This window comes from Anastrepha obliqua, chromosome 2 (genome assembly GCF_027943255.1).
Source record: "Anastrepha obliqua isolate idAnaObli1 chromosome 2, idAnaObli1_1.0, whole genome shotgun sequence".
Taxonomy (NCBI): Eukaryota; Metazoa; Arthropoda; class Insecta; order Diptera; family Tephritidae; genus Anastrepha; species Anastrepha obliqua.
The window spans coordinates 51,697,503-51,841,681 of NC_072893.1; the positions used below are offsets into that span (position 1 = coordinate 51,697,503).

The window sequence follows — 144,179 nt, forward strand, 5'->3', positions numbered from 1 at the left end:
TCTGCAAAATTTGCAGGTTAAAAAAATTTTTTTTTTTACAAGTTTACTGAAAACTTTCGTGACAATTCTTTAATTGTTCTGATGCACAATAATGCAATCTTTAAAGCGTTTTCGGTTGTAAACGACCAAAAATACTCGGGAGTGCTTCAAACCCGGTTGATTGTCTCATTATAGTTCCCTTCGAGTTTCTTTCTCTTCTTTTAGTGGGGTGGACGTCGATCGCTTGCTCAAGCCGCGGGAGAATTCTGGACTTATGTGTGAAAGTCCCTTCTTGGCAAGTTTCTCGGCAATCTCATTTCCTTTAATGCCAATATTACCCGCTACTTTGGGAACTAAAATTGGGTTGGTCATGCCAAGTGTGTTAAGCTTTCTAAGGAACTCCATCAACAGTTTAGATTTCTAGCTCTAGCGCTCTTAGCCTAAAATGTGAAAGTTTCGGCATTTGGAGTCGAATTATAATTGTCAATTTAAAAAAGTTGATGTACCAGCATAAACATTCTCCATACTTATACGGGGACAGTCTTAGAACCGACTGTCGTGGGAATGAAATTTAAAAAAGTCATACGACTTGGACTTGGTTTCTCAATGTTTTTCTTTTGTTTATTAGTATTTATTTTTCTATGAATTTCTCAATTTTTTATTAAAGAAAAGTACATTTTTTATACTTTTATTTTGAAGCCATTTTGTGATTGGTGTTTTAACGTAAAAAAATACTTACAAACTGTGCAGAATTGAGTTATTCCAAGCTCTCTTTTAATTATTATTTATTTAATCATTATTTCTAAATTGGTGGCAACGCTATACCAAAATATGTCTGGAATAAAACTTTCTTAAACTGCTTTCCTTTGGTATCAATATTGTAATACTTGTTTTTCTTTTTAACTGTCGTAAGTACGTTTTAAATTTTATAGGTAGATGGCAATCCTATTTTAGAATATTGCACTTAAGATGCCGGAGAGAGAAAATAATTATTAGAGAAAAATCTTTTTTTGATACTTTTCTTTTGAAGCCAGTTTTGTGATTAGTGTTTTAACGTCAAAACAAATTTAAATAAAGTGGTAACCCTACTCAAAAACTGGGTTACATTAAGTTATTCCAAACACTTTTTATTTCATCTCCACTTCAAAATATTGTCCATATTGCCATATTTTCAGAAATAACTCAGACTCCTTATTGTAAAGTCTTCCACTTTGTCTTCTAGGCAATTGTGTATGTGGGACTGCCCTTAAGACTTTTTTATGTCTTCGCTGGAAAATTGCACAAACAAAAATCTTAATCATATAATAGCGAAAATACCCATATCTATCGTCAACTATTTAGATGTAATCAAACTATCAGAATATAATCAAATATGCCAAACTGTACGTGAATCGTATTTCTGCAGGCCCTGCATCAATTAATTTGCGTGCACAAATTTCGATGTTGCTTTACTAAGCAAGCACTGTGCTCGCAGAATTTGGAAGCCACTGTATTATGGCCAAAACAGCTGTAGTACTTTTCTACTCTTTGCGCTTTCTCGCTCTTGCGTTCTCTTTGAAACTTAACTTCCCTTAATGCCTGTCCAATTGCTCTTCCGTCGCTGTTTACTTTTTCGACCAATAGCAAAAACAAAGGCAACAACAGTAACATTTATAAATGCTAATAGCAATGGAATTAATATAAAAGACAAAAACCAAAAAAAAAGCAACAAGCGCAGCGCATTTGTAGCTGGCTGATATCCGCTGGTAAAGGAGGAACACCTTCCGCTACTGCCATTTCCACTCTTCAACTTGTTATTGCTTCCAGTTTGGTTGTACCACATTTGTTGTTGCTGCTGTTGTTGCTTTTATCTCAGCTGTTGTTGGCTGTTGCGTTGTTGTCTATTTGTGTTTTGTCAGTCTACTGCCTGTTACTCGCAGCATATGCATGCGCGTGTGTGTGTATTACCTGTTGCGCTTTGGCCGCTTTGCGCGTTCCCATCCTAAACAGTTTATGGCTTTAAGTCAGTTTCAATTCGAACGCGCTCGCTTTCACAACGGCGTTCAAATGCGCTGCATAAATGTTGTGTACGCATTGCGGCTAAACGAACCGCAATAACAAAATAAAATAAATAAAAAATATCCAACGAAATGTGCAAACGTAATGGGAATGTGCAGTGCAAATAAATGAAAAAGAAGAAAAAATCGATTAGCCAAAAAGCCTCTCATATCTGCGACATAACGACGTTTTTCGATTGTTGCTACTTTTGTGTTGCTCGAAATGTGAAAATTCCACGTTATCAAAGTGATCGTTGTGGCAATTTTGTTTTTGTATATTTTTTGTGCTTCATTTAATTTCGGTTGCTCTGTTACCACGTTGACAGCGGCCATATCGCTCGCTGATAAACGAAACAGCGACGACTAAACGACTGCCAACCGTACAGACAAATTAAAAAAAAAATAGAAATGATTAAAAATTATTATTTTGCTTTTACGAAAAAGTCGTAATTTTCTTTATTGCACTAAAAAGGAAGATAATAATATTATGTGAGTGAAGTTAGGTGTAAGGTGTGGAAAATTGAATGCTGCAGTAAAGGTATGCACAATTTTTAGATATGCAAAAAGTTATTGTGCGTCATAGAAAAAGTGATAAAAAAATGTGTAATTAACCCAGAAAAAACAAATAAAAAAAATTACAAACAATAGTACGCAACTGTACTATGTATTTAAAATCAGCTGTAAATGTGTGAGTGTGTGAGAATATGTGTTAAAATAAAACTGAAAGAAAAAAAATACTTGTTTTTTGTTTAGTTTTGACGCTAAGCTTAATACAAAGTATAGCAGTGACAGGCCAGCTAAGCGGGGGGCGCAAGAATTCTTATTGATTTATTTCAGCCAAGTTCCCACATATAAGTATATGTGAGCCAGCTGACAGAAAATGGTATTAATATCTGCTGATGTTGTTGACTAATTTTCAACACGGAAAACACTTGTAAATGAGGTTCTTGCACTAAAACAGTAGAAGCTCACAAAGAAAAAACATAAATAAATAAATAATAATAAACAATAGTAATACAAAAACAAAATAAAAAAAGTGAAAACAGAAATAAATAAATTAATAAAAAAAGTAAATAACAAAAAAAAAAATAAAAATAAATAAACAAAAAGAAAAAAAAAATAATAAAAAAAATAAAAAAAGTTAATCTTTTTTTAAAGATGAGCCATCGATTAGTTTCCTTTCCTCCAAAAAACCCTGATATTTATAGGAAAGTCTAAAAAAATCAAAACAAATAAAAAAAAATAAACAAAAAAAAAATAATACTAAAATAAAAAAATTAATTTTTTTTTATATACAGTACCTGGTCATTGAATTATGACCGATGATAAAAATTACATATTTATAGTTCGTAGAATAAAATGCAAACGGTTTTAAAGCATTTAAAAAAGTTTACATATGTGTTTTTATTAAAAGCTTTTTGACATTTTTGCATTATAAATATTTATTTTAAACTAATATTTCGTGGCTCCTCCCCTTGCTGTTAAGACGGTCACAACTCGTTGAGACATACTGGCTACGCAATGTGTTATCTGCATCTTAAGACTTTGTCCGTTATACCACACATCTTCAATGTTTTCCTTAAGCTGTTGTATTGTGGTATTAATCCGCTGTTATACTTCTGTTTTGGGGTATGCCCAACAATTTTCGATGGGGTTAAGGTCCGGTGAATTGCCAGGCCATGGCAAAACTATTATTTCCATTGAATTCAGACAATTCATGCTCATCCTGGATATGTGACAATGGAGCTCCATCTTGCATAAAGGTGTATTCGTCTATCGGACACTTTAGGGTTTCTAAATATGGCAGCAAAACGTTTTCCAGCACGTCCACGTACTGGACAGAGCGCATTGTTCCCTCAACAAAATGTAGCGGACCTGGTCCCTCTGAGGTTATACAGCTACAAACCATAACACTGGGGGGGGGGGTGTTTGACCCTTGAAAGCACACAATCTTGAGAATATCGTGCTCCGGCTCTTCTGCGAACAAAATTTGCTGTTTTTGTGACCGCTTCCAATCGGCATTCATCGCTGAAGATGATCTGTAAGAAGAAAAACAAAACCACAAAAAGGTGTAAATATTCACATCTTCTTACTGCTATTTGACAAAGGAAAAAAATGTTTTTTTTTAACTTACTTTTTTCCAATATTTCACACCGAAGTCTCTGTGAAGTTGTGCCCAAAGTTTCCGCCGATTTCGCATACACGGTGCCAGTTTTGGCTTTTTTGCTGATCGTCTGCCAGCCAATTCCATTTTCGTATAAACGTCGTCGTAACGTTCTTTCCGAAATATTTACTCCAGACTCCTGAACCTCCCTTAAAATCATCCGACTTGAAGCATTTCTGTTCTAGAGAACTGTTTGGACGATTTTGCGATCCTGCCTGGTTAAGGTGATGGCTTCTTGGTGACAATTTTGGCGATTGTTTGAAGTTATCGCTAAAACATTTTTGGTATTTTTCCACTTTTTGGCAGTATTTACCACAGACGCCTTGGATATTCCAATTGTTCTTGCTATGTCTGCATAGTTTAGGTTCTTGGCTTTCAAAAGAACTGCAGGGTTATATGTATCTCCCTTTAGGGTGGCTAATTTTGCGCCGCTTTGGATGATGGCCCAAAGTCAGTTTCGTCATTCGCTTGCGCATGATGTTTTGTGATTAATTAAGAAACGGAGTACATATACATTAAGGTGGAGTGATTTTTTTTTTTTTTTTTTGTTGTTTTGTTTTTCAAGATCACTTTGGCCAGACGTGAAGAAGGTTGGATTTCTATCCCAAAAATAAGAGTGCAAAATATTATTTGCCCCCTCGTAGCTAAGAAATGCGCCCCCAACACCTATAATTTTTTAAATAAAATTTAAATTAAACTTTTTCATTTTCACTTCGCAAAATTATGTACGTATGTGCGTGCCTACATTGTACTTGTATTAATTTTTGCTTTCAAAGCGTTTTCATGACTTATTTATACGCTATTTAGCGTTTTTTATGTATTTGTTGGCATCAATTGACTTTCCGTGACGAGTTAAATTGTTGGTGATAAATTTGTATAATATTATTTATTTTTATTATTTAAAATTTATTATTTGTAGTTAAAAACAAGTTACAAACATAAAATCTTTGTTATATGAAGTTTATTAATAGCTACATATGTAAGATTTCGTTTATTTTTACAATTTTGATTGCGGTGGAGGCTACTAAAAACGGTTTCCTAAGGAGTTAATATTTTGTGATTTTTATTACCTCTTATATAGCAATTGAACTATGTATGTAAATACAAAAAAAAAAAATACCCATCTACTATCGCTCCATCTTAATGTAGCTATACTACATAACATACATATTTTGCTATGATGGGCAGAAACGTCGGACACTCGTGAAGCCAGGCTTATATTTCAAAGATGTTTTTCTACATTACGATAGAGTATTCTAACTTTAATAGCTTTGAAAATATGGTAATTTAAAAAGTACGTGAGGGGGAATTTGTGGAACCCGTAAAGGTCAAAATAAAGATTTTCATCACTCAAAATCATTTGTTTTTAATTAGTAAAAAAGTTATTCAGAAACACAATTTAATGATTAATTTAGCGCCACCTTGTAACAGAATTCAGCTAGTAGCTAACCCAATGTTTACTATTTATAAAACGCTCCAATTGTGCTTCGAGGCGGGGCGGATTGGCATTGCTCAGATAGTTGCACAGTTCCCAAACAGAGGCGACTACTTTTTCCATGAATTTTTGAAAGTTGCCACATTTTATTACATTTTGTACAATTGAAATATCTACCTTTAACTCTACAGTGGAATTTATTTCAGTTTTTATTTATATATACATACAACCTTGATCAAAAAGTTCCAAAATATATGCGGAAAATTCAAAATACAATCTTCTTCCTCAAAAGTGATATCATTGCCATTTATATCAGCGATTGATCCAGCTCTCGATACATTTCTGAAACTATTCTTGGTATACCCACCAAAACCGACTTCGATTTTTCCATTACTTTCTATAGGCTGTTAAAATGCGTTCCCAATAGTAGTAGACTCGAACAAAGCGAAAAAATTGCACTGAGCTATATCAGGTGAATTCGATGGCTGTTGGATGGTAATCTTTTTGTTCTTCGTCCAAAATTCACGGATAATGATAGCACTGTGGGAGGTTGCGTTGTTTTTCCACAAACCCCTTCTTTTTTGGCGAATTGCTTCACGTGATCGTCTCATTTCTCATAGCACCCAAATAATATTCCTTATTAACTGTCTGACTTTTTGGCAAAAATTCGTGGTGTACAATAACGTTTTAATCTATAATAATCGTAAGCAGCGCTTTCTATTTTGACTGACTTGGTTTTTTTTTGGTCTTGGTTCATTCGGAGCTCTCCATTCAGTCGCCTGATGTTTGGATAGCGCATGCTACCCAAGTCCCGTCTCCAGTAATGATGCGTTTGATGAATGTTGTTTCAGATTCAGCCTGGGAAATCATGTCTTTGGCGATAGCAAAGCGGTCCCTTTTGTGCATGAAATGCAGTTGCGACCATCTTTGCAGCAACACGGCACAAACCAAAATCAGTAACTATAATGTCCTGAACGGATCCATAATCAATGTTGAAATATTCTGTCAGCTCTCCGATGGTTAATTTGCGGTTATTGACTTTTCTTTCACTTTATTGATGTTTTCATCAGTTTTCAATGTCCAAAAAATTCAATGTTGTTTTCAAAAACAAAAACATAAAAACCAAAAGGTTCAATTAAATCCTAAACATAACAAGGTCTTCTATTGTGAGATCCAATCCGACTCTTACCGAGGGTTATACTCGCACCAGTTTTGCTGAACATTCGTTCACATTTCGTGGATGTTGCCGGGATACAAAGGATTTTTCTCACTTTTGTGGCGATTAAACAATCGTTTTACCATGCTCAGAACCGCCAACACCAATGCAAGTTGAACTAGAAGGAATTGTGTTTTTCAAATTTTATTGCCTTCAAATTTAATGCATTTTGCTTACCCTGACTTTAGCTCCCCAGTTAAGTGTTTTGCTTCCTACAAAAAGAGGCTTTGTACTATCGATGGTGGTTAAAAAAGTATACATATTTATTGTTGAGGCTTGTGACAGCTGCACCTCTATTAATACAGTTAAATTAACATTACTTTTGCTTTCAATTATTATCGTATTTATTTTCATTTTAAATTTAATGCCGTTTCTTAGTGGATTTTTAATGCTTTACTGTTGCTTGGTGTTTTAAATAGCGTTAATCAGTCTTATCTTTTGATTAATTAAAAATTGTTGTCCAAATTAATCTATTGTTGTCCATTCGTGACAGTAACGTTATTGTCTAGATATCTATAGATATTTATATGGAGGCATTTTAAGCAAATTTCTTGTGTATCAAAATGTTTGCTTATCAACTGAACTGCATTTTTGTTTACGTCGTTTCCGATGAGTCAGACTCGATGTTTGTAGCTCCAAAATCAGGTGTAGAGGGTTTCCCAATAAGGAAAGGTCGATGTTGAAATTGAAGAATCCAAGCTGTGTGTGAGATATTAAATTTTTTTGGCCTAATTTTCTTTTATTTTATTTTTTGTTTCAATTAAAACACAAAAAACCAAAATTGAAAAAAAAACGTTGTACAAAACAATTAAAAAAAAAACGAAATTAAAGCAAAAAAATAAAAAATTAGAACGATTTTTTTTTTATAAAAATATATTTTTTTATTTATTTTAAAAATTTATTTTATTTAAAATGAAAATAATAAATATTAAATTTAAAAAAATAGATATTTAAAACGAAAAACGAAATTTTCTTATTTTAAATTTATTTTTTTATTAAAATTTAATTTTTTATTTAATATTTAATATTTTTTAATTTTATTTAAAAAAATTTATTTTAATAAAAAAATAAATTTTAAACAAAAAACTAAATATTTTTATATATATATATTTTTTTATTATTGAAGTGCTCATATCGCCCCCTTTGTTCCAGAATCATGAATGCGCAAATTTTCCAATTTTAAGTTAATGAGTGAATACCACACCTACAAGGAAACCAAAAATGAGTTTGCATATTAGAAGACAAACCTAATTTTTCGGGGCAAATAAACTCAAACTTCATTTCTCACAATTTTCATTTTTACACATTAATGTTTCCGGCAAAGCCTGATAGACGGAGCCATGATCTATCAAAATCGACTAAAACCCTTTATATTATTGCTATTAACACATGGGCTGAAAAATTCCGGACCGAACACAGAAAACACGTTTTTTTTTTGGTTCAACGTAAGTTCCATCAAGAACAACGCAATCATTCGCTGGAGGCCGAAATTTCAGTTTCATTCGAGCGAAATTTCTTACCGGCGAGCATTTTTTTAGGTAGTCAGTGGGAGCCAAATCTGGCGAATACGGTGGATGTGGGAGCAATTCGAAGTTCAATTCATGTAGTTTTACCATTCGCATTATTCATCAACACGTGCAAACGTGCAACAGTGAGCAAACGCGGCACCCACTTTTAACAGAGTTTTCTCATAGTCAAATGCTCATGCAATACAAAGCCAATACTTTTGATATCTTTACGATGTCAGCTACCTCATGCAACTTCACTTTTGGATCATTCAAAACGATTTTGTATATTTCTTTTATGTTTTTTGGTGCATCATCGGTGTTTCTAAGACCACGTTTGAAGTCAGCAAACCATCATTTTATTGTTGTTTCTGATAGAGCGGAGTCCCCAAAACACTTTCCAAGCCATTCGTGTGTTATAAAGGCCACATTTCCAATAAAGCTTTCCTACCGTCCGTTGCTTAGATCTTAATTTACTTTCATTATTCCATTTTCTATATCTAAGTTAATATCTAAAATTAATATTTTTTTTTAAATATTTCATTACTCTCAGTATACTCCTTTGTGAGTCAATTGTGATCCATCTAGGCTACAGAAACTCATAGCGATCGTTTAAACAGCAGCAAAACGAAGTGCTTCTTGATAAGATCGGACAGGGAATAGCGAAATTTTCTACCAAACTGAAAAGGAAAGAGTTACAAATCCGGACAAGAGTAATAGGCATTATCGACAATCGTGGGCTCTATGAGTCTTTTATATCGCTGGAATTAGGTGCCGCATTAATGTGCTGAGTTGTCGTTCCCACGACAGTCGGTTCAACGTAACCGGAACGGCCCGGATTTATATCCGGCCAAGGACTGTCACTTCAGCAGCATTCCTCGTATATGTATGGGGAATATTTATGCTTCTACAACAACCAAATGGAGGCTTAATTTTTAATCAAAATCTTTCTAAGCCGATAATCACATGTCTTATTTAGTTTTCCGTAGCATCAAAGGAAATTAGAGAGTGAGTGAATGGACTAAGCGTGAGCCCTGTTTAGATGAATCCATAACGGCGGTATAGCGATGCGCTATCGTTTTAATCAAAGAGGATTATAGCATTTTTATAGTACAATGACACTTTCTGGGACTGGTGGGGAGCAGGTGATCAACCAGCCAAATGCGTAAAAAGCAGGATAGCTGTTGAATAAGTACCGCAAACGAAGACAACAGAGGTGCCTAAAAAACGTCAAACGTATTTAGAATTGTAGCAACTACTAGGAGAAACTAGGTGCCAGGAAACATGCCGCAAGGCTTCTCTATAGCAGAATCTTCCGCAGTTTTTAGCTGGAACATAGCGGGAAAACTGAAGACTATTTGCTGTGGGACTGCCTAGGCCAATCATTCTTAATTTAAAAGATGGAACGCAAATATCAGGCACCCATTGGTTTTTACAATAGGCGCCTTCGATTCGCCACTTCTCTGCTTGCTATACTATTTATATCTGGGCTCTGCTCACTTGAACAAAAATTTTTTATGCGGAAGCAACAACAATATTATCGAACAAGATTCATCGCTATTTTCACAAACAAATGTAATTTTTGGCAGCTCTTTTCCAGTGCTACCTAGATATGATTATTCTACATCTATTCGTCACTTGCTAATGCTTGGCGAAACGAATATTCGTCAAAATGGTTTGAGTAATTGGAGGTCGGTTGAATTCGGGTTAAATATCCATTAGAAGTACTCAATATGGCGCCACCTTAGTAGTCAATTAGGAGTCCCTGCAACCAAGCAATTCTGTTAATACCAAATATTTTAAAGTGACCTTAACTATGCATGGCTCTTTTTCGACTTAATTTGTTGTTTTTTGAAAATCATTATCACTCGAGTTGCGCAAAACTTCCCAAACGCTTGTTGAGTGAGACGGCCATTCCTCAAGTGAATCATCCTTTGTTTGGTCGACTGTCGGAAAACACCAATATTTATGTTGTGAAAAATGCAAAATCAGCCAAGCTAACGAGGTACAGCCAATACACAGACACACAAACGCACACTCACACACACACCAGTCATTTCGTATAACTCGCTTGCAAGGGAATTTAAGTGCTTAACTTCCCATGACCAACCAACGCTCGCAACTCGCAAGAAAGCGGAAGCAATTGCCAAGGAATGCCACAAGATAATAAAGACTCACATGCAGACATAGCTAAAATATTTATTTACTTATGCAAACTCGCCTGTCGGTTGTTATCTTTTGGGTGCTTTGATAGCAGGAAAATTCTCATCATACCCTCTACTCGCATACAATTTTTTTGTCTGTTAAACAAATTGCAGTAATTGCTGGCACTGCAACATGCATGAAAACCAGTAGCACTGCTGTGTACCTGAAACGTTTACTCATGGCGCACCCTCGTCAACGTTTACTACCTGCCGCTTTGCTCCTATTATAACCGTTCGTTGACTCGTCGCAATTATTTTTGTGGTAATTAAATGTCGTTCAAAGTGGCGCGTCCTTTTTCTCATAGTCCTTAGCAATGACTCTTATTTCCACTGGCGACTCATATTTCGAAATTCTTTCCTAAGGAATCCGCTTAAAACTCAAGCGTTTGCATGCTAATACTCACACCTTTAATTCTACAATTTGAGTAGAGTGCACATATTTTTCTTTAAAGCCGGTTAAATGGTGTTGTTTTTTTTTTTTTTTGTTTTTATTTATTTATAGTTTTTTTTTTATATTTATTCCAGTTGCGTTCTGCTAACGGCGCTATAAACGGACATATTCTCTTTCAGTCTGTTGCGGTCTAAGCGTCTTACAATTAGTCGGCTTATAGAGTGTCACATACACTAGGCGATAATTGCAAGTAGACGATCTCAAGTTTTGACATACACATATTTTTTTTTAATTTTTAAATAATATTTAGTGGCTTAAAAATTTCGATTTTTCTTGGTGCAAGTGTATTTTCTTTTCTTAGGTGAAAAAGTTGCGGCTCCAAGAGAAAATAGACCATTATTATTATCATATTATTTTTTCCGTACTTTCTGTTAAAAAAAAATCTAAATTTTTTTTAGTAAAATATAAATTAAAAAACTTTTTTTTTTAATTTTTTTGCTTTTTTTCAAATTTAAATTGAAATTTTTTTTTTTTCAAAATAATTTTTTCTTTTTTCAAATTTCGGTACTTGTTATTATTAGTTTTTGACTATAAAAGATCGGAGTTTATCCTTAAGAGTTTATCCTCTTCTGGTCAACTCCTGTAAGTATGAAAGCAAATGTCTCGAACGTGCAGGAAACAAATGAAATGAAGGAAATGAAACTGCGGGGTCGACAGAACCAGTTTCAGTTGTCCTCATCTCCGACAGCGCTGTCCCCTTGACCGTAGTTAAAGGGTAACTGCACAATTTCTTTCTTGAATCTTGAAAACGCTTTGGCCTCAGTACTACAGAAGCGAGACGCTTAAAGTGCTGGAGATCCCCTGCCATTTAATTTTCAGTGCTTCAGTTCGGTATTCACCGGTCGCCGAAGAAGCTTGGACTCCATACAACCCTCATTGCAGAAGCTGTGGGGATCCTGCGGAGAAAGAGACTTTCTTTGCAAATGTCCGAGCTTGGCGGCTAAGCGCTTGTCGTTTATTAGTGTGCGGTTTGAAGATAGCCTGAGCCAGTTCTCTAGCCTACATGCCCTTTCTACTCCACCACATCAACAAGACTGGATGGCTATAGATAGGAAGTGGTCTACATACATTATCAAAACGGCCTTCTAGTGCCACTTGTCGTGTACCCGTGGTACTCTTGCCATCTAACCTACTTACCTAGCCTTAGGAGTAGTTGCCGAGATGAAGGGTTACAAATTTCGTTTTTGTTTTTTGCTTTGGCCAAGTCTGGTTTTCTTTGAATTGTAAATCAAATAGTTGTCGCTCGAAGAGAAAACAGAATATGGCACATGTTTTGGGCAAAATTTTTTCCATTAAAAAAAACAAACAAATTTTTTTTAGTAAATTCTCAATTTTTAAATTTTTTTTCAGTTTTTGGAGTTTTTGCTTTAAATAATATTCAACTTTTCATCGAAATTTTGTTCAGATTTATGTGAAATTCCCCAATTCATTACTCGGACGTATTTTTCCGGCGAAGCAAAAAAAAAAAAGAACAAAACTCGAAGCACAACGAACGGAGGCTGTGGCTAAATCCATTTGATTGCGGTGTATGCAACAGAGAAGGCTCTACGTTGAACAGCTGATGATCACTGGCGTATTTCGCACTGCGTACACTACCACACCCCATTAATGGTGTAGTGTTGGTTCCCCATACATGGTGTAGAAAATCTGAACTGCAGACTTACGTCAGTAATGGCAGCATAATTATTTAAACCCCCAAAAACTTGTTCAGGATCTAATACTTTCACACTTTCGCCTTGCGCCACAATATTTCAAATGGAACTGCATTGAAGAGATGGACTGGTCTGCTATCTGGTATATTTGGTGGATACATACAGAGGAGCCCATTCAAAGCTACGGTCGCTCATACTTTTTACTTTTGGGGGGAAATGTGGGGTCAGGCGAATGATATTCCTGAAGGCCTCAACTGGCGTATTATATTTTTATTTGTTGTATTTTATTTTTTTTGATTTTGGTTGGTTAAAGTGGTGATTTGATTTTACTTTGCTAGGAGTAAATATTGCAATTTTTTTTATAATTTCTAAGCTGCACCGTAGGTTAGGAGACCCTCTTAAGTGACTAAAACCCGTAATTTCCGGAAAACAAAGAATTTATTACTTTTGATATCGCTTTGTATAGTTTTTGCGGTCACTGCTTGCAAATTTGCAGTTAGATCTCAAAAATAAACTGAAAATTAATTTCTGTTTTACTCAATTTGGTATAAAGGGGTACACACATACATATGTATATAGAACGCAGATTATGTATTGCAAAACGCACAAAATTATGCATCCAGTTTTTATAATAAACTAGCGTACCCTCGCCCGCTTCGCTAGAAGATAAATTCAATGATTTGCTGAAAGAGAATAAAATTAATACGAAACAAAGCAAATTCTTTGATACAATTTCATTCGAACTTTATTGTAACACTTTTTGGTAGACAACGTTTTTGGTTTTTTCATCTTTCGCGTGAATAATGACGATGGTTTGCCACCTCGTGAACAAGCTACATACAATTGTCCATGAGAAAAAATTGGGTATTCTATTATAAATTAATACCGCACATTTGTAGAGACTGTTCTTGCGCCTTATTAATTCTCATAGCGAAGGCAAGGCGAATAGGGAACTGCAAACGTTTGAAATCGAATGGTAAATCCGCCGGAATCAGTGGAATTCAGGGTATCAAAATGTCTTCTCCTTTGTACTTCCCTTTCGAAATTGTTGCTTCGATAACTTTACCCATTAGCTTCTTCACAGCGAGTCTGGTACCGTTGCAAAGTCGGGGCACATTACTATTGCGCAGCATAATAATCGGTGCTCCAATTTTTGATCGTAAATTATGAGGTGGTAAGCCTGGCAAATCGAGTGAGTTTAAGAATTTAGTTGGATAATTTACGACCTCATCTTGATCAGTAATAGTGTCGATTGACTTATACGCAACTATGCCACCAGGTATTTGATCTAAAATAGCTGAATTTATATCATTGACGTCCTTATTTTTCCCAGCTAAAATTGCTCTTTCGCTGAGTCAATCATGGTTTTTGTAATGTTGAACTATATTTGGAAATACACTCTGTATCAATGCCTCTTTAGACTGTGCAAAAGTGCAGAAATTGTTAGGCAATGTTATCATTCCTGTTGTTTTTGAAAAAAGGTTTATTTTTTTGGTTAAAAAGTGCTTTTTGAAGTTTTGAAAAACACTTCGTTCTAACAAATTTCTTCTCAGTTAATTGCTGAAAATTAAATATTTTGAAAAACTATTTTTTTTTTAATTTAACGTTTTTGAGAAAATTTTGTTCTTGAAAAAATTTCATACTTTTGTAAAAGTTTAAATTGATTTGTTAAAAAAGATTTTTTTCCGCTTTGAAAAACACCCCCTCGAAAAAATGTATTCTCTATTAATAGTGGAATATGAAATGCTTTGAAAACAACATTTTTTTTTTTTAAATTTTGTTTGGTTTTCAGAAAATTTTGTTTTGAAAAAATTTCACACCCTTGAAAAAGTTTTATTTTATTTTATTTGTTTAAAATTTTTGAAATTTTTTGTTTTGTAATTTTAGAAAAACACCCTTCGAAGAAATTTCTTTTATCTTTTTGAGGAAAATTTGGTTTTGAAAAAATTTCATGCTTTCGAAATTTTTTTATTTTACTTTATTTCTTCAAAATTTTTGAAAACAATTTTTTTTATAATTTTCGTAAAACACCCTTTGAAAAAATGTTTTCTATGTGTCATAGTGGTATTCCATTAGCTTTTAGGATTATAGTCAAATACTTACAAATATCTACGCTTTCACAAATAGCAACAATAAACAAATTTCCTCAAAACCAAAAAATTTACTTTTTTTCTAAAAAAATTCTAAACAAACAACGTAATAAATTTAGAATTTTGTGTTCACGAAAAAACAGTATTGTTTTTATTGTATTAACTGAAAGCCAAAATGTTGCAAAAAATCAAAACAAAACTAAATTATTTTTTGTGTTCATTTGGTCCATATGTTCCATAAAAAGTTGATATGGTAAATAATATGCAGGGTCTGATACACGCAAATTTCCATTGACCATTATAGTGACAAAATTATCGATCACCAATTCCAACAGGATTTCAAAATCAGAGTTGGAATGAGTTGTTGTGTGGTGTACTTCTGAAAAAATGAGAAATAAACAAAATAAATCTAAAAATTCGAATTCTAACTTTATCTTGTGTATGTTCTTATTACCTTTGAATTTTTCCAATGAAGCACCATTCATTTTAAATTTTCCAAGAATTTTTTTTATCATTTCGCGTTTCTTTCCTTTTTCATTCGATTCCAACATTTGTTCATAGCCGAAAACATCGTTTGCAAACGCATTCATTTCCATATAGAATTGGTCAAAGAAAGCATTGCTCAATTGAATTGAAACATTATTTTCATAAATACTTAGGACCATAACTAATGCACCTTGGTACATACCTAATGCAGATATTCATCGCGACCTTGACATCGATACTATTGATGAAACAATACAAAGCGCTAGCAGAAGACACATAAATAGACTATTAACGCATACAAATCCTTTGATGAGAAGACTACCAAATAAAGAAAAATCTACCCAAAGTCGGCTTAACCGTCAAACACCAACAGATCTTGCAAAATCTTTGTAATCAATTGTCAACTAATCGTATATGTCATTGTTTGTTAACCACTTGTTTTTAAATAATATGTATATATTTCTTCTAAATGAGCTTGGGGGCATTGGCCCTTCAATATCACTCTCATTCCATCTTTTTGTAAATCAAATTATTTATTGTCTAACGACAGGTGTAATACTTTATGGAAGAAATAAAAAAAAAAAAAATTTTTTTCATTCGAATCATTTGAAATTTCTGTATACAATAACGAAAAATTCAAAAAAAGTTGTACACATAAAATGAATGTCGATTCGAAACTTACTTTAATCTAAGAATCGAGCAAGTTTTGTTTTGTACAATATTTTGATTTTTTCTTTTTTTTATATGAAGAAAATATTTAAAAGAATTTTTTTTTGCTAAAAACCTTCCCCTAGTGGATCCCTATAATATGAAAAAAGAACGAATAAAATTGGCCTCGTATCGGCCCAAAAAAATGCGTACAAACGAACATCATTTCATTTTTATATATATAGATTGCTTTTTTTTTATCAAATTTGGTAGTCAGAGATGTAGATTAAGAGTCTGCAGTCAAAATTTTAAATTTCAAAAAACAACATCAAAAACATTGATATATCATACTTTTAAGATCCGACTGTAAATAGCGTGACATTCCCATGGCAGCCGGTTCTGCGAAATGACTCGAGTTTTTCCCGACCAAAGACTGCCACCCCAGTAAACACTAGCCCTGTCTACTGTACCGTGCCGAATATTTAATGAAAAATGTAAAAAGTCGATCGCTACTTTCGATCCAAATATTGTTTTTTTTCGAAATTGCCTCGTAAAAATATTTGAGACTCGTAGGCGAACTTTTTTGTTTTCTTGTAAGTTTCTTTGTATGTTCTAATCTACATACACCATAATTCATTTTAATTGAATAGATATCTGACAGTAGACTTTCTTGTGTACTTTCAGTTGTCGCCTAGTGTATAGATGTATGTATGTATGAATCGCATGTACCTGTTTGTTTCTACGGCAAACGTTGATTGCAGTTAAGCGGCTTCTTTTTTTGTTCGCGTTCAATTTTATAAAATTTTTTTTTGTGTTTTTGCTTTTTTATTACCATCCCGCAAATACTCTTTCCGCACTTCGCACATCAAACGCCACAATCATTAAATACTCAACCACCTTTTTTCATTCATTTAACTCGTTCACCATGCTTCATCCGTTCGCGCGCTCAATTCACGCAAACCCATACATGCATACGCGCATGCACTCACACACTCATACCATTGCATTCACTTCACATTAAATCACCATCTCTTCTAGAATGCCTTTGGTGTGGTGGCTATTATGTTTGCAATTGGTGTAAATGGTGTTTGTCGTCACTTGTTGATCACTATCCTACTAACTGGACGGTGCTAACGCTTTTGCAGTTGGGTCACCTAATTTTGCTTAGAGTTGACTGTTACTGACTCGCCGCATGCGAGTACTCACGCCCGCCTCACTGGTGCTTGCCTTGTTGTAACGTTACGTTAATCGGCAGTTGAGATTTTTATTAGCTGGTAGTCTTTGCTTTATTGTCGTTTTTTTTTCTTACTTTTTCTTTTTTATTTTCATCTTGCGAAACTACTTTCTTTCACTTGTTCTGCCGCAAATTCTGCAATTCTGCTTCTAAATCTAGTTATTAGCGGCACTGTGGTGCCTGAAATTGTACGCTGTTTTGCCTCAATGAATGCCTTCACTTCGAAATAGTAATAGCCTGCTTTTACCACTACGATTTTGGTGTTTCCGCTTACGATTTTTGGTTTAATTTATTTTTTATACGTTTTGAAGCTCTTTGCTTTCTTTTTTTCCACACATGTACCAGTACACACATCCATATGTGCGTTTATTTGTAGCCGATTTCATCAGCAATATATGCATGTATGTGTGCACTCCTTTTTTCTGGTTCTATTACGAATGGTGCCTCGTGTTGGTTCTGAAAAATGTTTATTTTCTTCATATCATTAAAAAAGATTTTTCAGTCATTAGCACGATTGTTGGTAATAAATTCAAATAAAACTGAATGATCTGTATACGAAGAATGCTTTGTGAGTAGGTGATAGTCAGGTAAACTTCCGTGACTCATGCGCATTAATTCTCGTATAGGCAGCAGTCATGAAAGTTAGGTATTAAAATAAATTCTACTTTTCGCACGCATTGTATCGGGTGGTTTTTTAGCTGCATGAGTAGCATCGATATCGATAGCTATGACTTGACAGCTGAGAATGGCAAACTGTGTTCACATTCAGTAAAGTTTGGAAAGTCATTGTATGAATCGGTTACCGTCAAAAAACAACGCTTCCAAATTGTGGAAAAATAAAACACAATAGATCTGTTCGCGACGTTCATAGACCACTTTGTTCATTTTATGTGCGGCTTACACGCTGGCGGCATCATCGGTGCTTACTTCTTTCGAAATGAGATAGGAGCTGCCGTTACGGTGAGTTGCGAGCGCTATCGCGCCATGCTAACTGAATTTTTGTTTTCAAAAATTAATCAGATAAACACCGACGGCATTTGGTTCCAACAAGACCAACAGCGCTCTCAAGAACCGATTTATTGCAATATTCAAGTCGAAAGTTACATGGTACCACTCCTATATTCTTAGCGGACATATACCGGATATCACTCAAAAAATAAATGCCTTGAAATAATCTACCATATTTTAATAAAAAATTCATTCCAACAATATTTCTATTTTGTATTACCCTTTTAAGTTCTCAAGTTCTAAAAGAACACCTGATAAGTGAGCAGGCTTTGAATCACATAGCTTTGACGTGGAGTTTTCGAAAGATGTTTAAAATTATGTGTGTATGTAGGTATGAGAAAAATGTTTAAAACTATTCATATAAGCAATCGACTGTTGGTTTAAAAATAAAATTGTCAATAGTGAAATCTAAGCCACGAGACCTTCAAATATAAATTCGTGCCGCTCATGACTTAAATGCTATACATAGATCGCAGAGGCTGCTGCAGCCGACTAGGTTCATTTGAGACAATTCTCGGCAAAGAAACATCAAAAGTTAGAAAAAGTTTTTTCTAAAAGCGGGCGCCCCACGACAAGCAATGGCAAGCCTCCGATGATTTTTCTAATATGAAAAAAAAAATCCTCAAAGATATTTGCCGCTCGTAAATTTCTTATAAAAATACATATATTCATTGTATAAAAAAAGTTTTTAAATCCAAATTCCAAACTTTCTACAAAGTTCACAGAAATTTATAAAATTAAAAAAAATATTATCAACATTTTCAAATATTTACTCAAAATCTTTCGAAAACTTCTAGGTATGCCTTTATAGGCTATTCAATTTTAGCACAATAAGGTATAAGTTTGAAGCTGATCAAAAATTTCGCGGATTTAAAAAAATTGTTTGCATACGTTGTTTAGCATTTTCTACCATATAAAATATGTAAAACCCTAAAATTGCAATGCCATTAGTCCCAAGTAAAATTTTGTTCACAATATCTATTTTTTTTTATGATATGTAAATTCTTAAATCAATTTCATTCAATTATAACTATTAAGTGATATTTTTATATTAATTAAAATGCGGCACTATTTACAAGAAATACGTTGGAAAACAGCTAACAGAATGTTACATCTATTGGCCACCCTTTCAAATTTCTGGAGCAAGGCTTTTTTTCGGTTAAGTCTGCGGCATTAGAGTGGAGATAGTCTTGCTGTAAATAATTGTTAAACAAGTTGGTAACGAGGATGTGGCAACAAAATGGTGCGGAAGCGCTGGTTGGAATCTGGATGAATCACCACTCTAACCAACCAACCAACCTGCGGCATTACTCATTTGACTTGCAAAGTCATTTGGCGAGCCTCAGGGTTGGTATGTTTTTCGAGCCTTTTGATATGAGCTGCAGCAAAATGTGTGACAACTTCAGATAGGTCAGTGTTCTTCACATACCGAGGTGCGTTTACTGCGCTTTTTATAAACTTGGATTGAAATCGTTGAAGTTTTTCAATACGTGCTGATTTAGCACAGCCCCATAAGCCCAGACGGGCTTAAATACTTGGTTATAAATTAAAAGTTCATTTTGAATGAAAAGAGGTGAACTTCTTCATATACGCCAATTAATTTTTGCAATTGTTTAAACAAAGCACAAACAACAAAAAACAAATACAAAATCTTTATTTGGTATTTTAAAATTTGGTATTTTTGTTTGTAATTTTGAAAGTTTATTTTTTATGAAAATATAAATTGCTTTAAGACAAAAATTAATTGAATTGTTTGAAAACAAAATTTTGATATCTTTTTTGTAATTTCAAAAAAAGTTTTTTTAATGCGTTTGTCTTAAAACAATTCATATTTTCATTTAAATTGAATTTCGAAACATTTGTTTTTATAAAAATATGAATTGTTTTATGCTGAAATTTGGTATTTTTGTTTGTAATTTCGAAAAAAAAAATTGTATGATTGTTTTTGTGTTGAAGCAATTTATAATTTTATTGCAATTGAATTTCGAAAAAAAAAATTAATTATTTGAAGACAAAAAAGTTGTTTTTTTTTTGTAATTTCGAATTTGTTGTTTTTTTATGAAAATATAAATCGTTTTTATGTTTTTTTATGCAAATATGAATTGTATGTATGTAAAAATTTTTTTTTTAATACGATTGTTTTAAAATAATTCATATTTTCATTTGAATTGAGTTTCGAAAAAAATTTCGAAGCATTTTTTATAAAAATATGTATTGTTTTAAAAGAAAAATTTTGTGTTTTTATTTTTTGCAATTTCGAAAACTTTGTTTTTGAAAATTTGAATCATTTGAAAACAAAAATTACTCTACACATTTTTGCTAAAACTTTAATGACAAACTTGAAATTCATTTTGATTGAAATGTTGATTTTGTCGTTAACCATCTTCACAGCTGGTCCATGGCTTCTTGGATGTCAGGCATACTTTTGCCTAGTATAGGTAATACAATCTACAATATCGCAGGTGCTATTAACATTTATTTCACTCAAATATTTACTTATTATCATTTATCTAATCGGTTTCATCTGCTACATGAAACTGGATTCACTTTCTTAACTTTCCTGACTGCCATAGGCAAATCATTATCACCGATCATTAGTTTCTTCTGAGTTAAAGTAAAAGCACCAGCACAATATTTTGCCTTTGACTATAATTAACTTTATGGTTTCGCTGCATATGCAACTATTTATTTTACCTGTGTGTATGCTCATATGTATGTACGTAGGTATTCAGCAAACATTTTCGTTACAACCTTCACCCGCTTGACGACGTAGCTTATCACCAGCTTAAGTTGCGCTTATCCAACATTTGTTGGTTGCCGCACGAGTGACCCGTAAACGTTTTGTGGTAAACGCCTACACACATTTGCACAACTTGACTTTATTACAGTTGCTGTTTTACTGTTGTTTTCTGTTTTGTTTACTACTTTAGAGAGGGTTTTTGCTTTTGTTGACATTTTTTTCCTGTGAGATGTTTCTATTTCTTTTATTCTTTTCTTGTTGTATTTTTCTTTTAGTTTTCCTTTGTTTTTTTATTCATATTTTTTGTTTTCGCTCATCTATGCGCTAAAATATATGACTTGTGTTTGTATTGTTGTTGTGGTGCCCTGTTCTGCCCTGCCTTTACCTTTTATGTTTACCATTGACGGTGTGGCATTCGGGTCGTTGTTGTTGTTATCTCTTATTTTTTTCGTTTTTTTGCATTTGTGTTTTGCAAATTCCATTAAAGCCAACCTCACTTTTGTTCTACATATTTTTATAAGCCAGCAACTCAATGCTCCAACATTCCGCGATCGCTGCTAATCTGCTGGGGAATGCAAGCCACTAACCACAATCGACGTATGCGGGCACCACTTACTCAGATATCTATCTACTATATATCTAGGAACATGCATGCTTGCATACATACATGTATACAGTGTACATACATACATACATACGTATAAATCTATATAAATATCTGCATGGTCGTTCTCTTGCTGCAGGTTTGCTGTAAAATTACGTTTAACTAAAAAGCGCTTCGTTACTATGTTTTGTGGTTTCTTTTTTTGTTTATATATATATTTTTTAACTTTTATTGTTTTGTTTATGCTTTGTTGCGTTTGCTTGTTTTTTTTTAATTTTTTTCAATTTTTTTTTTTAATTCATCAGTGGTGTGGTTTTGCCTGTTACTCGCTCATTTTGTTCAGATTTTGTTTAAATAAAAAACATTTTTCTTTTGTTTTGCCATAGATTCGATTCTCCCTTTTGTATAGTTTCGTTTCTCGTTCTTGTTTAGCGCGCTTTCCGTTACACCTCAACGATTATTCAACACTTGTTGCGCTCGAAGTTTGCTTTACTATCTGCATATATGTATGTATGTGTGTAGAGCTGTATGCTACTATGCATGCATGCATATGTATGGGTAGCTTTATTCGTTAATTGTTTATACACATATAAATATAATATCTATTCGGTTCCACTTCACCTATTTTTGCTTTTTCACAATTCATAGAGTAGTTCTCGAATATTTGTTGTTTTTTTGTTGTTTTGTAATTTTCTATTTGCTGTTATCTTCGCATTTTATTGTTATATGCAAATTGTCTATATTTTCGCCGTCTACATGCAAAATCACGCCGTTTTCTAAACTCTACTAATCGCTTTCTAATAACTATTTATCGCTCATTATTCATATCCATACACTGGCAGTCTGCGGTTTTTCGCTCAACTCAGCTCACATGCTAAGGTGCGAAGAATATGATTGACTGACATTTCAAGTGCAAAGTTGAGGACACGCGTGTGTGTGTGTGTGCATGCTCATACAGCGCTGTACAACTCATTAGGTGTGTGTACTATGCGTTGTGCTTAATGTAATGATTCTCAAGTAAACTTTTTTATGGCTGTTCTCGCGGAAGTTGGCCTTTCAATGGGTAACTTATCATTTTTGATTTTGATAACAAAAAAACTAATTGTTGTATGGACTTAGCTCCACAATGGAGATCAAGGAATGTTTGGTTGATACTTCTTATAGGCGTTATATATCTAAATGAGATGCTCATGGAAAAGAGAGTCACACCAAGAGGTGCTGTAGTCAAGTTATTCTTGAATACAGTATTAAAGGTCTGATTTTTTACACACTGGGAACTGTTTGCCTTCTCTGCTTAAAAATACATAATTTAGTGAAAAGTGTACCCGGTAATTTGCTCTATAATGGTCCAATTTATCAAAGCTCGCGACTTTTGTTTGTACAGGGTTCGGCACTCGAAGTGTAACCAATTAAAAAGGCCATAAATTTAGTTTTGAAAATTACTTTTATTCAATTCAAAGTAAAAAATGTGTGAAAATAATACAAAATTAAGAATCAATTTAAATTTGCTCGATTTTACCACCTTTTGCCTTGACTATGACCTTGAGATGGTCCAGAAATGAATCGCAAGCTGCCCGAATTTGACTTGCAGGTATTTTGGCCCTCTCGCGGACAATGGCTTTTTTCAGCGCCTCGAGACTGGTGAATCTGTTAGTTCGGACCTTGCTCCCCAAAATGGCCCAAAGAGAATAATCCATCGGATTCGCGTCTGGTGAATTTAAGAGCTATTGTGTGGACGTTATGAAGTTTGGAACGTTGTGTTTTAGCCATTCTTGATTCACTCGAGCTTTGTGAGACGGTGCTGAGTCCTGTTGAAACGTCCATGGTCTGCCACTGAGTTTTTGTCTGCCTACGGGTTCAAAGCAAGCTCCAGAATACTTTTCCGTTAATATTTCGCATTTACCTTGACGCCAGATTCGATGAAAACGATTGGAGATCGCCCATCTGTGGTTACAGTGGCTCAAACCATTACTGTGGCGGGTGCTGCCTGCTGGTGGCCAATCGATGATTCAAATTCACATGTGAATGGTCAAACCCTATTGGTTTGGGAATTTACGAATTGCTCAATTTGAAAATTTTTCTCGTCAGAAAACAGAATGTTCGGAAATTGACCGCTTTCAGCCAAGCGAAGCAACTCCTTGGCTCCCTCAAGTCTGACTTGTTGCTGCTTTGGTGTGAGATCTTGCGCCTTTTGGATCTTGTATGGCTTGACTTTGAGATAATTTTGCAGTATGTGGCAAATGCTACGGTCAGATATTTTCAGTTCTTTCACCATTTGATTGACACTTCGGCGTGGATTTCGTTCGATTCGCGACTTCACTCGTTGAACCATTTCACGTGACGTTGCAGTCTTTTGATGGTCACCTCCATGACGTTTCGCGATGCTACCAGTATCTTTGTAACGAGTAATGGTGCGATAAACAAAAACTTTATTTACTTTAAGGTGCTCGAGCTCACGAACAACTGTTGGATGTGATTCTGCAGCGAAACATAATGAAATCACACTATGACGTTTGAAATCCAATACTGATTTTCTTTTTTTCCCTTTAACTCTCGCCAAAATACTTCCGCGCGCTTGTAAACAATACTCTGTACTGTCATTTAGCCAACTAACAGAGAGCTGATGACCGTTCATCAGCTCCGAGAGCGGTCTGAAGTTGGTTACACTTCAAGGGCCCGACCCTGTAAATTTCCTACAACAATCTAGAAACTACAACGGGACACGATATGTGATGCGAGAAAGATTGAAGGAAATATTCCGGGGCAAATGAATATTCGCACGTGTATCATCTTCTTCTTGATTGGCGCTATAACCGATTGCGCGATTTTGACTGAGTTTAATTCTGGTGCTAACCGGCGTCAGTTGGATACACCAAGTGAAGCCAAGTGTTTGTATCCATTCGGAAGCCAGATGGATCTTTATTCGCGTAAAGCTCATCATTCCATCGCCTGCGATTTTCGCCGTAGCCAACGTGCAAAGGTTCAAAAATTTTCCGCAGAATTTTCCTCTCAAACACTCCAAGGATATTGTCATTATCCAAGGTTCTGCGCCATACGTTAGGACGGACATAATGAGCCTTATAAAGTGTTATTTTTGTTTGTCGAGAGAGGATTTTACTACTCGCTTGCCTACTTAGTTGTTGGCTAGTTTTAAAGAATTTTCAGGCGTTGCTCCTTCGTGAACTGCACTATGGAAAAAGTATGTAAGAAGTTCTGACAACAGTAGGATTTATTAGGATATTCCCATTGAAGTGGTCAAAAACTAGTCACTTTTCGACTGGTTCATATTTGCAGAAAAGTCACGATTTTTTAACTTTCTCTGTAGATAGTTGAGAGAATAACAAATTCATACTAATGGTACACCATTTTTATAACAATTATTTTATGCAATAAAAAGTTCATTGAATAAGCGATCGATTTACTCTCTGAGCCGTATCCAAAGTTCATGTCAGTCAATTAATGTTCGCTTTGTAGCTTTTTTTGCACTATTTTTTTTTTTTTTGTTTTATTCCTGCAATGTCTGATATTGGCAAAGCTAAAATATTAATTTTGCATGTTCGCTTAGTCGTTACGAAACAATTTAGTTGGCTTTAGATTGTCATTGCCGAAAGATGTGTTATTCTAGTTTCTGCCGCTGTTGGAAGCGAAGAAATAAGGTAAAAATGGTATATATTAAATTTAACTTTTTTTTTAAGATTTGCTCTTCGATGTGAAGGTGAAGAAATTTGCTCTCAATTTCACATTTGTGTTTGGATGAAATAGAATAATTTTAGCTAAGCATTTGTACCAGGACACTAGTTGAGTAATGGATGAAGATAGATTCGATGTGGTGTCCTAGAGCTGTGAGGTGGCGTAGAGTTTACTGGCTTTGCTTGTTTGTGTTTTGCCTTTTACAAGCTAACATGATGTAGGCGAGCCTTAAAATTGGTAAATATTGGGTGATGAACGATAGTTTGTTTCCGGAAATTGAAGACATGTACCTGGACGATCTTTGATTTCAGCAGGATGGCGCACCAAGCGTCCAGTTCGGTAATCGTTTGATCAGCCGCCTCTGCGATGCCGATCGGCCATCTTGGAGCTGCGATTTGACGTCTTTAGACATTTTTGTGCGGTGCCGCCAAGAAACGATGTTATGCATTCAACCCTTTAATGATTCAGGAGAACATCGAGCAAGTTATACGTCAGATAGTGCCAGAAACCATCACCAAGATCTTGGAAACTGGCTTGACATAAATAAAATCGTATTCTGTAATTAATGGCAATGTTTGGTCTTTCAAATAAACCAAAAATATACTGAGGAAATTTGATTTTTGCTAAATTTTTTGAGTTTTTAAGAAGAGGTAGCTATATGGAGCTGAAACCAATGAGACTAAAATGAGACTTCATACAAAAATTCCAAACATTGAAGACTAAAAAAAGAAATATCACACTCCACCTTGTAATGTGTAACGCTTAATGTTTGATATTAGAGAGGTGGTGGCGTCTTTCCGTGAAGCCCACCAGGCTTAAGTTAGGTTATATGAAGCGACTGTCCTTCGACGCACCTAGTTCAATTAGTGGCCCCTTGTGCTGCCACCGGAACTATCTTATCCTTACTCCACCTGGTCCGCTCTAAACCTACAAAAAGCTGGCTGACAGCCTTTAAACTTTTATACCGAACAGACTCCACCTCATTTGGTTGTCTTCTAGATTCTCGAAGGGAACGCATTGTTATGACATTTGCAAACTAGTACTTACTGCCAACGTTCATAGATGCGAGTACAAGCGAGGCTCATCGGTTCTCTAAGCAAATGTGGCCGAAATGGGTTCATAAACGATCAAGAGCACTATCATTAGAGCTCTAACGGGGCAACACCTAACAAAAAGTTATACGAAAAGTTATTTCTTTCCCAAAACGCTATAGGAGCTGTAAGACTTATGAAGAGGAGGAAGAAATATAATATATCGTCCCCTAAGAGTGGGGAATGCTGAAAAGATGAGTGTACCTAATGAAAGGTGCTACAGGAAGAGGAAGAAAAGATCTCTCGTGCCATATGTAACTGTGCTATGTAAAAGCAGACTGCTTTAACTGGGATCATCGTTTTTGACTGATGGTGATGGCTCTGTTTTCTTTTTCATTGGAAGAGATTTTTACGCGGCGGGTTCCAAACCCAGCGCCCAACCAGATATCCTGGATTGCTTCGTCTTCTCTTATTAGCTCGCTTTCGAACGAATGTGTGGAAGATACCCAGAGGATACTTGGGCGAAGCCCGGAAGTTGTGTGCTGCTTGGACTGGACCAAGTGAAAGGCGATCAGGTGCTTTCCCCACTCGTGTGGACTTATGAACCATATAACATGCAAACGGGAAGGACGACCACTCGGAGCCGTTTGAGACGCACTGGCGCCAGATGATGGATTGAGACTTAAAATGTCTGATCAGTTTCATTAGGTCCACTGAAGGGTTTAGCAAAGAAAATCAATAAATTTTGCTTTTTTTAGCAAAATGGGTTAAAATCTTAATAGAGGTCAGCCTCCATCTGGTATCGCTAGGGACCAAAAGGTCTATGCGTGGCTTAATGCCAGCCGGGTTAACCTAACCTAACAGAATGGGTCCTTTTTGTGGCTTTAATTGTGTAGTTGTTTCAACCTGCCTGTTTTCGAATGATTAAACAAGTATAGAAGAAGAAGAAGAAGAAAAAGAAGAAGAAAAATATTTAGAAATTTCGTATCGAGATGTTGAGGCATAAAATAAAACTCATTTTAAGGTGGAATGAATGAATTTATGTAAACTTGCTTGTGCTTCTTTAAGCTTTCCTGCCATTTCACCAACTGATATACGAAACGCACCGACTCTGGCTCACAACGCACACACACACACTTCCTATCATCCATTCGCTGTTATCTCATCCCAATGTGAGCAGCTCAATTTAACGATGTCAATACACTTCATTTACAAAATATCCAACTTAATTTCTGTTGTTGTTTTTTGTGTTTTTTAATTTGCTTTCGCTGCTCATTGACTTGATAATATCAGCCATCACTTGCCAAGTGTGGTTTTTAATCGAGTTTAAAAACAAATAAAGAAAATAATAAAGTTTTGCCACCATTGCAGCGCCACTTGCATGCAATCGAATATGACGGAGAGTAAAGCGCCAATAACAACAACAAAGTCGGGACGTTTGCTTCGTGCGTGCGTATTTGGTGGTGGGGCCGGCCTGCGCATGCGCATGCTGCTGAACTCGAAACCAAAGCAAAATCGATCTTTCTTGCGGCTTACATAGAAGTGCGAGTGGAAATGTATTCATATATGTAGGTATGTATGTATGTATATACATACGCATACATATTTATATTTGATTGTGCATTCGCCGGCGCTCGAATTTCGATTAGTGAAAGTGATAGTGAACTTTAATGACCCAAACACAGCAGCGTAACGTGTAAAGCTTAGCATCTGTTGCAGCAACAGCAACAGCAACAACATGTGGTGTGGTATTGACAATGAGCATACAAGTTCATATTTTGCTACTGCTGCTGTTGCACGTTTATTGAAGTTGAAATTGAAATAGAAATAAAATTGAAAACGAGAAAAAAAGGAAGAAAGGAAAAACGAAAACAGAGCAACTTCAACTTAGCCTGTGACTCTGCATTTGCTGACTGCCATTGACTGCTAATAAAATCATAGAGTCATTAAAATCATTGAATGCAGGCAACTTTTATGGCTGCTGCCAGGCATTAAAAAGAGGGAAAACTGCAAAAATTGTGTTGTAACTAAGTTTGAGGTGAAGTTGCTGCCGCAGTGAAGGAAATATTCATCGCCGTAAAACATGTTTATAAACACGTGAAAATCCAAACTTCGTATATACACACATGTGTGCACTTACACACATGGAATTATTTATCTCCGAGTCAATGAACATGCAAATATGTATTCTTGTTGCTTTTATTTTGTTTTTATTTTTGTTTAATTTTTATTAATTAATTGCTGGGCCATTGCGACGACGTGACACAGCAATGTTTACAAACTTAAAAATAGAAATGCACCTGAGCAAATGCATTGTCGATAATGAGGCTCGTGGCGATGGCAATAATTAATGCGTCATATTCAAAATGAGTTTATTTTTATTTGAACATTTAGTTTTCTTTTAAAGTAAATCACCCTGTTACTAATTTAATTTAACTCGATTCATGAGATTTTGAATTTTTACAAAAATTTGAATTTAAAAACCAAAAAAAATTTAATTACAATACTTAGAATTTTTAGACAAATTTCCGATATGCAGTTTTATAGTCCATTTTTTTATATCTGTATTTTAGTATATGAAAGTGCAAGTTCTCAGAAATCGCATTGATTTTTAATATTTTTTTCATTAACGGCCTTGTGCATTTTCTCCTCATGAAAAATATCGATCAAAATCAAATTTTTAGTATCCCAAAATTCAAAACTGCATACTCGAAATTTTTCTAAAAATTTCTGATACATTTTTTTAATGTTAATCAATATTTGTTCATTTGAAAAATGCCGAGAATTAGTTGAGAAAATGCACAAGACCGCCTGTAAAAAAAAATCTTTATTATCTATTTTAATTTATAAGGTTTTTGCAGAGGACTTTAAAAAAGATATATATTCATAAAAAATTATTAAAATGAAATGAGAAACAAATTAATTAAAAAAAAATGCTCCATAAGCCCCTATGCTACAGTTATTAAGCGCACTGTTTCGATGGAAAACTTTGGTGCAGTCCCTCTCATCCTCTGAACAGAATCTCGGCGGACAGCAGGTAACGGGTTAACGGCTACCCGCTGTCATATTTAATTGCATGAAATTGCACAGAATTGCGGCGGTGAGGGATTTCTTGCCGTCGATTATTTTTACGTCAGCAAATTGATTAAATTCATTTCTATTTTCTCCATACAAGAAAATCTGAAAAATATCAATCATTTAGAGACAAATTGTTTATTATATTGCTTCACAAATATGGTAAACGAATTGTGTCTGTTAGAATTTTCCGACGGAAGTGGATCAGCTGATTCCGATCTGCTGCAAATCCGTTTTGAGCTTCACTCCCTGCGCGCAGGGGTACCGAAAACTTTAAATGTATTTTTTGCTCGAAAATAAATCTTTCAAGTCGGCCGGGGTTTGAAATTTTAACAATACAGCCAGCGACAAAGCGTTATGACCTCAACATTTCGACCAGTTCTTACTATCTTTCGTTTTGTTTTTCATATTCCTTATTTTCTATAAGTATATAAAAGTATAGCTCATTGTCTAAAAAAACAGCACCTCAAAATGTTGAGGTTCTGTTGTTTGGTGTGGGCCGTATATTCAGAATTACGTTCCGCATGGAAACATTTTTAGATAAAAACAATTAAATGAAAAAAAAAAAAATAAAAATAAATAAATAAAATGTATATAATTTTTATTTTATTATCTATTTATTATCAAGAAAATACTTATCTTGTTTTGAATAAAATCGAAAAAAAAAAAATAAAAATAATTTTAAATACAAAGTTTTTTTTTCTCTGTTATCGATTGATCAAAAAATACACTGTTTTGAATAACATTTTTTTTGTGAAATTTAAATTTTAATATAAAAACAAATTTTTAAATTTTAAAATTTCAATTCATAAATTATAAATAAATAAATACACACAATTTCTTTTAATTTCAATTTTAAATAAAAAAAAAATTTAATTTTACTTTTAAATAAAAAATTAAACCAAAAAAATATTTTTTTGATCGATTTATCAAAAACAATCTACTACAAGTGTGTTGTAAAATTACATTTTTAAATAAAATTTTTATATAATATATATTACAATACAAATTTATACAGTTTATTATTAATATTTATAAATTATTATTTAAAAGAAAATGGCGGTTGTACAGCTATTCTTCAATAAAGCCCTTTGTTTGAAGGGAAATTTTTAATTTCGAGTAAATAAAAATCTTTTCTCAATTACGCATGTGTTTTTATATACAAATTTATACAGTTAAGGGGGGAAGCTGGTTTAGAGCCCAAAAAATGGGCATATTTTATGAATTTATTTTGACTCTACAAAGGAATCAATCGAAAATCTGTGAAATAGGTTTAATAATATAGCTTTCATGGTACAAATACAAAATTTTTCGTCTGAATTAATTTCAAAATGGCCGCTGTCCAGCAGTTCTCCTAAGGCGCCTTTTTTTCTAGTGGGTCCATTGCCGAAGACGTAAACTCCTTAATTTTTGTCCTGGATCAAATTTTTTTAGTTTCTATATAACAACAGAAAGAGACGTACGTAGGATTTTTTCGATATTTTGTTTTTTCGCGAAATGGTGCACGTTTGAACAAAAAGTTACAATTTTCACTATAAAGAACGACATAAAATTGTTGATTAAAAAAAAAACTATGTAACATAAATAAAAAATCCTACGTACGTCTCCGGAGAAAGGTATTTCGAATGTATTGTCAAAATTTCGTAAGAATCGGTAAAGATTTGTTCGAGTTATGTCTTCGGCCAGTTTAAAAAAAGTGATTTCGAGAAAAACGCGTTTAAAGTTGTAAGTAGCGTTCGGGGCATACCTGCGAGGCACTGCCGTCGAATGAAAAATTTGGGCATTTAGACATTTTTGCTGGCATCCCTCATTTGGTATATTATTTCTAAGACCCTAAAGCACCTTTTAAGACAAAAAAAATTTTTTCCATTTTTTCAAAATTCTAGACCAGCTTCCCCCCTTAATGACATGTACAACAAAGGAAATTCTTCAGAATTTTGATTTATTTTCTAAAAAATTCCAGCATACACATATGCTGATTTTTTCCCTCGTTGCAGTGGCTTTAAATAAATAACCCTTACAGAAATTTGTTCGATAATTTTATAATTGTCTAAAATTTTCTTCCACAATCAATTTTTTTTTTGTACGCAAAAAAAGAAGCTAATTTGTGGAATTTCTAAAACCGTCAATCTGGTAAAACTTTCCTCAAATGAGTTACTGTTCTTTCTCTTAAAGTCAGCTGCCCAAAGCAACGTATGAGGGAAAACGCCCCAGACCATTCGGCATCACCTTCTGTAACACACTTTTAGCTAGCGGTTCTGCTTCTCACGCATGGCATACCGTCGCAACCAAAAAAGTCAAATTTGGAAATCACTTTCTTCCAATCAATGGTAGATTAATTTTGGTGGCATAGTGCGACGCAACGTTTTCTCAATCTCCCAAGATAAAAGCTCATAGAAACTTGCGGTGCGCTACATACTCGCACTTGCATAAAATTGTAGTTTCAAATCATTAATCAAAATACGCAATGACTTAAAAAGTAAAAGTAAATGCCTAGCATTGTGAGCAATTGTTTGACTGAAATACTTAAATTAGATTTTTCGTTAAATAGTATTTTTTTTAATTCGTTGCGCCGCAATGCATTTTCTTCCGTCGCATGCGTGCATATCTACTCATACTTATACCTACACCCATACTATTACAAATTTGAGTAAGCACTTTGATTTACTATTACATTTAGTTTCACTTGAGTTAAAAGTTTTTCAACTCTTCCAAAGTGACGAGACATTTGTAATGCTTATTACAAAAATTAGCTAATTATAAGTTAATTGTCTGTTACTTAACGCTTATAACAAAACCAGACGGGGAGAAAGAAAACGAAGTTCAAATGGAAAGAAAAATTAAAATGACTGGCCTTTGTGGATTCATTGAGTCTGCTAAAACCACACTTTTCTCTAAACTGTCACTACTCTATGCGTCAACGGTTGATTAAAGTTAGTTTGTTGTTAGCTGTGGTGTTGTCTGCTCTTTTTAATTGCTACATTTATGCTTAGTTCGCCTTTTCATTTTCTGTTGGTTGTTAATTGAACGCAGTTTCTTTTCACTTCTTTCTGTTTTGCGTTGCTTCATTAATGAGTTGAAAATTTATTTGCATTTTTTGCTTCAAAATATAATTTCTCTTAAAGCGCTCTTTAAGCGGCTTGTCACTCCTCGCTAGTTGCTTTATTATAATTATTATTACTTTGTTGGAAGTAGAGCAAATATATTGTGCCCCCTTTCAAGGATATAGAGAACGTTTAATCCTGCTACCGAGAGGGGCTTTAGTATGCGCGCTCAGTCCTGGGAATTTATCATGAAGTCAATTATTAAATGATTACCCAGTATTCTTGTGCGACTGTGCATCAGTGCCAGGGCATCTCTCAAGTGAGTGCCTTGGAGTTTTGTTCGCTGCTTCACAGAATCTGCAGATTTTACGTGAATAATTTTTCAGTTTAGTGCCTGCAATGAGCTGTGCGTATTTCCGTGATAATTCTTAGGTTTTTCTTAATTAGGCTCATGCGCTTCTTAAAGCATTTTCGGTTATAAAATCCCCAAAGTTCTCTGGATTGCTTTAAAGCTGGCAGATTTTCTTAGTTCCCTATAAGTTTGCAAGGATAGACAGTGCCGTTGAGTTTCTCTGGACCTATAAAATGTGTTGATTGTGATTGTTTCATGGTCAGGTTGTGTTAACTGCATCTAATTAACATCGGTCTACTACGGTGCACTTCATAAATACAGCACACGGACTTATAGACAAGTTTTGACCATTTATTTGCTTCCTGTTGCATTTTAAACATATTTTACGAGAATATAGTTCACTCTGCTACAAAAACTATCTACATCCGACTTTCGCATTTTTTGCAATTTTAAAAACAAAAATTTCGAAATTTGCATCAAATTTTCAAAATTATTAATCAGAATTTTTAGAATACTTTCGGGTATGCTGTGAGATAGTCAAGCCGCGATCAAGGCTCTAACGACATAATGGTGCAGATCCAAGCTAGTCAACTTTTTCCAGAAGGAAATCAAATATCTTGGGTGTGCAGGTAATATTTCTCTGATCTGAGTTCCAGGAGGGAAATGAAATTGTTGATGAGCTTGGCAGGAAGGGGTCGACTGAATTGGTCTCAGAGATGTCGGATTGGTGAAGTAAACTGTTGAGCACTTTCTGGGTTTGGCAGCTAGACGATTAAGTTCATCGCGTGCCAATTATCTTCGACAGCCTGGCACCAACCTAAATCTTTTCAGAGCTGGCTATGGATATCTGCCTGTTGGAGGTCTCATAATGGTATCAAAACGGTGCTTTAGTTCTACTTGGGGAGTGTCAAACTGATACTTCAACCATTTCATTTACCTACCTAAATAAGAAACATAAAAAATGGCAAAACTTCTCAATAAGTCACTGTGCTTTATTTATGCAACGCACTGTATAAATCAGAACTGTTCCTCAGTGTTTTCATGGCACTGTTTGGGGGCTTATCTTTCAGATTCTACGCTTGAAGCACTATTTCGCGAGTTTTAGTAATACACTAATTCTCTGGTCCGCAATAAGTCTCAATGAAACGAAGAAACACAGAAACAAAGTAGTTTAGCCGCGACCTACAAAATGCTAAGCATTGATGGAATATATGTCTAACTGGGGTATGAACATAACTTTTCTTTCAAGCTCGGAATGCTTCACTTTTTGCACCAGTTTTTTTCCAGTTGGTGCAAAGCAGTGTCGTTTCGCTAGTCATGTAATTTTAACGTAATATGAGCTAATCAATATTTCGGCGTTCCTGTAGGATTTTGATGCAATTCATAAAGTATTCGCATTTGATATCAAAATTATGTTTAGCTCAGGCCTAAGTTAACTAAGGGAGATGTACTTGTAGTTGGTTCGCATATTAACCTCCAATGATAGGTTTTGGTCAGCACGCAAGTCTTCATTTCTTCTTCTTTGTCTTTCATTATAGGCTTCTTCCCTGTTTGTCTTCACGCGATATAAATTATATTTCATTACACGAATAAACATAAAATTCAATAAACTCACACTCAATTTTATATGTCTTCAATTGACGTAGATATCCAGCTCTCATTCCATCGTTTTATAGGTCTTCCCGGTGCACGTGTTCCGTTTGGTTAGAATCTCTAGCAATTTTTATTATTCGATTACTGCGTGCCCTTGTTATATGGGATTTCCAAGCTCATCGTCTAGTCCTGCCTTTTTTTTGTTTTTTTTTTTTGTCTAGCAAGTGCAGCATTTAGACATTAATTAAGTCCATTCTACTACACTTGGATTCCCTTTTCCCGATTCCCGATCTCTAGTCTTGTCAGTAACATTCGTTTCCTCCTTTATTTCTTCATTTCTTATACCATCTAAACGAAGTCTCCTTGTGATGTATAGCCTTTATTTTGTTTTGCATTGTCAGCTCGCGGGTTTTACCTTCCGTTCCGTATGTCTCTAAGATATCTCGCTATCTTGCCCCATAAGCCTTCACATTCTCGTGTATTCTTATTTGTCCCCAGCTACTGTGTAGATTGTGACTTGCCAATTAGCGCAAAGTTGATACAACTTTCTTAAAATCAAGCTCCGAATAGTATAAACCGGCTTAGTCATTTCAGGTCAGGCGTGGAAGCGAATTCCTTGATTATCATATGGGGGACCTCTTTTTAAAACTTGTTTGAAGAACGACTTATGGTCCGACTTGCCGAATAGCCGCTGTGCCAAGACCCTCTTACCTTCAGTCTCAACACCGACTTCTTTGCAACTGGGTTTTCTCCTCCTAATTCTATCGGGTACAGCTTTCATATTTTTCCTATTGGTGCTCAAGTTATACCTATAAGCACATGAATCTGCGAGTATCTGAGTATTTTTTTACCACAACTACACCTTATACAAAATTTTATAAATGCAAAAGCACACAATACCGTTTTGAAAGTTACGTAATGTAAACTGATTATGTATGCTCATATACTTTATGTACTACGTGACCCTCCTTCTCGTCACACCATAGCGTATATTTTATTATAATTTTTTTTTTTTCAGTATAAAATATATACATGAAAACAATTACGCTCATTATTACTAGTGACTGACCAACTATAAACAAACAATCAAACCAATAACAAAAGCGGTCATTGCTCTACCTCAGTTCATATGAATAGGTCGCGTTGCTGTCGATGGTTGGTGGCTGGTGACTTGTGGTTGCTAGCCTTAGTGTCTTCTGTCCATTATCCACCAAACGTGAACAGTCACAGGTGCAGTGAAGAACTATTTCGTACAGCCCTGGCAGACTCATTGTAGCCGCATGATCGCCAAGCGTTTAATATGATAGTAAGTTTGAAAACATTTCTTCTCGTTTTGACTTTTCGTATTTTCTGTTTCGCAATTTTTGTAGATGCTCATCTATTTTAATTCGATCTTGATTCAGCCGTTCTTGTGAATTGCGAGTATACTTATGTAAATTCTCTCTAAATTACACCAAGTCGACAGCGCAGTTTTAGTGTAACTTTAGTTTCTTTCCAAAAGGTTCCGGCTCTTGTTAATCGTCAGCTACCTCGTTACTGTATTGTATTTTCATAAGGTTCAGAATCCAGACCAGTAAAATGTCCAGTGGCTCGAGCGTCGAACTCGACATCCATTTGAATTCCTTGATTATTTTGCTATTCTTTTGGTGTTCAAATTGCTGTTTGGCTTGATGTTTCTTAATGCTTTAGGGGAGGCCATCTCAATCACTAGTAAATCTGCTTGAAGATAGTAAATCTGCTTGGAAGATGAAAGCATAGTTGAAAAAATAGATAGAAGCTTATAATACTTTAGATAATACTTTTTCTCCTCCGCCACTTCCACTTCATATTGAAGAAATATAATCAAAAAATGTCCATAGAATCCGTTTTCATTTACTGTGCTTTTTCTGTAGTACCTCCTAGAAAGGTTCTTCACTTGAAAGTTTTTTCTCAAATCTACTGAAGGAGAAATATAATCCGATTCTTTCTATAATCACAGCAACTGGACTCAAGAATTTCACTCTGGCTGATTGCCTCCCAATCCAGCAGTTCTTGTGTATTAATTGGCGTGTACATCCTTTGTTTGGTGTTTTTGGCCGAGCTCCTTCTCCAATTCCTCCGTTCTTGATGTACGTTATCCTCCAATTCGAAGCAAAAATTCGGCCTAATCAACTGTAAATGATGCAACAATGTGGCTGCTGCTTTATTATACGCCGTTAAGGTTCAACTTTTGTTGTTAATAATTGCATAACTCCCCATCAAATATTGTCTATACAAATTTAGAGATAACTTTAGTGAAATTCTAATGGACGGCTTTGACCAAAAAAGCTCTTTTCGTAGTCATTAAAATATCGCTAGGCCTGTGCTGTATTACAATCGTTTTTGTAGTGTAAACAAACTGTAAATTTTCATGCACAATTTCCATTCACCAATAAGAAAATAGAAAGTCTATACACCAAAAACAACAACTTATTTTCTAAGCGCTCGTAAAATAATGAACTCTACAACTTCTGTCCAAACCATAGCAAATAAATATAAAATCAGCTAATGTTTGTCTATATTGAACGACAGCAACAGCAGAAATAGTTTCGAAGTTTCGTTGTTTTTCTATCCGAAATTTTAGTTTTTTTTCTATAAATTCAATAAATAACATAACTGAAAAAGAATCAGTGAAAATAGTAAATATTAAACAGCAATAAACATTGAACCATGAGAGGAGTTGTAAAGATTTTAAGCTGTCTAAAACATACTTCGGCGCACAAGCAATAACGGCTTAAGTCGAAAATGTAACTTTTGAGTAAAAACATTTCATATATCTGCGTATTATGCAGCAGCCAATATTTTTTCATTAATCACTTTTGAAATGAACTTTGTTAGGGCGGCATACAGCTGCCAATTTTTTTTTCATTAACAACGTTTGAAATATATATATTTCGGGCGGCAGAGATTTCATAGTTAAAATATATTTAATTTTTTGAAGTTTTTGATTTAATTTTTTAAATTAAAAATAATTTTTTTATTTTTAAAATTTTTTTTTTTTTCATTTAAAAATAATTTTTTTATTTGTTTTTTTTTTTTTATTTATTTATTTATTAATTTTTGTTTTTAATTTTTTTTTTTTATTAATTTTTTTTTTATTTATTAATTTTGTTTTATTTATTTTTTTTTTATTTATTTGTTTTTTTCATTTATTTTTGTTTTTTTTTTGTAAGAATACGGTGGCATGCGTAACTCACTTCTTTCCTATGTCGCTGTAGGCTGTTATTGCTGGTGGTCACAGATATTTCGCAACTTCGCTCGCAGCCAAGTGATTGAAGCGCTGATTTTTGGTTTTTATGCTGACGCGCTTTCCACTTCTTGCTTGTCAAGTTGTCGTCTCTGTCGCAATTCGGTAGCTGTTTTTACATTTTTTGTTTGTTTCTTTTTATTGAATTTTGCTGTCAACTATTTTAAACTTTTTGCACAAGTAGTTGCTTACATTTTTTTATTTTTATTTATTTTTGCTTTTTATCCCAGCCTGTTCGTTTGTATGCCTGCAGGTGTTGCATAATTTTATATATAATTTCATTTAATTTGTTTTTTTTTTTTTTGTTTATTTATTTATTTTTTTTCCATCGCCTCACTCTTCTTTGCACATAGTTTTCCTTTGCAACTAAACTTTCACGCGACATTTCTCTTATGGAATTTTGAAGCCTTCAACAGCCTTCACTACTTTTTTTCGCTTTTTGTGCATTTTAATGGGTTTCCATTTTTTTACGTTTTTTAAATTTATTTATGCATTTCTTTATGCCGTCATTAATTGCTTTAGCTATGCGTCTTTTGCTGTAGGGCGGTATTTTTGTTTGTTTGTTGTATTTTCTGGGTTTTTTAATTTCTGCATTTGCGTCTGCGCATTGAAAGCCTATGTTTTTTTGCCTATAAGCTTTCACGCTTCCGGTTTTTATTTTCTCTGGCATCTGTTGAATAGCTGGCATGCTACTCTTGAAAAAAGAAAATGAAAAAAAAAAAAACGAAGCTTAATTGATGGGTGGTGTTATTGCACAGGCTACATTCATTTATCGTTTATTCTTCCATACACTTCATTCGATCGATCTTCCGATCTTATTTGGCAGTTGTGTAATAAACCAAGATACGTGCATAGCGATGAATGCGGAATTTTAGTAAAGTAATTCGACTATCTAGCAACATTTTTGATGATATATATGGTGGCGCAAAATTAATCACCCTATTAAAAGATTTATGATTTCTGCGAATGGTTTCGTTCGTCAATTAATTTTGCAGCCGTATGCGTTGGTACGTTACTACCATTCGGGAGTGCGTAGGTTAGAATCTCCAGGCATCTCCAAGCAACCGGTGGCTTCTCGACAGGTAATGGCAAACTTTCGAGTGAATTTCTGCCATGAAAAAGATCCTCCGCCGTTAGAGTCGGCATAAAGCTGTAGGTCCCTCCATTTGTAGAACAACATCAAGACGCAAAATAAGAAGGAGGGGCTCTGCCAAACACCTAACAAAATTGGGCGTCAATTATTTATTTTTATTTTATTTTATTTTTATTACGTTTATATAAAATTTAACATTTGATTTTTTAACTGCATTTTCTTTAACTATTTTTTATTCAAAATTTCATACATTTTTTAGCAAAATTCATGTAAATCAAAATTACAAACTTTGTATGAAACTCATCATAATTCAACAAATTTTCATCGAGATTCCTACTTTTTGAAAAGAAATTCTTGAAAACTTTTGGGTATGTAGTTTTATAGCCGATTCAATTTTAGTATAATAAAGTGAAAGCTAAAAATGCCTCAAAAATTTGATTAATTTTTAACAATTTTTTTTTTGCTGATGCTTTCGGTGCAGGGAAGAAATTGCAGGGGGAAAAATGATCAAAAATTAATGTAAATAGTGAGTCCATTTAAACTTGCACAATATTTTACTAAAATCGGATAGGCTATAAAAGTGCATACCCAAAAAAATTAGTAAAACTTGAGAAAGTGTCCCTATGCTATTATTGCGATCACTTCTGTATGAAAGAAAATTTGTTTTGGAATTAAAAGATGTTGTTTCTAGCAATAATTCTTATGAAATATGGGAAAATATTGCTTGAAATGTTTATTCTTCAATATCCCTTCATTGCATTTATTCCAAAAAAGTTATGATAAAGACAATTATTTTAGGTAAAATCTGCGAAAATTATTCACACCTATTCTCTTTCTATACCTACTAGAAAATATAGAAATACGTATGAGTAGAAGGTACTAAAGCAGTAGAAGAAGGTACTCTATGATTTTTTATGAAAGACAAAAAAAGCAGAATCGGACACATATGATTTTTCACAGATGTGAAAAGTATTGCCGCACGGTTTAAATCATGCATTAAATTCACATAAAAAAATGAAAAAAATTATATTTATCACGAACTTTTTTTTATAAAAAAAGTCACAGATCGTGCTTGTTACTTTGCGAGCAGTTTTATGCGCTTTTGTTTTTTTTGTTTTTTTTTTTGTGAAGGGCGAGATGGGGTTCGCATGCCGCTATATTTAAAGCGACCGTCATCTGCTGCGAGGAGTGGTGTGGACACTAAACCAATTCCTCTTCCTCTTCTGGGGAGACTTCCTACCCGAGACTATTTTCTGCATTAAAGTAAATTTTATATACTTTTATTTGATACATATTCCTGCTCTTTTTTATTTTATATATGCGCACGTAAGATACCTACCGTATATTTTAGCTGTCAACCTACTGAAATACATCTGCTGGTTTGTGGGATTGGCTGACCCAAGTTTTTGAGTAACTTTCTGTTTGTTTTTTCTTTTGTTTGTTTGGTTTTTATTTTTTTTTATGCTAACCGTGAACTCTTTTGTTCAGATTTTTCTAATTTTTCTCATTACAAAATATTCACAATTTACTCTTTAGTTAGACTTACCTTCGAAAGTGATTTGTTTTGGCTAATTGGAACCAGAAATACAACACAGCAGCTAATATGAATATCAAACCGCAATAACAACAGCTTTTCACCAAAATTGTCGAATCATAGCAGTGTACATATATAATATATATATGTATTTGCTTCATGTCGCGGTCATTTGTGGTTTATGAACTGCACAAAAATTGGGAGCAGGCAAGTGGAGCCGCTCTAGTCTAGTTGTGTGTGACAACCATTATGTTGGTATGCCCGCATATGAGGCATCTAATAATGGAAATTTTTTTCTAATTCCACCCACGCACGTACTGAACATTTTAAATTTCCGAGTGCATTTCTGCAATCAAGAAGCTTTTCACAAAAATCATCAGCAGTTCGGAGGCGACATAGATCTGTAGGTCGCTTCATTGGGGGGAAATATTAAGACGCTCGCCAGATATCGGAGGCGCTCGATCAAACGCCTCACAAAGGATGCTAACGAAAATTGTATATATGTATTGGTGTATCGGATGCACGAGTTTAAGTGACTTCTGTTTTGAAGCGACTCCGTTCTGCCACTATTTAATGTTTTTTTTAATAAGTTTTTTTTTTCGTTTTTGCTTCGGTTTTCATTCTATATGTAGTTTCAAATATATATTCTAAAGTTCATTGAAGTAAACCATTCTGAGCATTTTGCCGCTTCTTTTTCGGCAATGAAATTAACAAAGTTAGAATTGTCTGATTTGGATTAAATATCTGCCGTTTGTTCGATAACTTTTGGCCATTTTGTAGGCATTCTCGTAATTCCTCGGTGGAAGAAGTGCTTGTCACTATAGGTTAAAAAACCTTACCAGCTTATTTTCACAAACATTTCCAAATGCTTTAAAAATGGATCGGTAATTGGTTGGCGCGCGGTCTGGGCCATACGATTGATGCGATATAACCTTTAATTCATACTATTGAAGCTTCTGTTGCGTCGACAAATATAGATTCGGCCTAGTATTGTCTTCAAGGAGTACCCTTTCCATTGATGAATTCTGGCCACTTCTGATTAATTGTTTGCTTCAAGTCAGTTTGAGACCACAGTTCTGAGTTTAGTGTTAGGATAGATGCGATCAATCCAAAGTGAAGGATTTCGTTTTTAAACTATACAAATACAGCAAAGCTTTCTTGATCGTAATCCAGCATAGGCGATTGTTTATATTGTTATTGTAGCAGCATAAGCGTTCTCCATACATATACCGTGAATGCTGCTGGTGATACATTCCTTGGCTGGATAAAAATTCGGTTCGTTCAGGTAACATAGAACCGACTATCGTGGGAGCGCCGGCCTTGGCGACCGCTTAGACCGGCTCAGCGCAATTAGACAACGATGTTTTTTGACTGATATTTTTTTGTGTGACTAATTTTTCACGCAATTACCAGCCACTTTAAAAAATTAATTAAATCGTTCCAAGTCAACAAAGAATCGCAGGCGCCAATTTGGTCCAAAAGGGTATTTTGCGTCAATTCGTTTGTCATACATACAATGAGCTTCTTCGCCTTTCGTGAATGGTTCAAAAGGGTTTTTTTTGACTGAGCTGGACAATGGAATAAGTGCTCATATACTCATATATTGCACTACATTTTCGACAATTGAACCTACAAGTGTCCAAGTACTAACTACAAGTGTCCAAGTACCAACTACTAAAAATGGCTTAATCTATCCGAAGGGTTCATTTCTGGTGTTGATGTTGGGGAATTTTACCCCACTTTCGGTAGGTTTTTTGTTTTCTCGGGACAACTAGCAAGACACAATTACGTCCATTGTACTACACTCGGATTCCCTTTTAATTTTCTTTAAATATACCCTATCTCCGAAGAAATCTGAGTAAAGGTGGTTTGGTTTTCCCTAATGGCACTGACTCCTGCTCAAGAGTCGATTGTTCAGAGGCAAACTGGAGTTGCCAGAACTTTTGTCTTAAAAATAAAACCAAACAAAATTGGCGCACCCGGTATATGCATGCAGACGTAAATAAGTAGAGCAATGCTTTGCAAATCAGTCCCAGTCGCATTTCAGCACGTTTCCATCATTAAAATTAAATTGGCGCTCTCACTGCAGCCCAAACTCTGCTGCTGTGGTATTTGATACACACAACAAAATTCAACACAATTTTCAACACTCTGCACTTGATTTTCTTGTTTCGGGTAGAATGACATGTGAAAAATTGTTTATAGCAGCCGTGTTTTAGTTTTTTTTTTTTTAATTTTTTCTTTAATTTGTTTAACCTTTATTCGCTTGCGCAAACGGTTTGCAACTCCCTCTCTTCCCTATATCTGTCCCTCAATTTTCACGTCTAATGACACACAAACAACTGGCCGTTTTTTAAATTTGCAACTTAAGCCAACAATTGATTGGCATTTAATTTCAGCGGGCCTTTAAGTGGAAAACCATTTTAGCAATTTGTGTTCCTCACAAATACATTCGATGCGCTCATTTCAACGACGCCTTGCTAATTGAATAATCAAATACATATCTGCATTGCAGTTCACCCATTATCCCCACAAGCCTCTGTGATTTAATCAGCAAACTGTAAATGAAAAGTTGGCATTGGTGCAGTGATGCATATGTTGTTGTTGTTGTTGTGTTGGTCTGCTAATTCAATTTTGGTTTAGCGCATTACTGGTTTTTCGTATTGACTCGTGACCTTCGTAATTTCTGGGTTGTATACTCGTTGGCTATGGGGATATGGTTGATTTCTAATTGATGTAGAAATAGATAGCAATTCAGTATAGTAGAATTTACAGTTACTTTTTTTGGTTGAATGGTTGTAAAATTAATAGAATATTCGATTGCTAATTGCTGCCGATTGCATTAACCTAGAAGATACGAGTAATAGTGAATTCGAAAAGCGAAGAAACATCTGCTATGACTTTTGTTGTTAATTTTGAGATATCTGTGAGATGAACTTATGGGAAATGATTCTGTAATAGATGAGCACGCGAATAACGTCACAACTGGGGGAGTGATAACAGACAGCATCTGAAAAAACAAACACCTACGGGAACTGAAGTCAATTGGCACTTCTGGGTTATGGTAGAGAGAATACAAAAGGTGGCGATGTCCGCGAACTGTTAGCCTGCTCTCCGTGCCTTAATCAGAATTAGCTGATGTACTGGCGCGATAATGGGGCATTTAGTTTCATTTTTGTTGTTATTCACGAGTGAATTTCCCCTACAACGCCGCTCTTTTTTTGTTTCTACAATTGTTGCCTTGAATCTTGCAATACTCTCACGGATGTCGCATTATTGTAATTTACCATTGCTGCTTCTGGAGCAGGCTACTTCTGAAGACAGTACAGTTCTACGTTAGACAGGTCAGAAAATTTTATAAGGTATCAGTCCCGGTCTTGGTGATTACATGTATTTCATATTTGTTCAGCGCCTCTCTACTTTTCTCGGTTGAGTTTAACTTTCGTAATCTTCAGAAACTGTCTCATTCTTTGTACGTGCGGCTGATGTCCAAAGTGAGCGCTCTTTACTGTTTTCATGGTTAGAGCATCTGCTATTAGTAGGTTAGGTTAGGTTGCGGTGGTAGTCGGTCTGTACGACCAACTCACTTAGACAGGTCCGTTATGATACCACTGTGTGAACCCACGCGAAAAGGAGTTCTACGCAAAAATACTTTGGATTCTATCGAAACTGAAGAAAAAATTATTATTATTTTTTATTTAATATCTCGAATAATAATAAAAAATAATAATAATAATAAATTAAATAATTACATTACCTCTTTCCTTTTCTTCGTGGAACCACTTTGTGGCTCTTATGAAGCGCAGGGTTGGTCCCATCTCCACGCCAGACAGTTCTGTAACAGAATTGAAAAAGTATTTACCTCGACGTCCTGTTTTGATTTTAACTAAGGCTGGACAATTGCACAGGAAGTGTTCAACTGCTATTAGTAAAGCCAGAATCTTTTTCGTAGACTTGTATGGACAAGTAGGGCACCTAGATGTCCACTTTTTTGGGGGCACTTTTTTGAGAACCTGCGCGGGCTAGGTACGGTTTCATTCGAATAAATTACTGGGATGGCGGAGAGATAAAAAAGTTTGCAGTTGGAAATATTCTTCCTCTATGGAGCAGCCCACCTAATGAAATGAAAAAGGCGAAGGTTTGCACTTCAACCTAAAAATCATTTATGCCCTTTTTCATCTCTCTCTTTCCAACCCAGTCTCCTCAATGAACTTAAGTTTAAGCTGGGTTGAGTTGAGCCAATGTGCCTTTCTTCTGCCCGTACCAGTGCGTGATGTATATTTCTTCTTCTCGCTGTGGCATCGCATTCGAGCGGCGTATTGGAGTTTGTTTCAAAAAGCAGATGTCATAGAGTGGCGATTTCACTGCGGGCATAAAAAAATACAATGCTGATATGAATTTTTCTAAAAACTTTTTACTACAAATTTCAATGAAAATTTGTTGATTTTTTTTTAATTTTGTACAAGGCTTGAAACTTTATGTTAGATGGTTTTTATAGTAGTAAAAAAAATGTAATTAACCCCGCGTTGGGTACCCGGGCCTGACCAGAGTGACTTTTCGACTTTGGACGTGAATTTAACATATTTCTATTATAGCTCGAGCTTCCAGGTAGCTTTCTAAAATTTATATTCTATCGATTTATGGATATAACCTTTTAAAAAGTATCCTCGAACAGGCCGGACCTGGGTGCCCAACCGAAGGTTTTAAAAAAGGTGTCCAACGGAGGGTTTAAAATTAAGAAAACTATCAAAATTTTGCAATATTTTGCACTGGTATTAATATATTATTATGAACACTGGTGTACATACTTGCTTCCTAAGCTGGTGTGGCATCCGGCGTTCTTTTCCAAAGGAAATCAGTTTGGCTGTACCATCCGTTGCAAATACATCTGCAAGACGGTCTTTTCTATAGAATTGGCTATGGAACACAAATAAGGTGCGGTGTGTTCGTTGACGGGTCAAGCTTGGCTTAAAATTAACTCTCTAAAAGCGTCACAAAACCACAGTCTTACGCCATGAGTTTGTCTTCGAAATTATTATTATTATTATTTGCTAGCGCGCCGGCTGCCAAAACATATAAATTGCATTGGGTTCGATTGCAGGCTTTAAGCTTTGTTTGTCGCCATGCTATCGTGCCAACAACCATCGTCTCCTTGATCCTTTGGGTCGACCTCGACGTCATGAGTCTTGTGGATTCCAGTCTAAGGACATTCTGCTGATGTCAGTTGCAAGTTTTCGCATATTATGGACGATCCATCTCCATTTACACTCGCAAATTTCAATTTCTCCTGGATTTTGCCTACTTGGGGAGAGTAGCTCATCATTTGGCACCCAGTTATCGGGCCCCCAAATGCGCAGGATGGCTCTAAGACAGCAGAAGATCTAATGATTTTTTGTTGTTATTACAACGGTCACATACCATGTTTAACAGCCATATCCAAGTATTGATTTTACGTTGGAGTTAAAAGTCCTTAATTTTGTTTTTGAGTGAACCAAAGGAAGATCTGGTTTTAATTATTATGCATTCAATGCCAGCTGCAGTACCACCATTAGAAGTTTTTTGGCTACCTAAGTAGGTAAATTTGTTGACATTTTCATTGGGTTGTCCGTACATTAATGGAAATTAAATTTGTCTTTCCAATGTTTATACTCAATCCAACGCGTTCTGCATCCGTAGCGACTTCGTTACGCTTGCGTTGCATATGCCCCCTTTGTTGCGATATCAAAGTAATAACCGAAACATACTCGAGATCATCTAGGTAAATGTTCTTGCTGATTGGATTCCAGATAATGCCTCAGCCAAGTTGAGCGTCAAAGTAATTGCCAAGCATAACATCAATAAGGAGCAGAAACAAAAGCGCCGATAGAGTCCAGCAACCGGTTCAAAGGGCTCGTAGAATACACCGTCGTGCTGCACTCCACATTGAAAATTTGAATATTGAAATATTTGAAATTTACGCCGGAGTGCGCTCCAGATACCTTGATGCTGCAGTCGATCAAAAGGCTTTTCAAAATCGATACAAACGCGGTGCGGCGTTTCTTGCATTTCGATAATTTGCTTTGAAATAATCCGGACGATAGCTATTTGATCCACGCACGATCTTCTCGGTCTAGATCCAGCTTGCTACCTGCGTAATGTGCAATCAATTTTGTCGCTTTTTCGTTTGAGAATCACTTTCCAGTTCCCAGAGTTAGCAGCTGCGCTTTTCTTTGGAACCTTCAACAAAATACCCTGCATCCAGGCTTGCGGTCGTACTGCAGTTTCCCAAATGGTTTGAAACACGCGAAACAGCATCTGTGCTGTCCACTCAGCTAGATTTTATATTTTTCATAGTACGAATTGCAGTCTTAATTTCAGTCACTGTTGAGTACTGGGAAGATACGCCAGAAATTCTTTATATTCAAAAGCTTTAATATAAAACGGCGTCCTACCAAAAGACTGTGAGATACTCATTTGAAAATTTAATAAATTAATTTTCCTTTTTCCCCCTTTCATGCTTAGTCGCTTGCAGAAACAAATCTGAACGATTGTAATTCGAGTTGATCGGACACCGTCCCTTTATGAAGTTCTTTAAAAATTAATGACTTAGAGTTTTGTTTTGAAGCGAATGGCCTTAAGGCAATATTTACAACTTTTAACTCAAAGTAATCCCCAGCAAACTATGTGTATATGCATGTGTCTGTGTGTATTGTGGGAAATATATTAATTCAAAGTTATTAATTTACAATTGTGTATATAAAACGCACAATTGGCATCGCCTCTAAGCTGGCATTCAAATTAAATTAATATAATTGTTTTTTATTTACGCCTTTGTGTTTTGTAAATATATATGCACACATATGAATAAAATACCCACACACACACATATATGTTCCCATATTTATGCATGTAGTAGCTCTGAAATTACGATTTAAGCTATGTAATCAGATTTAGTGGCTTTTCGTTGAATAAAATATTTTTTGAATGACCTTAAAAATTTGTAATTTTTTTAATTTTTTTTTTTGTAGTTTTCTATTAATTTATTTATACCATTAATTTTAATATTTTGTACTTTTTGGCTTTTCCTTTCAGTTTTACCTAACACAATTTATTTATTTCTATAAGTCTTATGTAGGTTAGGTTGAAGCGGTTGTCCACTGTGGGACACACTCAGGCTCATGACCCTTTACGATGGGACGTGAGGAACTTATCCTTATCTCTCCTAAAACTAGTGTGCGTTTTTCAAAAATTTAGAATATAATATTTTCACTGTTCTAAGATCTTCTAATTCATTAAAGAGTTGCCTATGTAGGTAGGATAAATGGCTGCTCTTGCGAGGGGTCCACTTGGACAAATATTCAAAATCCATTGTGATACCAAACATGGGGAGGGGAGGGGAAAAAGAGAAGGCAAGGAACCAGACCGGTGGAACCAGGTAGGAAGAAGGCATCTTAGATTAGAGGGAGATCCGGCCAACAGTGGATTTACGTTCCTATTAACCGCTTCAAGCTACTAATGAATTTAACCACATGTGTGATATTTAAACCCGCAATGTTCCGCAGGTGTAGCGAAAACGTGAGAGGCCAGATGTCTAAACCTTTGCCCGATGAGAACAGGGCAGCTGAGAAGAAGGTGCTGAGATGATTCCAGGTCGTCCTCCAGACAGCTTCTGGAGAAAAGACTTGAAGCAATCCCAAGCCTCACCTCATGGACACCTAACGGACAATGTTCGGTAAGGATACCAACCAAATTCGAGAGCTGCAGCTTTGTTAGCCTTAGAAGTTCCCTCGAATGCTCCCGATCTACCCGTGCCCAGTATGATCTAGTGACTTTGCACGTTTTCACACTAGCCCAGCGTTCGCTGACACGAGGCCCATATTTCCAGGAGCAGACCACATGTTCTCAAGGAAACCCCAATCCTCTCAAAGAATTGCCTTCATAAAATGGTAAATCTAAGTGGGTATGGAGCAGGATAATGGCACTGGAATTGCCAATAATAGTTCACTTACAGATTCGTGACAATTCTGTGCTTAAATTACTATTGGGAGGTTGAATTAGTTTTAAAGGTGACACACAGATGGCGCTATTTATCACTTTATCGCGTTGGCAATACTGAATATATATTCATGACAAAGCCTCATCGCTAGGCTTTGTTTATCAGTATCTGTCATTTCGCTGAAGTATAAACAACGCAGTGTTTTCGTGCTCCGAGTATGTCAACTTTCGTGCCGTCGGAACGCAATTTGCGGGAAGCTTTGCTTTTCTGCTTCAATTTGAAAAAAAATACAGCCCAAGCCCGTGAATTGCTGCAGGAGGCCTACCCAGACCATACTCCGTCGATTTCAACATGTGAGTACTGGTTTCGACGATTCAAAAGTGGTGATTTTCATACCGAAGACAAGGAGCGTCTTGGCCAGCCCAAAAAGTTCGAGGACGCGGAATTGGGGGAATTGGTAAACGAGGACTCGTGCCAAATCTAAAAAGAGCTTGCTGAATCATTGGGCGTTGATAAATCAACCGTTTGCAAGCGAATAAAAGCGATGGGAATGATCCAAAAGCAAGGACATTGGGTCCCGTACGAATTGAAGCTGCGCGACGTCGAACGGCGATTTTTTACGTGCGAATTGCTGATCGAGCGACAAAATCGGAAGGGTTTTTTGCATCGGGTGGTGACTGGCGACGAAAAATGGATCCACTACGATAACCCAAAACGCAAAAAATCATGGGGTTTGCCCGGCCACGCATCAACGTCGACGGCCAAGCAGAATATTCACGGCAAGAAATTCATGTTCTGCATTTGGTGGGATCAGGTCGGCGTCGTATATTTTGAGCTGCTCCAACCGGGCGAAACAATCACGGGGGATCGTTACCGACTGCAATTGATGCGTTTAAGCCGGGCATTGAAAGAAAAACGGCCGGAAACGGTAAAAAGGCACGACAAGGTTATTTTGCAACCTGTCAAAAAATACCTTGGAACGCTTGGCTGGGAAGTGTTACCCCACCCGCCGTATAGTCCAGACATAGCTCCCTCCGATTATCATTTGTACCGGCATATGAGTCTCGATTTGGCGGGCCAGCGGTTCTCCTCGTACGAGGCTACCAAAATATGGGTTGAGTCATGGATAGCCAAGCAGCGGCCAGAATTTTGGAGAAACGGCATCCGGAAATTGCCCGAAAGATGGGCGAAAGTTGTAGCTAGCGATGGCCAATACTTTGAATAAAATATTTTGTACCGTTTTTTCACAATAAAGCCCCAAATCTTCGAAAAAAACCTTTAAAACTAATTCAACCTCCCAATAGAATTAATGCAACACTAAAAATATTCTGCCGCTTTAAAAGTAAAATTATTTTTACAGTCTGAATGTATCTGCTCAAAGTAATTGTAAAATACATTTAAAAATATTATAAATTCCATCTTAGACAAAAATAAATCAAAGGGTAAATGTTTTGAGAAGGAATTCAGTTCTCTTCAGATTTTATAAATTAAGACTTTAATTCTAAGCTGTTTCAAGAAAAAAGTTCATTATTCCGAAGACAGCGTTGAGGGATATGAAAAGTCATGCATGCTAAAAGATTCCAATCTGGCAATCAAGTATCCCATTAAGGGGGGACCCTCATTTAGACGGTCGAAAAATGCATCATTTTTGGGAATTTTTTTCTCAGGTAAAATAACTTCAAACGTTTTGTAATTCATAAAGTACTTTAATAAATGTCTTGACTGTCTACAAAAATTTTCGGAGAAGAAAAAAACATTTTAAGTATGGAAATATACACCTCGTCCATGGCACCTCATTCTATCTGTGTACATTCTAGCGCTCTGAATTTTTTTCTGAAATAAAAAAACCAAATTTTTTTTAAAACTTTAGGATAATACCTTCGATGTGACATTTTGATTTAAAAAAAAATGTCGAAATTGATATTTTTTACCCAGTTTTATGTTAAAAGTGATTTTTCATGCATAAAAATTGACTTTAAAATTACAAAAAAATATGAAAATCTTTTTTTTTTAAAAAACACTTAATGTCACATTGAAAACAATTTAATTATCTTTAAAATGAGCTGTTGTAAAGCCTGATTGGTTCAATACAGCGTTCTCAATTGTGTACACAAAATCGAAAAATGATGTTTCGAGAAAAACGCGTTTAAAGTTTTGGATACAGGCGATCAGGCCACCCGTCGCGTCCTGTTAAAAATTTTGTCACTCCTTCAAAAATACAGATATCGACTTGAAATTTTGAAAGTATATTCTTAAATAGTTGTAGAATAGATTAAAATTATTTCCAAAAAATCGATTTTTTTGACCCGATAAATGAGGGTCCCCCCTTAATAATACCAAAGACAAATGAGAGCGAGACAATAGTTCTCTTTCATTTTAATGATTTTAAGTTGATTAGCTTACGTCTGGCAATATGCGATTGGATACGGTACAGATCAGAAATCGGAGGGCGAAGCATGCACATATCTTGTGGATAGCTCAAGTCTTTTAACATGGAAATCAAAATAAGGTCTCCAAATGAAGACCGCATATTTAAGTTTGGATCGAATTAGGGACGTATACAAGAGCGTCCGGGAATAGGTGAAATGGCATTCCATAAGTAGCACTGAAACGTCATTTTGAGACCTCCAACGGGCAGATGTCTACAGCCAACCAGAGCTGTTGATGTGTTGGAGAAAGTTAATTGGACTTTGATTGAAGCACTGCCCCAAGCTGTCGAAGAAAGGAGCGCCCAGTGACCTTAATGGTCTAGCAGCTTGGAAATTTACACAGAAAGAGAAAGTGTTCAACAGTATCTTTCTTTGAAAGGTTCCCACAGTTTTTCCCATGGAGATCAAATGGTAAACCTAGCTTTTTTGCTGGTGTGCCGATCGTCCAACCACCGGTAACCAACATTGTTTGGCGAAAGGTCCGCAGAACTTTCTGCGTACTGCGTCTATTGTACTGGAGCCAAAGAGTTTTTGAAATATTGGGTTATTCGGAAAGTAATTTCGTTTTTTGCCGACAGAGGATTTATTAGCATTTTTTCACAGCAAACTTCACACTTAAGTCGCATTGTCATTATATGTTTAGACAGCTGATATAGCAAGGCTTGTGTGTGAATAAGTTCAATTGATTTTACGTAGTAGTTTTTGGTCGATGGCCTTTTAAATATAAAGAGCAATAAGCAGCACTTTCGTAAAATTTTCTTTTTTACTATAGAAAAGGTAAAAGTGCTGTCAATCGATGTGTATGGAGAAGATGTGTTTGACAATACGCCAGTGCCAGAACTGGTTTGCAAAATTTCGATCCGGGAATTTTGATGTCGTAGATGCACCACGTTCTGGAAGGCCGGTTGAAGCTGATAAAGACGCGATAAAGGTATTAGTTGATGAAAACCGGCGAATAAGAACACGTGAGATCGATGAGAGGTTAAATTTATCGAATTCAACTGTTTCTGCAGGTGGTCTGGTCAAAGGTCTGGGTTTAAGATCGTCTTTCTTTTTTACCACAAAAAAACAACCCAATAGCACACGAGGAAATGGAGCTCCATCTGTTCTATCAGAAATAAGTTGTGCAATTCCTCTTTAACAACAATCAGGGGCATACTGATGACCGAGTAGCAATGGTACAATCGATATGACGTATGTGGGAATAAACACTTTGCGTAAAAAATAACACTTGAAACTTTGTACAAAATTTAAAAAAATTCAACAAATTTTCATCAAAATTTCAAACTTTGTAATCAGAATGTTTAGAAGTTTTATGTATATCCCATTGAATTTTGGTACAATCAATTGTCAGTTTGAAGTGGCTCAAATCGCGGTTTGTGGCGGTCTTGTGCATTTTCTTCATATAAAAAAAAATCGAGTAATCGATGGATGAAACTGCAACGTCAACAAAAAGAATTATCAAAAATCATAGAGCGCCACTTGAAACTTGTACTGTTATACCAAAATTTAATGGCCCATAAGACTTATGTATCTAAAAGTTCTGTGTTAAAAGTGAACAACTTTGATGTATGTAATTTTTGAAATTTGTTAAATGTTTGTGAATTTTGCTTAAAGTTTGTAGCTTTGACTTTATGATATTTGTTGAAGAAGTACAATGATTTTATAAAAAAAAATTGTTAAAGTTTGGTAATGAGTCGCGCTCCTATTAATTCGAAAACAGTTGTACACATATCATATTTTATTTAATGAATCACATCTGAATTGATTTTTAATGGCGCTATTTAAAGCAACCCTTGGAAAAAATTAAAAAAAAATAACTCTTTGCATCCATTAGTTTAATTGCAACTATCATAGCTTCTTGTCCTCGTCTCGTGATACTTGAATTTCATTGCAAATGCACTTACACCGAAGTGTTTACTAAGAGACTTTGAAAAGTTCAAGTGACGCACAGGCACACTTCATCAGAGAAGCAAAAAAAAAAAACAATGTTTTAAAAATCTCCCAAGAGCCATTCAAAAATAATAAGAGCACACCCAACAATGCCCGTGGGTAGAAAATTGCTTTGAATTTAAAATTTTTGTGAAAAGTAGGTGCGACCAATAATGTAGTGCAAAGCTATTTGCGATGCACAGGAAAATATTTCCTTATTTGTACATGTTTTTTTTGTTTATTTTTTCACAACACGCAACATTGTATGTTGCGCTAAATGGGCGCTAGTACTTGATTAGCACTCATACTCGTATATGCAGGTACATTTGTATGTATGTATATGTTTGTAAGCGACGCACACCGATCTGATTATGCCCTGCTGGAAAATTTATGAGTACCTAACCAAGTAGAAGTTTTGTGCTTCTACTGAATTTGGTAGTTATGACTAGTTAGTGTTCCTTTGTGATTCATATGAACAAACGGTGAGTTTTATACGTTGATATTTTAAGAAATGTTCTCCTCCATGCCTTTTTTGATAGTTATGAGCCAGTTTTGTATGCATAAAGTTTGTGTCACTAATCTGGCTTGTGCCGCTGCAGAGGAGAGCTGCATAGCATAGCAATTGAAAGAACCTAGCTTAATTTTTTATTTAACTAATTTTATTAAATATTATTTTGCATTTGGTAGCTTTAATTTTTTTTTTTTGAACTTTTTCAAACTTGAATGAATTAAGCAAAAATTTCTCAAAGTTTTATAATTTTATTTTCACAAAGAAATTGACATAATAAAATTTATCCTGGTCGCAACGGTTCGAAAAAGTTTTCTGATTAATCTTCAATTCCTGGGCAATGGCATAAGTGTTGGCATACGGACCCCTTTAGATGATTTTCATTATTATATGAGCATTTTCAATGAAATCATTGAAATTAACGCTTTGCTAATGCATTCGGTACTGCATCGAGTTTGTAAAATGCACAAACTGTTTTAGCCATCATCACTTTTCACATTGGCTGTGGCATACCAATTTTTTTTAGAATTTTCCCTTTTTTTACTTTTACTTAACCCTAATAACTCTACGAAACACAAAATTGACCACAGTCAAAGAATTTTTAAAGTGAAACTCCTTAGGCGTCAATGGACGAGCGAGAATGGAGAGTAAAATTTCAAGGCCGTGCAACGTTTTGGGCATTTTCGTTCGCGAGCTTCGAAAAAAGATATAACGTATAGGAAGAGGAGAGATAGAGCTATACCTTATACTTATCTTAGATACACTTAAGGCTATTTTTCTTGAGTGGTTGCTAATTTCTAGTGAGAAACAACACTGCGTACTTTTTGGCGCTTGTTTGTTGGTGCAAACTTGTAGGAAATATATTTTTGGTGCCTACTTTTTGGCGTTATATTTCCTTGGTGCCTACTGTTTGGGCCAAAATTCACACACGGGATTATTTGCTTTAATATTTTCGCACTAAGCAGACATACGAGATGTGTTCAAAAAGGAAGATTACCTTTTATTTTTCACGAAAAATATGTAAGTATGATAGTAGTGAAGAGGTTTGCAATTGACACAGCAATAGTGCTAATATCGTTTCGCTACTTCAAGTTTTTCCTATTGGGTATACATTCTTATGTAGATAAACGTACGTAGGTATGTGACAATGCGTGGGCCTGTGCGCCACATTATTCAAGCTCAGCCCAGGGAATGCATATTTTTCCAAAGAGCGCTTAATTATAGTTATTTATATGGAGATCCGCGTGCATTTTTCTTATATTTTCTTTTTTTTTACAAATAGGTTTTTACAAAAGTATTTAGGTACTTCCCACCTCTTAACATTTTTAATGATAACATTTTTTTATTAGGCTCAAGCACGCGTTCGCCATTGGCTGCGAGATTTTTCAAATGCTGAGACTGACTTTGCTTTAAAGTCGTGTTTTTTTTTCTTCTTTGTATTTATTTTATACGCATTTTTTTATTTATGCAATTTGAAACTGCAGACAGTTTGTTTGAAGCTGTTATTGTGTCCGACGCCTTCAGCCAACATTTGATTATTTCATATGTAATTAGAGCTCATGCGGCCAACTGACAACTGGTAACTGGTAACTGGTGACTGGTAACGGTAAACTGTTTCTACTGGTTTTCCTGTTGTAAAGTGATATTTCACACAATTTTTTTTAGTTCGGTGTTAAATAAAATATAAAATAAAAATTGTAAATATAGTTGAATAAGTAAACTACTCGTACTTATGAGTGCACAATACGAGCCCTCTTTCTTGTTGTTCTTGCCGTTTGCCACCCAGTTGTTGCCTTTGTGCGTTTGAAATTTCATTATGCAAAAAATATAAAATAAACAAAAACAGCTGCTTTACATTAAATTACAATTTACAAATAATATACTTTGTAAGTAGAACCTATACTCCAGACACACACACACACACACACAAACACACAGAATGTAAATGAAAACTTTTGAGAAAAAGTATACACAGAAAAGTAAAGAAAAAAAGTTAATGAAACACAATAATCGGCGGAATGCGTTGTTGTTGCTCTGATAAACATAGCTAGGCATGACAGCTAATATTTACATTCTGTCAAAAAAGTACCGGGAATTGTTAAAGAAAACGCAAAATAATTGCTTAATCATCAACATTTATTTTGTCGCCTTCAAAATAGGCTCCATTCGAAGCAATAGATATATGCCTACGATTAGTCTAGTCATCAAAGCACCTTTTAAAGCGCCTTTGAAGAGATTTTCTGCAGGTCCTTCAGCGAATTCTCTTTAATGGCCTCCATCGACTCAAAACGGCGTCCGCGGAGTGGCAATTTAAGGTTTGGGAAAAGGAAAAAGTCGCAGGGGGCTAAATCCGGTGAATACGGTGGTTGTTCGATGATATTTTTCGAGTTTCTGGTCAAAAAAGTGTTCACAATATGAGCCTTGTGAGACGGTGCGTTATCATGGTGCAAGATCCGTGTGTTTTCTTTCCACAAATTGGGCCATTTCCTACGCACATTCTCTCTCAAACGATGCATAACTTCCAAATAATATTCTTTTTTTATTGTAGAAATATTTTGAACGAATTCGGAGTGCAAAACACCAGGATAATCAAAGAAAACGAGTAGCATGACTTCCACTTTTGACTGACCTTGACGTGGTTTTTTGGGTTTCGGTTCATGTGGATAGCGCCATTCAGCCGCCTGGTTGCATGTTGACTCGTATACCCATGTCTCATCACCTGTTATGATGCGCTGATTAAACGTTGGGTCCGAATTCACTTGCTCAAGCATGTCTTCAGCCACCTTCTTCCGATGCATTTTTTTAAAGAAACTCAACTCTCTTGGAACGAGCCGAGCAGCCGCGCGTCTCACGCCCAATCGATTTTGTAAAAAGTTCAGAATTGATTCGTGAGATATACTAAGGTCACGAGCTACCTCTCTCAAACTTAAATTATGGTTTTCCAGTACCAGGACCATTTCCTTGACTTTGTCGACGTTTTCATCCGTTGAAGATGTTGATGGGCGAGCAGATCGGGGCAAATCTTCCACAACTTCTCGGCACTCTGCAAAAGTCTTATACCACTCCTAGACTCGTGCTTTTGATAATAACCACTCGCTATGGGCTTTCGGCAACATTTTCACCCATTCGGCACACAAAATCGATTTCTAAACACATAATTTAAGACAAATTCTTTGTTTGATATTTTTATCCATAGTGAAAATCGCAGAGCACACCTACGGCTGAATGATATAATTAAATGCCAAGACAAGCTAATTGACAAATCGCAATCAAACTTTGCGACACTATAGTTGTACCAACATTCCAGCAAAAAAAATTTAGACGTACAAACGCGCGCTATTTAAATGAACAATTCCCGATATTTTTTTGACAGAAGGTATGTCATACCTATACTTGGGAATCGAATTTAGTTCCTCAGAACTTCGTTGCCTTTAGAAGGCTTTGTTTAAATTTTATCACAGCCCATATGCCGATCTTTCAATTCGCTTTCAGCTTTCAGTCATTTATTGTGCTTGGGATACGTTTTTTGCTTGGCTTGTCCCGACCGACAATCTTAGCATTCTAAGGGCTAGAATGATCGCTCCAAAGTTACCTTTCGTCCCTTGTCCTAAAGGCAAGAGCCCTCTGTGCTTTTATGACATTGAGAGTGGATTCGATAACGCGAACTTTCAAGCAATATTACTGGCACTCTCTAATGGTAGAGCTGATCCAGCAATTATTAAATGGGTAAGCAATATGCTAAACCAAAGGATAATCACATCCTCTCTGAGGCAATTGCCTTAGGTGTAACAGCCGCGAAAGGATGACCATAAGGGGATATTATCGCCATCGCTTTGGTCTATCCTGGATGACAACCTGGTACAAACCCTTAACAATAAAGGGTACAAACAAATAGGATACGCAGATGACTTTTCTGTAATAACTAAAGGCAACCACGAAAGGACAATAAAAGGGCACTCAATCAGTCCTCAAAACCTTAAATAGTTTTACGTTTAATTCGAAAGTCCTTATAGAGCGTAATAACGCTCTCAACAAGCTGGCGACTATTAATCAGGTTTCTCTGATTTGAAAGAAGGAGACAAGAGGGCAGACTTTCATGCCAAAAAAGCGGCAGAAGAGCCATTTATTCGACCAACCTCATTTTTCGGCTTTAACAAAAACAACCTAAAACAGGAAACCAAAAAATGGATCCAAATAAAAACCAAGAAATGCTGCAACGGCACAAATGGCTTTAATGACTCCAAAAACTTCCTGAACTTTAATACCATCAAATCTCTTCAAATCCTAGACAAAAAAGGATATGCATAGGACTAGCAGTAGTTTATGCAGGTTCTGTTGTGGTGAGGGGAGTCCAAAGACCAAAACGACCAAAGACTACATACGGATCTTGTACTCTTAACTTACTCACATTGTCAATTTATAATATTTTCTGGTAAAATTTTCATTTTGTTTACTTCTAAGTTTTTTCAAAGACTTCTAAGTACAGCTACCGACCTTTTAACTCTAATTTAAATTCCTATTTCTTTATTTTCTTCATGTTGATTTTTGCATAAATTCCATATAAATTTGCCATACGTCAACAAATCTGTATGAAAATTGTTTGGGACTGGCAGGTAATAGCAACAACGGCACTGCCAGGAATCAGCAATGTGGAATTGCATGCAACAAGTAAATTAGTTTACCCTCAACATGCGAGGGATTTCAAAGCATAAACGGAGGAAAAAGTGCCTTAACTACCTATTGTTGATTTAGCTGTATGTTTTGTTGTTGTTGATTTGCTACAAGGCATTGACAAGAACACATATTTATATGTAGGTATGCATGTATTGGTGAATATCAATCTCGGAATCCGGGAATCTCGGTATTTTCAAGGCCCGAAAATTCCGGGATTGTTGGCAAATAATTCCGCGTCTTGCGAGAGTTGTAATTTCTAACGAAACATGTAAAATGGAGACTGAAAAGTGTCCTTTTATAGAAAAAAATCGATATAGACTTTAACTTGTTTTTAAACTTTGAATATATTTGAAAATTTTTGTAAGAGTCGTCAACGGTTGACGATCTATAATATAAAAAATATTTAAATTTACGTTCTAAAATGTTTTGACATATTCTTAAAGGATTATAAAGGGTGGTTAAGTTTCAAGGGCCGGTGTTGATTTTGAATAAAATAAAATTTTTTTAGGAAATTATTGTCATTCTCTTTACTATGATAATATTGGTATGGCTCAATTATGTATGGAACAAAATATCGGCCAAATGGCTGCCGCGGCACACCTCCATCCGATGGTCCAAATTTTCGATGACGCAGAGGCATAATTGAGCTTCTATGCCGTTAATGTGCCGAATTATCTCATCCTTTAGCTCTTGAATTGTTGCTGGCTTATCGACGTACACATTCAACATCGGCCCTTAAAATTTAACCACCCTTTATTAACATTTAATAAAAAATTTTTTTTTTCGAAATTTTACAGGTATCTGTCTCCTAAACAGTATATGAACTTTCAACCACAAAATATATTTGCTTACTTTTTAAAGATTTTTTTGCGTCGATATTTATTTGATATATCTCAAGGGGCCTCGGTGGTCTAGAGCTCGAAAATTTTAGGTATTTTGAGGAATTTTTTTTTTGCAATAAAAAAAAAATTAAAAGTGATATTTACATTTTTTAGGCTTTTTATTTGACTTCTTTTATATACAAAAATTAAAAAAAATACATTTTTTTTTTAATATTTTTTTTTAATTTTAATAATTTAAAAAATGGCGCTGAAGTTGACCCTCCCGAAAAATTGGACCTGGACGTTGTTGTCCATTGTGGCTCTTCTATTTATTTGAAACACGAAAACCAAAAAAAATAGTAATCAGTATGACTGTCTTGTACTAGAAATAATTGAAATAATGATATGATTCTAGTACGAACAACACACATATTAAAATTTCAGACGATTCGATTGAATAGTTGTTTTTTTTTATTTTAAACATCACCACCAAGAAAAAAGTCGTTTCGGAGATAAATGAGTTTCAGGTTTGACGGGGCGCGCGGACAGCTCTCTACCTAGTTAAGGGGGGAGCCTGCTTTAGAGGCTTCAAAAAATCGATTTTTTCGTGGATTTTTTTTTTGGGAAGGAAAGAAATAGACGATTGAAACGAAACTTTCAGGTGTTATTGTTATATATTTCAGCAGTCTTCTCAAATTTTTTCATTAAAATATATGTCATAGTATGCCTGGTACAAGCATTTTGCCGAGGCGTCGCGAGTGTGCATGTGTCGTGCGGCGGGAAAGATGCAGGTCGCAATTTTCATCTGAAACCAAAAACCCAAAAAAATTTTTATTTTAGTATAGTATAGCTTCTAGTTAAACCAAGAAAATTAAACAAAAAGTGAGAAATTCAATAATTTTTCGCTAATTAAAAAAAAATAATTTTTTTGGAAAAACGAATTCACTGTTTAATAGCATATAACTTTCTTAAGGTTTTTTATGTTCAACTAGAAGAAAATTTAATTCCGAATACAATCAGTGTTATCTCGTTTCGATAGGACGTTTAACTTTTCCCCTATCTTTCCTGCCAATTAGGAAAAATCGTAAAAATAAAAAGCCGAGAAATCGCGCGTCAAAGTTTTTGTATATAAAAAATGCGCTCGTATACCTGCTCGACGCTTGCTCACAATTTCTTCTGTAACTGCGAAAATATTTTGAATTTGCTTCTGAAATTTTGAGGACACATTCTTGGATAGTTTGGGAAGACATTTATGCAAAAAAAAATCGATTTTTGGAAGCCTCTAAAGCAGGCCCCCCCCCTTAATGGGCTGTAGAAGCTATACTATTGGGAATTTCCGCATGAAAATTTCACAGTATATTCTTAAGATACTCCACTTTCGAATTATCGAAAAAACAAAAAATCGATTTTTTGAAATTTCTAGACCACCCTTAGGGACCCTTAAGTTATTTCATTCAATACACACAAATAATACGAAGTATGGTTGAATGCGTATAAATGTAATTATTGCTGTTGTGTTTGTTGCTAATAAAATATCTTTCACTTTAAATAAAAAAATATATTTAAAACTCCGCTTCTTAAACAATATTGATGATTTTTTCGGGATCCCGATATTTTCAAAACGAGGTCCCGAAAATTCTGGCACTTAAAAATCGAAAAAATTGCATCCCTAGTGTGTTTGCTATATGTGGCCACCTTTGTTGTAGATTGCTACCGATGTTGATGTGGCAACAATTGCATTCCTAACGTGCAACTTTAATTTGCCGCTACTGCGCGCTCGCTCGCTAGTTGGTTGGTTGGTTAGTTGGCTAGGTGGTTGGCCTGGCCTGGCATAAACAGAGAAGCATTCAGAGTCTGTCCACCTTGTGCATGCATTGTGGCCAACAATAGTGTGTTGCACAAGGAAGTGTTTGCTGCATATACAAATAATTTCATATAAAATAATATATGCACACACATATACGAGTATACCATGGCAAGTAAAGCGTAAGGTAAATTGAATACCTACATTTTCTATAGTCAGATTTCGCGAAATTTATTTTTAATATGTCAAGCATGGGTGTGTTTGTCAAAAATTGTTAGTTAAAAATTTGTGAACTTCTTGTCACATTCGCACGCACAGCTGCATTTCACAAACTTCATCTTAGCTGTGTAACCGCTGCACGGCTTTCCTTTGGCTGACAATAATCAAAATTCCAATCCAAACTAATAATCCCCACTCAGTCAGCTCGTTTCACTTGGCCAAGCCTTGATTTCATTATGCAAACAATTTTCTTTTCGCCAATCCACCAACAGTCCACCCGTCCAGCCACTTTGCTGTGATTTGGCTGCCTCGCCGATAATATTACCAAGATTACGTTGAAAATTGCCATCAAATTTAGAAAATGGGTTAAGTTTAAGGAGCAAGAGAAATAGCAGCCGAGCAGAGAAGAGACGTCACAGCTAATTGAGGCAAAGGAGCAATAGAAATAGGAATAGTAATCGGTGACTGCTGCTTGGCTCGTGCAAGCGTTCGAAGATCAAAAAGCCGGATAAGTTCTGTGATAATTGGCCATCAAAAAGTAAAAAGAAAACGCAAATGAAACTTTATTTGAATTTCAACTACAGCTGCTTGTTTGTATGAGGTGTGTTCAAAAAGTATCGCGAATTTTGTGTTTTTTCAAAAAATATTTATTTATTCGTTAATATCTTTTTTATCCCCTTCAAAGTAATCCCCATGAGATATTATGCACTTGTGCCAATGTTTTTTACCGTCTTCGAAGCACTTCAAAAAATCTTTTTTTTATCTTGTTCAGCTCCGCCTTCGATACCGTCTCTATCTCGTCAATCGTAGCGTAGCGTCGTCCTTTCATGGGCCTCTTCAGTTTCGGTAACAAGAAAAAGTCACAGGGGGAATGGTGGCTGTGGCATCATTAGTGTATTGTTTTTGGCCAAAAAATCGCGCACAAGCAACGATGTGTGAGCAGAGGCGTTATCGTGATGCAAGAGCTAATTTTTGTTCTTCCACAAATTCGGGCGTTTCTGGCGGATTGCTTCACGCAAATTACACATAACTTGCAGGTAATATTCCTTATTGACCGTTTTACCCTGTGGCAAGAACTCATGATGCACAACGCCCCTACAATCGAGGAAAACGGTAAGCAAAACTTTTACATCCGACCGAACTTGGCGCGCTTTTTCGGTCTTGGTTCGTGCGGCAGCTTCCATCGAGATGATTTAGCTTTGGTTTCTACGTCATAACCATAAACCCACGATTCGTCTCCAGTCATGACCCTCTGGAGCAAATATAGGTAATCGCGGACAGGGTCCAACATCTCATTAGCAATGTCCATGCGATGCTGCTTTTGGTCGAAATTGAGCAGTTTTAGTACGAATTTTGCGGCGACCCGTCTCATGCCCAAATTATTGAAAAAAATCGAATGGCACGAGCCAATCGATATGTCTAGATCCTCAGCAACTTCTCTAACGGAGATTCGACGATTGGCCAATACCATTTTCTTCACTTCATCAATTTTTTCGTCTGTTGTTGAAGTGCTCGGGCGTCCGGCACGCTTTTCGTCGTTCACATCTTCTCGGCTTTCTGAGAACATTTTGTACCACCAATAAACGTTGCTTTGGTCCAAAGTAGCTTCTCCGTATGACACAGTTAACATTCGGAATGCATCCGCGAACTTAATTTCGTTTTTCACACAAAATTTGATACAGGTTCTTTGATCCATCTTTTTGAATAGGTAAAAATCGAAGACGAGCCGAAACACGTGCAAGCAAAGCAGCTGTCAACAAGTAACTGAACATTCAAAATGGCCGAACTCGTTGTCAAGAGTGAGAGACATGAGTACCAACATATCGGCACAAAAAAATCGAAATTCGAATATACGTAACCTGCGAAAATTCAAAATTCGCGATACTTTTTGAACACACCTCGTATATAAATATATGTGTATGAGTGTGTGTGTGAGTGCGGCAATTTGCATGACAACTAACTTTCTAAAGAAAATTTGCTAAAAGGCGTGAGCTGCACACACACACACTCAAGAGGTTAAGTCGTCGCTACAATCTCTGCTCTGATGAGTTTTTCCTATGATGTTGGTGATTATTTAGCTGATTGCCCGCTTCGCCAAACGAGACTTGATGGCTTAGAAGCGCAAAGGTGCTGAGATTGGCTATAATTTCAGTTGTCAGCGCTACGTTCTAACCAACTGCCTCGGCTCGTCAGCTGCCTGGCTTATTATGTAGATAATTATTTGAAAAAAAAAAACATAAATAAATGATAAAAAAAAGTAATCTGGCGCCTGTTGCTAGTAAATTAACTAATAAATAGCAGGCACTGTAAACAAAATTTATTGTGTTGGAAAAAAGCGCACTCTAATTAAAGTCTTGCATAATTTATTAACGCACATGTACTTATTTTTTTAATAAGATTTTACAGTATTTTTTTCTGCTCTACAACAACAGTTAATGAATGCATTGCAATTAATAAAAAGTTTCTAGTACACGTCCGCAAAAAACCAGGTCAATACAACCCAGACAAGGCAAGCAGGCAAACGACTAATATTGCAGTGCAACGTAAAAGCAAAAATGATTTAATTACAACTCGATAAATAATGAAATACTTAAACAGCAAAGCTGTTAACTTGAGCGCTTGCAAGCAAAAGGCGTTGTTGTAACTGATTTTTACTGTACCAACGAACGGGCGATCGCCCGCCTCTTGACCTTTTCGCTCCATTTGCTAATTTTTCTGTGAAATTAATCAAGTTATCAAAGGCAAGCACAATAAAACCTTGTTTTTCCTCTTTGATATTAAACCGAACACTTTTTATTTTAATTGATATTTCTTTCGATTTGGTTGGAATTGGCAGTTAATGTTTACCTGCATAGCCGGGATAGCTAAGCCGGCCTGCTAGGTTTTTAAATATTTTGCAGAATAGTTTACATTTAATTTTTTTTTATGCTGTGGAGTAGGAAACACTTAATGAGGAATCAATCGTTTATTCAAAGCTGTATTAAGCAGCAATTTTTGACGGTCAGGGCTTGGTATAAATTTTAGAGATGTTTTATTGGATATCTTTATTTTCTCTACGATTTCTGGTGTTGTTGTAGTTTCGGACGTCCTTGACGTGGATTGTCTTCACGTGTACATTCAGCAACCCATCTTTCTACTGCACTAATTGATGGCGCAAAGTCCTTATACACTTTCAACATTCGTTCATAAATTTCCTTTGCTTTTAAACCTATAAATAAAAATAAAAATTCAATAACTGCACGCGACTTCATTTTTACCATCGTAGAAAATACTAGGACACGTCGATACTAAATGGTTTGTAAACAAAGAATGAATTGACAGATTCGAATGAAACTTCACATATGTTCATATGAAGAGTGTATCAACATAACAAAAACAAAAAAATTGACTAGCAGCAACGCCGTCTCTTATCGAACCGAACAACTTATTCAACTGAACATAGGTGAACATTTTCTCATTCCCCCTTTGTGGTAATTTTTCCATTGTTCGAAAAAACTTTGTTCGCGAAATTGCGCAAAAAAGATTGAAAAACGAAAAATCAAGTAAACCGGAAACTGCACGGATTTCTCTAAAACATGCATCTATTTATTTACGAAATCTGACGAACCGGTAAAATATTTTCTTACTAATAATCTAAAGCATGTACATCTCAAAATCTATTTTTTGAAAAAGAGAAAATAAAATAAAATAAATGATGAATATCCTTATGTAAAAAATCTATGGCACTTATAGAATTAATTAGAGTTCAAAAAATTACATTTGGTATTCAACGATTCACAACCAAACGCAACTAAACAGATTAGCCGATATCGCGCCGATTCTATTGTTTCTTTTGGAATGGAGAGTTCGTTCTTGGAGGGGGCGAGTAAATGATGTGAAATTTTATTTTTGCTACATTTACCTTATCCTCTCAAAGCTAAATAGTTTTTTTTTTTCATAAACTGTCACCTAACTTTTTTACACCTATCTTCTTATAGTCAAAACACTGTGCGCCTTGGCATAAGAGCGCGCTCAAAACCAAATCCAATCATGAAATGTTGTCTATTCACACAAAGTTATGCATAATTCCTATCCTTAATTTGGGTACAATTCAGAAAAATATCACAACTATTGGAATTTGAAAAAATAAAAAAAAATATTCACCAAAAAAATTTGTTGAAATTTTTACCAAATATTTTTTGTTAATCCCTGACAATTGAAATGTGAAAAAATTATAAAAAAATCCAAATTATTGGAATTTGAAAAAATTATAAAAAAAACATTCACCCAAAAAATTTGTTGAAGTTTTTACCAATTTTTTTTTTGTTAATCAATTAAAATGTGAAAAATTGTAAAAAAAATTAAAAGTATTGGAATTTGAAAAAACTATAATATAAAAAAACATTCACCACAAAAATTTGTTGAAATGTTTACCAAATTTTTTTGTTAATCCCTGACAATTAAAAATCACTGTTTCATAATGTTAAAGTGAAATTTTTAGCAAAAAAAAAAATGGGAAAAAAATTTTTTTTTCTTAATTAAAAATTTTAAATAATATATTTTTTTTTAATACAAAATTAATTAAAAAAAAATTATAATTTAATTAAAAAATAAAAAAAAAATTATTAAAAAATTAAAAACAATTTTTTCTTTGTAAAAATTGCAAGAAATATTTTTGGTGATTTTTTTAATGTTTTATCAGCAATTCGAAAGAAACCCTGTAGAATATATTCATTTTGTTTTCTCTCAGACGAAGATTATTTGCCTAATAATTAAAAGAAACAAGATCACCGTTAAGTATAAATATTACGGCAATAATGAAACGTCGAGTCAAGAGTTCAAAAATGAAATAAGGCCAAACTCTTGAAAATATACTGGAAAATTGGATCAACTGAATAGGGTACTGTAAAGCCAGCTGTGAACGGAAATAAAAATTATTAAAAAAAAATTCACGCATATTTTATTTATAGCCGCTAAATGGACCACCCTTTATTATTGGATTTTTTAGTTTCATTTTTATTCTATTCTATTTTATCTATATAATTGCATTTCAATAAATTTCGCAACCTTTGAAGGCCATATTTGCTCGCAATAAATAAATATTTTTTATGATTCATATTTTTTCACTCCATTACCAGCTTTTTTTTGTCAGCTATAATTGCTTTTGTTTGCTTATCACAAAATCCCAAGCATAATAAAAATTGTTAGCTTGAATTGTCGATAAGCAATATTATAAAACCTTTACATAAATAAATAAATAGAATTATACGTATACGACGCCCCATAGATTTGAAATCAATTTCTATAAAAAACCAGCTGTCTTTCTAATATTAGTAATTTACTGATTTCTTGGTGGATGCCTCGATTCCTGAGGTTCACAAGGTCGCTGAGATTGAGATTCAAGGTTTTGAATTTCTATTAGGTATTTGCTGTATCTGATATGGAAATGATTAGCGGAGAAATGGAGGTGAACAACTTACTGCGCGTTCGCTTATCACCTTTTCAATTGTCGGTAGTAATTAGTTACGTCATTTTGTGCATTGTCTTTTGTTGTTGGCGGGCGGATAAACTGACTGGCAAGGTGTTGGTTGCCGCAACTGATAAGATATAATGCTAAATACACTAAATATTTCAACAGCAACAATAATTCAGTGTGAGTTGGAAAGCGATTTTAGGAGGAACTAAAGACAGAAAAGTGTATTTTATAAGAAACTCAAACTAATTGTTAAAAAATAAAGTGCAAATATCCCAAAATATAAAATACTAATAGAAAAATAAATTATAAGTACTAGAAAAAATTCAAAAATTCGAAAAAAAACAAATGCTCATCATTATTTTTCGTTCCTTAGTGCCGAAGAAGTTTGAAAAATGACGTGAATTACAAAAAATAAAAATTAAACAAAAATGCACGCACGTCGTAAAAAAACTAAAATAAAATAAAATTCTTAATCATGTGAGTGTGTGCGTTTGTAAAAAATAGCGAAATAGCTAAACTATTACCAAAGAGTTAAGCACCAAATTCCCTGCCAAAAACAAAAAAAAAAAGCAGCAACGACGACTACAAAAATCTGTATGATAAAATTTTTCAACAAGCAGTGTGCATTTCATTACACAAAACTCCCGCAAGGCAACGAAACAAGAAAAGCAAATCGCCAGCAATGTTCGACGTACCACCTAAATGTCCCGCTTTGGCCAACAAACTGACTGGCATTTTCGGTTGGCGTCATACATATAAAGTGGCAGCCAAGCACGAAGGCATACAACATACATTCCTGCAGAAATCCTATTCATTAACGTTGCCAAAACGGCCGTCGTCACCCTATCGTGGGCAAAAGGTAATTGAAATCTGAAAAGTTCAAAAGACAAAAAGGAAAAACAAAAAAAAAAGAATGCAAAAAAATGTATAAACAAATTTAGTGACGTATTTGTGGATAACTGTGAAAAATTACGTTAAAAAGTAATTTTATTATATAAAATGCAATGAACATTTACACTTTTCTTTTCTCATAAAATCTAAGTTTATAAATCAATTGAAAAGAAACGGTTGGATTAGGTACTTTAAGAAGGATTTTACAAAGTCAAGTGGAAACATTAAATTGTAACGGGCATTTAGGCAGGTTGATAGCAGCCGTCAAAAATAAAGACCCATTGCGGCCCTGTGGCAAAATTTTAAGCCATCAAGCATAGGTAGAAGTAACAGTCAGCATACTCTACCACTTTAATGGCGCTACACTACAAAATTGATCAGATTTTAATTTTTTAATTTGTTTTATTTAATTTTAACTAATTTTTAATAAAGAAAAAAATAGTCTAACAAGATTCATAAAATATATAGTTGGGAAACTTTATGCTAAATTCAACATATTTTCATCAAAGTTTTGAACTTTTTAATCAGAATGTTTGGAGAACTTCTGGATATGTAGTTTTATAGCCCAAAATTCCCAAACATTCAAGAAAATTTCATAAACTTTTTAATTAGATTGTTTCAAGAACTTCAATTTTCAATTTTAGTATAATAAAATCGCTTGAAGTCGCTGAAAAATCGCGTTGATTTTTGAGAAATTTTTCTGCTTGCTATGTGATATGCTGGCATAGAATGGTATGGTACCTTCAGATGATATACGACTGCTTCATTAAATCACACATTTTCTATAGTTTTTATTTGGATTTTGTAATGATTCGCTTCATAATCGATCATAGATGTGACGCTTATGTGACGTTTTTCTGGCTAGTTCAAGGATTTCATATCCAACTCTTCCTTATACTTTTGGATATAATATTTTTAAATAAAATATTTTAAATTATAAATATAATAATAATTATGTCCCTAAATGATAAATTATTAATATTGTATATTGATGCTGAATTGTATTGAAAGATCTCGTCACCAGTGCCCCATTCGCCATCATCTACTCATGCGTCTGTAAAAGTGGTCTTTTGCCGAGTGCATCTACGAGCATTTCGTCAGTCATTTACCATACTTGCACATCAATGATCGAATATTTCATTTAGGCTAGCCCTCAGATTCCAAAGCCTGATTTATTCAGTGTGGGAAAGTGAGAGAGGAGAGATGAAGTTGTTTATTCCTCTTCGTTATTCGTCCTAATCTGTTTAAATTTTTTTAAATGTAAGCCTAGTTTTTTTATATATCAATATTACGTTACGTTACGTTTCATACCATGTATCTCCGCTCGTCCCATCGTTCTGTCGGAAAACTTTTCTCCGATTTTTAATGTGCCTGTTTAAGTTGATATACCTAAAGAGACCTACAATTTTGTTTTGTCTTCGAAAGACAGATGGTTTCTAAATATCAACAAAAATTTCTTGGTGGAAGTATATTTGGAGATCTTTTGAGCGACCACTACTACAAGTATGAGAAAAGCATGTCTACAATGGCCTTCAAATTCGAGTCATCCCAGTTAGTAGCCCGCACAAACCCATTCGGTTATGGCTTGCCTATAATAAAGTTTTTATTTTTAGAAAATATAGTTAATAATACAGCAAAAACAATATAACTCAAAGTTTCAAACTTTTTAGAAAATTTTAAAAAATTCCTCGTATCTTCGTCAAGAAAAAAATTTTAAATTTTTTAGTCAGAATTCTTAGAAAAATTCAGAGTAAGCAGTTTTTATAGTCCATTAACGGCAGCTGAAGTGCATCGAGAGCTACAAAAAATTTATGGAGATGCTGATTTAAGTGAAACAACGTGCCGATATTGGTTCCGTCGCTTCAAAGACGGTGAATTTAATGTTGACGACCGTCCGCGTGAAAGAAGGCCAAAAACTTTCGAAGACGCTAAATTGGAGGTATTGCTCAAGGAGGATCCGTGTCATGCGATTTCATGCTTTAGGAATGATTCCGAAACAGGGGACTTGGGTTCCTTATGAGTTAAAACCAAGGGATGTTGAAGGTCGTTTTTTCGCCTATAAACAACTGCTCCAGCGGCAGAAAAGGAAGGGTTTTCTTCATCGCATCGCGATAGGTGATAAAAAATGGATTCATTACAGCAATCTAAAGAAAAGAAAGTAATGGAGACTGCCCGGTCATGCTTCTACGTCGTCGCCTCGGCCGAATATTCACGCTGCGAAGGTTATGCTATGTATTTGGTGGGACCAAGTTGGTATTATTTATTATGAACTGTTAAAATCAAGCGAAACCATCACCGGGGATCGGTATCGATTTCAATTGATGCTTGAGACGAGCACTGCGCGAGAACGGCCGCAATACGCGAAGAGGCATGAAAAAGGTATTTTACAGCATGACAACGCTCGTCCTCACGTTGCCAAACCCGTTAAAACCTACCTAGAAACATTGAAATGGGAAATCCTATCCCAGCCGCCATATTCTCCAGATATCGCGCCGTCCGATTATCACCTGTTCCGATCGATGGCGCATGGTCTAGCTGACCAGCAGGTCCATTCATATGAAGACAACAAAAAATGGCTTGATCTGTAGATAGCCTCAAAAGATGAACCGTTTTACCGCGACGGTATACGAGATCTACCAGAAAGATGGGAAAAAGTAGTAGCCAGCGATGGGCAATATTTTCAATGGTTCACTTGTAACCATTTTTTCAGAATCAAGTTGTATTTTCATTAAAAAAAACAGCGAGAACTTAGTTGCGCACCTAATATAAAATATAAAAAATTAAATAAAAATTATGAAAAATTATATTAAATAAAAAATGTGAAAAATTAAACGAAAGATATAAAAAATTAAATAAAAAATATGAAAAAGTTAATAAGAAATATAAAAAATTAAATATAAAATATAAAAAATTATTACAACTGCGGCTTTGCAGTATGACTATATTTTTATTAATAAAAAAAGTAAATAAGAAATATAAAAAGTGTGAAAAACTAAATATAAAATATGAAAAAATTAGTAAACTGTGACTATGATGACTAAATGACTAGATTTTTATTAATATAAAAAAATAAATAAAAAATTAAATGAAAAATATAAAAAATTAAATAAAAATATAAAAAATTAAATAAAAAATAAGAAATATTAAAAATTAAATAAAACATACAAAAAATTAAAATTATTAAAATAATAAAATAATAAATTATTAAAACTTTTCAATATGTCGCGTGAACAGTGATGTTTGATTTGGGGCTCGAATGGTGGAGAATTTATGTATAGAGTTTAGTCATCTTCTGTAGACATTGGTGACTGTTGGTCAATTGAAATTTTTTCAGAATAATTGATGAGAATACATAAACTTCTTATTTCATATTTCTAAGAACTTATCCCTATTTATAAAACTTCGGAAGTCTCTCTGAAAAGGATTACCGATTTTTTAACAGAAATTCTTAGGAGTAGTTTCTTGAAAGTTTGGTGTGAATTGTATTTACAAAGTTCCCAAAACAGAAATCCCTTTCTTCGAGCATTTTATTCTGAAAAGAAAGAGGAAAATAATTGAAAAAAAAAAACGGCTAATACACCGATCTCTTTAATAGATGCACCCGCGTGATTGCCAACGCATTGTTCTCTAGAATTTTTCAATGTCTAAATTTATAAAAATTCATTTTTAAATGCCATTTCATGCGCTGCATAAAGTTAAAACAGCTATAAAAACTGTAAACTATGGAAATTGAGCAATCAACTAACCAAGCAGTCGCTCACATTCATTCATTCATTCACTCATCCATTGATGCGCTGGGCAGAGCGGCGTGTTTCCGGTTATTTGAATTGTTTTTTTTTTTTTTTGTTTTGTTTTTTGCTTTATTAAAATTTATTTTACAAGTCCACAAAAAAGGCAAACTATTTTGCTATGATAATCTACGTTGAATATTAATTTTGGGTTTGGTGTGAATTTATTGTTAATTTGTTTCCATTTTCTGTTGTCTTTTGCAACAGTTTGCCATATAAGTGTCTCTCGTTTTTTACCTACTTTTGTTCTCATTTTTTATTTAAAAGCGCAGGTATGCATTTACGAACGCATTCAAGTTGATGTATATATATTATATATGAATGTATGTACCTATATTTAGTATACTTTGATGCAAGTACAGGCTGGCAACGAGTTGCGGATAATTAACAGGAAAATGTAATTTATTTCGTTTTGAAAGAACTTTTCGTTTTTTTTTTGTTGGTATCCACGAATCCATTTCTGACTTGTTCATAAGATGATGCCAAGGGCGTGAGAACGGATGAGGCATTTTGGTGCAATGCCTCCAAACACTTTTAGACCGGCTACCGAATACGTGGTTGAACGAAGCATTGCCCTTACAGTAAGATTAAAGAAATATACTTTGTTGCGGCAAAAAATGAGATTAAGAGGATTTTATGCTTAGATGAGATTAAACTAATCAGTACCAAACCTTTGGTTAAGATTATTTAAGTAAAGAATAAGGAGATGTATTTCCGTATGCTTAAGGGGGGGCAGCTCCTCCAGGCAACGAGTTTTTCAATCATTTTTTGCAAAAAACTGAGAGTATTTATTACCTTAAAATAAATTGCATATTAATATTCATGCTTAAATGAATATACAAAAATTTTTGAAAAAAAAAAAAAAATGGCAGCACTACAGCTGCTCAAACGTGGCTCTTTTACAGAGTGACAAAACAAAACTGTAAACAAAACTGCACCAACTCAGCAAGCGCTGGATAAGTACACGAACGTGTAAGGTCGCGAAGTCCTTCTGGCCACGTTTTGGATAGGAGGCGTTCGAGGGATATTCTGAGGATGACAAAATTTCATGTCTCAAGTTTCGTGGGCATCCTCACGGGGCACTGTTCGCGGGGTACACATGCCGTGAGACTCGGAATTACTTCTTAGCACTTGCTGCTTAGTTGCCCAGCTCTCGCGGGGATAAGATTCAAGCATCTTGGTTCTCACTTTTTTTTCCACCTGCTGATATAGCAGGTCTTGATAACAAAAATCTGATGAACTTCATCAGCAGCATAGAGAAGCTAACACAACCGCAGACTAGTCACCGTTCATAGTCCCCTCAACCCTCCCCCTTTCCCTTTCGTCCTATCGCCCTTTTCCTTCACCTCTTTTCCCCCCCTTGCAATGGTATCACAAACCAATCTTCTTTCGTCCAAGTGCGCCCACTCTCTGGGCAACCATCACTACCTAACCTGACTCTCGAATAATATCTTATATCTTGGCGATTATTTTTTTATTTTGAAGGCTTGGGGAATTTGCAAAATGTCTTACTGAAGGGTTCAAGCAATTTAGTTAGAGGAAGGAAATCAAATGCATTTATCACAATTGTCTTTTACTCACTTATGTTGTATAACAATTCATAGAAAAAAATTAATTTAAAAAAAAACAAAAAAATTGCTTTAGTACTTTCGTCAATAGAAACAAGTGCTCTTTGCCGCCTTTATGTGATATCTGTGAGTGTTTGAATTCCTTTGGCTGCCACTGTACCGAGAAACTTCTTCGAAATTATTTACTTTAAGGGGTCCTCTAGTTTCTCGTCTGTTTTTTTCGGGGTTTTCAATAATTTTTAACGGGCAAACGATCAAAATAATAAATCTCATTGTGTTCACATAATCTTTAGTAACATTTAAATGAGCTTTACAAATTTTTTGAAGACAAAATATATAATAAAATAAAAGTTATAGTGGCCGACAAGAAGACATAAAGTAAAAGAGGTGCTTGACGGTGACCAAGATTGCGGCTGTTTGGCTTATCTGAAATCGAAAAACCAAACGACATTTTAATCTTCATATTTAAGACTAGCGATTGAACTAGAATGAATTCTTAATTACAAAAATTAATTTTTGTATACACTTTTGAAAATTAAATTCTATTTTTTACTTATTTTTTCTTAATTTTTTCGCTCATAGGAAAAAAACTATCGAAGCAATCATGATAATCATAGTTCAATCGCTGGCTTATAATATATTAAAGATGAGGTATATATTTGAACAAGATCGGTTCAGTAGTTTTTGAAATATCGTGGTCACTATTTTGAAAAATAGTGTTTCGAGAAAAACGCGTTTCAAAGTTCGCGCAGCGTTGAGCGCGCTAAGTATACCTGCTCCGTTCAAGGCCGTAACTTGTGAGCCACTTCACATATGTTGTAAATGTGATTTATGAAAAAAAAAATTCGATATTTTCGACCCAAGAAACTAGAGGACCCCCTTAACTCTTCTCCGTTCTGGCTGTGTGTCTAAATGGTGTAGCTGCTTGCCGATAGCACAATTTGAAATCCGCATCTTGCCAAAAATATTTATTTCTATTTTTAATTTATTTTCATGCCTCTCAGTTTCATATTTTTTTCCTCATGATGCAATGTTTGGTATGCCAACAATTTTCTACTCCTTATTCCAAGTTGTTGTTGCTTTATTATTTTTTCCTATTGTGTATTTTTCCCCGTATTTTTTATATTTCTGAGGCTATGTTTTTCTTTATATTCATTTGGTCCGTCATATCGTCATGAGTCGTACGTTTGTTGGCTTTGTTGACTTTGTTTGGTTTTTCTTTTCAAACAACGCAATGGATTTCAGCAAGTTTGTTTCCATTGAAGTCTTTCGTTTTTGTATTTCTTTTTGTTTCGGTTATGAGCAATCGTGTAACCATATAAACAATGAATGCAACAAACTTTTGGCCAAACAAGCTGCCAAATTCCTTTTTGTTTTGTCAGTTTTATTTATTATTATTTTTATTTGTCTTGTTGCATTCGCTACACCCACATGTGACAGCCATGAAGAACAATTTTCGCTGTCTTTATATGGGTTTTATGAGTCACGAAAGAGTGTCAAATGTGAGGCATAAAATCTGATAATAAATGACAGTTGAGCAGAATTCATTCAATGTTAAACTGCAACAAAGGAAAATTCAATTCAATTGAAAATAAGAAAAGTATTTACTTACTAGTTTTAAACTTTTAATTACGAAATGCAATATGAAGCTTTTTAAAATTGGATAATTCTATTTGGTAATTTATAATTTTTCTATAAAACTTGGATTTTCTAAAATATTTATTTTAATAAAAAAAACAGATGAACACTAAGAAAAGGAAAAAATATGAATCGCTTGTGTCTTTATTTTAATTAGTCGTGCTTCTTATTTCAATTTACGATTGATAAATATTTATTGGTATATATCCATATGTAAAAAAAATAATGAAAAATTCAGTTACAAAATCGGCAGCGGCTTCACTAATTCCCTTCGATTGCTACTCTCCACTTCTTTTCTCCTTCTCCTTTTATTTTCTAGTCTTACCATTTGTCGTTGACAAGGTATATTCCCACATCTCTTAAAAAGTGCCCTTTAAGTTTGAGATCTATACCATTTAAACTTTCGTTGGCTTATGGGAACCTTCAAGGCTTTATGTAAATGCTAAACACCTATGCGAAAAAAATGGTAAAAAATCAAAGAGAATTTGCGTGACACTAAAGCTCCTTCCAGTAGATTTCCAGGAAAAAAAATATATTGCTAGCAGTGCAGCAATAAGATTGAACACCTTAAGTGTAAGCCTTTTAGAGTTTCCCGGACTGATGAGTTATAAGTATATGCACTCCTGCCTACAGCTGCTATCACAAAGTTCACACAAACTCTATCCTCAAGGAAGGAGTAGAAACTAAACGATTTAAGATAAGGCGCATGCATGCACAGATGACTCAAAGATCGGGGTGCGTATTTCAAATATTTGATGATCTTCTTCAGCTTTTGGCACACCCACTACTGGAGGGTTTCTTAGGCTGAAGGGATGACGATAATAAAAGCCGTGACATTGGTACAGTCTGATGAGGTAACTGGAGATGATATCTACATTTTCACTGATAGCCAGAAGGCGATAAATCCCTCTCATAGCAGTCGATAAGTTCTAAGGTAGCTATGAAAACCCGCATGTTTCTTAACGAAACGGCTGAGTCATTTAAAACAAAAGTTAACAAGCCATTGCTACATTGAGGGAACTGCAGAGCCAATAAACTAGCGAGATTTCGCATCAACCTGACTTACAATTCACAGACAATTACATGGCATAACTTTACAGACATGTAAGTTACTAATTTTTGAGGAAATTGTAAGCACAGCGAATGAAAAATTATTTGAAGAAACCATCTGCAGAATCGCCCGCCAATTGTGGCCGACTCTCAATACTTAACGCACAGAATCTCTGATAAGAAGGAATATGCATAGCTCTATCACACTGATTTCCGTTATAACGGGCACTACCTAATAGGAGGATACAGATACATTACTTTTGTAGAAATTGTCTAAATGAAGATGAGAAAGAGACATTTGTGCACCTTCTGTGCCACCGTTCTTCGCTATCCAGGCGCAGATTTACCCATTTTAGGTAGAGAATTTCTCAATGGATTGGAACAACTCGGCTAAGTGGAAATTAAAGACCTTCTAAAGTTTTTGAATGGTTCTACTTGGTTTTAGGAGCGGCAAGGACAAATTATCCACGCGGCATCACCACCGGCAGTGAGCCTTAGAGTGTCTCATATTGTACAATCGCTACAACCTAACTATATAAAAGCGACTTCTTAAACGAGAATTTTCGGCGTATACATTTAAAAAAAATTACCGAATACCTACTAAAAAGTGACCTTTTCCAATGTGAAATTCATTTTTCAAAGTGAAAAGGTCACTGGCCTATGAGGCATTCATGACGCGTACTTTCGTATAATAGCTCTTACGAACTTGAAATTCCTATCCGTAGACATACGAAAAACAATTAAAAAGTACTAGAATTTATTTTTAACTTCTTTTTGTGGCGTCTTCGATTCTTCGAAGCGGATGTCACATTCGGTGCCCATCACTTTGAACACACACACATACACCAGGTAAAGGCAACCAACCCCATTTGTCGATTTCCTTATTCTACTAAGTATTTTGCTACTGTTCATTAGCTTACCAAGTCACGTACCACGCACAAGAATACGAACAAATTGAATATTGATTATTTTTAATTATACTTTCTTGTACTTAAATATTCTCTAACTACATGCCTTTTTTCCTTCTTCCACTTTCATTTGCAGGAGCCTGATTCTTGGGTTGCCGTACACCATCTACAAACACAGTCGGGCATCCTAGACCCGGACGATTGTGTCGGTGATGTAGCCGATGATCGTGAACAGATACTTGCCAGTTACGATGATTCCGGTCCCGATCCGGGCGTACCGCAGGGCGGTGGAGATGGCGCTTCTGGCAGCTCTTCTGTAGGCACTGGCTCTCCAGACATCTTCCGCGATCCAACCAATACAGATGCGCCAACAAATGGGCAACGCGGTGATGTGTCCACGCCACACATTGAAGTCACCAGCACCACCGCCTGTCCCGTGACCGGTCTCGGACTACAAGTGCGTCGCAGCAGTGATCCAAATTTGTTGGCTTCACTGAAGGCGGAAGGTGGTAATAAACGATGGTCAGCGGCAGCACCACATTGTGGCGGAGACTCACCCGATCGTGTGCTGCTCGATAAGAGCGGCTACCTAGCACCGCAATGGGAGGAAGAAGATGATGGTCAGCAGCATTCGGCAAACGCACCGTCGCAGCAACCGTTCGCACGCTCTGGCCGCTTGTCTATGCAATTTCTAGGTGACGGTACCGGTTACAAGTGGATAGAGGCCGCTGAGAAGTTGCAACATCAGCAGCACCATCACCAGCAACAACAACAGCATTCGCAGCAACAGTCGCCTCATCAGTATGCACCGCAAGGACAAATGTATACAACCAAGTCTTTGCCGCGTGAAAGCAAGCGCAAAGAGCCGCTCGGCCAGGCCTATGAATCGATACGCGAGAAAGATGGCGAAATGTTGCTCATCATCAATGAGTACGGCAGCCCGCTTGGACTGACGGCTATACCGGACAACGAGCATGGCGGCGGTTTGTTGGTGCAACACGTAGAACCGGGTAGTCGCGCTGAGCGCGGACGCTTACGGCGAGGCGATCGCATATTGGAGATCAATGGCACCAAATTGATTGGACTGACCGAAGGTAAGGTGCAGGAATATTTGCGACGCTCATTAGAGGCGTCAGAGCTGCGTATACGCGTGTTGCGTGCCGGTGGAGTCAGCGGTGGCAGTGCTAATCCACGAAATGGCAGCAAATCGCGTCGTCGCGACTCCAAAGTGGCAGAAATGATTGAGGCAGAGGAGAAGTTGGCGTCGTCGGTGGAGACCAAGGTGGCGACGGTATCGCCAACACGAAAGCCGAACACAGCGCCGGTGGGTACATCACTGCAAGTGGCGAATACGCGCAAACTTGGGCGTAAGATTGAAATCGTGCTGAAGAAGGGTCCAAATGGACTGGGATTTTCCGTGACGACGCGCGACAATCCAGCCGGTGGCCACTGCCCGATTTATATTAAGAATATATTGCCGCGTGGTGCTGCCATTGAAGATGGACGCTTGAAGCCGGGCGATCGCTTGCTGGAGGTGGACGGTGTGCCGATGACTGGAAAAACACAAACAGATGTGGTGTCCATATTGCGCGCGACACAACCCGGCGCTACAGTACGATTGGTGGTGTCGCGGCAGCAAGAGTTGGCCGAGCTGGATGAGAGAGAAATTGTAAGTAGACGCGAGTGCATTGAGTGATGAAAAGATTATTCAAAGTGTTTTTAAACATTGAAAGTAGTCTAATTATTAAATCTCAATACTTTAATTCAGAATTAAAAAAGGTATTTTTACTCATAAAAATTAATAATGAAAAAATCATATTTCTAGAACTATGAGGAAAAAGAGCGCGATTTGAATACACCACCAAAGCCACCGGCTCCAGTGCTTCCCTCTTCCCTTCAAAAGCAACACCAGCAAGATAAGCTGCCGAATGGCGTTCTAAAGTCTAACAGCGCACGCTCGCTGTTTGAGCAACACCAACAACAACAGCAATACCAGCTTAACGAATCTCAGCACTTCATAGATGCCGGCAGTGAGTCAGCAGCCTCAAGCGTGAGTAGTTTTCGAATATCTCGAAAGAGGGGTCTCAATAATAATTTCCTTTTCGCTTTCTCGCTCACACTACAGGATAGCCTACAGGCAGGCATAGCTTGGCGTTCACGTGAGGTGCTCACACTACATATACCCGTCCACGATACAGAAAAAGCTGGTCTTGGTGTCAGCGTCAAAGGGAAAACCAGTTCGAATTCCAGCAGCAGCAGTGGCTCAATGAAACACGACGGTGATTTGGGCATTTTTGTAAAGAATGTCATACATGGCGGTGCAGCATCACGAGATGGTCGGCTGCGCATGAATGATCAGCTGTTGAGTGTCAATGGTGTATCATTGTTGGGTCAAAACAATGCCGAGGCAATGGAAACATTGCGTCGAGCTATGGTCAACAATCCTGGTAAGCACCCAGGCATGATAACATTATCGGTGGCGCGTAAAATCGCGCGTTCTGCCAGTTCTGGTGACATACTCGAGCAGACAAACAGCAGCTCAAACACGAGTGATAATTCCGGTGCCACAGTGATCTATCTGAGTCCCGAGAAGAAGGAGGCACGTAGTGGTGGTAGCGCAGCAAATGAAATGAACAGGTTAGCTAGTTAGTGTGTGTGGATTTGTGTAATGAGAATTTTACTTAAGTTTTAATTCATTTCATTTCGTGCAGATGGAGCAATCCCGTATTAGATCGTCTAACCGGTGGAGTTTGCTCCTCGAATTCATCACAACAGGCGCGTCGACCGTCACGCGATCACTTGAACGCTGGTAGTGGGGGTGGAGGTAGTGGACCCGGTAGCGTTGGCGTGCATGGCTTGCGCAATGAAAGCTACTACATGGCAACGAATGAAACGTGGTCGCCAGCCTTGCATCAGCAACAAATGGTGAATGGCCATGTCAACAGCAACAATACAGTTTTAATCGAAGATGATCCAGAGCCAATGTCACCGTAAGTTTTAGTAGGGTGATTAAGCACAAATAGAAAGGAGGACAGGATAGTCAAGCGAATCTTATTATATTTTTATTCACGTTTTTATAATTATATACGATATAATAGAAAGTTGTATTTATTATTTTCCCATTTGTTCCATATGCAGTACCCTCCCCCACCGTCCCAATGATTCAGTGTGCACACAGAATAGCAGCAGCGCTCAGAACACTTCTACAGCGCCACCCGGTGCTCCGGTAAATTTCGATTCCACTTACTCCTCACAGCTAAGTCTCGAAACGAATAACTCCGGCGTTGAACACTTCTCGCGCGATGCGCTCGGTCGCCGTTCGATTTCGGAAAAACACCACGCCGCGCTGGATGCACGTGAAACGGGTACCTATCAACGTAACAAGAAGTTGCGCGAAGAACGCGAACGTGAACGACGCATACAACTGACCAAATCTGCCATCTATGGTGGTTCGATGGAGTCGTTGACGGCGCGTATCGCCAACGCCAATGCCCAAATACCCGGTTATAAGCACACGAAGGCCGCTTCTGGTGTCGAGACACAACAAATGCAGGCGGAAGCGCGCGATCAAGTCGGCGATTTGGGGCCCTCGTTGGGCTTGAAGAAATCTTCATCGTTGGAGTCTCTGCAAACTATGGTGCAAGAGATACAAATGTCGGATGAGCCACGCGGACCGACGGCGTTGCGTGCGCCGCGTGGACGCGGACGTGAGGATAGTCTGCGTGCCGCTGTTGTTGCAGATCCAGAAGCTGGCAGTGAGTTACAAATTGAATGTAAACTTTTCTGGAACATATATTTATTTCTATATTTTCGAACAACAGAACCGCGCAAGCACTGGCTGCTCGAGGAGGGTACCGATCAGGATGGCGGTTTCGCACACCGCAACGGTCCCTTTCAGAGTTCGTTGAACGATGGCAAACATAAATCGCGCGCCAAGAAACCGAGCATATTGCGCGGCATTGGACATATGTTTCGCTTCGGTAAGAATCGCAAAGATGGCGTTGTACCGGTAGAATCACAGACACCTTCAGTGGCTGAGCGCCCGCCAGCCAGTTTACCCACTAATCAGTTGCCAACAGCAGCATTGGCAGCGCTCGATCGGAATACGAAGCTGTTGCCCCCGGCCTACCAACCGCCGCCACCCTTACCGCCTGCAAACGCTGCCGGGCCAGGTGGCAGCGGCGCAAATGGTGGCAGTGGGAGTGGCAGTGCCGGTGGCGTAGGCGGCGTGGGTAATATGTCATCGAACTCATCGAATGGTATACACCACAATGATATTTTCAATCATCGCTATCAGCACTATGCCAATTACGACGAACTGCATCAGCAACAAATTAGGTGAGCGCGCGTTTGGTTCGCTACAAATTTTATGAACTTATTATTTCTCATCAATAACTGAAACTCTCGCATACACTCATACATTTCTATATACATATAGACACATACATTCATATATAATAAATTCATGCAAATAGCCAAGTGAGCGAAACGCTTTATGCAAGAAAAAAACAGAAAAAATACTAATGGTTTGCATTTTGACAAAGAATTTGTTAAAGCGAACGCCAAAAAATTGCATTTAAACAAATACTCGTTTACATTTTCACTATCTTTAATGGCTCTTACATATTCTCTTTCTCTTCCCATCACCAATCACCACCACCACACCACCATATCACTTCTATTCTTCCGTTTATTTTTTCCATTTATAAAAATAAACCTAAAAACTAAAATTGAAACAAATGCGCAATGCGTATTGAAAAAACCAAAAAAATCATCACTTTGCAAAATCAAAAAAAAAAAAAAAAATCAAAATACAATGCACTGTGTATGCACGAAAAACATCAGCGAAAGCGAAAACAACGCAGCTAATCATAATCAGAATAGTTCAGATGTTTTATCGGAATCGACATTAGAATGCATGCGGCAACAAGTTCTCAGGCAGCGCATTAAAGTCGAAGCGGAAAGGTAACTACTAACTACAACACACACACATACACTCATGCGTATACATGCATATGCAAATATGTTGTTGTATATGTGTGGTAGATGAAGCACTTCTTACAACACGCCACTTACTGCTCAATTAACTTACTACGTCTTTTTTCGGTTATCGCTTGGGTTCCTATTGCAGCTTTTCCCCTAGATATGTGCGTTTGAAATCGGAAGATTGGATTTGCTTTGAACTAAAGTAATTGCATTTTTTTCATTATCAGCTTAGTGTTAGCAACCTTAGATCTTATTTGTACTGTAGTTATAATTTATGCATTTATATGTAAATTTAGTTTAATGCCTGCCACACTTTTTTTGTACTTACTAATTTGAATATTTAAACATTGAATGCGTTATTTTAATTCTATAAGAAAAATTTATAAATAATTATATATTAATTATTGTACGATATTACGATTTTGTTGTAAGTAATACAAAAAATACTTATTTTTTGAAGAAAGGAAAATTCATATAATTTAAGGGGTTTTGTACCTTGTGAGCCCGAAAAAATGGACGATTGTCAAAATTTTTTTTAAATATGTTTTAGAACTTTTATTCAAATGAGGCATATATCAAACTGAAGGGTAATTCTCGAAGAATACATTTTGGTGTTTTTGTTTTAAAAAATGTTATTATTTATTGTTGATATCGCCCCTCCCCCGTAACGCCGTTTTTTAGAAGAAGCTTGCGGTAATCACGATAGCGCATGAGCAGCTCAACTGAAATCATAAAAATTAAATGATTATTGTAGAAACATGTTTTAGTGAATCTGAACGGTTTATTTACCCAAAAAAAATTTTTCTCGATATGAAAACCGCTTTGCACAAAAAAAAAACGATTTTTGAGGCGTTGAAAAATTAAAAAAAAAAATTAATTCCAACGAACTATGCAAATATTTATAAAAGTGAAAGTTTATGCAAATCGGTCAAATAGTTTTTAATAAATAATGATCACCGCGACGGTAATTTTGAAAAAGCACGACTTCGAGATAATCGCGTTTAAAGTTTTGCGTGCACATCTCGTTCCAAGAAAGGTCGCTCGCCTCCACGGTCTGTAAATTTCGTTCTAGTACGCCGATCTTTATGATTTTTTGAATTTATATTTTTAAGATGTTGCACTTTTCGAATATGCCATACAAAATTTTTCGATTTTGTAGTCCAACACAAGGTATATAACTCCTTAATTATAAACTTTACTACCTGCAATCTTAGCACCTCTTTAAATATATGTACGAGTATATACTTAGTCTTGCCATAAGTTCTGTGACAAATTTTACAACGTATATGGCGAAGACAGTTCGCCCTCCTTCTCAGCGCACACAACCGCAATTGCCACTAAAGTCCAAAATCGCAACAAGGTCCTCAAGTCGCTTGCCGGCAGCACTTGGGGCAAAGACAAAGAATTGTTGCTATCGACATTTAAGACAATTGGTCGGCCGGTTCTAAACTATGCTGCGCCTGTCTGGTCGCCTGGTACTAGTGACACGCAGTGGATAAAGCTACAGAAATGCCAAAATACTGCCATTCGGACAGCGACCGGCTGATTCCTGATGTCACCTTTTCAACACCTTCACAATGAGGCACAAATGCTCCCTGTAATGGAGCACAATAAACTGCTCAGCAAGCAGTTCCTGCTGGGGTGCTACCGTAGGTTTGACCCTTACAGACACTTGCTTGAGCCAGAGCTGCCTCCTAGGCACATCAGAAGACACCTTTTAAACTATGCCGACGAGATCCAGGACAAAACTGACAGAAATCTACTGGACCAGATAGTATTTAGACAGTTAATAAACGACATTCTCCGGGAGACCGTCACTACTTTCTTAAGCTCCCGTCCTGTGAATGCAGTAATCGGAGACCAACCACCACCTATTGCAGATGAAGAGCTACAGCTTACCCGTGCGACTCGCGTAACTTTAGCACAATTACGTTCTGGATACTGTAGCAGGTTAAACTCCTACCTATCCGGAATTGACCCCGACATACCAAACATATGTCCGGTATGTGAAGGCACCCCGCACGACACTAACCACCTTTTCACACGCCCTCTAAAAGCTACTCATCTCAAATCCCTCTCCCTCTGGACCCAACCCGTTGAAACAGCATGTTTCCTGGGCCTACCTTTAGATGAGCTATCCTACACTGACGGGGCTTCTGTTACTGTTAAAACAACAACAACAAGTTTTCGATTAGTTCGCCATATCGTCTACTATTTCGTTCGCTTCAATGCCCGTATGACCTGGAACCCAATAGAAATGTAGCTTACAACTCGCTGCCAACCTTTCTACTGCCTCCCTGCTCTGAAGAATGATCTTGGACGTTGCGCTAAAGGATATAATTGCTTTAATGACTGCCTGACTATCTATGACTTAAAGTTAACCTTGGAGTTGGTCCCAGTAGTATCACAAGCTATACATTTTACTTATATATGAGGGACCTTGTAGGTGTTTTATGGTTATAAACAGACATTTGCCCTTCAGAGGTGACGAAATTTTTAGGTCCATCATTTTTAGTGCAATAAAAAATTTTAGAAAAAATTGCTAAAAAATATCTTACAAGTAAAATAGGACAAAGAACTAAGTCATATGTCATCTTAATAATATTCCTAATATTTTATGATTTTATTTTCTAATTAATTTGTAAGTAACTCTATTTATATAATTCCTTTTTTAGTTAATTCGCTTGGTTGGTTATTTGCATTCTAATGTTCGCAGAATCAACAAATGAAATTTTTTTCCACCACATATTTTCATTAAACATTTTGCATGCCTTTTTTTCTTCTCTCACTTTTACTATTGCTTTGCGTTACTGCCATTTCCATAGGTGTTTCCCTACCTTTGGTGTATTCAAATTTCTGTTTTTTTTATCCGAAACATCAGCATTACTCATATCATTTCTCCTTTTTGTATTCATTCTCTCTTACATATTTTCTCACCACACCAAACATCGCCCTGCTTCGCCATGCCCAACGCTTTGCTGTATATTTGGTGGATGTGTGTATGAATTGTGCAGTCGCCGTCATCAACATTATCATTCGCAACGCAGTGCACGCTCACAGGACATCAATCTGCAGCATCATCACGCTGCCATGTTAAGCAACAACGGCGGCGTCGGCGGTGTTGATAAAAGTGGCATATTGCGACCCACTTCCACCTACTATGAATACGAGACGGTGCAGCATAATGTCAGTCCGGCAGCGGTGGCCGCGCAACATCATCAATTGCGCAACGGCAGCCTCAAACAGAATGGCCATCACTCGCCGATTACAGTCAATGGCGTGCAGCAGCAGCAACAGCATCAGCAACAGCAACACAATAACAATCATCATCACCACCAACAGCAACAACAAGCACAAGCACAAAAATCAGGGCCATCGCAAGCGCAACCGCACTGGAAGTCAGCCACTATGAATGGTTTTTCGCCCGCCTCACTGAATAGCAGTGCGCGTAGTCGCGGACCATTCGTTACTCATGTGACCATACGCGATCAGAGTTCGGCGACAATTGCAGCGCAACCCACCTACCAAACGGTGCAAAAACAACAGCCACAATTCGCTAGCGCTGTCGTTGGAGGTGGCGCGCAGCCGCATCCATCGAAAGTGTGACTATAGGTGCCGGAGCTGCGCCCAAGGCGTGGCGAAGTGCAATCAAGCCGTGTGGTGGTGGGATACGCAGAGCCGCCAGAGTACGCGGAACGAGCGAGCGATACAAGCGATGGGGGTGGCAATGATGGCGACAATGATTATGATGATATTGACTCGGATGTGGTGGAGATTTTCTATTTGGCCACGGAGTGTTGAAGTGCGCGCTGCAATTGTTTTTCTAAGTCAACAGCAAGAAGAAAAATGCCTAGCCAAGCTATATACCATAACTGAGCAACAAAAACAGAAGCGGAAACAGAAACAATATGCGAATACATTTTGCAAAGTATGTGGCGGCACGTAGGCATTGGAACAAAATCCTTAAATCATGAGACTGTAACAAAACGAAAAAAAAATGTTAAGTGTGCAGCTGGCATTCAATTACAAAAACATAAATTTGTAATTTATAGATGTATGTGTGTACTACTTGTTGTTGTAGATAAGATTTGTACTATGTAAAGCTAACAAAATGAAAATAATGAAAGTGAAAAAGGTAGCGGTAGGAGCGGCTATTTTGCTTGGAAGCGTATTTTGTTGAAAATTTTGCGAAATTTTTTATAATTTAGCGATTTAAACAGTATTGCTTAATTTTATAATAATTATGTTTTTTTTTTTGTTTTTGTCGAGCGCGTCAGCGTGATTAATTTAACTAAAAAAAAAATCGAATATATTTTAAATTTATTACCGCAAATAACGAAACGAAAAAAAATAGAAACAGGTGGGCAAATAAATTGCTAAAATAAAATAGGAAAAATTAACTAGCGATATACATACAGACAGACGCATATATATATGTATGTATTCGAAAAGCATTCCATTTTGCTTTAAAATTTATGTTGAAAAATATGCTTTAATTTATCATTTTTTTTTCTAACCTTTGTAAGCGTGGTAGGCTAAGAAATAATGCTTTAAACCGAAATATTTTGAAATATTACGTAGTAGCGTATAATAAATTGCTTATATTTGAAACAAGACAAACGTATGAAATTTAAAAAAGTTTATATGAAAAAAGTCTTAATAATTTATAAAATAATTAGTGCTTATTTCTGACTTACTTAAACTTTTTTGTGTTATATTTTCTTATTTTAGCTTTTATGTGGATTTATAAGCCATGCGTATACAAAATATGCAAAATATTATGAAGCGAAAACAATTTTTTTTTTTCATATTTGTAATTTTTTGAAAATATATATGTAATATTATATAATATTTACTTACAAAAGTAAATGCATTAGAAATATAGACGCAGCAGACAAAAATTGTACAATAGAAAGTACTGTGAAAATGACTTTATACAACAGAAAAAGTAAATAAATTTAAAAAATAAAAATAAAAATTTGAATGAATGAGTTCAGTTGCGGCGCTTCCGAAAACTATGTAATTTTTGGTGAGAATCAGAAATTCAGCAGGTCATGCAAAATCATGCAACTGTTGCTCTCGCTTACGAGCTGTCATGCATACCATGTCAAGCAGCAGTGAGCAGCAAATTCATTCAACTGTTGGAACAACAACAAGTTGAGTAAAATTGTATAGGAATGCTGCTGAAATGACAATCCTTTGCCGGATGGAAATCCCGCGCTCGCTCAGACCAAGAAGCGCCGAGTGTCGTAAGAACGCCGATTGACGTCATCGACGAGGCTTGCCCGTTTTTTATTTCAAATAAAAATACTACATACTTCAACCTAAGAAATTATTTAAACTTCATAAAGAAGTTTTCCATTTTTCTTAACTGAAATTGTCAGTGTTTTAAAAATTTGTTTTATAAATAGAATCATGCCAAATATGTGCAAGAACTAAACAGGAAAATTATTTACAACAAAATTTAATGGGTGACTATAGTGAATTGTTATTAATTTCTAAACAATTTTTTATAGTTTTTTGGGTCAAAATATTAAAAACGGAAAATATTTGTGAAATTGTTGAAAAAAAAAAAAAATCTTTAAAAAATGTGCCAGTTGTTTGTGCAAAAAATAATTGGAAAAATTTTAAGCTCAAATTTCATAAATCTGCATTATTGGACAAATAAAATTTTTTTTGTTTCAAAATTTTCATTCTCAAAAGAATTCTGGAGAATATTTTATGAAATTGTTGTAAAAACAAAAAAAAAAACAAATCTTTAAAAAATGTGCCAGTTGTTTGTGCAAACAATAAACGTTTTAAGCTCAAATTTCATAAATCGGCATTATTGGACAAATCAAATTTTTTTTCTTCTCCATTTAAATCAGAAAAAAAGAGAGAAGCTTAGCGTCGTTTCCATGACATGCGGGGCTACTTTACTGTGACTGTCACTACAGCAGCATTTCCTAAAATAAAATTGGGAACAACTAATTTGTATGAATGTTTGGTTTCAAAACAAAAAAAAAAAGAAACGAAAAAATTGCGTTGAAACTCGTGTGCGACTTTGATCAAAAAAAAAAAACTATCTCCTGTGACTCACACTGATTAAGCTGAAGTAACTTGCGTGTCATTCATAAAAATCGTGTCATTTCTAAGCTATTCTTTGCTAATAATCTAATCATTTCTGTAATCTGATCACTTCTAATCCTTCGTAACATTTCTTTTGTGCACTGCGAATACTTCAAATGCCTTCAAATTAAATTTTTTTCTTCTACAAAAGCAAACACTTTAGTTTTGATCAAATATGTGGCTTTTAGGGGCAGATTCTTCTGTGAACAACCTTGCCCATATTTTTGCGCCATTCTCTTTCGCCGCATTTTTTCCTTTCGCAATGCAAGCAGTGACAGCTCATGGTTGAGCGACCAAACGCAGGCTTTTTAGGTTTTTTTTTTCAGTTTTCTTTTCCAGTTTTTTTGTGTTTTTTTTTTTCTTGTTACTCTTCTGAACTCTGTGTATTCTTTGTTTATACTCGCGATTTTTTTTTTTAATTTTTATTTAACTTAAAAATAATTTTTAATGAATGGTATTTAAAAAAAAAAAAATTAAGTTAATTATATGCAAGTATATAGTTTTTTTTTTGTTTTGAGGAAATTTATTTTTTAATGAAATAACATTTATTTTTTAATGAAAAAATATATTTTCTTTTAATTAAAATAATTTTGTAAAATTATTATTGCTAAAACTACTATTGTACTTAAAGATGTAAAGAGAAAACGAATGCAAATCGTGGCTAACAACTTACTAATCAGCGTTGATATTTATTATCATCGCAACTAACTAAAAGCATTGGTATTTCTCAAATTGCCATTTTGTAATGCAATATACGTATAAACATTTTTCTTGTTTTTCATATAAATATTTTTTTTTTTATATAAATTTTTTTTGTTTTACATATAAAATTTTTTTTAACATATATAATAAATATTTTTTTTAACATACATTTTTTTTTTAACAATCCAATTTTTTTTTTAACAATCCAATTTTTTTTTTAACATAAATATTTTTTTTACATATACATTTTTTTTGCTTTTTTTACCTATAAAAATATGGGAATTTTGTGTGCAGTTGAAAAAATATAGCGCGCTTTGTGAAAACGAGAAGAAAACTATTTAAAAAGTACTAGTAAATCCATTAGAGTTTAGAGATTTTGAAACAATTAAATGTTACCTCTAAAAATAATTTCTAAAAAAAATCAAAACTTTACTTTCTGCACTTTTATGCAGGAGCCATCAGCAGTGTTGATCAACGATATTTTGAATCGCTTATAAATATGTTCAATAGTGCATTAATTCCACACCCCGCGTTCCCAGTCGCTTGAAGCTTTGAAAGTTGGCATCATTATCCTAATATTGCCACACCTAAATCAGCTCCTCAAAGCAAATCTAATCTCGCACTCAATCAGCTCACTCTCATTGCGCTCACTGCTCATTTGCCTTCACATAAGTTTGCTTATGTGTGTCATGAAATACATAAAATTTGTAGGTATACAACACATATGTATGTACATACACATATTGATGTACTCGTATGTATGAGTGTAAACATTTTGTAAATAATAAATTTAATATAATTTTTCGTTTGTTTTTAATTTTCATAAATAAGACATTGCACATAAATGATTTTGTGCCCACATACATGCCTATATAAATATGTATGTTTGCGCATAATTTCACACCCATGTTACATGGTGTACTATATACATACATAAGTAATCATATAAATCGTTCCATTTCACATTTTTGTTATTCTGGACTGCAAAGTGCGAGCAAATATTCCCTTGTGCTGCATTATTTGTCATTCTTGTTTTGTTTTTTGTTTTATTTCATATTCTCATCACTTTCCATTGTATTTATAAGTTTATTTAGTTATTTGTTTAATTTGTTCATAGTTCATAGTTTTAATTAATTAATATTTTCTTAAAAAAAAACTACATCTATGCGTACTTAACCAATAAAATAGTGATTAATATAATATTTCATAAATTATAATACTTAACGTACATTTAAGTTAATTGTAATTTGAATTTAGACCAACATTAAATGTAAGTTAATACTAAGAAATTGAAATGAAACATTAAAGATTATGTTATTTTTAATAATAAAGAAAAAATATAAAAACAAACACTAATCTTTTCTAATTCAAACACTAATTCTGCGTGACTAATATGGTTGCATGCGAGTTCATTCAACATAGAACATACCCTGTAGGAAAGTCATGAACTCTTGCGATATGGTTACTGGTTCAATATTAGCGCTCATTATTCGCGAAAATCTTATGAATAAAAGATAATGCAGTTTGAAGTAGAATTTCGATGATTTGAAGCCGTGAGCTACCGAATGGTAGTCACGCATTAAGCCATTCGGCTATGACCGCCACTTTATAGCTCCTACTTAAATTATATCCAGAAAATTCTGTATTCCTCGTTCATCGATTAGCTCTTCTGTTCAAATCAAGACACTCAGTGGGCGTGTATGCTTAGGCTCTTTTCTCAAGCACTCTTCTGCTTAATTTCTTTACACTGGAAGTATGATGCAGAAATTTGTATGTATATAAATTATTAAATGTAATCACTTTTCGCAAAATATTGAAAATAAACCATTCAAACATTCAAAAAAATATTTTGCTTTCCTGCAGCCGGAGCCTATGTTTGATCGCTAAAATAAAAGCACATGATTGGGAAAATTCCGCGTCATTCCAGCACGTATGGAATCTGAGAATTTCTGGATGCAATTGAATATCGACCGGGTCTGAACGACATTTATATATATATATAAAATTGGCGCGTACACCGTTTTTGGGTATTTGGCCGAGCTCCTCCTCCTATTTGTAATGTGCGTCTTGATGTTGTTCCACAAATGGAGGGATCTACAGTTTCAAGCCGACTCCGAACGGCAGATATTTTTATGAGGAGCTTTTTCATGGTAGAAATACACTCGGAGGTTTGCCATTGCCTGCCGAGGGGCGACCGCTATTAGAAAAATGTTTTTCTTAATTTGGTGTTTCACCGAGATTCGAACCTACGTTCTCTCTGTGAATTCCGAATGGTAGTCACGCACCAACCCGTTCGGCTACGGCGGCCGTCATTTATTATGAGTCAATTAGCAACTCTCATCCCATGAATGCCATAATTGGCTTGTGTAGGATGAACTTTTATCTATTCCAAATCAACCGACACGTACTTAATATATAAGTAGATATGTTTGTCCCATTTGTGAAGGAACCCTGCATAACACTAATCATCTCTTCGCTTGGTTCCTCTTGTCAACTCGTCTAATACTTCTTCTGTCTGGTTCGACACCATCGAACTGACTTGTTTCTTCAGGCTGCTGTGAGATAACATCGACGTTAGGTTTTCGGACTAGCTCGGGACTAGCAAAAGAAAATGCAGAGTGTACCAAATCTCATCTCATCTCATCAACTGATGGACCCGACCTCGCACGTCAGTTGAAATCTCCATCATTACGTAAAGCTCATTATTTATGGTGAAATTTTAAAGAATATGACAGGGATCGCGGGTTCCAAAATTCACCAAAAACATACCAGTTCGAGACTAGTGAATATCCTGCAGGGTAGGAATATATAGAAATGGTGGGTGAAATATTTTTATCTGAATAAAAAGCATTAAGATATAGAGGGTTAAAAAGCAAACAAGAGACAATTTTTGAATGATTTTCGATTGTTTGAAGAAAGGACTGCTTCCCATAATATGATACTTAGCACAATAGTAGATGAAAAAATTCTGCATTTAGGAGAACCTTCAATAATATCTCTACAAAGATCTGGCAACTGCAAAACCGGCGGAGGTAAGAATTTCTTCGGCGTATGGCGTACAGGGTTTGATTGAAAAGTAGGCTCATTACTTACTCCCGCGCGGAGCGTCTGCCAAGCGATCAACCGAATCGGCTGGTGGGGGAAAATGATCGTTGGACCTTCTCCTTCCACTAGAAACCGGTCCCAGTTCGCTGGCAATAGCGGTGCAGTCAACATCGCTCCGCGCGTGAGAGCTGTTTTAAAAGTGTGTTAGGAGTTTGCAGTGGCGAAAATGCAGCGATCGTTGGAACAACGTTACTCACTAAAATTTTGGGTAAAGCTAAACAAAACGAGTACCGAAACCATTGGGCTACTCAAGGGGGCTTACGGGGACCAATCTCTGTCCAGTGCACACGAGCCAGTCGCTACGACCCAAGAAGGCGCGCATGCCGAAAGGTCAAAACCACGCTGATCATCTTTTTCGACTCTCGAGGCATCGTCCACAAGGAGTTTGTACCTCCAGGAAGCACTGTAAACGCGGCATTTTACAAAGAAGTGCTCCTTCGGCTGAAAAACCGCGTCGCCCGAGTTCGGCCCGACCTCGTCATCAATTGGACCCTTCATCATGACAATGCGCCGGCGCACACACACAAAATGGGGGTTCCGGTGCTTCCCCACCCTCCCTACAGCCCAGACTTGTCCCCTCCAGACTTCTTCTTGTTCCCTCGCCTGAAAAGAAAACTGAAGGAGAGACGTTTCGACTCCATCGAGGCGATCCAAAAAACTGTGACAGGGGAACTGAACGCGATTCCGGCGGATGAGTTTAAAAAATGTTTCCTGCAGTGGAAGGACCGCTACCAGCGGTGTATTGACGCTCAAGGGTCCTATTTTGAAGAAAATTAGTTGTATAATCCAAAAGGTTTAATAAAACTGCTTAAAAAAAAACTCATTACTTTTCAATCAAACCCTGTATAATGAGAGAAATGGTGTAGTAGCCGAATGGTTTGGTACGTGCGTTGAAACCTCAGTCATGTACATATGTGCCGTTTGCGTGAAGCAATACGAAAAAACGCCCGGAACTGTGGAAAAAAATCCATGGTTTTTGCGTCATGATAATGCACCTTTGCTTGTGAGAGATTATTTAGCCGAAAACAATACCGTTATCAAGCCTCAGCCCCCGTATTCCCAGATTTGGCCCCTACGATTTTTTTCTGTTCCCAAGATTGCAGAGACCCATAAAAAATTCAAATACTAATCAGATTTAAAAATGATAAAAAAAAAAATTAAAAAAAAAACTTTTTATATTGAAGTTTCCTTTTCATAACTTTTAGCCAAGATCGTGCCATTTCTAGCAAATGAAATATTTTTACTCCTTCCACTAGTAATTTTTTTATTATATAATTAACTTTTAACAAATATATGTGCATTCATACAAAATCTCTTTACAAAAAAAAAAAAAAAAAAAAATTAACCATCGACACCAAAAATCAGTTCGCTCTCCTTTTAACAAAATCTTCATAATCATTTCCAGCGGTTACCACCGCCCCTTCCCTTTGTATTGGGATGTGAGTTCTGTGCTTGTTCTTCCTGAGCTGCTAACTCTTCGTCCAGTAGAAGTTCGAAATTGCCCAAAGCATCGGCACTGGGTATTTTATTCCAACGCACACTGCAAAAACAAAAGGAATACGTTTATGAGAAGAAAAATTCCAAACCAACACTAACAAATTAAAAATGTAAACAAATAAATTTGCACTGCATTAACTACACTCCGGTTTCAGTTCACACTTCATGCTGTAAACCATTTGCCCACACTTGAGGTTTGCAACTCTGCTACACAAAAGTAAAGTCATAACAACGCACATCCTCACACGCATCCGCAATTTTGACAGTTTGTAAATAATGGTTGCAGTTTAACGTTTGAGTAGTGAAAAATCGTATAAAAGGTTAGGGGTAGTCAGAATTTTCAAAACATTGGATTTTTTTTTTGCATTTTCTTAAAGTATAATATCTTAAAAATATTATGTGAACATTTTAAGTGAATCCGACAAATACTTTTCGAGTTATTCAACAATTAACGAAGGGCGTTCCAGAGCTAGCTAGCAGCTGCAAGCAACCGACTTCTCGGGTTTTATTGTTACGAATGTCCATTTCGATGTATATATATGTGTAAGTATAACTAAACATATATATTACCCATATATAACCTTACTAATATTTAGAATTTCTTGGTAGTAAAAGTGCTGAAAAATATTTTTTTATTGCCAGTATGTCTGTAGTGTAGTCGTTGCACTGAGCAGGCGATAGTTGTGTGTTCAAATAAATTATTTTTTAGCATGGGACGTGATTCTAGAAAGGTTTCAAGACAACTTCGGAGTTCTGAAAATATTAATAAGTCGCGTTCAGTGAAAAGAACTATGCCCCAGGAATAGATGACACAGTGTAAGTAATTAAATAATTCCTTTAACTCTAGGTACATAAATCGAAAGCAAAACTTTAAATGCGGTTTTCGCAAAACTGTGTTTTTTTTCAACTGGTGATCACTGTAAGTTAAAACCCGCCTGGTAGATCTCAATTAAATATATACTGCTTTTGAAAAACACAAAAAACTCGTGCCTGATCTTTCAAAAATTTCGATTTTTTTTACACAATTAATTGGCTCGAAAATGTGAAAAATATTTCCTGAGGCCACCATATTGTTAATTTTGCAAAAAAGGTTCGATCAGGCATAAGATTATCTATTAATAAAACTCATTTCTCTTGTCCGATTGATTTAAGCTGAATCTCCAAGGACTTGTGATGATCACCGCAAAGGACTTCTGGAGAAACGGGCTCCACACAAACAGCGATAACTTTTACAATTATTAATTATTTTTTGAAATTTTGCTAAAGTCAAGTCGAAACCTGATGTATTAATGCTATGTTTTTATTTTTGTAAAATAAAGCAAAATCATCATTTTTTTGGGCCTCTGACTACCCCTAACCTTATAATGCATTTTGTTTTTTTTCAACTTACTCGGGTACGCCGTCCGGTGGTAACACCACTGATAATATGTTATCAATTAATTTATATTTTAATATCCGATCTGTAACTGTTGTTGAGGTGAGCGATGGTGAGGCGTTCACTTCCACTAGCCACGGCTTCAAATTATTGTCTATAATTATGTCATAACCGTAGCACTCGAAGCAATGCCGATCGCTGGCCATCACCGGCGCCACAGCGCGCAATGAATGAACAATCAGCCAGGCAATGGAACCGAAAAGGCGATCCGTCACCTCCTTACCACGTGTGCCCTCCAAATAGAGTGCCAAATTCTGTACCGACCACTTGCCGCCATGCAAGTTGTTGTATTCACCCTGCACAAGGGAGAACAAAATCAAAAGCACAGGCATTAGTGCAATGCGGATGTTTATTGTGTGAAAGGTGCTCGCTACGCATATCTCACTTACGCCATGTTTTTGCACGCTCACATTCGTCAAGTGCACATACATATTGTCCAACTCAGTAACGCTTGTGTCATATTTGACTGTGCAGAAGCGACAAAAGCCTTGCTTGAATAGATAAGCCTTTAGTGGGCGGAATGAGGTGACTAGCACGTAGAGCCGTAAATCGAATTTCTTTCCACCAATAAGTAGTGGATTGTCAATGTATCTGAGGGAAGAGAAATTGAAATTAGAATGTGAATATTGTTGATTTTGCGTTGATGTTGTTGTAGCATTTTTGAGGATCTCAATTAAAGCAGTGCGTGCATTTACTTGGAAATTACATAGCTCTCCTTGGACAATTGCTGGTGGAACGGGCCTTTTGCTTCACGTGACCAACGTTTCAGTTTCGATAGTTTATTTATGAGAAAAATGCCAGCACCTTGCGATTTGCTGCACGGCTTCATAATCCAAGTACTTTGCGGATTTTTTCGATACTCTTCAACAAACATGTTGTAATCTGAGAATAAATGCATATAACGGTGAATGTGATAACTTAAGGGGTTATATACAGTTAGAAATTTCAAAAAATCGATTTTTTTTTCTTTTTGTTTTTTTTTCTAATGTACATATATTTAAGAATACACACAGAAAATTGAATATCCGATCAAAACGCCATCTCAACCAAACTAAAATGCGTGAAAAAACTTAGTTGGTTGAAGTGGTGATTCACCAAGAATCCAATTAGTGCTTTCGCATCATTTTGCTGCCACTTCCTCATTACCAACAAGTTATGCGATTATTTCTTCACGATTTTTTTAGACTGAGAAACCTTATAAGTATGTTTAAATTTATGATGGCCAGCTCTTGGAGTTTTTCAAAAAGCGGTTTGGCAAGGGTTAACATCCTCGCTTTCTATAGGGAAGGGCATTCACAGAGGAAGTGGCCGATATTTTCCTTTTTCTCCGGTTGAAAAAAAAACTTATTTGCATGCAAAATTTATTTACATAAAACAAAAATAAAAATAAAATAGCTTTGAAAAAGAAAATATAATAAGTGAAATCCGAAAAGTTTATTACAAACGCATTCTTTTGAAATTAGAAACAAAAATTAAAAAAAAAGATTGAAAAACAAAAAATGTAATCAAAGAAATAATTAAACTAAAATTTCTGAAACTAAAAAAAGTAGGTTTGCTATAATATGATCTACACTTTGATTCGGGAGCTGTCTAACATACAGGGTCCGGCACTCGAAGGGTAACCAATTTCAGACCGCTAAATGACAGTCCAGAGTATTGCTTACAAGTGCGCGAAAGCATTTTGCCGAGAGTAAACGCTCGAGCACCTTAAAGTAAATCAAGTTTTTGTTTATCCCACCATTACTCGTTACAATCATACTGGTAACATTGTGTTTTTTGATGAGAAAATTTTTCAAATTGAGCAATTGGTAAACCCTCATAACGATAGGATCTATTTGACTGACCATTCATACGAGAAGTCGTCCTGGCCACCAGGAGCCAGCTCCCGCCACAGAAAATAGTTTGGACCACTATAACCGCAGATAGGAGTCCAATCGTTTTCATCGAGCCTTGCGTCAAGGTAAATACGAAATATTATCGGGAAAGTATTCTGGAGGTTGCTTTGAAGACGTGGGCAGACAACCATTTTGGTGGCAGACCATGGACGTTTCAACAGGAATCGGCACCGTCTCACAAAGCTCGAGTGAACCAAGAATGACTAAAAAAGAACGTCTCGAACTTCATAACTTCCACAACATTGCTCTCAAATTCACCAGACGCGAGTCCGATGGATTATTCTCTTTAAGCCATTTTGAAGAGCAAGGTCCGAACTAAAAGATCCACCAGTCTCGAGTCGCTGAAAAAAGGCATTGTCGGCAAGTGGGCCAAAATACCTGCAAGTCACATTCGGGCAGTTTGCGATTCGTTTCTTGATCGTCTCAAGGCCGTAGTCAAGGCAAAGGTGGTCATATCGAGCAAAATTAAATTGATTCTTAATTTTGTATTATGTTCACACATTTTTTACTTTGAATTGAATAAAAGTAATTTTCCAAACTAAATTTATGGCCTTTTTAATTGGTTACAGTTCGCGTGCCGGACCCTGTACAAGCTCAAGGCCGACCATATGTGACAAAAAGGTATCGCTACTTTTACTGAATATTGAAATAAAATAGCGCACAAAAATTAAGACATTGTTTTCCTACCTGCCGGCAAAACAAAGGTGATGGGCACAAAATCCAAATAAACATAGCGTGGCGCACCCGCAGCAGTGGGCTCCGAGCGCTCCGCCAACGGGTTGCCTTCACGTTCGAGATCCTTGCGATAGCGCTTGATATTCTTCACCAGCAAATCCTTGCGCGACAACTCATAGTGATTGGGAAAGTGATTAATCATTCTGTAAATTAAATATTTTATTCAAAACAGTAGTGCATACAGAGGTATATAACACATGGGCTGAAAAGTCCAGAGCCTAACAAAAAAAAGCACGTCTTTTTATTCAAAATTAATTAACGTAATTTCCATCAAGAGCAACGCAGTCATTCCAGCGTCGCTCTAATACTTCAATACCACTTTTGTTAAGGCCTCAAAATAGGCCTCAGTTCCAGCGATAACCTCCTCATTCGAGCGAAATTTCTTAATGGCGAATATTTTTTATGTCTGCGATCAGACAGTAGTCGCTGAGCGCCAAATCTGGCGAATACGGTGGATGTGGGAGCAATTCGAAGTTCAATTCGTGTTGTTTTGCCATTCACATCATTCATCAACACGTTTTTGTTTTTGGTCAACAGCAATGCAGAGAGCAACGCAGAGCTTTCTCATAGTCAAATGCTCATGCAATATAAAGCCAACACTTCTTTTGATATCTTCAGGATGTCAACTAACTCACGCAACTTCACTTTTGGATCATTCAAAACGATTTTGTGTATTTTTTTGATGTTTTCTGGTGTTACCGCTCCAATTGGACGTCCACTGCGTTGTGCATCATCGGTGCCTCTACGACCACGTTTGAAGTCAGCAAACCATCGTTTTATTGCTGTTTCTGATGGAGCGGCGTCCCCCATAACACTTTTCAAGCCATCGCTCCACTTGAACGGAATTTTTTCTCATCAAGAAGCAGTGAACAATTAAAACATGAAATTCTTTTTTTTTCCTTTCCTTTGAAAATAACAAAAGTAGCACAATAACGCACGAAGTAATGAATGGAATATCATGAAATTTTAACAGCTGTCTTTTTAAGGGTTAGTACTAAATGAAAAAGAAGTGAATACAATAAAACTAGTGCTATCTATGTGTTAGGCCCGGGACTTTTCAGTCTATGTGTTACATAAGCCAAGCGAACTCACTGATTGTCGTGCATGCGATAGCCGCTATCGACGCTGAAAATATTCCGACATGTCTGTACACTCGCCCAATAGAAATTCCAATCATCATCGGGGCTTACTTGTGTCCAACCGCGTTTCTCAAAATTATTTACCAATACTGATTTGTCCAAATCTGTACAAAAGCCCACACGTATACGTTCATGTGGCACCGCATTGGACGCTCTGTGGCGAGCATTTTTCAATTTGCATTTTTTCAACATTTGCAGAAAAGAATATAGAAAAACAATATTATTGCTTATTAGTCACTATTCATTTCATTGAGCGAGCATGAAGTATTCCTCAAAGTTGTTCTGCCACTCCATGCACTCCTTACACTCACCTGCCATACATTTATGCACTCAATTCAATTATTTTTAAATTATCCAACCGTTGCTTGCCGTTGATTTATTTGTTTCTTTTTATCCTTATCAACGTGGATTTAGCTGCAATCAAACCAATTAAGGTGAATGGTCCACTAAATTTGCTATTTTATGGCTATATTTGGGCTTAGCTGATGCACAACGGTGTGCCTGTATGTGTAGACATTTGTGGGCGCGTCGGATTATTGAACCAACATTTGCTTCTGTTGCTAATAATTTTGTGTTGCTAGGAATTTTTGTGTGGTTATTTATAACAATATTTCACTAAAAACATGCGCTCTGACTTGGTTGATTGAAATTGTTTGCAGTTGAACTGATATTTTTTCGAAAACAAAAACACAAAAAAAAAAACAGATGTGACAAAAGTGAACACTTCAAATGAAATGGAAATGAATTAGGGAGGTAATAATGTGAATAAGAGATTATAATTGCTGGCGTATGCCGATGATATTGACAGCATGGGCCTTAACAACCGCGCTGTTAGTTCTGCCTTCTCCAAACTGGATAAAGAGGTAAAGCGAATGGGTCTAGCGGTGAACGAGAACAAAACGAAGTATAGGGTTTTTCAGTAAGTGCGCTTCAACTTTTGAACTTTTTTGAATAAAACACAAACGGTTTGATTTTTTTAACTAATTTTTTTTTATTATCGAGTTTGAACATATATGTACATTTAAGTATGAAATTCGATTTCTTTTGCATGACCACCGTGTGCACGTTTTACGAAGTCCAATCGTTGAACCCAATTTTCGACTACTCTTTTGCATAAATCGGCCGAAATTCCAGCAATTTCGCGTTCAATATTGGCTCTGAGCTCACAAATCGTCACCGGCTTGTTACTGTAGACCAATGACTTCACATAACCCCAAAACGGGACGGCTTGTTAAATGGACCGTAAAATGGCCGTAATGCTCTTAAAGTAGCAGCAACAGAACGATTATTTTCATAAAAAATTTGCACGATTTACAATCGTTGCTCAAGTGTGTAGCGTTCCATGATGAAATGTATACTAATGAAGTTTACAAATGACAAGCGAAAAATAAAAAATATTGCGTCGTTCGCCCTCCCTATCGGAAAAAAGTTGAAGCGCACCTATTAAATAACCCTATACCTCCTGTCATCAAACAAACAGTCGACGCACTCGAGTAGCTTCACCCACGTCATTGTTGACAGTTATGATTTCGAGGTTGTAAAGGACTTCGTATACTTAAGAACCAGCATTAACACCGATAAAAATGTCAGCTTTGAAATCCAACGTAGAATCTCTCTTGCCAGCAAGTGTTTCTTTGGACTAAGTAGGCAACTGGGTAGTAAAGTCCTCTCTCGATGAATAAAACTAACACTCTACAAGACTCTCATCATGCCCGTCCTAATGTATGGCGCAGAAGCTTGGACGATGACAACATTCGATGAAGCGACGCTTGGAGTGTTTGAGAGAAGGATGCTGCGCAGGTTTTTGAGTCTTTGCACGTTAGCAATGACGAGTAGCAATCGATGGAACAGGCGATAGAACAATAACCTTTACGACGACTTAGACATAGCGCAGCGAAAAGAGATCCAGTGGCTTCATCGGCTGGGTCATGTCATCCGAACGGAAGCAAACGCTCCGGCTCTGAAAGTATTCGATGCGGTACCAGCTGGTGGTAGCAGAGGAAGAGGGCGGCCTCCTCTGCGTTGGAAAGATCAGGTGGAGAAGGACTTGGCTTCACTTGGTGTGTCCAACTGGCGCCGATTAGCACGAGAAAGAAACGGGTGACGCGCTTTGTTAAACTCGGCCAAAATCTCGTAAGCGGTTATCGCGCCAATTAAGAGGAAGAAGATTGCGAATAATTTTCATAAGGGGGGAAATCTATTATCTTTTATTGCTTTCCTCTCACCCCGTAAGGCATTTAAGTTCCCGAAATTTAGTTATGTCTGGGAAACTGGCTATAGTTCCTCGTGCCTCTGGAGAGAAGGGATCTTCTTTTAGTTCCAGTCGTAGTTTGAAGTCGATACCACGTTTGGATTGTATTTTAAGTGTGTTTTTTTGAAACTAACTATTCTGACTCACACTAAAAGCAACATATCGAGAAAAGCGACACAACTCAAAATTAACTCAAATTCGGAGTTTTGCCGTTAAAAGCAAAAATCAACTACAGAGTTTATATATTTTTATCTGGAAAAGCGTCATAAGCGAATCTTGAAGCAATTCTGAGAGATGGCGTTAGTGTCGTTTTGTCAGGTGATCGAATTGGCGCGTCAATTATCTAAAAAACTGACCCACCTCAGTATTTTGTATTTTTGAATTGTGTCACTTTTCTCGAAAACCTGGAAATCTGGTGAAAATCCTCCGCAAATTGGTGAATGGATGAGTCAGGCAGTCGCTGGAGTTGATATCGGGATATTTAAGTAAGTCTCGGAGAGCTGTAAACAAAGTCGGCATTGGATAGATGCCTCTTTACAGTCTCTATAAGAATCATTTTTTACACCAAATTTTTCATGTGGTAATTAAGTTTACAATGTCTGGTTAGTAGTCCAATGTAGAATTTTATGTCTTTTCTGCTGAGGTTTAGGATTTCCTCTACCTTTATACTTTCTAGATCAATGAGCCTTTTTGATTGCCGATGTCCACATCAAAGTAACAGAGTTCTTGATGTTAGAGTTTCAAGAATTTTAAAATATTTCTGGACCAAATTTGATTGGAGTGAGAAGCTATCTGGCGATTTTAAAGCTGCTTGACTATCAGAGAAAATGTTGATATTGGCACCACGCATTGCCCCAATCGTGGATCTCCACCTGAAAAATGGAAGTCGTTTTTCCCATTATAATTGTTTTCTTGAAATGCACTTCGACAATACCAGCCCCATCACTGTCAACCTCCATTTTGGACCCATCACTACACCACATCTGTGCGCCCTGTTTTAAATATATTTCATTATTTCTCCATGCTGACCGATAACTGATGACCACTTTAAAATTCTTGGAGAATTCTAGTCGTAGACCGTCAAGCATGGAGAGTTCAGGATTGAACCCAGAATTATTGCGACTGCCTTCTTTAAGATGAAATAGATTAGATAGAAGCCTTAGGATTGCATTAGATCCCTACCGTTTGGCTACAACGTGAAATGGAATGAGTCCAATGACCATTTCCCGGGACTTAATTGCCACACCTCATAGTTCCCACCTGGTTGTTAAGACTTTTGCCGACAAACATAACCGAGACAAGAACGCTTCTATGAACTAAAATCACTTGACGACGAGCAAGCATCATCTCGTAGTACCGTAAAAAACTGGCACAATGAATTTTCATGTGATCCCTATTCGCTCACCGACGAATGCCAGAAAGGCCGTCCAGAATTAGTTGTTTTGCCAGAAAACGACGAAGCTGTGAGCGGAAGGATTAAGCAAAGTCGACATGTCACATACCGTGAGATTGAGGCGGCATTGCGCATTAGTTTGACAAGCAGCAATAAGATTTTGCATGATCATTTTGTTGTAAAAGCGATCTGTTCGCGCTGGATCTCACACAGTATAAAAACGTCCTGGTAATGCGATTGGACAAAGTGCTTCTAAAATTGGTTCAAACGAATGCAAAAATGTATTTTATTTATTCATTTCCAAAAGTCAATGAACTACAAAGCTTCTTACTGACTAAGACGATAGCTTAGCTTAGAACTGAGGTGTAGAAAGCACTACAATAAAATTGAATTCAATAATTTAGAAAACACATTCTAGAAAGGAAAATCGCACACTCTACAAGGAAAAATCAAGCCAAATGGAATCCAAAATCTCGTAGAGTTCTAGAAGTGAACGCAATAGTGGGGCATTTCTTGCGTAATTCGTACTAAGGATCTTGAGGTAAAAGGAAAATTAATACGAAGCGTTCTCGCAGGCATAAGAATCGCCATGGGGAACATGTTTGGAAAAACAATAAAACCATTTTTAACCACCACTGTTAATTTGTCGATTCTAAGGCCAGAAATATAAATAGCAACTCTCGTGTCACCACAAAAGTGGCAAGTGAGAAAAATAAAAGAGAATATTCCTTTTGGAAACAAACTCTTTTCTGTAGATCAAAAACGTTTTTTCTAATAGCGGTCGCCCCTCGGCAGGCGATGTCATGAAAAAGCTCCTCATAAAAACCATTTGCCATTTTTTTTAGTCAGGAGGTGTAAATCAAAATGTCAGAAACATCATCAAAGGTGCCGTCACACCAATGGTATGTGGGGCATGCTCCCACTTACACTATAACATTCCTCCGCCTCGGCTGATTTCTACCTTGGGACCGCGTTAACATATCTTCAAGGTGGAGCCGCGTGTATGTCAATTGACACAACTGGTTCCTGCGTCCAGATTCCGCTTCTGTGGGCGTATGGAACCTTTACGCCATCGATAGTATTCACTCCTTCCACTGCCTTTTCAGGCGACTGTGGCGGAAATGAAACATCGGAGAATGTGGAATAGTCCGATACTCACAAACTATTGTCCTGTCTTCAGTTTGGTACTATTGTGAGTGTTTGACTCAAGCGTCTGTACATGTCGCCGGTTTGTCTAAAACAGTGGTCGGCTTAAGACTGCAACTCTCACCATTTGTGGTACAACGTCAAGACGTACGCCATAAATAGGAGGAGGAGCTTGACCAAACACCCAAAAAAGGTGTAAACGCCAATTATTTGAATATATATTTTAGTTTATTGCCTTCCAACAATACCAAGCACACAGCATTGCCATTGGCATTTTCACCATGGTGAACACATTTTTGAACTTCACACCAAAGTGAAGTGAAATTTTTCACTCATTCAGTTGTTTTCAGTGATCGGTCGAGAAAATACGCGACGCGTTAGAGGATTCTAAATATAGAACAAAATAAAAATAAACACTTTCTACCTTTTCACTTTCCACCAAGGAGATAGATATTAACCAACAAAAATATAGAGCCATTTAGTGTTTTTTTTTGCTAATAGTAAAAAGAAAAGTTATAGTGTAATCCCCACCAGCGTAATCGCAAAATGGATTTGCTGTTCCTCAGCAAGCGCATTTTTCTAGGCACCGAGCAGGGCTTCCTGAACGGTGGCATTATCGTCGACACAGAGGGCATCATACGTAAGGTCTTGCGCACTGCACAAGAGGTGAATACCTATGTATACAACACGGAATCGGAAGCGGTGAGAGACGAATAGAGAGAGTGAAATTTATAATGAGCTATTTTGCCGGTTAACAGGCGGTCGGCATACCACTTTTAATGTGTACACAATTTGCTTTGATTTGTCGTAGGTCTATGATTTTGGCGACAAAGTGCTCATGCCGGGTCTCATAGACGCCAATGTCAACATCAGCGAGCCGGGGCGTAAGGATTGGGAGGGATTTATGGCCGCCACTAAAGCAGCAGCTGCCGGCGGCTTTACCACAATCATCGATCGACCTACGTACGTATACGATGATACAAAAATATGTAGAATGAAATCGAGTTTTTTTTTTGTAAACAAATATAAATACCTTTTTTAGTAACACCATACCGCCCACAACCAGCGTAGCGGCTTTGAAGACAAAGACAAGTGTGGCTCGTGGTAAGATTTTCGTAGATGTCGGTTTTTGGGGCGGTCTAGTGCCTGAGAATATTAAGGAAGCCGATTCGCTATTGGCCGCTGGCGTTATCGGTCTACAATGCACACTTTCTCCTACACCAGCACCAGTGGGTGACGCTTTTCCGGCTATAAATCGCAAAGAACTAGAAGATGTGATCGGCAAATTAGAGGACGACACCGTTTTGGCTGTAAGGGAGTGAACAAGGAGAGCGTTTTATATGCTTGTCGCTCGATGAGATTTCAATGGAATGCACCGTGAAAATTTTTAATTCCTGTTTCTGGTGTGGGAAAATAAATTTGAATAAGCTCACCGAGCCCCGTTCCACCAATTGATTTGAAATTTATCAGAGTGTTAAAATTAGAATAGAAAAGTTTCGTATTGAAATTGTCGAGTTTTAAATTTTAACAACCCAATAAATTTTAAAATTAATTCGTGAAACCGGGCATCAGATTGCAATCACGAGAAAAAATCGGAATCCCTTCGAACCAAAAGCATATTGCGCTTTTCACCGAAGTGCGTAGAGAATCCCAAATAATTAACCTCTACTTAATATATACAGTTTAGTGCCGAACTTCCACTGAAGAATGTCATAGAACCTAATGAGGAAGAGCCCAAGAAATATGAGTCTTTCCTGCGTACACGTCCTGAAGAAATGGAAGTAAACGCCGTGCAATTGATTAGTCAATTGGCGAATGCGAATAAGGGGTATGTACTCGTAAGTCGAAGGATATAGAAAGAAGACTACTGAAATTCCTCTATATTCCAACCGTCCAGCAAACATATGCACATCATGAATATAAGTTCTGCCGATGTGCTGCCCATTGTTGCGCAATGCAAACGCGCTGGCGCTAATCTAACCGTCGAAACATGTCCGCACTACCTAACGCTGTCTTCAGAGCAAATCGAGGATTGTCATACCGAATTCAAAGCGCAGCCCCCAATACGCGGCAAATCGAATCAGCCGCGTCTGTGGGAAGCTTTAAAGAATGGCGTCTTGGATATTATTGCCTCAAATCACTCACCAGCGACGCCGGGCGTGAAGTGCTTGAATTACGGGCGTGCGCGCGGAAACTTTTTGAACGCGTGGCCCGGCGTCTCGTCGCTGCAATTAGGTAGGAAATTAGTAAATTACTTAAACCTCTTACGGCGGCCGCTGTAGCCGAATGGGTTGGTGCGTGACTACCGTTCGGAACTCGGAGAGAACGTCAGTACGAATCTCCGTGAAACATCAAAATGAAGAAAAAGTTTTTTCTAATAGCGGTCGCCCCTCGGCAGGCAATGGCAAACCTCCGAGTGTATTTCTGCCTTGAAAAAGCTCCTCATAAAAAATATCTGCCGTTCGGAGTCGGCTTGAAACTGTAGGCCCCTCCATTTGTGGAACATCAAAACGCACACCACAAATAGGAGGAGCAACTCGGCCAAACACCCAAAAAAAGGGTGTAAGCGCCAATTATAAATATATAAACCTCTTAAAATCGACCGTTTTTCTGATGCAACTTTACGATTTCAGGTCTCTCAGTCGTTTGGACACACTGCCAAGCGCATGGCATGGGTATGGAACATATTTATCGTCTTATGTGTCAAAATCCCGCAGTGCTCTGTGGTCTGTCCAGTTTTAAGAGTAAAATTGAGGAGGGCTTTGATGCGGATTTTTGTATTTGGGATCCAGACGAGGAGTTCAACGTGTCAACGGATATGCTCTTTTCTACTAATAAGGTACAAATGTGATTTGAGAGTACATAGGATGGCGATTGAAGAATTGCAATTTAATTTTCTATTGTAGGCAACTCCCTATATGGATCAGCGCTTACGCGGTGTGGTGCATGCCACTATTGTACGCGGCTTGCATGTCTATCAGCAGTATGAGGGCTTCGGCCAGCCACTGGGCAAGGTGCTGTTGCGTAAAAGCACTAAGAAAATTGTCAAATTTGTTCGCATGTAACAATTCTAGGTGCTTATGTATTAGACCCACAGTAAAGCCACAATAAAATATATGTAAATGTTCAAGAAATTTGACATATTTAGTTTCTTGTAGAAACGGAAAAAGACCGGGGCGTTTTTCTGTAAGATGAAAGACGACTATCTGGTTACTGACATCCAGAATGTGCTTAAATTATGTAGGGAACACTTCTCGAGCGTGTTAAATAGCGACAGCCGCGCATATCGCAGAGAATGTGAAGATTCGGATACCCGATGTGTTAATGATGGAACTGTCGTTCCGCTACCCGACCATGACGAGGTGACAATAGCAGGCAATTAATGACGTTTATCGGGAGACACTTACCACCTTCTTAAGCTTCCGATCGCCGAATGCTGTAATCGGAGTCCAACCACAACTTATTGCAGATGAAGAGCTTCAGCTAACCCGAGAGACGCGCGTAACTTTGGCACAATTACGTTCTGGATATTGTAGTGGACTAAACTCCTACCTAGCCAGAATTGACCCGACGTACTAAAAAATATGTCCAGCATGTGAAGGCACTCCGATATTAAGCACCTTCTCACATGCCCCATCAAACCCACTCAATTAATCCCTCCCTCTGGACCCAACCTGTCGAAGCAGCACGTTTCCTGGGCCTACCCTTAGATGAGCCAGACGAAGATGACCGGAAACTATTGGGTTGGCTACTAAGTAATTTGCGGATTTCTCTCATAGTTGGCTTCAGTTGAATTTTTAGGTTTGCAGACGTAGTGCAAATGTAAAACACATTTTGTTATTTGATAGTTGACAATTCAGCTGTCAATCAGTAAAAGAGTTTTTTTGATCGGTTGCGTAGTTTTCGTTTGGCATTTGTTGAAAAATGGAAAATCAAAAGGAATATTTTCGTCATATTTTTTTTTTCCGCAAAGCGAAAACCGCATCGCAAGCTCATAAAAAGTTATGGGCTGTTTATGGTGACGAAGCCTTAAAAGAACGGCGGTGTCAAACTTGGTTTGCTAAATTTCATTCTGGTGATTTTTCACTCAAAGATGAAAAACGCTCGGGTCGTTCAGTAGAAGTTGATGACGCCCATTAGGGCTTTGATTGCAAAGCAATAATCGATTTGGATCGTTACACTACAACACGTGAGATTGCAGATAAGCTTCATGTATCACACACGTGCATTGAAAAGCACTTAAAACAACTTGGCTATGTTCAAAAACTCGATACCGCGGTTCATCACGAACTGAAAGAAACGCATTAACAGCTGCGATTTGCTAAAGAAACGTCATGAAAATGATCCATTTTTAAAACGATTGATAAATGGCGATGAAAAATGGGTTGTCTACAACAATATCAAGCGGAAAAGAACGTGGAGCAGGCCAGGTGAACCAACTCAAACAACATCAAAAGCTGATATTCATCAAAAGAAGGTTTTGTTATCAGTTTGGTGGGATTACAAAGGAATTGTCTACTTTGAACTCTTACCAACTCTTACCGAACGATCAATTCTGATGTCTACATTGAACAACTAACGAAATTAAACAATGCAGTTGAAGAAATGCGGTTCGAATTGACAGATAGAAAAAGTCCACCCAAGTCCATCTAAGTATTCCATCATGACAATGCAAGGCCACACACATCTTTGGCCACTCGGCAAAAACTATTGGAGCTTGGTTGGGACGTTTTGCCACATCCACCATGTAGTCCTGACCTTGCGCCATCTGATTACTTTTTGTTTCGATCTTTACAAAACTCCTTGAATGGTAAAAATTTCAATAATGATGATGTCAAATCGTACCTGATTCAGTTTTTTGCTAATAAAAACCAGAAGTTTTTAGAAGTGAGTCCCCACGACAGTCGCTTTTATGTAACCGGTACGACCCGGATTTATATCCGGCCAAGGACTGTCACTTCAGCAGCATTCCTCGTACAGGGTTTGATTGAAAAGTAATGAGCCTTCTCGCGCGGAGCGACTGCCAAGCGATCAACCGAATCGGCTGGTGGGGGAAAATGATCGTTGGACGTTTCACTAGAAACCGGTCTCAGTTTGCTGGTAACAGCGGTGCAGTCAACATCGCTCTGCGCGTGAAAGCTGTTTTAAAAGTGTGTTAGGATTTTGCAGTGGTGAAAATGCAGCGATCGTTGGAGCAACGTTACGCGATCAAATTTTGCGTAAAGCACCGGCGCACACCGCCTTCCTCTGTATTGGCCAAGATGGGGGTTCCGGTGCTTCCTCACCCTCCCTACAGCCCAGACCTGTCCCCTCCGGACTTCTTCTTGTTCCCGCGCCTGAAAAGAAAGCTGAAGGGGCGGCGTTTCGACTCCATCGAGGCGATCCAAAAAACTGTGACAGCCGAATTTAACGCGATTCCGGCGGATGAGTTTAAAAAATGTTTCCTGCAGTGGAAGGACCGCTACCAGCGGTGTATTGTCGCTCAAGGGTCCTATTTTGAAGAATATTAGTTGTATAAGCCAAAAGGTTTAATAAAACTGCTTAAAAAAAATAGGGCTCATTACTTTTTAATCAAACCCTGTATATGCACGGGGAATGTTTATGCTGCTACAACAACAACAACAACAAGTTGTCTGAACGTGGTATTATGATGCTGCCTGAAAGATGGCAAAAGGTCAGTGATCGAAATGGGCAATACATTACAGAATAAAGTTATTTAGTTAGTTAATTGTCAAGCGCAGCGAATAAAGATCCAGCGGCTACGTTGGCTGGGTCATGTCGTCCGAATGGATACAAACGCTCCCGGTACCAGCTGGTGGTAGCAGAGGAAGAGGAAGACCTCCTCTGCGTTGGAAAAATCAGGTGAAGAAGGACTTGGCTTCACTTGGTGTGTCCAACTAGCTCCGGTTAGCACGAGAAACGACTGGCGCGCTTTGTTAAACTCGGCCAAAATCGCGTACGCGGTTGTCGTGCCAATTAAGAAGAAGTTGTCAACCCAATACATTGCACTTATAGGGTTTAGTAAGCTGCTACAACAACAACAACAGAAACTGGAAAATTATATAACAAAATGTGAGGAGAATCTGCAAAGAAAACTTCAATTGAACCCTTGAATAAGAATTAATTATTTATATAATTTTTTGTTTGTTTTTGTAATATCGCCAAATCATTCGAATTCCTTATTCATCCGAACTATTTACGGCGGTTATTTGACCACTTTTATCTGCTTCATATTCCCGAGTTTTGTCGTCATCTTCTGCTTCTCCTTCTTCTTCCTCTTCGTCATTTTCATCTTCCTTTAATTTAATTTGCGGATGACGGCATTCAAATATTTTTGCATAAAATACCAATTTCTTTTGGAGGATCGAATCTATGAAGTACCTCTGAAAATCCTTGCTGTGCACCTCAAAGCGCCCAAACGCATGGTAAGGTGTACGATAGCTTTCGAACCGATATATCACCTTAACTGGATAGTATTTTGGCAGGAGTTCGGGCACTGTAACGGTAAAGAGAACTTTTGCAACAGCCAAAGGATTGGGACAAATCGGTGTGGGCTTCGAAAAAATAGCATCCAGAAAATACTTGGAGCCTTTCCCCGGTATTACATTTGTTTTGTCGTTTATGCCGAGTGTATATTTCGTGCAATCCGATAAATGCCACAAATTTATATAGTCACGCACTTGACTGAATATTTCATTCACGGAAAAGTCCTGTATATTAATCCAATTCACATGTTTCTCTTTGTATTCGGCATGGAATTGCAGAAAATCGGGATATAATGTTCTTGTCTGAGGTTCAAGTTTAGGATCAGGATAGTAGAATTCGCCTTTCACATCACTTAATATCAACTCAACCGCTGTATGAATTGTTTTATTGACTACGATTCTCAAGGTTTTCGCAATCTCCTCTAGAGTTAACCAGTTCAGGTTGTTATCAATATAATGGTTATTCAACGGACAGCTCATTGTCACTATTGTGTTGAATTAATACAATTAAATACGAATATAAGTTTTGACAAAAGAAATTGAAAAATTTAAAATTATTTCTAAATTACAATTTTTTTAAACGTAATTTGAAAAAATAAACTCAAACAACTGCATATATTATATTTTTGGTATGATTCAGAATATTTGAAGTCGATAGTGATGAAGTGATTATCATATATTGGGTGCGTTCCAAAGCAAGTAGGATTTTCTAAAAATGTTCTAAAAAATGCTTAATTTTTTTTACAAAACTCTTTTATTTTATACAAAATATTCCCTTTCTTCTGGGGTTATACTTGTATACAGTTACAATTTTCAAAAAATCGTTTTTTTAATTTTTTTTCTTAATATTTAAGAATACACACAGAAAATTTAATATCGTTCCGGTGCATATTTTCGAAGTTACACGCAAATTTGAAAAGCCGTTTCACACTTTCACTGTTTTTTCGGCCTTCTAACTGTATATAACCCCTTCAGCGATTTGCCTCTTAGTTGTTGTTGTTGTTGTAGCAGCTTACTAAACCCTGTTAGTGCAATGTATGTAGTTTCCGGTAGTCTTCGTCTGACTCATTTAACGGTAGGCCCAGGAAATGTGATGTTTCGACAGGTTGGGTCCAGAGGGACAGGGGTTTTATATGAGTGGGTTTAATGGCGCATGTGAAAAGGTGGTTAGTGTCGTGCGGGGAGCCTTCCAGAGGGAAGGAAGGGGGGTGTTAGATGAGTGGGTTTGATGGGGCATGTGAAAAGGTGCTTAATATCGTGCGGAGTGCCTTCACATGCTGACCAAATGTTAGGTATGTCGGGTAAATTCTGGATAGGTTGGAGTTTAACCTGCTACAATATCCAGAACATAATTGTGCCAGTGTTGCGCGGATCTCTCGAAGTAGCTGAAGCTCTTCAGACTCCGAATACGGCATTCAGAGGTTGGCAGTTTAAGAAGGTGGTAAGTGTCTCCCGATGAATGCCATTTAGCGTATGTCTAAACACTGTCCGGTCTAGAAATGTTCGGTTTGTTTTTTTCTGGATCTCGTCTGAATAGTTAAAGAGATGCCTCCTAATATGCCTTGGAGGCGGATCGGATTCTAGAAAATGTCTACAGGAGTGAAACCTGCGGTAGCACCCAAGTAGAAACTGTTTGCTGAGCATTTGTTGTGCTCTTTGACTGAGACGATTTGCACTGTAATTGGGTACGATGAAATTCAGGGTGTCGACATTAGCCCTATGCTATGGCGTTTTTCTTTCATTGGCAGATGGATTTGCTTTAAGGGGTTAGGGGTAGCCAGAAGCCCAATAAAATGATGATTTTCAATCATTTGGTTTGCTAGTCAATTGCTTTATTTTGCAAAAATAAAAACGCGTTGTTAATACAGCATGTTTCGACTTGACTTTAGCAAAATTAAAAAAAAAATAATAATAATTGTAAAATTTATCGCTGTTTGCTTTCCAGAAGCCCCTGGCGGTGATCATCACAAATTCTTGGAGATGCATCTAAAACAATCGGTCCAGAGAAATAAGTTTTATCAATAGATAATCTTGTGCCTGATTGAAGTTTTTTTTTCACAATTAACAATATGGCGGCCTTGGAAAACATTTTTCAGATTTTTGAGAAAAAAACCCACAGTTAATAGTTTGAAAAAAATCGAAATTTTTGAAAAAAAATCCTTCGATCAATGATCACCAGTTCAAAAAACTTAGTTTTGAGAAAATGCATTTCAAGTTCAGCTACTTGCTCTCGAAAGCTTCGGAGTGCCCGAGCGCCCTTTGTTAATTGTTGAATGAGTCGAAAAGTATTTGTCGGACTCACTTCAAATTTTCACACAATATTTTTAAGATATTATACTTTAAGAAAATGAAAAACAAATCCAATTTTTTGAAAATTCTGACTACTTTTAACCCCTTAAAAGGGATAAGACGCAACGTGGCAAATTTAGCAAAGTACGTTGGCAGTTATCAGTTGTTGTTGTAGTAGCTTAAACATTCCCCATACATGCATGGAGCGACAGTCTTTGACCGGATCTAAACTCGTATCCTTCTGGTAACGTAGAACCGACTGTTGTAGTTGTAGCAACAAAATCATTGCCCATATATGTACGGAGAGTGCTGCTGGAGTGACAGTCCTTGGCGCGATATGTAGGAAATCCGGTTCGTTCCGGTAACGTAGAATCGACTGTCGTAGTTATCAATCAGTACTGTTAGTTAGATATTCTGACCCATGTCAGGTGAAACTAGTGCCTCCATTTTTTTTTTTTAATTTTTTTTGTTTATAACAAAACAACCGTCATATAATGTAAAAGACTTTTAATTAATCTCGATTTTTAATCGACAAGTAATGTATAAAAAGTTAGATTTAAGTTTATTAATTGATTAATATTAGTGTTTTTTACTTTTGCTAATCCAAATAGTAGAGTATTACTCGATAAGTTTACGAAATCTAACAAATTTAAATCTATATGTCTGGTGCATAATTTACAAGATATAAACTTAAAATTATTGTAATGTTTAGTTCTACATTAATACTTAAATTTGTTCGGTCATGATACGTTTTGCTCCTGAAGAACCCCATTCTAGTTAGCTTTTCTACAAATTGTAATTTTGTAATTTAATCGAGATATACAGCATTTTCAAACAATTCTCCATGCATACAAATACCACTACTTAAATATACTACATACATTTCTTCATTCGAACATAAAATATAATTTCATACAAACCATTGTTAGAAATTAACTTAAATAAGTTAATATTAGGGGCACTGAGACTAAACTCCCTATCATCGCATTCCAATGAAAGCCACTTTCGGCCACTACCAAACCCTAAAATCTCCGCGATCAAAGTTGCCAATAATTAATTATGACAATAAGGTTTGCGTCAGAATGTCCATTATCAATTTACCCTGAACGAGCGTTTGCTCTTATGTAAAATAAGCAGTATCGAGTTACGAAACGAATCAGTCGTTGGCCATCACTATGCGTAATTTTTTTTTTTTCATTTCCCGCATTTACCTCTTTTTTTCTTTAGGATAATTGGGAGCTGCATAATCATCGTGCCACACTAACTGATACTTCGCGCTGCGATTCGTGTGCTTCTGTCTGCCCATAACAATATTTAGGCATACCATCGCGATATTTGTTTTCATGTGCCACAGAGTGAGAATTTGTGCGACACTTAACCAAACACAATTCGAAATGATCCTCCACTCGCGCGTATACAGCTGCCTGCCGGCCGGTAGTAGTACGTAGCACTAGCTCCAACAGTGTTCGTTTCGTCGGATGCAGGCAGCAAGACACACAGTATTCGTATATGTCACAGCAATGTGTTGTTGTATTACATGTATCGCATGTGTAATATTGTGTTTCAGGCACTTCCACATCACAGCAATTGCTGGGCAGCAACAAATGTTCGCGACGGCAGAGAAAGCCACGATCATCGACGAGTAAATCGCGGCCCTGCACTGAATTGCGACAATGCATGTCGGGATCGTTGGTGCGATTCTGAGGTTCGTCAGGCAGTAGGTGTTCCTGTAGTGTGCGCCAGATAAGCGGACGTGTGCGCTGAACGGTGAGCATATTGTCCGCATGCAGTGCGCTAAGACCGCCATGCTAAACGAAGAGATGAATGTAACCAATTATGCAGAAGCGCAGAAGGAATATGTGACGAATTAGAATGTATTGGTAGTTGTCACAATTGACTCACCTTAAGTAAATTCGTTAGTAAATATATTACGGCAAGTAATGTGATGGTTATGTAGAGTATACGTCGGCCAAGAAATCGTGGCCACATTGTCCTTTGGTCTCTTAATGCAACGTGGTGTTGACTGCTGGCACGCTAGCTGGCGAGATTGTAGTCATAGCGCCGCAAATGTTTGCACGTCGTTCGGGGTTTCCTTCAACTTAATCGCCCATTCGCGTCCACTTCAACGACAATGTCCGACGTATTTCAAAACATTGTAAATAGAGTTTGTTAGATGTATTGGTATACAAAATATCAGAAATCAACGCGAAAATGTAAAATTTATTAATTTCTGTTTCATGTAGGAATGCGGGTTTACTGTGATACAACAAAACAAAAGCAATTATAACATATGCGAACAGCTGATGGGCAGTGATGCCACCAGAGGTTGGGTGCCTTTTTAAAGAGCACAAGCCATTGAGAGTTTATTGACGAATAATTTTAATAACTGATATAAAAAAAATGAATGAATGAATTGTGGGTAAGTTCAAATATTTGAGTGATAAAATAAACTTTTTATTATACTGAATAATCCCGTAATTGATTCATATTTATAATTATTCAAGTGTTAAATAACTATAGCACAAAAGCTTACTGACAAGTTTTCAGAAAATGTTTGTTTCTTATATAATTTTAACATTTTAATATTATGTGAAAATATAATTCATTATTGTACAAGAACTATATAAGTGCAACCTTAAAACTATGAGCAAAATAAAAAAAAAATATAAAAATGTTCGCCAAAGTTTTCAACTTTTTAATAAGAGTTTTTTTTTGCAGTTTTATAGCAGATTAATCTTTACAATTTGTTTTTGTGTTGGTTGTTGTTATTGCTGTAGAAGCATAAACTTTCCCCATATATTATACATATGTATGGGGAATGCTGCTGAAATGACAGTCCCTGGCCAGTTATAAGTCCGGGTTGTTCCGGTTACGAAAAACCGACTGTTGTGGGAATGTAGTGGTGTTCAATGGTTGTAGTGGCTCGACATTCGGTCTCATATAAACTCAATTTTCAAAAAAGCAAAAAACAGGTATTTTTTTCATTAATGATACCGAATTAATCAAACTTGCTACACATAATGAGCCCACGAAACATCACCCTAGGCAAACAATCGCAAACCTCCGAGTGTATTTCTGCCATGCAAAGGCTTCTCATAAAAAATATCTGCCGTTCGGAGTCGGCTTAATGGAGATCCCTCCATTCCTGGAAAAACATCAAGACTTTTGCCACAAATAAGAGAAGGAGCACGTCCAGAAAGCCAATAATGGGTGTATACGTCCAAGGGTGTATGCACCCAATAATATATAGGTATATATATATATTTAGAAAAAACAAAACAAAAAACACAATTACAACAAAACTCATTTATTATGCAGTTTTCGCACGGTCATGGCACGCGCGTTTGAGATTCCACTATAATTGCACTATAATTTTTTTTACTTGAATTTGTAATGGTAATTTTTCTTTTGTGATGCTTTTGTTTCAGCTGTGAATTTCGACGAAAGTTTTTCTTTTTCTGTACACTGTAATTGTGGAATTTTTCTTGTCAAAGTTTTTGTGATTAGTTACTGCTTTTGAGGTTTGTAACGCCTTAAATTTCAAGCCTTTGCAAGTACACTTAAGAAGTGGCAGCAGATATTAGTAAAAAAGATATGAAATGTAGCGATTTTTGGATACAATAAACGATTCTTATACTAAATAAATAAATATTTTAAAAATTAATATTTCATACAAAACATCCCATAACAACTAAAACAAATACCAAATTTTGCTTTGTTCTGCAAAGTCGATATCCCACTGTGCAACTTCCGAAAATAGAGGCATATTGTTAATTTGAAATAATATATTTATATAATTTAAGTGAATTGTATTACAGAAAGAAAATAATTTTCGACCCTACAACCAAAGAACCATCAAATATTAGTTCCCTGTTCTGATCAACACAAAAGTGAAGTTTTTAATTTTTTACACAGAAAACGCGAATGGATATCTGAAATAAATATACGATGTAATCTTTCCAGGCCACAGTTAATTTTCCCTAAAGCTCTTACACAATTCATTCATACACAGCGATTGCCATGGCATTAGAAAATCAGGGTGATTGAAAAATTGCAATCGCGTAATTCACTGATAGCCAAAAATCACTATATCGCTCAACATTACCAGACCTTCAATTTGTTGCAGTAGACATTATTTTTTCGCTCAGTACCACACATATATATGGCAGTTCAATTTTATTTACAAATGCAACCCTAAGTATCAGTGCGGTTTGTGTTTTAGCTAAATTTCCTCCACTAACACATCCGCTTGAAATTTTCAAAAATACGACATTCTGATATTTATATAAAGCAGTACAAATTTAAATAAATTTTTGTTTCGCTTTTTTTTATTACATTAACTTAAACCACTTTAATGTTTATTTCGATTTCGAATATGATAATGCGCCTATCTGTGTACACACAGGTATGTATAGGTACCTCGTCAGGTGTATTCTTTCGATGAGAGCAAAATAATGCATTGTCACGTAGAAGGCATAAATGAGATAGGTAAACAAATACAAATAAACAAATACAGTAAACAAATACAAATAGCAATAAAATTTTAGTGCATGGTAGTTAATAAATACGCGAATACTGTAATATGACTCGTTTAAGGAAAACTATTATATATATATTTACTCAACATACTAGAAGAGAGTTTTCCCGAACCGGGAAATACAAGAGTGTATATAGAGAGCGCAATAAACGAAATTTGTTGGTTTCGTAGAGTATTTGTTGTTAGTTCGGGATCAAAAAGGGAGATTAGCGCAGCAATATGCAATATTAATCAATTCTATTGTTGTTTGGGATGTGGGTGTGTCAAATATTAGACATGTGTGATAATCTAATATCAAAGCGGTAAACGGCAGCAACTACATACATAATTCCACTTATAAAATTCATCAATTTTTTAGTTATTTCGGTGCGATCGAGGTAAATGAAAGTGCTGGTTGTAGCGGCAAGCTTTGTGATAATGAATCTGTCGCAAAGGATTATGACAAGGAAATGCTAGAGGGGAATTTTGAAATAGGAAGAGTAAAACCTAGTTTTAATGCAAATGGCGGGACGTTTCGTTAAAGAACTATTGATAATTCGGGTATTCCATATGGGTAACTTAGATTATACTTCAACTTTATTCTTGAGCGATAAAGAAATTGTAGGCATTATTAAAAAGATATACATATAATAATAAAATAAATGTGATTTATTTATTTTAGATGATCACAGTTACTGGGATACGCATAAGCAACAAGAAACGCAAACAAAAAAAAAAAAAAATTGCTTTTTCAACAAGTTTGGGAAAATTTTTTTATTATGCATAAGGCAAAAGCTCATTTATATAGAAAAACATACAAATCGAAAACAATTTAAATTTAACGAAATAATTTGGGAAAGGCATCTCTTTGAATTTGTAGTCTCTTCTTACTCAGTAAGGCAGTTTGTAGGAGTATTCTTCAGGCAATCAGTATTCAATAAGAATTTTGCCACTCTCTTTCCATCTCTGGAGGAATGGAGTAAGAGACTTTTACTAAACAACTTCGACGTTACAGTCTACACAGATACTATTGGACTACACAGAGCAGGAATATATTCTCATAGACTTAGAGTTAAAAAATCTGTGCGTTTTCCTAATACTTGCACTGTTTCCAGGCGGAATTATTGGCAATAGGGGAAGTTTGTAGGCTACTAATCGCATACTTTTCTTTTAAGGGGACGGATACCTGTAAACGGCCACATTTTCCCTGATTTTCATTAAAATTATTTAAAATGAAGAAGTCCATATATTTTTTTCAAAACTTGCATACAGTTTAATTATACATTAAAATAATAATTTTTTTTTTTTATTTTAATCATTTAAAATGGCGGATGTACACTCAATTCTTTCAGGAAGGCCGCAGCGGGGCTTCTTAATCGGCGGGCATTGTATGATAGCATCGGCGTCAGTGACCTGAATGCAAAAACCAAAAAATTTTTTTGTTTATTAATGTCATAATTTCTATACGAATTAACAATAAAAATAAAAAAATAATTCGCGGAATAATATGCTTCAAAAAAACAAAAAAATTAATTTTGAGGCGAATTTTTCTATTATAATAAAAAAAAATTATTTGTTCGAAAAATTTTCGAAAAATTCCAAATTCACATAGAAAGTAATATCATCAAAAAGATGTGTGCAAAATTTCAGGGAGATCGCTCAATAACTTTTCGAGTTATCGTGTACGCCAATTGGAAAAATATTGTTTTCAGAAAAACGCGTCTAAAGTCGGCAACGTAACTATACCTCTCCCAGCGCTCGAACGCAAATAATAGAGTCGTCACGGTTGCCGGTCTTTAATATAAGAAATACTTAAATTTACGTTCTAAAATTTTTTTTGACATATTCTTAAAGAATTATATTAACATTTTATGAATTATGAAAAAAATAAGAACTTGTTTTCGAAATTTTACAGGTATATGCCCCCTTAAGGCCAATATAGCTATTCTTTCGGATGGCCAAGTAGCAACCCAGGCCCTGGATTCAGCTACAACAACCTTTAAACTGGCCTGGGTTCCTTAATCTGGGTTCTGGGACATCGGAACATTGAAGGAAACCAAAAAGCGGACGAACTGACAAGAGCGGGATCTGCCATGAATAACATTCTTGCAGAATCGGTATTCACACCACTAGGTGCAATGAAGAATACAATATTCCCAAAATATCTACGAATCGCGGATTGTAGATGGAGAGAAAGTTAGCAGACCGTTATGGCCCACCTAATATGAAATGAAGGGATGCCTCTAGACTCACGGCAGTAATGACTGGTTTCTGGTCCATAGGAGAGCGGGTAGCCAAAATGTGTATCCCTTACAATATATGTATACTTCCATAGGTGTAATTAATCGAAGAAAAAGGAAACTATCTTCCACTTCTTCTGTGAATGTCTTGCCCTATGGAAGGCGAGGATGTTAACGCTTGGCAAACCGCTTTTTGAAGCTGGCCGGTATAGACGAAAACCGCCTTATACCGTTTCTCAATCGCATAGACTGGATATAGTCGTGAATCGTGAAGGAATAACCATATAACTTGTTGGTATCGAGGATGTAGCAACAAAAACATATGCAAGCCTTAATTTGATTTTGGGGAATCGCCACTTCAACCAGTCAACCAATTCTTTTCTTAATCGTTTAGAAAATTTGCATTATGAGTCTTCTGGGAGCACTACCTCTTTGCTTGTTCAGCAGGTACCAATCCGAATCCATACTAGGGGACTTCGCTATAGCAGCTGATTTTTCTTTCTTGGTATTTGCTGGTTAGAATGTCAAAGTGCCATGCTTCTTTGTTGTTGCTGTATTCTCATTGAAATTTTGGCATTCGAACTAAAAAAATTACCAAAACCAAATATGTAAATGTTGTTGTTATTGTTGCTCTTGCGAATGCACCGTTTAGGAATTCGCCATGGTAGGCATGCTTGTTTGCTTACCCTTTATTGTTCGCTTAAGAGTTATGCAAATTGGCGTGTTTTCATTGCTTGATTATACATAAAAATACATATGTACATATATGTACGTAACAATTTGGAGTAATCGTATACCAGCAAGTAGTACTCCAGTAATACTTGAAAAATGATCTCCAATTCTACTGCATAAGTTGGCTGTATCTATTGTTGAGAGAATAGAGAAATCTGCGCATATTGCGGTATAGCGGATTTGCGGTATATTTTCTCGATTATCAGTGAACTTGATAGAATTAGTTGTGAAGCTGACGCCATTTAGCAATTGATTAATTTTTTCTTTGTTTACAAACAACCCCATTCCTACTATTTTCTTTTCAATCCTCTTTCATTTTTATTTTAATCTAACCAACCTTCTCATTTTTATTTACAAAAGTTAGCTGTTTTAACCCCCACCCGTCACTCCCACTCTCACGCTCTTCTAAGATTACGCCATGCCAAAATTACTCTCAAAATTGCACTTTAATCGACATAGTTTTGTATTCTATCATTCTTGTGTTGTATGGACAAGTATGTATGTGTTCCTATGCATTTTTACTCACGTAAGAAATAGACCAGCTGATGAGGTTAAGATTGCTGCTGCGAACGCAGCGACGGCGACGATGGCAATCAAATGCAATAGCAGCTACCCCAGCTGTTGTCATTGCTAATATCATATTACAGCTGCACTGTTATGCGGGTTTATAGTTTTGCTGTTACTGTTAGGGCACTGCTTGATGGCAGCATTGATTTGCCCCCGTCGCGCTGGGGCAGGCGATCATTTAAATATCGTGGGCTCGATTGTGTCAATCAATGTCAACGATTTTTTTATTCTATTGCTATTTTGATGTGGTAATCTTTTCTGCTTCTGTGTGTTGCCTCAACTTAAATATGTACACCCATGATCAAAATAATGGAAGGCCGATATTTTTACCAGTTTATGTATTTTTTTTGTTTGTGTTAAGTTTCATTAAATTTTGATAGGAATATAGTTTATTCAACAATAAATATCATATGAATTCAAGTTTTAGACCTTGTGTAATATTTATAAAACTTCGATAAATTTAAAAAAATTTTATCAGAATTCACAAAAAAATATTGGATACACCGTGTTCAAGGCGCATTCAGTAAATCAACAGGAATATTTTGTACGTTTGATTGTCAAAGAAAAGTATTAGCAAAGTAGAAAACAAAGAATGAATTCATCTTGTTTCATTCTGGTCTAACAGCCACATGGGCACGGAGAAAGAAAAAAAAATCAGCTGATTTACCGATACCACCTTTAATAGATTCGCCTTGGCCGTTTTATAGGCCATTAATTTTTTGATAAGATAGAGAGTAATTTTGAAGTTAAAAATCTTGATAACTTTTCATTATTTTTTCTTTGTCGGTGTTGCGCATTTTCTCCATATAACAAATAAACGACATATTCCGCACTTTATTATAATAAAATTTAATGGGCTATGAAACTGCGCATGGAATTTCTCTTCATAATTCTATTTAATATTTAAAAACACCTAAAATATCGCGTTTCTATTTTACTGATCATGGCTGTATATGTATGTTGTTGTTGTTGTTGCATATATCTGTTGCAGTTTATCTGTGCTAAATACTGCCACTGCCATTGCGACGACTGCGACTTGCGTGATACAGCCACCCGCCCACCGCTGCTGTAATGCGATTGTGTTTTCTTCTTCTTCTACATTTAGCTGTCTGTCTGTTGCGGCTATCTTATCGTTGACAGTCGACTGCCATCATTGCTGAACAGATTCGGTATTTATTTAGATATTTTGTGAGTTTCCAACATTGCTTAGCGCTGATATCGCACATTAAAATCAAATTGATTTGCAGCATGAAATTTAAAACACGGACACACATACACACAAATAAAATAAGAAGAAACAAATGCAAGAATGAAATAAATTTGGCTACTTCACCAACTCACTGACTACCTGAGTGGCTTAAATGTTCGCTGAGTGCAGCTGATTAAAGACGTCTATTCGCCCGCCGTTGCGGTAAATTGAGATTGAGTTAAATTGATTGCGACGTTGATGTGCAGCAGCAATAAATAACAAATAGCAAGAAAATCTTCTTAGAAATAACAGTTCTCGTATATGTATGTATGTGTACCTACCGCAATGCTGACATTTGTATATTTTTACTTTGCTTGCTGATTTAATTCTGTGCTATTTATTTATTCGAAAATCAGAGAATTGAAATTTTTTCAAATGCCAGCAAAAAATGTTTCGCAAATCCAAAAACAACAACTATTAAATGCATTGAATTCCTCAACGTTTAGACAAAGTAATGACCGCTGTGCATTATTATGGCGAGCTGTGGCCAAAATTGGGGAGGTCAAGAGGATTTTTAAAAATAAATGCGAAGAAAAAAATAACAAATAAATTCTAAATAAAAAGTGAGTGCAAAAATTTGGTAAAAAATAAATAAATTGCCACATGTGGATTGAAATAAAGTGAAATTGATTTCATTCTTGCTCTCCATTAGATTTATTTAGATGATGATTTCAAAGCACTGCATACTTTTGGTCGATTACCCATATATATGTATGTACATACTTATATATGAATGTATGCATGTATGTATGTACATATATAATATCTATGGATTTTTAACAAAACAACTTATTTGAGTTTAATAACTTTGCTTTAAGGGGGTATTCTGGTGTAAACGCCTTAATTTTAGGTATATTTAAAACTAAGATAAAAAAAATGAAAAACATTTTCACTATCCATTTTTTTATGGTTTTTATAAATATTGGAAAAGTATAAAAAAATCTTGGAATTACAGGCCGGCGGAGTGGGGGCTACATAAAAAACGATGCTCCATGGTGGACATGATTCCAACCTTTGTAGTAATCTAAAACAAACAAATTAAAGAAAATTCTTCATTAGTTAGGATGTCGCTATCGGATTACGCCGAATAAAAAAAAAAAAAACAAATAATAATAAAAATTCACAAAATGGCGTCAACTTGAAAAAAAAAGAAATTTTTTACCTTCTTTTTTTACCTTTTCAAATTTTTAAAAATACTTCAAACTTAAATTTTTCAAAATCCGAGGCAGGCGCGATAGACAGAGGTATAATAAAAAATTCTTATCAAACTTCAAAGCGATCGGTCAAGTAGAACTTGACATATCATGACGACCATCTCCAAAAAAGTAGTTTTGAGAAAATCGCGTTTGAAGTTTGAGCAACAATTCCAATAGAATAATTTATAGTAGATCACAATATTTACTTTTCACTCTGGATTAATCGGCGATATATTTCCAGATATATAAAGTATATAAAGTATATACATACATAAATATGTATAGAATAAATAAAGGTTGTGTGGGATACAAAAGATTTTCTACAAAGAACGAGTCCTCAAGTCGTCTGGTAACATCTGCCGTTCATTGTGCGATTCGCTTCACTCGGCCGGCTTAGACGCCACGTCACGAAATCCGCTGTATCTCCGAAAATAATTCGAATTTTGAAAAATCCGTTGAAGGGCATATTTTTGAAGGTCTAAACTTTGAAAATATGCGCAAAAAACCGTTTTTTTCAAATTTCTATACCAAAATACCCCTTAATTATTTTTTATTGGTTTCCTTGCTATTATAGTTTCGCTAGAATTTTAAGTTTTCTCAATTATAATTTGTAGTAAACTCTGTATATAGATAAACAGCAGTATAAGTTCAAGATTACAAAACTTCATCCACCTCAGGCAATGTAGTTTATGGAGCTTCTTGCAAATCTCTCTCAATTTGCAGCTGCAAGTCCTTGTCTATTTGGACTTCTGGAGGAAGTAGCACTGGCATAGCAACAAACTCCAAATTTGGATCCCCTACCAGCTTTCTTGCCAACCATAGGAAACGTTTTTCAAAATTGTAATTCGATTCGGCAGAAATATCGTAGTACTGCAAATTATTTTTCCTGTGGAATGCGATGCTCTTGGCCTTGACTTTGCGATCCTTTAAATCGACCAAGTTTCCGTATAAAACAATCGGGATATTTTTGCATACGCGTACCAAATCTTTGTGCCAGTTAGGTACATTTTTATATGTGACGCGAGAATATAGTAACCATCTCCCTGGTCTCATACGCTGACGACTGCACGATAGTGACGATAGTAGCGTCGGGCAATGACATTGGTGGCCTCTGCGCCAAAGTGAACACCTACCTCACCGAGCTTTCTCGCCTTTTCACTGCGAGGAATCACAAACTTTCCCCCACTAAGTCTACGGCGACCCTCTTTACCACCTGGACAAAGGCCATTTGTTAAGAATTTGTGTCTTTACTCTGCACTAATGTTCTCAATGTGAAGTATTCTTTTGGAACAGAAAAATTAAGAAGCTGTCCACACGCGCAACTCTCGTCGGGTTTTTCGGCTGCTAAAATTGCGACCAGTGAATTCTCATACTAAAATTGAGAATATTATTTTAAATATAAGGTTGTCAAAAAAGTCTTGCGGTATTTTTATTGAATTTTCAATTGTTCATAAAATTGGTTATAATAATGCGATTTAAGTCAAATATGCGCTGTTTTGTTCGATGACGAGTTCCCAACGAGATGCCAACTTCATAATGCCCCTCTCATAGAAGCTCGCTTCCCTATTGTAAAAAAACTCGGAGAGCCAATTTTCACAGGACTCTCTTGTGGACAACTTCCGACTACCAAGCTCATTCGCTATGTACAGAAATAGGTGGTAATCACTTGGTACGAGATCCGGACTATACGGTGGATGCAAAAGAACCTCCCATCCGAGCTCCCGGAGCTTCTGGCGCGTCACCAAAGATGTGTGTGGCCTGGCGTTGTCCTGATGGAAGACAATTCGGCCTCTGTTGATCAAAGATGGCCTCTTCTGCATGAGTGCTGCATTCAAGCGGTCCAGTTGTTGGCAGTACAGGTCCGAATTGAGCGTTTGGCCATAGGGGAGCAGCCCATAGTGGATGATTCCCTGCCAATCCCACCAAACACACAGAAGAACCTTCCTGGCCGTCAATCCAGGCTTGGCCACCGTCTGGGCAGCTTCACCGCTTTTCGACCACGACCGTTTGCGCTTCACGTTGTCGTAAGTGACCCACTTTTCATCGCCAGTCACCATCCGCTTCAAAAACGGGTCGATTTTGTTGCGATTCAGAAGCGATTCGCATGCATCCATACGGCAAAAATGTTTTCTTGCGTCAAGTCGTGTGGCACCCATACATCGAGCTTCTTTTTGAATCCAAGCTTCTTCAAATGGTTTATAACGGTTTGATGACTCATGCCCAGCTCTTGGCCGATGCTACGGCTGCTACTATGCCGGTCTCTTTCGATCAATTCAGCGATTTTATCGCAATTTTTGACAACAGGCCTTCCGGACCGTGGCGCATCTTCGATCACCTCTGCACCAGAACGAAAACGTTGAAGCGGTGGAAATGGAAACTGTATCGGGTCCATAAACTGCACAAATTTTATTGGCAGCATGAGATGTATTTTTGCCTGTATCGTAGTAGTACTGTAAAATATGCCGTATTTTCTCTTTATTTTGCTCCATGTTTGCGACGCTATAACTCACGAACGACTAAAGGCAAACAACAATTAATCAAACACGTGTTAGCACGTGAAAAAAGCTTTCCAAAAAGCTCTAGCGTGAACCGATGCGACGAATACAACTAGAACTACGCGCTTGCAAAGACAAGCTTGCGGAAATACCGCAAGACTTTTTTGACAACCTTATATTAACTTTAAAGTATAATAGAAATACTCAGAAGCGGAGAGTTCAGTCACTGAACAGTGACATGTTGAAAAGATTTTTAGAGGTGTTCTAATTAACAGACCGTTATTCTCTGAGTGAATTTGACAGAATCAGCTGATGGGCTGATGCCACTTGGGATGTGTTTACAAAAAAACTGAGACAAATCAACACAGACTTCGCTCCTGTTGCTTCGTTGCTATCTGAACAAAGACTGATTGGAAGAGTGTGTGGATACATATGAAATGGTCGCGCAGAATTCGGCTTCCAAATCCCCTTTGACATGGCAATTGAAGCTCACCTCATAAATTTCTTTTTCACCATAGTTCAAGAGCAAACCTTCCTTGTAAATCTATCATCCTTGGAATACACCAACGTTGGGTCCGAACGAATTTTTCTTCCTCACATGCCCACAAAAGAGGATTGCGTGGCGCGAAATATGCACATGAAAACCACAAGCAGTAAATCTATTCACTGAAAGTTAGAAGTTGGATGGAAAGCGGAAGAGCCTTCTGCGAGGAACTTTTCACCAATCGTACATTTAGACCTTCGGATCACAGCAGTGTTTTCCAAATAGAGACAGTCGATATCAAAGAGCAGATAAAGAAGTATCCTTATAGCTCAGAGGCTATTGCGTCAGTAAGTTCACTGATGGTGAAACTGAAATGGGTTAGGAGAATAGCTGACTTCTGTTTCAACCGCATCTGAACATCGCGCTCAAGCTATAGTAATTAAGGCATCTGGTTGCACTGATTTTGCAAGGCATATTCCCAAGCCTCTTCCCGTTTATTTTATGTATACTCCATCATACAGTTCATGTTTCTACCTGTTAAGTGGCAATAGGTCCCTGCGGCCTTACACCGTCTTCGTACAAGGGACAAAAAATATTTTCTACAATTACAATCTTTTAATCCGACGTAGGGTCCAAATACAATATTATCCACCCTGTCATACATAATAAGCATTTGGTTACGTTATCCGCTACAAAGCGTCGTTTATGTAAGAATGGTACGCGCCAAAAATACTAAAATTTTCGAGAAAAATTTTGGATCTTAAAAATATTTGTATAAGAGGGTTGCTGGCCTTACAGTAGACAAATGAAAAGGTGGTTGAAAACGATTGTATTGGTTTACCAAACATTCTCTATGATGATCAATACACTTTTGCATGTCGAATGCCGAATTCTTTGTTGGTGAGCGCATTTCTTAACAAGCTTGTAATGTTTTTAATTCGGACTGGCATCTTCGTTACGTGTTTCTCTTTTTACACACTTCCTTGAGCTCTTCTTAAGCTCTATATATGGTGTAATTCCGCCACGCGCAGTAGTCTTAAAAAATTAATTTTTTCGCAATTGTTAAACCTAACCTTCATGATTTACTATAAATTTGTTCGAAATTAATTTTCAGTTTCCTTGCCTCATTACACTTCAAAACGCGCACTGATAAGCTATGAAACTAAAAATTTAAACGAATCCCGGAACAACCTCCAGGTGACGGTCAAAGTCAGCTGATTTGAGTTGTGTTTGCTTTTGGTAGGTGGCCACATTTGTGATTAACATTCCTAACATAGTTTTATTGCCATTACTTGAGATTTGTAAAAAGTTACGTCGTTTTGTGTAAATCTACCTCTGCACATGTTTTCGATTTATTACAGTTTTAAAAATGGTGCGAAAACCTTAGAAATGTTGGGAAAACTGTTTCCGTAATGATATTCTAAAGAAAACAGCCGTTTACGATTGGCACGAACACATCAGAAGAGATCGTGAGTCCATCGAGGATGGCGAACGTAGTGGCTGGCCGTCGACATCGAAAACCGATGAAAGCATCAATAAAGTGAAAAAAGTTGATCGATAACCGCAAATTAATCATGAAAGAACTGGCTTGAAGACTGATTTGCTTATGGACTCGTTCAGGAGATTGTATTTAATGATTTCGGTTTGCGCCGTGTTGCTGCAAAGTTGGTCCCTAGGACCTGAACTTCATTCAAAATGGGACTGCGTTCGCCAAATACATGATTTTCAAGACTGAATTCGATCCAACACCCAACAAACGCATCATTACTAGAGACGAGACTTGGGTTTATGAGTAGCGTACGCAATCCAGATATCAGGCGACTGAGTGGAGAGCTCCGAATGGACCTAGACCAAGTCGTTTTAAGTAAAAACAGAAAGCGATGCTCACGGATTTATTATGGCTTACAATATATATATATATTAGGGCGGGTCGATTTAAAAATCGCTCATTGCTCTATGAAAATCGTATTCTAAGGATCAAAATAAGAAACTTTGTCGAAGGAACTACTTTTAGAGGTAAAACGAATTCTGATGTCCCCCAATTTGGGTCGAACGAAAAATCCCACTTTGACCCATTTAAAGAGCTCTAATCGAGTCCAAATGTATGACCGACCCCCACTAACTTTGGACGGCCGATCCACCCATGCCAGTGGCACACCTCCTGGAACTCCCCTGGGGGGTTCACCATACAATCATTTCAAAATATCACCATTTTTGGCCTTTACATGAGAAAAGAAACTAAAAAGTTCGACCCAAATTGGGGGACATCAGAATTCGTTTTAGAGGTATGGTTCCTTCGGCAAAGTTTCTTATTTTGATCCCTAGAATATCATTTTCACAGAGCAATGGGCGATTTTTTTGCCTCCCCACAAATCGACCCGGCCTAATATAGACATATAGGTATATATGTATAATTGGCCCGTACACCCTTTCTGGGTGTTTCGCCGAGCTCCTCCCCCTATTTGTGGCGAGCGTCTTGATGTGGTTCCACAAGTGGAGGGATCTACAGTTTCAAGCTGACTCCGAACGGCAGATATATTTTATAAAGAGTTTTTCCTTGGCAGAAATACACTCGGAGCCTTGTCATTGCCTGCCGAGAGGCGATCGCTATTAGAAAAAACTTTTTCTTCATTTTGTTTCTTCACCGAGATTCGAACCTACGTTCTCTCTGAATTCCGAATGATAGTCATGCACCAATCCATTCGGCTACGGCACCCGGACTATGGATTACCATGGTCAGGCAGTTAATAAGGACTATTCTTTGGACGATATGAGACGTTTGTGGAGAAACAAGTGGTGGATTTTACACTATGATAACGCATCATTACACTTTGAATCCATCATTATCCGTGAATTTGTGACCAAGTATCCAAACGAATACTATCCACCACCCATAGACTTAATCTGATATGGCACCCTGAGATTTTTTTCTGTTTGCTCGAGTCATAACCCACTACGGGGAATGCGTTTTAACAGCCGAAATGAAGTAATGGAGTAATTGAAGACGGCTTTGATTGCTATGCCGAAAATAAAGTTCCAAAAATATTTAAGGAATAAACTTATATTTTGAATTTTTTTTGCTTCCTTGTTCACTCGGGGGCATAGTGCCTCGACAAGACGCTTCCATCGTACACGGTTCTGGGCAGTTGTTTTTACGCTGTCCCATGTGGTATCAGTATCGATTAGCTCGCGCTACATCGACCTTCTCCAAGTAGTCTTTGGCCGAAGGAGACCTCTGCTTCCTTTCGCGTTTCAGCTCAGTGGCGTTCTCATGGTGCTATCTGGTGGTTTTCTCAATGTGTGAACTATCCATTACCACTTCCTGCGTTTGATTTGCCTAAGAATGGGTTCCTCCTTCGTTAATCTCCACAGTGCGTCGTTACTGAGGGTGTTTAGCCAGAATATTCTGCAGATGATGCGGAGGCATTTGTTGATGAAGGACTGTAGCCTCTGTGTGATAGTGTTAGAGACCAGACATGTTTCGCTTCCGTACAACAATACTGCCTTTACGCATGAGCCGAATATTCGTAGTTTAGTGCGCCTGGAGATATGCGAACTCGCTCATACTGTATAGATTCGCCCGAATGCCGCTCTTGCTTTGTTTAGTCGCAGTTGACATCTTCGTCTGCACCACCAGCTGCCGTGATGATGCAGTCGAGGTAGCAGAAACTTTCAACGAATTCCACTGGGCATCCGTCAACCAATATCTATCTGCCTTGCGTTATTGTGGTCAATTCTCATGGCCTTGGTCTTGGCGTATTTTGAATCTTCTAAATATAATATATTCCGGGAACTTTTTGATCAAGATGGTATGTAATTATGCCTTAATTAAGAGACGTGTTTACACAATTCGTTTGGTGCATCTGACGAATAACTGTACGCTACAGTGAATGCAAATCTTAAGCGAACGATGATTTGTGCGTATTAATAATAAGAAAAGCTAGTTAATTTGCTTAAAACCGTTATTTGGAGCAAAAGTGAATGAATGCACTTCGAAAACATTTTACCTAAAAAGAGCAAAATTATTGAACTATGCAAATTTATATTAATTAAGTAACTGGACTTTCTTGTATTGTGTATATTTAGATAGCCGAATGAAATCGAATTGAAATTGATAAACGTTTGCGAATCAATAAAGAGAGCAGTTCAGTTTGTGCAACCTTTGACAGCGCAGCAGATCTCAATTTGGCAATAATTTGTGCACGTACGTATGTGTGTGTATGTAGATGTGTACACATAGGTACATACATATAAAATAATTATAAGTTTCGCGACGAACGATTGTGCGCGCGAGTGAAAAGCTTCAACGTTAAAGAAATAAAAAATAATTTATTTTTCATAGGCGGCTAGAAAACTTATTCCAAATGACCTTCCGCTGTCAAGACCCTGAACTACAATTTCGTGTGCAAATGAAATTTAGTTCGCTTTTACTTACTTTTTGGTTGCTTTTTTCGCAAAAACACAAATATTTAATTGCACCAATTAAATGAGAAAAAATCAATTCCAACGCTTTTGAGCATAATATACATACATACATACAGACATATATTGTGTATACAGATGTGCATGCTTTCCAATGAGCTGCCGTGCACGTACCGCTACGCAAACTAATAAAAAACAAATAAATATTGTGGCTTAACGCGCGTGCAACAGTAAGCATAAATTGCGATTAATAAAACAGTGGGTATGTGCATTTTTATATTGCATTGTACGTATGTATGTATATACATGCTATATACATATATATGTATTGGAGAAGTTTAATTCTATGGAGTTCCTTTTTCCAAATACGGAAACGGCGAATTTTGCAATATGTGGACCGGTCAATTCAATAAATCCAATTAAATTGTTCTGCCTCTACGCCGCGATGATAGTCTAGCATAAGTGCACTAGCCTGCCATCCTAAAGGTTGTGGGTTCGAGTCCCATGTAAAGCATGGCCCTCGCACTTTTCCAAATTTACCTACTTTTCCTGTTCCTAAAAAACAAAAAAAATCATTCCTCAACCCCAAAAACTTATCCTATCCATCTTACTCCCGCACAATAGTCAGCGCATTATTTGCATTGTAACTGCTAAAACAAGCAAAATCAGTGGCATTGCAGCAGTGACGCCAACAAGAAGAAGCGGGCGAACGCGGTAATAGCGCAGGCACACGAAATTTAGCGAAATCCTCAACCATCTGTGCGATTCTTCTGTCAGAAAAATGTGAAACACAGATGGCGCTCCTAGCAATAAGAAGACGTTGTTCCTAAGCAACGACAGGTGGGCATTCCCACTACTTAGGACAGGTAGCAATAGGCTAGGCTAATCCCCTATCCTGCCAGAAAGCAAAACAGATTAACAAAACCAACGCAAGACTTAGTCTTGTCGAGGCCCTATGCTCCCGAGAGGAGTGAACAAGGAAAAACAAAAATATGCCGCGATGTATGAATTTGGTATCTCCGCAAAGCTAAAACGGCTATGCAAAATGACGTTGTTCAAAGTTGGAAAAGTATCTCCGAGCCATTTGATACCAAACGAGGATTTAGACAGAGTGACACTCAGTTGTGTGACTTCTTTAACCTGATGCGGGAAACGATCGTTCGAGTCGCAGAACTTAATCGCTCAGGCACAGTTTTTTATATGAGCGTACACTTGTTGGCGTATGCTGATGAAATTGACATCATCAGCGTTAACAACTGCGCTGTTAGTTCTGTTTTTTTTCCAAACCAAATATAGAATGCGAAATGCAAAGCGAATGGGTCTGGTGGTAAACGAGGATAAAACGAAGTTCCTCCTGTCATCAAACAAACAGTCGGCACGCTCCCGTATCGGCACTCACGTTACTGTTGACAGTTATGATTTTGAGGTTGTAAGAGATTTCGTTTATTTAGAAACCAGCATTAATACCGATAACAATATCAGTCTGGAAATCCAATGTTGACTCACTCTTGCCAACAAGCGCTACTTTGAACTAAGTAGGCAACTGAGTAGTAAACTCCTCTCTTGATGAACAAAACTAACACGCTACAAGCCTCTCATTATGCCCGTCTCAACGTATGGCGCAGAAGCGTGGACGGGCAGTGCTTAAGAGAAGGATGCTGTGGATGGGTTTTTGAACCTTTGCACATTAGCAATGACGAGTAGGAATTGATGGAACAGGCGATAGAACAATAACCTTTACGACGACTTAGACATAGCGCAGCGAAAAGAGATCCAGTGGCTTCATCGGCTGGATCATGTCATGCGAACGGAAGTAAACGCTTCGGCTCTGAAAGTATTCGATGCGGTACCAGCTGGTGATAGCAGAGCAAGAGGAAGGTCTTCTCTGCGTTGGAAAGATCAGGTAGAGAAGTACTTGGCTTCACTTGGTGTGTCCAACTGGCGGCATGACATCACTTCTTCACGGAGTAAGGGACCCAGATTACAAGAAAGCGTCCGACGTAACGGTCAACTTTTAGAGGATACATAAAATTAAATATTGGTTTGGAGAATAAGTTCATAGCGTTTTTATATTTTCTTGTATTTTACAACGATTTGTTTGCTGTTTGGCAAAGGGTAAGTATTCATTGGATAGAACTCTTTCTGCTCTACAAAACTATGTTAATTGTATTTTTAAGTTTTTTAATTTTTTATTAGTTTTGAGGCTTGGAAACGGAATGCCCAGGAGGCAAAAATTAAGAATTTCGACACGTGCTCTTCTTTGCTTTTCATCGAGGTCAAAAACGGGCATTTGCGACCTATATGGAGAAGGTCTCATAGGCGAGTCTACAGCACAGAAATGGTTCGCAAGGTTCAAAAATGGCGACACGTCCCGTTGTGGAAGGCCTTCTGAATTCGATGAAGAACATCTCAAATGACTTTTGAAAGAGAACGATCGCCAAACCAATCGTGAATTGGTGGAAAAATACATTGAGATTATAAAACGATTCTCAATCACCTTCATTCAATGAAACTTACCGAAAAATTGAGAGCTTGGATGCCTCACGAGCTCAACGAAAAAAGCAAGGAAATTCGCCTTCAAATTGCTTTTCAGCATCTCGCCCGCCATTGAGCAACACATGGTCTTAAGCAGCGCGTTTTGTACCGAATCGTCACGGGAGATGAGAAATGGTGTATATACATCAATATGAAGAAAAGAAAGGAGGGGGTGGCTCCAGGAGATTAGCCAAAGCAGAAAGTCAAGCCGAATTTTCATCCAAAGAATATCATTATATGTGTTTGGTGGGACTGGGAGGGCATGGTGCACTACGAAATGCTCGAAAAGAATGCCACAGTCAACAAGGTGCGCTACATTGCCGAACTACATCGGGTGAATGAGACTATTCGACTGAAAATACCTTATCGATATGGTCAAACTATCCTCCTTCACGACAACGCCAGGCCTCATGTTACACAAGTCGCGCTCCAAGAGCTCGAATGGGAAGTCCTTCAGCATCCGATGTATTTTCCAAACCTTGCACTGACCGATTGCCATCTTTTCCGCTCCCTGCAAAATAATGAAACGGGCATTACCTTCGATAACAAAGAGGATCTTAAAGACTGGCTGAACAATTTCTGTGACACCAGACCAGTCGGTTTTTGACGGAACGGCATCAACAAATTAGATTGGGAAGGGGTTATAAACAGCAAAGGATGTTGGGGTAGACCTTCTCTTTCACATGGTACCAAAGAAAAAGTCTCAAGGTGTTAAATTACAAGATCACGGTGTCCAATTGTGATCACCTCTTCGAGAGATCCGGAAACTTTTCCCGTAAAAGATCAATGGTTTCGTTGCTTGTGTGGCACGTAGCGCTGTCTTGTTGAAAATAAACGTTGTACAGATCAATACCATCCAATACCGGCCATAAAAAATCGTTAATCATCTCTCGATAGCACAATTCATTCACCTGTAACACCTGTTATTGGAAACCCCTGTTATTAGAGGTCTAGTTCCATAATAGAATTTTGTGGTTTTCCACTGACGTTAATTTCCATTATTTCTATTCAGTTTTTATTGTGAGTTGTTCGCCTAGTGACACGTGAGTGCTCCTTGAAATTACTGATGTCTGATTCAAGTCGAATTTACTGATTTCTTTGTGAAGTTTCTTCTATAAAGCTAAGCTACTTACCAATTCCTGTAGCAGCTGGTGTTTTTTATAGCACTATTTTATACCCAATCAAAGAACGTTCTTATATTTATTTGTGTCTTATCTTACTATTGACTCACATGTAAGCACTTAACTTGCCTTGCTTAATGTTTATGAACTATTCAGTAGCAGCGCAGTTTTATATTTGTTCAAATGCCGCAATTGTAACAGACATTTTATGAACGGAATTGCACACGAATGGGGAAACCCTTCTATTATTTACGCCACATTCCAGGTGAAAATATTAAGTATTCACGATTACATTTTACTCTTGAATGAATTCCAGAGCCCGTTGCCAGGTACGATTTCATTAACACCATTACACGTATGCATAGGCAGTTGAACCTCTCTCCTCTGTTACTGGGCCTTTAAGTCAATCACTTAATTTTCTTTTGCATGGAAGCGCACTAATTTCCTTTCTCTCTGTGAGCTGATACTTAAAATTGCCGTTAAGCTTAGCTTGTGCGCTGTATTACACGCCAATTTTTGCATGCACACATATACACACTTTCATTGCCAGCGTCGCGACTGGCACGTGTCACCGCTGCCGCTGCAATTAAACTGCAAGCGCATATCTACGTACAATAATTGGATTTTTTTGTGTGAGCACAGTTATATTTTTACAATTTTTAAAATGTTTTTTCTTTTTTTTTCAGATTTAGCTTTGCTCATTCACTGGTCGATTGCGCTCATTAATGACTTTGAATTTAGAGTTGATTTTATTTTGCACCGGCACTTGCCGGCCAAAGTTAGCGTTGAACTTGAAATGCAATACAACAATGGTGAATGCTTAGTCGGCAGCGTAAGGCGGGCGTAGGCAGTTAGTGGAAATTGCAACAGTCAGAAAATTAGATATTGAACATTTGAAAAGACTGTAATTACTGCGTTTGCACACTGCCTTGTCGCGCCCAAAATTTGTGACGTAAAGGCGCATGCACCTCGCGCAAACGCCAATGAAATTCAAAACGCCTGAGCAGTACTATGAAAAAGTAGTTACAAGTTATTACTCCAATCAATGACCGCAATTACATGCGCCACTGCTGCTCGTGTGCTAAGCACGCGCAAGCGCATGCGCACATTTTCCGGGTATTTGCAGACAACTCCACTCCGTGTTGCGGCTGATAGCCACGGCGTATGAGGAATGCATTAACATTTAGTTGCGTGCGTCTTTTTTTTTCTGCAGCTTCAATTTAATATTTGCCGCTGCCTTGCTCGTTACGTTACTATTTTATGTTTTCGTTTGCATGTTTGTATGCTCAATTTGCCAATAAAAACGGTAAATCATAAATTGCGGAAATTAAAAATTTAATCGCAACGCGTTTGTAAAATATAAAAATGAAAAAATTGCGAAACAAAAAACATAAAATCTGTACAACTCAATGCATGGAATAATTGATTGTATTGTAAGATGGTGAATTTTATGTGTTGGTGTAAATAAGAAAAAGAAGTCGTATTAAAAATGCATAAAATTCGCAAAACTATAGAAATACACGCCGCCACCAGACGAGTTTGTTATGCAAAATCTCTAATCAATAGAAAAAACACCTTGCAATCACTTTTGCGCGCACCAGTCGGTACCACACACACGCTTGCACCGCCGTTGTTTTTTTTGTTGTTATTGTTTTTCTGTTTGTTTTACACACGCATCTCTTATGGGCGAATTTAGAAAGTTGCACAACGTTGGGTTTTTAGTTTTTAGTTTGCAAATTTTTATTTAATTTTTTCAATTTCGTTTGGTTCTTTTTTCCTCAAAACTTTTCTCGCGCGACAAAACTTTTCAGCCGGCAAAGTGCCCACTTAAATTCAATTAAATTGTCACAGCAGTCAGCAAAAGTAATGCATCGCCAAAAATACAAAATACGCACACACAAGCGCCCATGTAATGAAAATAAAAAAAGAAAAAGGAAAAGAAAATGAGAGAAAAATCACATAGCGCAGTGGATTTTTTACGATTTATTAAATTTTAAGCACTGACTAACGCACCACATAAATTCGTGCCGCACGGTGAGTGACAGAGTCTCGGACATACATACACACACACACATACGCTCAGAAAACAAAATAGAAACATACAAATGTGGATGCGCCACCACAAGCCATATGAATCGCTGTGCCGCGCGCCAAATTGGCAACCGCTCCACTGCAGCGCCAAAAGCTACGTAACGTAGTAGACTTGTTGCCAATCACGATACCATACGCGCGGACACACACGCAGGCGCACTGGGGCAATACTGGTGAAAATGTGGCTAATTAATATTCGCTTTTAACTAAGTATTTTATGTAGGTTAGATTAGACGGTAGGCGTTCCCCACTAAGGGATATACTCAGGCTTTTGGCTCATGCCAGCATGGGGAACTTGCCGCAATCTCTCCTAAAATCAATGTGAACTGTGGCTTCTACAGTGTTGAGGTCTTCCAAATCATTGAAGAATTGTGTATTTAGAATGGCGAATCTTTTTGTCTGGATAGAGCAGGATAGTGGCACAGTAGGCGCAAAATTGTCTTTCCTTTATTTTCATCTTGAAAGCTTCTGCAGGATTCATGCGTCTGCACGGTTACCCTCTCGGCCTATCTGCATATTAAATAGTGCCCCGTTGTGACAGAAATCAGTGTGCTAAGATTAAATTTGCTTTGGCTCAGCATTAAGAGGCGGTCAAAATTGGCAGGCGATCCTGAACAGAGTCTCGTCACGCCATCTTTCGTTCGCTATTCTTACAAATTTCTCAAAAATAAGTAGCTTGCATATCTGTAAGGTGAAGCAGTTTTGTGTGGAATCTTGCTGGTTCAGCTGACCTGCAATGCCCCTCGATGTCACAATGACCTGAAACTCATGTAATATTCGGCGGAAATAACTGAGCCATCTCCTTATGTGGTATTTCATGACTAGCATAACGGTTATCGACTGCTTTGTGGAGAACTTTATGCCGCCTGGCTGTTAGTGAAAATGTGGATATCATCTTCAAGTATCGCATTACATTGTACCAGTATCACGGTCATAAACATTGCCATCAGTTCAATTTAGACGATACTACAATAGTCGGGGACCACAAAGGAAAGATATTCCTATATGCTCGGAATATACACCTTGGAGCTTTGAGTCATATGGGGACACATGGTTGAACTTACCTGCTTTACAAAATTCCGTTCTCACTCCTTCCTTCATGGTAGGAGGGTCGTGATTATCTAACTATGTATTAAGGGAACGAAGTAATAAGGAATCTTCGTGATTATCTAACTAAGTCAAGGGGTGTAACAACTCTAGCAGACAGAAGAAGGCTTAACATTGATGATTTTTGTAGTTTGGGAGTGCGGAAAAAAGACTAGTACTTATTTACGGAAGGTTCATTTCATTTATACTTATTAAAGAGTGTATCCTAACCAGTGGAATGCTTAGGACCAGACCTACTGCAGCGCTTAACGTCATAACCCATCTACTTATATTACCATTAAGCTCGCCCTGGTTTACCATTAAACTCGATTGGTTTTAAATCGCCTCATGAAGCGCGTTGAGACTCAGAGACATAGGAAGCTGGATAACAAGACCGTACGGTCACAGCAAGATCCTCCTATAGGGACCTTCACTGTTCAAAAACAAATCGTACTTCACAATCCCTGACCTTAACTTTAAGAAAGATTTTACGGTACGTTTTTCAACGAGAGCTGTATGGAGGAAAGGAAAGGTCATTAGCAAATAGGCCATTAAAATCTACACTAACGGTTCTTAGATGACCTGTAGTATAGAAGCTGGCCTCTATTCGAAGCCCCTCTTATAATCCAAATCAATTCAACTTCCTGACTATGCCAGCCTGTTCCAGCAGAGCTAAACGCCATCAGAGGAGCATTCAAATCACTAAAACACTAAAAAGAAATTGGTGCAAGATCTAGGTATCAGAGAGTTAAGCAGCTATCAAGACCTTAGATTCTAAATTCATATCATCCCTAAAATTGCTTGGACATTGGCTTCAAATTACTCTGATATGAGTTCCCGGTCACAGGAATATAGAGGCTAATGAGATAGCAGATGAGTTGGCAAGAAAAGGCTCGGCACTAAACATAACAGAGGCGGTGGCAGTTGCTACTCCATTCAACACAATAAAAGCGTCCATTGCTTCGCCGAAAGAAGGTAGAAGCCATTAACAACATCTGCCATAACAAGGAAAACATGGCCATCGTACCACATCCAGAGGACGAATTACCTCTTAAGATGCTCTCGCCTAAGCATCTCATGTTTCAATGCAACCCCTATAGTTCACCAGAAGGTAAGGGATCATGCAACCAGACTTAACATTCCTTTCAATCTCATCTGCAGACGCTGTCAGGCGGAAATACTCAAGCGTTTTTTTAAACTTCTTCGAGGGTCGGCGAAGATCTCGTACAGTGTAAGACCGCGAGAAGAGATCAGGGTACTAATCGATAGTTACTCGGGTAATTACACATACACTTTTGAAAAAAATGCTAGATTTTTGGCAAAGTTTATTTGGGTTCGATTAAATAGTTGCCCATGAGGGGCCCAACTTGGACGATAAATCAAAAATCTTCCCTTGTGAGATAATTGCAAGGATAAAAAAGAAAGATAGAAAGGATCGAATCGGGGAAGGGGGATCTAATTATATCGACTTTAAAATAATATAAATTATAATTATGAAATAATGGAACTTTGTAAAAGTAATCTGCTCACCCAGTTTGAAAAAGGAATCTCTAGAAAACCGCTTCTAAAATGTTTGCGTGCACTTAAGAACAGCTTCAAGGTGCTACAGTAAAACCAATAATTGTAACTTAAAAAAAAATGTATCTGCACAGGGCTAATTAGATATTGTTTCTAAGACCCCAAACTATAATACTTATATAAATTATGCCAAAAGAAAAAGTATTTCATTCCAAGATCCTTGAATAGTGTTAACTCTTAAGTGACTCAGGGATGCCAATTTAAATGAAGGAAAGGGGGCTAATAAAAGTGGAATGAAGTGGGTGTAAAGCTTATGGGTAACTAATCAATGATGTTTGGGAGTATCTATCTAAGAGTAGGCCCACGAAACATGATTACTCGACGGGAGCGGATCAAAGGCAGAAGGATGTTAATATCTTTGGCGTGCCACCCTCTTCTTTGACTTAGCCCTATGCTATTATATTTTGGGTCGGCTCTCCTTGTGCGAAATCTCTGGGTTACGCGGTCCTGAGTCGTCTGTGCGCTGACGTCTCTCTGCATCGAATATAGTCAATTTTGTTTTTCCAGGTTTTTGGTGATCGTCCTGGCGCTCTTTTCGTTATGACAATCTGCAACACTTACCTCACTGCGCGATCCACTGGTCTTCTCATTACATGACCGTACTAGCGCAGGCGGTTTTCCTGCAGTTTAGAGCTGATTGGAGCAACTTTTTTGTTACTAAAAATAAAGATGCTTTGAAGATTGTATGAGTATAACACCGCTGGCTCACCTCAGCCTCTATATTTCTGCCGCGTGCAGTTTCAGCTCTAGTTTACGTGGTGCAGTCTAGCATCAGGATGCATATTACATTGCCGGCTTGATCATGCTTTTAATTTTTGTGGAATTTTCTTGCCCCGCCGGAGTGTGAGTGGACAACAGGTGGACTGTGAAATTCGGTTGCCTCCATTTTTGTGCGGCTTACTTGTAGCCCATTCGATTCAAGGATAGTAACTCACCGGCTCAGATTTTCTTGGAGGATGCTTTGTCACGTGCGAGAAGGACTAAACCGTCAGAATACAGCAATGCCCCAGGGTGGTTGCCTCGGATTTCTCCCGTAAGGAATTCCATCACCAGATTAAAGATAAGAGGGTTTAAAGTGGAGTCCTGAGGTACGCTTACATTAACATTGAAGCTTTGCACATTTACAGAAGCCTCTAAAGTTCGCTAAATCGTCGTAGCTCTTCAGCGTCACCTAAAATTAGGTCATCAAATTTGGATTAGCTTCGTCCGCTGTGAAGTGTCTTCAATGTGATGAAATATCTACAAGTTTGGGTCTTCTTTGACAGCTCTCTAACATCAGTGCATGATGGCTAACTATTGTACAAATTTGCCTACGCACCCCCCTGTTCATTATTTTTCTTGTACCCACTCTTTGCTGCTTGAAGTGCGCCATTTACTGCCAATCATAATAAGTTTTTGACATTTGGGATAATTTATGATGACGCTGGTAGTTTGAGTCGCTATTTACCACAATTTAGTTAACTACCTGATAGCCTGTAGAGCAGATAAATACTATATAAATTGTTTTTCGTATCATTTCATTTTAAATGTAGTGAAATTTAAAATTCACTAAAAAAAATTGAACTTACTACGCATTGATAACACTTGGGCCGCCTAAGTTGCCGCCTATGAGCTGTTGCAGGAAAAATTGTTCGCATTAATTTGCAATGCGGCACGCATTTTTGCAGTATTGCGGCAAATGAAAGAGAAAGCATAGTGAGCCGTAACCAACGACACTGTGCCACGCAACTTCAATCAGCCACTAGCCAACTAAGCAATAGTGCCTGACCGAAACCGATTTTTGATCGAAATCGAAATGGTGATTTGGAAGCCGAGCCAGACAATTGCGAATATTTTCATAATAATAACACTGTAGAGAAATCTTTTCAAGTAGGCAGGATTGGAAAGAAGGAAAAATCTGCAACGTAGCTGGTACCTCTGTCTTCGCTGACAGCTCCAAGATGGAAACAGGGGTTTTCTCTAAATCCGCCAATTTATCTATTTACAATTGCCGAAATCTTAACGATCCTGCAAGCAATCAAAATGCTTAGGGAACTTGGGAGCGAGGGAGATATTAACATTTGTTCCGATAGCCAAGCCGCGATCAAGGCTCTGACGACGCAATGGTGCAGATCCAAACTAGTGAACCCCTGTAAGGAGGAGATCAAATATCTTGGATGTGTAGGTAACATTTCTCAGATGTGCAGTCCGGGTTATAGGAACAAAGAGGGAAATTAAGTTGCTCATGATGCTCAGAGACCTTCTATCCGGTCATCGGCATCCTCCTGACTTTTGCTAAAGGAGAATTGCACAACTTATTTCTCAGGAAAGCGTAGAAAAGATGGAGCTGTATTTCTTCATCTGCTATTTAGAAAACCCTTTGAACCCAGTACAAAATACTCATTTTCCGAACTCGTAGGCCTGTTTACCGGTCATTGGACGATCGGCACACACGCGGAAAAGCTAGATTTACCATTTAATCCTCATTGCAGAAGCTGTGCGGACCTTTCAGAGAAAGATACTGTTGACCACTTTATCTTTCTGTGTAAATGTTCGGATTTGACAACGATTTAGGTCACTGGGTGCTTTACGAAAGTAATGGAGACTGTCAGCAACATATAACCTCCGTATGTCATAGGTAGAGAGCCTGGACGTGGGTTTTTTTTGTGGTTGATAGACACAATCACGGCTCCATCCTCGATGTAGTGCAAATGAGGTCCCCGAGTGGAAGTCAGCCGAAGAGGTGATGTGGTTTTAGTGGGAGCATGCCCCACCTATCTTTGATGCGTCAGTATCAATGAAAATGTTTCTGACATTTTTATCCTGCCCTTCGCCAAATGAAAAAAACTATATATGGGTAAAGTGAATCAAAATATTGCTGCTTTACTGGCTAGGCTGTACCTTGTGAATCGATTTGAGTATTCCAACTTTAAGAACCATCGATACAGTTCCCTCTTGTAGTAACAGAAGCTGCCCTCTTCTTCTATAAGCTGCTCTACCATAAAATATACATAAATACAAAAACTTGATTGACTAGATGATTGAAGCGAACATTTTCCATCGCAAGTACAAGTTTTGATGCAATATCCGTGGGTGAAACTGAATATTCGAACGGACACTGCAGACAACCATATAGTTAGGGGCCATGTAATCGGGCGCGGATACGCACTGTTTACTTGATTTACCAGCTGAAAGAGTTCACTTATGCGCTACAACGCGTTTGCTAAAATTATCCACGTTTTATATTAAATAACGCAAAAAGCGTAACAGAAAACATCGAGCTGGTTGAGTGCGTTAAATGAGTAAGTACACACATACATACATATGTTCGTTCATACTTGTGTGTGCTATAGCTTTTGAATGCATTGACAGTTGCAGCGAGCATTGATTCCCATTTAAGTGTCTCACTCATTCATTGATTTTATTCGTTAAACTTTTACTTTCCTTAGGTGAAAATTAGATTTTCAATTGCAATCTCTCTTATAAGCAGAAATTTTTTGTTGGGACATATTGCAAATATGGGAAAACCGCATAGTGGACTAGTTGCTGCGCACTTGTAGAAAGAATACGTTTTTACATAATTCAATAAATGAATAGCTTTTAATTATATCTAAGTAGTAGGTTGGGGAATAGGTTTATAGCGTTTTCCCCGAATACATTTATTTATACAAAAAACAATAATTGTATCATTAACTTAACCAATTATGTGTTCGCCGTTGGTGTGACTGGTCTGGTGTGAAAGAAGTTGTTCAGCCAGTCTTTAAGATCCTCTTTGTTATCGAAGGTAATGCCCGTCATATGATTTGACAGGCAGTGGAAAAGATGGCAATCGGTCAGTGCAAGGTTCGGAAAATACGGCGGATGCTGAAGGACTTCCCATTCGAGCTCTTGGAGTGCGACTTGTGTAACATGAGACCTGGCGTTGTCGTGAAGGAGTATGGTTTAACAACATTGTTTTGTCAGGTATTCTCAGTTGAATAGTCTCATTCAGGCGATATAGTTGGGTAATGTAGAGCTCCTTGTTCCCCCTGCTATTCTTTTCGAGCATTTCCCAGTGCATCATGCCCTCCCAGTCCCACCAAAAACATATCTCGATCTTTTTTGGATGAAGATCCGGCTTGACCCTCGGCAATGGCGCATCTCCTGGAGCTACCCACTCTTTTCTTTGCTTCATTTTTATATATATATACACCATTTCTCATCTTCTGTGACTATTCGGTACAAAAAGCGTTGTTTATGACCGCGTGTTGCTCGATGGCGGGCGAGATGCTGAGAAGCAATTTGAAGGCTTGTCTTTGTTTTTGCTTGAGTATGCTTTGACCATGTCGATCAGGCCTTGAGAGGCACCCAGACTCCCAATTTTTCGGTAAATCCCATTGAATGAAGGTGACTGAGAATCGTTTTATGATGGCAGCTCATTTTTTCCGGCAATTCACGACTGGTTTACTGACCGTTCCTTTCAAAGAGTGGCTTCACACGTGTCAGCGACATCAAAGTAGCCGTTTTTGAACTTTGTAAACCATTTCCTTGCTGTAGACTCACCTATGGCACCTTCTCAATACAAGTCGCAAATACCCCTTTTTGACCTCGATGAAAAACAAAGAAGAGCAAGTGTTGAAATTCTTAATTTTTGCCTCCTGGGTATTCCTTTACTTAGCCTCAAAACTAGGAAAGAATTAAATAACTCAAAAATACAATTAACATAGTTTTGTAGAGCAGAAGGAGTTGCCTTATGTTAAAATTATTATAGAAATTATGCTTTTTATTATTTTATCTCATTTTCATATTTATATGGTTGTTTTGGTCTAGAAACAAAAGATATGCCGCGCGGAGAAGCTTTGTCTGAATTTGAGCAGCAGCAAACCTTTGCATGGAAAGAGACTGCTTCAAAGTTAAAAAGAAGCAAAACTGTGTTTTTTCATTACTTCCATCCGAAAGAAAAGTACGGGTGTACCAACTGAAGTGGTACAAAACCAAAACTTAGCGCTTGAGATGTTCGGGAAATCAAAAGTTCAGCTATCAATAAATCAAATAGCCCTGCTGAAATTAAACTCACTATTAATTTGGAAGTTACTACGGGTCGTGAGCAACAAATTTTGCCGAGTACCTAAACCTAAGTTAATCGCACGACACAAACAGGCCAGATTGACATTTACAGTAAAGTACGAATTTTAGAAAGATGAATGGGAAAGAGTAATTTGTAAGTTTCGATAGAACTCTCATCAAGGGAGCATACTTTGCTTAGTTCAAAATCCGAAGTAAAAATGAGTCACACTGCGTAGGTTACGCAAATACGTCAAAACTTGTTGAGAAGTGCTATGACACCCTTCCGTAGGTAGCGGCAAAAATGTTATGCAGTACTGGGTACCTGACCAGTGGGCGTTCAAAAGCAATGAGACCACTGGTGAGTCTGGCAACAGATGTGTTTTTCAGGGACCGGAACCATTCACCTTTCAAATTTACAATTGCAAAGTAAGAACTGATTACAGTAGAGGTCGTCAGACAGACAAAGTTTTTTAGTTAAATGCACGTTAAAATAAATAAATAAATAACTGGCACTTGCACTTCTGTGAGGTGCTGTGCTGAGCTCCTTCTCCTATTTGCGGCGGTCGTCTTGAAGTTGTGCCACAAATGGAGGGAAACTATAGGTCGCGACCGCGAATGACAAATGGTCTTTTATGAGGAGTTTTTTCATGGCAGACGTTAAAGAACATGAAGCTGTTAGGTAGAGCTATAAAAAAATTGAGGATGACTTAACTCGCCACAAACGACCACGTTTTCACATGTACTCGAGTATTGAAATTGATTGTCGGCTATGTCTTCAGCATACTTCGACATCAGGTTGGCTAGACAGGGAACTTAGGAAACGGTTTCGTCGCGAAATGAGAAGATTGGGGTTCCAGGTCTCGAATTTGGTGGGTAACCCTACCGGACATTGTCCGTTAGGTGTTCATGCGGTGAGACTTGAGATTGCCTCAAGTCCGTTCTGCAGAAACTGTCCTGAGGACGAGGTGGAATCATCTCAACACCTTCTTATTAGCTGCCCTGCTCTCGTCTGGCAAAGATTTAGACATATGGGCTCTAATTTTTTCGCTACGTCTGCGGATATAGCGGGTCTAAATATCACAAATCTGGTTAAGTTCATCAGTAGACTAACTACGAACGTAAATCAGCCACAGTCGTCGCCGTCGTAAATGTATGGTCATCATCGTTTCTAATCCAAAGGCTTTTTCTTCCTTGCCTTCTTCTTTCTCCTCTCCGCTGTATGGTATCACAACGGACGAACTTTTGAATATATGTCCAAATGTGCCCTAAGCTAGGGCTACCATTTAACTTAACCTATGTCTTCAGCATAAAGAGATATCCCAGCATATTTTGTAACTAAGCCACTAAACGTTAAGAATTCTTCCTCCCATTATTTTTTTTTTTTGTTTTCTTATTTGTTTTTTGATTTTTTTTGGGTTCAAAATGCCTTGGCACGTACAGCGACTGTGATGTGGCGACAAAAACAATCCCTCCTCTCCTTCAGGAGACACACCCTTCCCGGAACTACTTTCTGCATTACTTCAGGAGGGCCTAACACGGCATTCGTAAAGAACCAATTCTATTCACCCACGTCTGGGTCCATCGTATTGGTAGAGAACTTTTATGCTATAGGCTCGCCTTCTTGTGTCTCTGTCTGTGAGGTTTCGCTTTGTTGAACTGTGTCTGTCTTTTTCTCAGTAGTAAGTCCTCAATATACTCTTTACCGCGTGCCAACTGTCCTCGCATTCGAGCTAGAATTTCCTTCATCGCATTTATTCTGGAGGCTGGAGGCCTTTTTGGAGCTAGGGCCTATTAGGCAGCCAGGTCCTTCTGAGCCGTATTGCCCCTTTGTTTCTAATTCCCTACATTTTTTTCCACCCATTATCTCTCTGCTTCCGTTATATTTAT

At 37.0% G+C, this 144,179-nt stretch overlaps 5 protein-coding genes across 9 annotated transcripts; 2 read left to right on the forward strand and 3 right to left on the reverse strand.

Annotated features, from left to right (window-relative positions):
- Positions 1-1,940: 1,940 nt before the first annotated feature.
- Positions 1,941-85,471, forward strand: LOC129239595 (partitioning defective 3 homolog B). Of its 3 annotated transcripts, XM_054875208.1 has the most exons (11): positions 1,941-2,553; positions 66,320-66,805; positions 75,926-77,458; positions 77,615-77,839; positions 77,915-78,426; positions 78,501-78,779; positions 78,928-79,544; positions 79,611-80,127; positions 80,635-80,754; positions 80,921-80,977; positions 83,790-85,471. In XM_054875208.1, exons 2-11 carry the CDS (start codon positions 66,629-66,631, stop codon positions 84,379-84,381), a joined length of 4,629 nt encoding a protein of 1,542 aa, XP_054731183.1. In that variant the 5' UTR covers positions 1,941-2,553; positions 66,320-66,628; the 3' UTR covers positions 84,382-85,471. The 3 variants fall into 3 exon arrangements, with proteins under 3 accessions (XP_054731183.1, XP_054731184.1, XP_054731186.1); XM_054875209.1 differs by lacking the exon at positions 80,921-80,977; XM_054875211.1 differs by lacking the exons at positions 80,635-80,754; positions 80,921-80,977 and having other exon boundaries at positions 1,943-2,553; positions 83,790-85,470.
- Positions 85,472-91,942: 6,471 nt separating this feature from the next.
- Positions 91,943-103,302, reverse strand: LOC129239597 (polyglutamylase complex subunit TTLL1). Of its 3 annotated transcripts, XM_054875214.1 has the most exons (8): positions 103,215-103,302; positions 97,703-98,055; positions 97,345-97,545; positions 96,205-96,395; positions 94,318-94,504; positions 94,012-94,213; positions 93,578-93,918; positions 91,943-92,230 (listed from the first exon to the last, which is right to left on the reverse strand). In XM_054875214.1, exons 2-8 carry the CDS (start codon positions 97,711-97,713, stop codon positions 92,086-92,088), a joined length of 1,278 nt encoding a protein of 425 aa, XP_054731189.1. In that variant the 5' UTR covers positions 97,714-98,055; positions 103,215-103,302; the 3' UTR covers positions 91,943-92,085. The 3 variants fall into 3 exon arrangements, with proteins under 3 accessions (XP_054731189.1, XP_054731190.1, XP_054731188.1); XM_054875215.1 differs by lacking the exon at positions 103,215-103,302 and having other exon boundaries at positions 97,703-98,075; XM_054875213.1 differs by lacking the exons at positions 97,703-98,055; positions 103,215-103,302 and having other exon boundaries at positions 97,345-97,583.
- Positions 102,614-105,264, forward strand: LOC129239596 (allantoinase). Its single transcript, XM_054875212.1, has 7 exons — positions 102,614-102,883; positions 102,993-103,144; positions 103,224-103,491; positions 103,864-104,009; positions 104,079-104,416; positions 104,815-105,020; positions 105,088-105,264. The coding sequence occupies exons 1-7, from the start codon at positions 102,728-102,730 to the stop codon at positions 105,244-105,246; spliced, it is 1,425 nt and encodes a 474-aa protein (XP_054731187.1). The 5' UTR covers positions 102,614-102,727; the 3' UTR covers positions 105,247-105,264.
- A 3,023-nt stretch (positions 105,265-108,287) lies between these two features.
- On the reverse strand, positions 108,288-109,272 carry LOC129238592 (uncharacterized). The gene has a single exon (XM_054873661.1). It carries the CDS (start codon positions 109,144-109,146, stop codon positions 108,361-108,363), a length of 786 nt encoding a protein of 261 aa, XP_054729636.1. The 5' UTR covers positions 109,147-109,272; the 3' UTR covers positions 108,288-108,360.
- Positions 109,273-111,445: 2,173 nt separating this feature from the next.
- LOC129239284 (SREBP regulating gene protein) lies at positions 111,446-113,243 on the reverse strand. The gene is made up of 2 exons (XM_054874676.1): positions 112,858-113,243; positions 111,446-112,763 (listed from the first exon to the last, which is right to left on the reverse strand). Exons 1-2 carry the CDS (start codon positions 112,942-112,944, stop codon positions 112,203-112,205), a joined length of 648 nt encoding a protein of 215 aa, XP_054730651.1. The 5' UTR covers positions 112,945-113,243; the 3' UTR covers positions 111,446-112,202.
- Positions 113,244-144,179: the final 30,936 nt, after the last annotated feature.

Bases quoted from the DNA above. Each gene is read 5' to 3' on its own strand.
- LOC129239596 (XM_054875212.1), top strand. From the start codon at position 102,728: ATGGATTTGCTGTTCCTCAGCAAGCGCATTTTTCTAGGCACCGAGCAG. The intron at 102,884-102,992 runs GTGAGAGACGAA...GATTTGTCGTAG, and splicing joins ACAACACGGAATCGGAAGCG to GTCTATGATTTTGGCGACAA. The intron at 105,021-105,087 runs GTACAAATGTGA...TTTCTATTGTAG, and splicing joins TGCTCTTTTCTACTAATAAG to GCAACTCCCTATATGGATCA.
- LOC129239597 (XM_054875213.1), bottom strand. From the start codon at position 97,583: ATGTTGAAAAAATGCAAATTGAAAAATGCTCGCCACAGAGCGTCCAAT. The intron at 96,396-97,344 runs GTGAGTTCGCTT...TTTAATTTACAG, and splicing joins TATCGCATGCACGACAATCA to AATGATTAATCACTTTCCCA. The intron at 93,919-94,011 runs GTAAGTGAGATA...TCCCTTGTGCAG, and splicing joins TGAGCGTGCAAAAACATGGC to GGTGAATACAACAACTTGCA.
- LOC129239595 (XM_054875208.1), top strand. From the start codon at position 66,629: ATGTTCGACGTACCACCTAAATGTCCCGCTTTGGCCAACAAACTGACT. The intron at 80,755-80,920 runs GTAACTACTAAC...TTCCTATTGCAG, and splicing joins ATTAAAGTCGAAGCGGAAAG to CTTTTCCCCTAGATATGTGC. The intron at 80,978-83,789 runs GTAATTGCATTT...TGAATTGTGCAG, and splicing joins TGGATTTGCTTTGAACTAAA to TCGCCGTCATCAACATTATC.
- LOC129238592 (XM_054873661.1), bottom strand. From the start codon at position 109,146: ATGAGCTGTCCGTTGAATAACCATTATATTGATAACAACCTGAACTGG.
- LOC129239284 (XM_054874676.1), bottom strand. From the start codon at position 112,944: ATGTGGCCACGATTTCTTGGCCGACGTATACTCTACATAACCATCACA. The intron at 112,764-112,857 runs GTGAGTCAATTG...CTCTTCGTTTAG, and splicing joins TACTAACGAATTTACTTAAG to CATGGCGGTCTTAGCGCACT.